The 144,179-nt window shown below is 40.3% G+C and overlaps 7 protein-coding genes across 10 annotated transcripts; 2 read left to right on the top strand and 5 right to left on the bottom strand.

Moving 5' to 3' along the window:
* Window positions 1-28,167: 28,167 nt before the first annotated feature.
* Window positions 28,168-60,718, bottom strand: pi4kab (phosphatidylinositol 4-kinase, catalytic, alpha b). Its single transcript, XM_059336340.1, is given in 55 exon segments — window positions 28,168-29,237; window positions 29,328-29,411; window positions 29,517-29,606; window positions 29,693-29,852; window positions 30,901-31,021; window positions 31,166-31,291; window positions 31,430-31,534; window positions 31,636-31,742; window positions 31,834-31,904; window positions 32,023-32,166; window positions 33,435-33,564; window positions 33,669-33,789; window positions 33,899-33,952; window positions 34,180-34,347; window positions 35,200-35,290; window positions 36,038-36,237; window positions 36,344-36,423; window positions 36,592-36,750; window positions 36,860-36,987; window positions 37,082-37,189; window positions 37,387-37,538; window positions 37,759-37,917; window positions 38,205-38,332; window positions 38,436-38,592; window positions 38,689-38,781; window positions 39,798-39,917; window positions 40,172-40,261; window positions 40,626-40,709; window positions 40,899-40,980; window positions 41,078-41,202; window positions 41,493-41,563; window positions 41,653-41,735; window positions 41,846-41,979; window positions 42,092-42,228; window positions 43,029-43,137; window positions 47,633-47,683; window positions 47,775-47,943; window positions 48,220-48,323; window positions 53,904-54,087; window positions 54,224-54,319; window positions 54,412-54,541; window positions 55,004-55,133; window positions 55,346-55,446; window positions 55,561-55,752; window positions 55,863-55,959; window positions 56,063-56,128; window positions 56,238-56,383; window positions 56,716-56,782; window positions 57,578-57,840; window positions 57,927-57,999; window positions 58,085-58,173; window positions 58,354-58,447; window positions 59,026-59,142; window positions 60,412-60,514; window positions 60,516-60,718. Coding segments are annotated over 55 exon segments (6,417 nt in total). The 5' UTR covers window positions 60,638-60,718; the 3' UTR covers window positions 28,168-29,185.
* On the top strand, window positions 43,443-46,870 carry serpind1 (serpin peptidase inhibitor, clade D (heparin cofactor), member 1). The gene is made up of 7 exons (XM_059336341.1): window positions 43,443-43,567; window positions 43,755-44,037; window positions 44,235-44,878; window positions 45,031-45,179; window positions 45,459-45,583; window positions 45,677-45,821; window positions 45,954-46,870. The coding sequence occupies exons 2-7, from the start codon at window positions 43,763-43,765 to the stop codon at window positions 46,143-46,145; spliced, it is 1,530 nt and encodes a 509-aa protein (XP_059192324.1). The 5' UTR covers window positions 43,443-43,567; window positions 43,755-43,762; the 3' UTR covers window positions 46,146-46,870.
* Window positions 60,719-60,768: 50 nt separating the features above from the next.
* snap29 (synaptosome associated protein 29) lies at window positions 60,769-64,757 on the top strand. The gene is made up of 6 exons (XM_059336342.1): window positions 60,769-60,897; window positions 61,573-61,815; window positions 61,928-62,121; window positions 62,875-62,960; window positions 63,042-63,146; window positions 63,364-64,757. Exons 2-6 carry the CDS (start codon window positions 61,573-61,575, stop codon window positions 63,522-63,524), a joined length of 789 nt encoding a protein of 262 aa, XP_059192325.1. The 5' UTR covers window positions 60,769-60,897; the 3' UTR covers window positions 63,525-64,757.
* Window positions 64,758-68,303: 3,546 nt separating this feature from the next.
* si:dkey-178e17.3 (somatomedin-B and thrombospondin type-1 domain-containing protein) lies at window positions 68,304-83,603 on the bottom strand. The gene is made up of 5 exons (XM_059337415.1): window positions 83,180-83,603; window positions 73,335-73,520; window positions 72,808-72,898; window positions 70,520-70,678; window positions 68,304-69,738 (listed from the first exon to the last, which is right to left on the bottom strand). Exons 1-5 carry the CDS (start codon window positions 83,460-83,462, stop codon window positions 69,633-69,635), a joined length of 825 nt encoding a protein of 274 aa, XP_059193398.1. The 5' UTR covers window positions 83,463-83,603; the 3' UTR covers window positions 68,304-69,632.
* A 3,695-nt stretch (window positions 83,604-87,298) lies between these two features.
* LOC131975013 (E3 ubiquitin-protein ligase TRIM39-like) lies at window positions 87,299-90,564 on the bottom strand. The gene is made up of 2 exons (XM_059337536.1): window positions 90,467-90,564; window positions 87,299-88,875 (listed from the first exon to the last, which is right to left on the bottom strand). Exon 2 carries the CDS (start codon window positions 88,864-88,866, stop codon window positions 87,364-87,366), a length of 1,503 nt encoding a protein of 500 aa, XP_059193519.1. The 5' UTR covers window positions 88,867-88,875; window positions 90,467-90,564; the 3' UTR covers window positions 87,299-87,363.
* Window positions 90,565-91,318: 754 nt separating this feature from the next.
* On the bottom strand, window positions 91,319-111,671 carry si:dkey-178e17.1 (tricarboxylate transport protein B, mitochondrial). The gene is made up of 9 exons (XM_059337218.1): window positions 111,558-111,671; window positions 100,714-100,821; window positions 98,942-99,041; window positions 95,201-95,339; window positions 94,783-94,867; window positions 94,557-94,661; window positions 94,256-94,371; window positions 94,050-94,123; window positions 91,319-93,557 (listed from the first exon to the last, which is right to left on the bottom strand). The coding sequence occupies exons 1-9, from the start codon at window positions 111,667-111,669 to the stop codon at window positions 93,443-93,445; spliced, it is 954 nt and encodes a 317-aa protein (XP_059193201.1). The 5' UTR covers window positions 111,670-111,671; the 3' UTR covers window positions 91,319-93,442.
* A 1,031-nt stretch (window positions 111,672-112,702) lies between these two features.
* cltcl1 (clathrin, heavy chain-like 1) lies at window positions 112,703-143,394 on the bottom strand. Of its 4 annotated transcripts, XM_059336885.1 has the most exons (32): window positions 143,056-143,394; window positions 135,053-135,260; window positions 132,527-132,795; window positions 131,229-131,390; window positions 130,872-130,985; window positions 130,611-130,784; window positions 130,258-130,455; window positions 129,844-130,044; window positions 129,273-129,425; window positions 128,081-128,203; window positions 127,174-127,311; window positions 126,921-127,085; window positions 126,558-126,738; window positions 125,743-125,906; window positions 125,512-125,637; window positions 124,844-124,986; window positions 123,273-123,507; window positions 123,062-123,184; window positions 122,830-122,975; window positions 122,563-122,746; window positions 121,640-121,832; window positions 121,374-121,531; window positions 121,105-121,269; window positions 120,650-120,925; window positions 120,314-120,463; window positions 120,095-120,226; window positions 119,863-119,973; window positions 119,470-119,640; window positions 119,020-119,241; window positions 118,617-118,643; window positions 115,060-115,135; window positions 112,703-114,258 (listed from the first exon to the last, which is right to left on the bottom strand). In XM_059336885.1, exons 1-32 carry the CDS (start codon window positions 143,095-143,097, stop codon window positions 114,131-114,133), a joined length of 5,058 nt encoding a protein of 1,685 aa, XP_059192868.1. In that variant the 5' UTR covers window positions 143,098-143,394; the 3' UTR covers window positions 112,703-114,130. The 4 variants fall into 4 exon arrangements, with proteins under 4 accessions (XP_059192868.1, XP_059192866.1, XP_059192864.1 ...); XM_059336883.1 differs by lacking the exon at window positions 118,617-118,643 and having other exon boundaries at window positions 118,990-119,241; XM_059336881.1 differs by lacking the exon at window positions 118,617-118,643 and having other exon boundaries at window positions 143,056-143,393.
* Between the last annotated feature and the right edge of the window lie 785 nt (window positions 143,395-144,179).

The raw sequence follows: 144,179 nt of genomic DNA, 5'->3' as shown, positions 1-144,179 counted from the left end.
AAGGGGACAGATGAACACACACACATGCACACAAATGGATTTAATAATCTCCACTCTGGGTCTTTACACACACACACACACACATTAGTTTAAAGGTAAACTCAGCATTTTTAGAGTGTTTCCTCTAGCAAAGCACATTTTCTTTCTGTATTTCTGTTGAACCTCCCCTTAAGACTAGACTCCCCAACCTCAAACATACTGACAGGGATTTGCTCCAGGCTTCCTCTTTCTAGCTTTTTCTTCCAGTGTTTAAAAGAGGTCAAGCCCCGTATCTATGACTGACACTTTTAACAGCAACCATGTACACATTGAAGCTCCCAAGATCTGCTCAAACCACTGCAGCTTTATGCTATCTGTCATTTCCTGTTGTGTTTCCTCTGAAAAGTGGACAGTTTCCTTATGTGTTTCCCTGTGTGGGTATGCAGGATGCACAGAGCAGAGGAGGGAGATGGTTTTGCCTGTAATGGCTTTACTTAGTCCACCTCAGCACTTCTCTCTCCTGGTGGGGTCTCAGTGGCCCTGTCCCCTTCTTGCCCCTCCAATCCACAACACCTACCCTCTCCTTGCCTTAATCATAGTGACCCAGCCCACCTTGAGCCTATGTGTTTTAGCATAGTCAGCAGTACTGTGGTAATCAGTAATCAGCCTATGGGTCTAAGCCTCTCTTCACACCAACAGCCCGGTCACCTCAGTCATCACATCCCAGTCAGACAGAAGCGAGCTGAGCATCACTGTGCCTGCCTGCTAATGATTTTTTATCAATGGGAAATAGCTGATATGATTGGTTTTGAGGGGTTGGCAGATTTAAAAAAACAAAACAAGGAAACACAATAAACTGACCCTTGTCAGAATCAGGCAAATACATTGCCAAATGGCCAAATAAAGAAGAAATTATATTTCCTCATATACAAGTAGTATTTAACGTAGTGGTTCATCCACACACTCTTGTCACAGCGTAGGAAAGCACATTGCTGTCAGATGAGTTTGTTTGTTTGTTTGTCTCATTTTTTGTAACCAGTGTAGAATGACAAAGCGCAACTATGGTGTAGTGATCTACACGTCTTTCAAGTGGACTCCAGAAAGTAGTATAAACAGAACTACTATGCACCTGTGGTGTCTGCAGCTGAATGTATATAATCTGCTACAGAGTATAACCGAGGCTTAAGTGTGAGTACACATACAAGGAATTTTACTCCACTGGTCAATTGGTCCGTCTGTTGGTTGGTCGGTCTGTCGGTCGGTCGGTCGGTCGGTCGGTGAGTTGGTTGGTTGGTTGGTTGGTTGGTCGGTTGGTCGGTCGGTGGGTTGGTTGGTCGGTTGGTTGGTTGGTTGGTTGGTCCGGGAGTTAGTTGGTTGGTCGGTCGGTTGGTTGGTCGGTTGGTTGGTCGGTCGGTGGGTTGGTCGGTTGGTTGGTTGGTTGGTTGGTCGGTGGGTTGGTCGGTCGGTGGGTTGGTTGGTTGGTTAGTTGGTCGATTGGTTGGTCGGTTGGTTGGGCGGTTGGTTGGTCGGTCTGTTGGTTGGTCAGTCGGTGGGTTGGTTCGGTTGGTTGGTTGGTTGGTTGGTTGGTTGGTTGGTCGGTCGGTGGGTTGGTTGGTCGGTTGGTTGGTTGGTTGGTTGGTTGGTTGGTTGGTTGGTTGGTTGGTTGGTTGGTCGGTCGGTCGGTTGGTTGGTCGGTTGGTTGGTCGGTCGGTTGGTTGGTCGGTTGGTTGGTTGGTCGGTCGGTGTGTTGGTCGGTTGGTTGGTCGGTTGGTTGGTTGGTTGGTTGGTTGGTTGGTTGGTTGGTTGGTTGGTCGGTTGGTTGGTCGGTGGGTTGGTCGGTGGGTTGGTCGGTCGGGCGGTCGGTTGGTTGGTTGGTTGGTTGGTTGGTCCGGGAGTTGGTTGGTTGGTTGGTTAGTTGGTCGATTGGTTGGTCGGTTGGTTGGGCGGTTGGTTGGTCGGTCTGTTGGTTGGTTGGTCGGTCGGTGTGTTGGTCGGTTGGTTGGTCGGTTGGTTGGTTGGTTGGTTGGTTGGTTGGTTGGTTGGTTGGTCGGTTGGTTGGTCGGTGGGTTGGTCGGTGGGTTGGTCGGTCGGGCGGTCGGTTGGTTGGTTGGTTGGTTGGTTGGTTGGTCCGGGAGTTGGTTGGTTGGTCTAGGAGTTGGTTGGTTGGTCGGTTGGTTGGTTGGTTGGTTGGTTGGTTGGTTGGTTGTTGGTCCAGGAGTTGCTTGGTTGGTCGGTTGGTTGGTTGGTTGGTTGGTTGGTTGGTTGGTCGGTTGGTTGGTCGGTGGGTTGGTCGGTGGGTTGGTCGGTCGGGCGGTCGGTTGGTTGGTTGGTTGGTTGGTCTAGGAGTTGGTTGGTCCGGGAGTTGGTTGGTTGGTTGGTTGGTTGTTGGTCCAGGAGTTGCTTGGTTGGTTGGTCTGGGAGTTGGTTGGTTGGTTGGTTGGTTGGTTGGTTGGTTGGTTGGTTGGTTGGTCCACAAAAATGTTCCCAAAATTTAGCATGGAGTCAATTCTTTGTGCGATAACGTTTTTTTAATGCATGAATGTGACTTTGCACTTGTTTTTTTGTTGTTGTTCTCAATGTACATAAATATATGAAAATGCAACAACATACACACATTCATGGATTTGCACACACACAACCATAACAACATTTCACCTTCATGATAAATTTCAGCCCTCTAGGATAATAACTGTGTGCAAAAACGTGGAAAAAAAAAATCTGTGGGCAGACCAACCGATTAAGCAATTGACAGATCGAGCTATATAAACTGAGAGCATATGACGATAGCAGAGTGTTTGCAAAGTGACACAAGGTTTAAATGAGCAGACACGCAGTAAGACACATTTATATATATCAACATTCACCAAAAGGAATACAAGAAAATTTAATTTTGGAGAGTTTGAAATGTTTACCTAACAGTTACAACATAAAACTTTGTTTCATAAGACTGTTGAATGCCCCAGTTCTTCAATTGCTTTTCCTCTTTTGTTTGTTATACCAATAAGTCATGTCATTAAAAGAAAACTGTTGAAACTTTTATATCTGCAAACTGATTGTACTGAAGTTGTACACACTCTTGGATCATATAAGCAGAACGTGTTCCATGAGACCGCCTCTGGTTCTGCTGTTGATGTTGTAATAGTTCTGTTACATCTTTTTTTTTTTTTTAAAGATATTTTTGGTAGGACAGAGTGAAGGGGCAAACAGAGGGGAAGACATGCAGGGCTCTGAGTCGGATTCGAACCCGGGCCGCCCGCTTACGAGGACAATGCCTCTATGATACGCGATCTACCGGGTGTGCCACCGGGAACGCCCGTTCTGCTCCGTCTTGACTCGATTAAATATCTTGGCAATTTCATTTCAGGTGTTAGGTGGTTACTTGCGTAAGACCACAAATCGTAACTATGTGAGGAGAAAAAAAGTGTCTTGGTGTGGAATTTTCATCTTTGAACGTCAAACACCACCACACACACACAAGCTTAAATCAGAGATTTTCCCATGAGTGTTTGCACTATATACCTCTGCAGCAGCTGCAATTACATAGTATCTTGTGGAAAGGACCAGCACACATAGACAGAGGGGGTGGGTGTCATTAGCGTTGCCACAGCAACCTCCATCCCACCCCCCCACCGCACCCCCCTCTCCTCATTTTATGAATTTCCCCCACTAATCTAGTGCAGATACAGGGAAGCAGCAGTAAATGATTTATTAACAAGCTGATGGAATTATTTCTGATCATCATTCATGGACATTAATTCTCAAAGTGCTCAAATGTGACATTGTACATGCATTCATTTGCTGTATAAATAGGCATTTACTGGTCGGGCATTCACAGGGGTCATCATTATCATCTTACCTTGGTTCTCTTTCATTTAACACAGAATACTGGAGCACAACATCTGCAGCGCTATCACATTTAATAATCTTGTCATCATTGTTTCACTCAAGGCTGACTGCAGTGCTGAAAGCTGCACTGTTCACTCTGTGTGGCACAAGGCTGTATTCCTATCCTACATTCACCAGCCACATATGGCACTTCTGCAGCTCCTTATTATAAGTATGAATTGTTTTATTGGGCACAGAGGAGTATACACTGCATTTGTCAGAGGAAAATAGGTATCAAAGGAATTTGGTCATCTACAGGTCAAAACAGCAAGTGTGTGCACAGGAAATGACAAAGTAGCTCATTGTTGATTGATATGTTTTATCTAAAGCTTAAAAATACACCATAACTCTCCGCTTTACAGCAGTTAAATTCATCGGGGATGGAAACATAATAAAATGAAGCCTTATTTCCACTGTGGTCCTCCAACATACAACAAACAGAAACAAGATGAAACAACAGTTTGGTATATAATGACAGAATGATTCATGGTATGTGTTCTTTTCGTAATGCACAGTAAACAGGATACAGATAACTAAACAATCATGGATGCTTTGAAGTTGATTCCCCATGTGATCACCTTAAGGCTTGTAGAAAATTGATTCCTTTATTCTAAGAAAAAATGCAAAAACTCTTTAATAGATTATTATTATTATTATTATTATTATTATTATTAATAATAATAATAATAATAATGATAATGATAACAATAATAATAATAATAATTATTAATAATAATAATGATAATAATAATAATAATAATAATAATAATAATAATGATAATAATAATAATAATAATAATGAACAGTACAAAATCTCCCCTTCTAGTCTGTCCTGCTGGTTGTTTGTTTGCGGCCTATAGCATTATATTATCATTTTTTGCAATAACAATTCTTTCAATTATGTGACAGTCTTTCCTATCCCATAGTACAGACCTACAGTGTGTGTGGGTCATTATTTGTTTACATTATTTGCTTTTTTCTCATATGCAGGTCAGGCTTTGTTCTCCACGCTGTCATAATAAAACCTGATCGCCACAAGATCTGATGGCTGACCATATGAAATTACATCCTCTCTGATCAACTCTTTTTTTCTGTAGCCTCCTCTCTTTTTTCTGCTGTCCCCTCTCACTTCATTCCCTTATTAATATCCTTCCTCGTATCTTACAATCTCTCTCTCATTCAGCCTCTTTTATAGCCACCCCCTCTCTTTCTTTTTCCTCTCGCTCTTTTCTCTTTCTCTGCTTTCTGGCATGTTCATTAGTCTGACAGGAGAGTGCTGTTAATCGTGGCGAGCGGAGGAGGAGGGAGGTGAGAGAGCCCCGGGTCCATAATGGGAACCAGCGTGGTGCGTATGGTACACAAACACATCAATGTTGCCACCTCAGACGCCCTGCAGAAAGGGAACGGAGGACAGTATGTGTGCACATCCTCTGTAAAACAGCCATTATCATGACCCTAACAGGTATGGGGTACAGTGGGAGTTGGTCTGCCACATATCTGGAATACAAACAATCAACACTGCCCTGCACACACAGCCACTATACTGATACTATACAGATCATGATTTTACTTAGAGGTGCTCTGTTTTATTCTGTTGCTCACACCATTGTTAGCTACACATTTCATCCTGCTGGATAATCGCCTTACATAAATGCTGGGTAACCATGGTGTCCACAAGGTCCTATCACAGTTCCAAGAAGCCTGAAAATACCCACATCAACTATGGAACAGTCTTTTTAGGATTTCATAATGACATAACAGAATCCACTAAGGATAAAAAAAGCATTTCAAAGTTACATTTTCATTTTGTGTGTGATCAGACTGCAAATGTCCACCTTATTCACACAAATTTGAGCATTTTATTTGTTATCTATCCATTATCCTTAACTCTAAAAGTGGGGGGCTGCAGCGATGCCAGCTGATATTGGGCGAGAGGTGCATATGCCCTGAACAGGTCGTCAAACTATCGCAGGGCTGACACATAGAGACAGGCAACCATGCATGCTCTCATGCACTCCTACGGGCAATTTAGAGTCACCATTTAACCCTAAACTGTGATTTTTGGACTGTGGGAGGAAGACACAGAGAGAACAGGCAAATTCCACTCAGAAGAGCCATAAGCCAAATTCAGAACCAGTGACCTTGCTGTGAGGCAAGAGTGCTAACCACTACACCACCATGTTCTCCCTGAGGGTTTTTAGCGGTAGATTTTTTACCAATCATTTGAAGAGTTTCTTTGTATGTTTATGAATCAGCTCAGACAATAACTGATCTCAAGACTCATTTAACTTTAGTCAGACATTTCTTTGCATCAATTCACCAGGGTGAATTTGCATCCACTCACGTCATTGCATTGGCTTTATTTGTAATCGTGCAGCCTTGACTACATATTTAAACTGACCCAGAGGATGCATAACTCTGCAAACATGAGTTCAGACTTCAGCAGTGTAAAGTGCTGGAAAAATGTAAGCATAATGAGAATGGAACAGACATTCCCATTTAAAACAACATAGAAAGATGGTCAAAGTAGCAGTCATTTTTATCTGTACCTGTGCCATTGCAAAGAAAGGTGACTGTTGTAGTGTGTTTACTTCCATATAAACCAGCTTGTGCTCAGGCAAAGATTCACTGGGGTGAGGCTTTGCAGATCAGGAGACGGACAATCTATTTAGCTACAGCCAGCCATCCACTAAATTATGAATCCTACTATGGCAAAGGCATGACCCGCCCTGCTCTGCCTTTGATTGGCCTCTACTTGCTGCCTCCATTGGTTGAGTCGCTTAGGTTTAGGTGTAAGGAGTGGGACTGGACTATGAAATTAAATTAATTAATAAGAAAAATTAATTTATGTGTTGGCTAACTAATCTAACTTTACACCAAATTTTATTGAAATATTTGGAGTGTTTAACAGACTAACATTTAAATGGCAATAAAAAACCTCCATTAGAAACATTAAAAATAAAAAAGGGCCCAAATATAAAATGTAATCCCAAAAGATGTGCCTCACCCTAAGCCTTGAGCTTTAGAGCCATTTAACCCAGTTTATGACACAATCAGAGAGACAAAGATCTCAGAAAAAGTATATACACATGCTTATCACATCGTTTAATTTAATTAGTTGCTCACATCCCTGACATTTGCAATTGTATAGTATATAAAAGCTTATTTCAGCTGTAATCAGATTGTAAAGCGACCCTGTGCAGGCCTCCTGTTATCAGTAGCCCAGCAAGCACCTAGAAATATGTGATCTTCCCTATTGTTGTATTTGTTTTAAAATATCATCATTTCTTTGGGAAAAATTGATTGAGGCAACAATCTCCTTAAGTAATGGATAACACCAAAGATGAACAATTTGGCTCTTGCCAGTCCAGCTCTGGTGTAGCAATGTGACACTGAGAGCACGAAGAGAAATCATGAATAACCCTTCTTATGAAACCTTCATTAGGATCTGTCAGGGCTGTTTGATTAACATTAATGGGACCAGCCCCCATTTCTCAGACCGTTCTTACTGCTCTCCCCTGTTCCTTCCAACTCCTCCTTCTTCTTCTCTTTCCTGCTCTCGTCATCCTCCTGTCTTTACCATCCTCTTACCGTAATGATCTCCTCCATCCTCACCTCCAATGCAGATGTGATGCCAGTAAAGAGTGGGTTGTACCTCCCCTCCTCCCTCCCCTCCTCTCTCTGGGGCATAGTCCAACACCTGCATCCTCCCCCTCTAGTCGCTCATGCTCCCTCCCTCCCTGTTTCTCCTCACCCCTATACTACTAGTCTCTCCTTCTCTCTCACTCTTTTCCCCTCTCCTCACCTACATGTTCTCCAATTCTTCTCTCTTTGCCTTTTTATGCAGATAACTCCCTGCGCTCTCTGCTCTCTGGACCCCTCGTTGCTGGAAGCCGTGTGGTCCAGCTCCATTCATCTCTGTCAGACTTCATTAGTGCCACAAGGAGCACGTACACGTACACACACACACACACACACTCACACACGTCCCTGGTCTGGTCTGCCACGGAGGGGGTGGGGAGGCCATGACAGCAGGCCTCTCCAAAGCTGGCCAATGAATATAGATCACCTACCTATTCTCAACCACAGGGGCCCTGAGACTCTCGCTGGCCCTCTGGGACTCTGAGCCTTAAGACCGGGTCAGACCTGCTCTGTGTGGACATACAGATAGAGCCTTCTCCGGTACAGCACCAGCCCCTTTGTGTGTGTGTGTGTGTGTGTGTGTGTGTGTGTGTGTGTGTGTGTGTGTGTGTGTGCACTTTGCACTCAATAAATGGGCAATTGTGCAATAAATATGTGGTGTTATTCGACAGCAGACTCCAATTTGATTTTTTATGGGAAACCGTAGTGTTGAAGCTCTGGTAGAAAACAACAGTCCTGGGAGTAATAGAAGGAAACACGACCAACAGCTCTGTTTACTTTTCCCTCAGCAGAGCAGATGGGGATAGATCACATGAGATATTTTCTGTCAGTATTCCTCGTTGGTCAAATTAATACTTGCTTATGATATAGGCAGAGCTGCTGCTACCACTGAGGACACTGAGGTCATGAATTTTTGGGAAAATGTAGGAAACTCTAGTGGAAGATTAATTTTTGGAGCTAAAACCTTATGCATGCTGTGTGTCAGTTACTGTTTAACAACGAATAATAATTAAATAAATATATGATTTGGTATTTTCTCACCAGAATTTGAATAATGGCTGTGTGGAAAAGGATTTAAATAGATAGATTTTGTCATATTTTTGTGAGATAAGTAGAGGTTACAGATGTGGAGATTGTTATAGTTTTCCCTGTCATGATGTTTCTGTTTGCCTGCTTATGTGAGAAGAGCAACAGTAGCTAAAGAAGGTGTTGTATTGTTACAAGTAAGGAAGATCCTCCTTATTTTACAAGGGTTTTATATTTGCTGCAAGTGGGCCCCACTGATGTAGAGAGAAATCATTAAAGTATATTTTACTCATGAACCAGTCCTTCGCAGAATCATTCAGCAGACGAATAATAGAGTAAAACACACATGTATACACTGAATATATGAAATATATTATTATAAGAAATATATTCTAATATTGTAAAGAAAACAAAAATTGTTGGGTGACTGTCTTTAACTGGGTCTTCATTCATTTTGTGGAATTTGCATATATATTCAACAGTCATAAAGGAATAAATCATACATGCCAATTCCTCCAGTGAGTGCAGGTGCAGCAGCTCAGCATGCATTAAAGGGGACCAGGTTACTGTTTCACTACTGCTTTTACCTGCTTTCTGTAAAGTAAAGTAAAATAAAATAAAATACCTTATTGAATGCACTGTTAAAAAAAGCAAGACAAGGTTGGCATTTCCCTTTTACTGAACATTACATGAGCAGATTATCACTGAGGTGAAAACAAGCAATGTGATTGCTCATATAATTGTTTCTGTAGATAATACCATGTATTGTTAAGCATGTAAAATGACCTCTGTACAAACAGAAGAGCTCAGCACCAGATGATCAGGCTCAAGTGCTTGGGTACTGGTGTGTGCATGGTATGTATACATACGTGTGTGTGTGTGTCTGTGTGTGTGTGTGTGTGTGTGTGTGTGTGTGTGTGTGTGTGTGTGTGTGTACAGCATGCACAAGCTGCATATCTGGATGTGTGTTTATGAATGCCTGCATGGTTTTAGATGTAAGACTGTACGAGGAAGAAATCAGCAGTAATGAGTCTTTCCTGAAGCTGTGGTCGGCTGTGTGCCACAGTGGATAGGTAATCTGCCTTGCTGTATTGTTGGACTGTGTGCCCAATCCCCTGCAAGCATGCAGTAGGCATCCTAATCTGCTTGGAGAATTACTAAACCTGCTCTAAGCTCAATGCTGCTGTTTCTTGGTAAACACCGAAGGAAAATGGAAGGACGTGGAAGTGTTTTGGACCGTGTCTAAAACCTTCTGGTCAGCCTTCTATTCACTACTATTTATAAAAACATTTTTTCATGCTAATTTGGTGCTTTAATCACATCATAGCAAATGTCTACAACAAACTAGTACATACTAAGTACTAGAAGGCTGTGGGATTTGGGTTGTATGTACGTATACATTGAAATAAAATGTGCTGGTTGTGTGATCTCAAGCTCAAAGCATTATCACCCTTCCCTGATCTCATTAGGTGCAAGTGACCCAGTTGGTATAAGCAGATTGCTGAGGAGTGAACCACTCTGAGAGCTAAATGCCACCAGTGGAAAAGAAAGACAAAGTTGCTATTAGAATTTTTCTTTTGTCCAATAAACATATAAACAGCAGCTTATATAGCAGAAGTTTGCAATTAGAGAGTTGAGAAAATCATGATTCTTTTTTTTTGAGTGAAGGTTTTTGAAAGGAATGATCCAACCAATTCGGTTCAAACTTACTCAACTTTGAAAGAAAACTGGGTGACAGATTCCATTCAAACTTTCAAATGTTTATAAGACTACTTAACTCAACCAAACCAAGCAACCAATTTCCAAGGTTGGGCCATTTTCAGTCATGACCAACTGCTTTTACTGCCATTTTGAGACTTCATCCATAGGTCATGTGATGTGTGTTTTTTCTAGACCAGGGAAGCAATGGTCACATTAGACTCAGTCCCACACTTTAAACTGCAAGTATATATATATGTAAAACCTAAAATGTAGCCTGAGCGGCCTCTTTGTCATTATCATGCTCTCGTTCACTGCCATATAAACTGCACTTTTCCATTTATTCAATGTCTACATTCATTCTAAACTGTGTAAACATAACATTAAGCATCATGCTCAGCTCTCCTTCTGTCATTAATTAGAGCTGCAAGTTTTGGGGCCAATGATTTTTTTTCCTCAAGGGAATGTCGACTTGTGCGATGCTTTCCTGGAACACTGAACAGGTCAGTGGTTAGTATCACAATCATTGATATAGGCAGTACCATAATCCATCAGCCATCCACTTTGTTTTTAACTTTATGTCTGAGCATCACTGTTCATATCTGTTCTTAATTTTTTTTTGTAATTTAAATTTTACAGACATGTACATCTGAAATAATCGACTGAAATGTATCTGTTACTCTTATGACATTATTTACTATAATAATAGATTAATAAATTAATTCAGCAAAAATGTCACCAATTTGCCTTTTTTGTTTTGCATCACTGGAAATCGCCTTTTTTTAAATTTTTGTTAATTACACTCCGAGTAAAACTTGTGTAATTAACAATGCATTTTTTTGTTTATCGCTAGTGTTTACATTTACTGCCTGACAATGGAAAACTCTCTCCATATTACTGATAAGTAAGCAAAGCAAAAGTTCTCTATGAATTAAGTGCTCATGTTTGGTTTAAGCATGAATGGGTTTCTAAACAGGCCTACAGGGCTCAGGTCCAGTGGGCCAAAGAGTCAAGAAGCCCCCCTGGCCATCACTTAAAAAATGTCACTCAAAGAGACATGTTCCATCCAGGAAGAGATTCAAAATGACCACAAAGAAACATAAAACAAGTTTAAAAAGAGGCACCAAACAACTCCAAAAAAGAGGCAAAACTACTATAAAGTCTGTGTGTCCTGTTCCTGTGTGGGTGGTGGGCCTTCTGTATGTCTGTGCCTCGGGGCTCATTGTCTCATATTCCCCCCAGGGGTTTAGCGCTTGTCTAAATGATGAAATGGTTGTACGTTTTGTTTGTTTGTTTCTCATAAATGCACTGTGAGCATGTTTTTTCAGCACAGTTAAACAGAGAAGACGTAGAAAAGATGTAATTCGTGGAACCAGCAGACTTACTTACCTACTTCACTTTATGGGTCTCATGTGTTCAGCCACTCAGGTCACAGCAGGAGCTGTCCTCTTGCGTGTTTGTCACTTGATGAAACTAAATGTAATTTGTTTTGAATAAATTATGTTAAATTAAATTACAACTAATAAAAACACAGCCAGTCTTTTATATATAATGCTCTCATTTGACAGCAATTATGTTACTTGTTTTATATTTGCAAATTTACCTCCAGGGGAGTAAAGCATGCTGAGAGAAAAGACATTGTGTATGCTTCTATTTGTATTTCATTTCTCCTGTCTCAATTTTCCTGTTTGTCCGCCCATGTGTCTCACTCACATGCCTTCTGACTTTGGCACATGTTTACTTACATGCGCATATAGACAGACACAAATACCCTTAAAAACATACTGTGCACACAAACTAGAAGGAACCGCTAGAGGAGGTACCACTCATTCTGCAGCAGGTGATAAAAACACGACCAAAGTCAGTTACCAGGATCATGAATATTAACTCCCTAACACAGTAAAATAGTAATTGTGTTTGGACAGCCCCAAAGGTAGTCTGTGTCACAGTTGAAGGTGTTTCATCATTTCTTCCAAGAAGCAGAATTGCCATCCAGTGATGAGTGGTGTATCCCTGGGCTATTTGAGATTCAAACAGACAGTTGAACTGCTCACACACCCACTCCTAGCATGCAAATATAAAAGGAATGGCCCGCAAGCCCCCGGGGGGAAGTGCAGAGGGTAGCTATTAGAGAGCGAGAAAAAAAGAATAACAAATTACAGAGAAACAACAGACAAAACGAGTGAGAGAGACACATTCCTCCATGCCAGGGGAATCTGTAGAGACAATTACTTGCTCACTATACCTGTCCATGTGAGCACAGTGAAGCTGTACATTCAAACCTGTGGTACAGGTTGCCCTGATGGTAGCTGTCACCTACATTTTTCCTCTCCACAAGAAGCCTCCCAGAGCTTTTCACGAACGCAGACAAAGATACTTTGCATAGTGGTACAGTTTGTTTAGTTTAGGGCTGAATTGTGTTTTGTAGCTGTCAATCCATCATAGCATTTAAACCCACACATCCAGAAGAAAACCATCAACACATGCTATTAACTTCATTGTAACACCTAGTATTGTGGTGCAACAGGTTTTATATACGTGGCCCTGCTCGGGGCGATGCTGACATGATGACTTCAGCCTGTGCCAACTCCATCTCACATGTTAGGGGGATTATAAACTGCTAAATGAAGACATGAATGACATGCAAACAAGTGATGTTACACAATGAGATCTTATTACATCTGAAAATAACAGGTTATGAGACAAGTGTGTGTTATCTCAGAGCAGTGGTATGAAACGAGTGTTTTTGCATATATGCTGTATGTAATGACCTGGCAAGAAGAGACTTTGTGGTCAGATTGTTTAATTAGAGCAAATTGTCTGCACCAATTCATTTGGAGATGAAACTGATTTTATGAAGTCAATGTACCAAAAGTAACAGTTATAGGTCTGACTTTGTTTTCTCTTTAAAAATAAGTGGTGCTTTGAGTAAAACCTGTATGATCATGTGACCATCAGACTCCTTTCCCACCCACGGCAACATGTGGCTGGTATTTTCACCTTGTCTCATTTGTGTGTGTGTGTGTGTCATCATGGCAAAATGTGGTCCTGGAGACACCTACTGTAACTGGAACTACAACAAACTAGTATTATTCTAGGGGATTATACATCTGTCTGTCTGTCACCATAATAGAGTCACAATGTTTAAATGCAGTCATGAAACTTTATAGATGTGCAGTTAAAAACTAAATGAATCACAGTAGGAATATCTGTGTGGTCCAAGCAATGGTGTAGGAAGTAGGGAAGGGGTCATTGCCCCACACATCCACCCTTGGCCCTTTGTAGCTGGTGTGATCCCATCACAAGATGGTCTCCAATTTTAGCTTTAACACCACCTTCCCATGCAGAAAGATAAGATAAACTTTTTCTATAGACCAAACTTATCACCAGACTTCAGATAAACATCTAAATTCATCAGTTGCACAGAGCTGTCTGGTTCTTAAGAAGGACTAATTTGACAGAAATAATTAATAAACTTAGGACTAAAATCATGGCTAACTGTGCAACTCAAACCATTCTGCTCAGATCCCAGGGAGATTAGATTAAGATTAAATCAAATAAAGAGTGAAACAATACAGAAAACCTCCAATAGCATTCAATTCATGGCATAACTCATTTCCTTCGTGTTACCCACACAACAAGATTGTGGCAAACTATGAGCCATGTTTACCGGCCACATGTTGTGGTATTGCTTTTACCTTGGCTGTGGTCCAAGCAAGTGTGCCATAAGTAGGGAGCACAGGGTAGAAGCAGAGAAGGAGCCATTAATCCTTTCATTTTTAAACCACTGTGCCAGATTTGGCGTCACAGTTGATATGATTTGTCAGTTGGCACAACTGGTCAACAGGTGTTACCATGGAAACAAGCTCTTAGTTCTGAGTCCACCCAGAAGTAAGTTAACTTTTAGACTTAAAATATCTTTATTTCTACATGAGTCTGAACTCTACTGATCTGTCCAAAATATCTTTGTCAAACTGACAGAAATCTAAAATTTAACTTGAAAAAATGGAATCATTACGGCACGGTATAAGATGTAGTGCTTAATTATATAATATATTTCACAGAATGAAGTCATCTTTGGTACAAAACACAGAACTTTTAGGTTTTTTTTGTTGTTGCCTGCCAAGTTCAGAGTCTAAATCATACGGTAATTTTTTGTGCTTTGTTTCCTTCTTAACCTCTGTTTGTCCATGTGCTTGTGTGGGCATTTGTTTTTGTTATTGTATGTGTGTGTGTGTGTGTGTGTGTGTGTGTGTGTGTGTGTGTGTGTGTCTGTTTGTGTGTGTGTGTGTGTGTGTGTGTGTGTGTGTGTGTGTGTGTCTGTGTGTGTGTCTGTGTGTGTGTGTGTGTGTGTGTGTGTGTCTGTGTGTGTGCATGTGTTTGAAGTGAAAGAGAGAGAGAGTTGTTGCCTGCTCCCTGACCCCTCTCGTGTAAACACGGACACACTCCGGCGAGGTGCTGAATGGCAGTGATTATGAGAGAGTCCTGCACCACACACACACACACACACACAAACACACTGGGAGCTCTGCCAAGAAGGGAAGACCTACAGAGCAAGGCTTCCCCTGGCTTGCTGCCAACACTCCATTAACAAGCGGAGGAGGAGAAGGAGAGCAGGAGGGAGGGAAGAGGGAGTGGGAAAAAAGAGTTGTAGAGGAAGGAAAAAGGGAGGGAAAAGCAGTTCCAGTGGGGAAGGAAGGGGAGTGGAAGAAGTTGATTGAAGGGGGAAATGGAGGATGGAATAATCTTCTCCGTGCCTCTGTATTTCTTTTAATAATCTCCAGATTAGAGCCGGGTTGATAGGATAAGAAGGTTGATGGAGTAAATGATTTTAACGAGATTAAAGTTTATACACTGTTCTCCATTACAGTTATTAGAAAATATAGTAATCAGATTTTTTAATGCATTTTTTTAAAATTATGACATACATTTATTTAAAATCATGCCAGAGGGGGAAAAGATGTTTAGATGGTGATTTGGGAGACATAAACATACTCTGTAGTGTAAATTTTATATGAAATGGAAGAAATTGTTAATTTAACAGCATGTTAATGGGTTTCAAAAGCCTTGTAACCCATAACTGGATCAACACATACAATAGATTCACTGTGCTTTTAAATGTAAATAAATATTGTGTTACTTTTGCAGATTCATATACAAATTGGGGCATTTGACTTTATTATGACTTGAGGAATTTTTAGTAGGGCGGTAATAATCTGGAACAACAAACATTTGATGAGCATTAAAAATGGGAATAATCCTTAAAGAAAAATGACAACAAAGACATTCAGCATCTTTTCTCATTACTAGAAGCTGAACACTCTCAAGGAAGCAGTGCTGCAGATCCTGCAACAATAAATCAATAATTCAGAATAAATCTCTGAATCTTTCGCTTCGAGTTCACTGATTGAAAAGAGGAGATCATAATACACTTGTGAGGAAAGTGCCAGAGAGATTCTGAGAGAGCAAAAGGGACAAACGAGGACAAATAGACAATGATATAAGTCGGGGTCACGTGTTGTTTGCCATGTCATGCTTTTTCCTGTCCTTTGCCCGTCTGGTCTGTTATCAGTCTGTCAGCTGACCAAAGATGACCATGTGTTGACCTCTGCCACCTCAAGCAACTCATGTGATGGCTGCATCTGCTCCAGAACCACAGTCAGCTGGACATCTGCAAGAGATCTTCGTGAAAACAGCTGAGCTCACGCCAAAGCAGTAACACTTCAGTCTTATCAAGGGACAGTGAATAATTTACAGAAAATGGGAGCGATGTTGGGTTTTACAAGCAGCTCTATCATGTTTCGGCTTCTTCAGAGCCACATAGATTGTTGTGAAGGCAAACACTGAGCTTACGTTGTGATCCTATTAAGTTTCACATATGGAATTGACTTAAGTCACGTTTGGTCTTAAGTTGTCTTCCATCAATGTGACCTGAATAATGTCAATACTATTTATAGAAAAGTTCCTTTTAGGAAGTCTTTGCTGGCTCTGGAATTCTGGACTGAAAGTATTTGATGTCCCTCAAAAGGGTGATAAAGTTCAGCTACATACAGTTAAATAAAAAATTAAATAAAAAAAAAAACTTAAAAAAAACCCATCTACATCAGCTTCAAATCCTGTTTTTACTACAGACCTGTATTTTCCACATAAATCTTAGAACAGGAAGGATGTTCTTCTCAAGCTGAGATAGTGGTATGTTGATTTCCCTCATTTTGAAGAATATAAATAAAGGGTTTTGTATGAAAATATCAATGTTGTTTGGAAAACATCATTCAGACTGCAGGCTGGTTTGTTTCTCAATTCCGATATTTCAGGCTGACTGCTGCCTGCACTGCTGTTATCATGTGATCAGACTTGATTTGTGTGTCCAGACATCACCAGCACATTAACATGTCCAGACTTTCAACTATCAATGTGAATATAATCTGAATATGCCAAAAGTTTTAGTTTAAGTGTGCTCAGTGTAAAAATGCTGGAAATCAGATTGTAAAAGCTTCACTGTGTGTATAGTTTTTGTAAAATATAATCTATCCAGGTCAATTAAGCCCTTAGATTCCCAGGTAAAACACAAAAGACCTCATGTCCTTAAAGGTGGCTATGGCCCTGAAAGGGGACATTTACATTTTGAACTTACACCTTGAACATTAGCAGCAACAAACTCTACATTTTTATCATTATTTAAAATCTATCTCTTGCAATTGATATTTTTTAATTTAAAATCACTGCAGATCGGCCTTTGTTATTAACAAGTGTGCTGTCTGCAGTTTCTGTAGATGTCTGTAAATTAATTTCCGAGCTGCCATCTGGAGCTGTGGGAATTTCTCCTTTATTGGTATGATTCATGTCACACCATACAGTATAAACTTTTATTACATTTAATTAGGAATTACAAATCAATATGAAAGTTTGTATGTGGCCTTGCAGCGTGGCTTGAGGCTCGTTGGAGCAACAAACAAGTGTACTGTTTATTGAAATATTGTATTTCTTTCCTTTCAACATCACATTTGATTTGATCTCACATGAGGCTATGTGTGTCTAAAGTGATTACAAGCTACTGATACAGCAAACACTGTAGATGACTGAGTCTGCAGGGGGAATGGAGCACATCACTTGCTGGAGGGAAATGTATTCGCTGCATGTGTAGCATTTAGTAAATGACTAACATAGGAAATGGCACTGCTGTGTCTGGATCCAGAGTTAACATTTCTTGACTGACATGTCAGACATTTTAAAGGCTCCTGCAAATGTGGCAGGGAAAATGTAGCAATTTTATAAACAGAATCAAAGGACACAACCACTAAATCCTATGCAGCCCCCAGTATCCCGCAATCCACTGTGAACACTTTTAGTTTCTGCCACTGGATGAAAAGTGGAATACAACTGGAAAATATCACATGTACTGCTAATGTGCTTAAATATAAGATGAGTAGATGTCTGACAAGTATCCCCTACCTAGCAGAATTAACCTTTTTCTAAAGCATCTTTACTGCATGTCCATTTGATTGTTTTTCCCCACTGAGATGTCACTGTTATTATTATTATGTCAGTGTTAGTTTTTTAAAGTGAAGATAGACGGTACATAGAGCCTCAGTCGCTGTCTTAAACAAGTGAAACAGTCACAGTATGGTGACGTTTAAGCCCAAAACTACTTGGTTAGGTGTAGTAAAAGGTCATGGTTTGGGTTCCAATGAGTACATTTGTTATGTTAATGACTCATAGTTGACATTTGGTTTCACACAGGGCACAAACAGCGATCTACTGGGTTAAAGTCCTGTGTTTGTTTTACCACCCTGACCTCGTCCATGGACATCCACAAACTTTGATTAGAGATGTTTTTGTGAAATATCTAGAACAAACTTACTCTGGGAGAAAATATGTTTCCCTTGAAAGGTAATTAACAATTCACAAAGTTTAGTTGCACCAAAATGACCAGGCTGAAATATGACATGACCACATCAAACAGCTCAGATGGTCATCAATTATAAAAGGTTCACTTGAGCTAAAGGAAATAAGCTCTGTTTGCTCTTGTTTACAGGAAGATATGTTATTTGCACTTATTTAACATTTTTCAGTCATCTCGCATGTGTTTGGGTGAAATGTCACAAGGCATGCTATAAAATCTTGTACCACTTACCTTTTACTATAAATTCCACCAAGTATTTACATTTTATCAGCCATTTAAGGGTAACATCCTTGTCATAAACTTTAATATCTCCATCATCTCCCCAGAACTCAGGTGCTTTATGTGCTGTTCGAGGTAAAGAGGAAAAGAGTGGCCATTTTTTGTCACTTCCTGAAATTGTGTGGAAAAAGACCTTTCCTTGGTCCACTGAACACCACGGCCGCAATGTGAGCTTCCCTCCGTGTGTGTGTGTGTGTGTGTGTGTGTGTGTGTGAGAGAGAGAGAGAGAGAGAGAGAGAATAGATTCAAAGCTCACATTTCTTTGATGCTGCTAAGCTGCAGTGGCAGACTGCAAAATGGAATTTGACCTATGTAATGTCCTTTTTAATCAAAGGTAATTGACACAGATAGACCTTCATCATAACTGCATATGCCCTTGCCAACCATGCCGGAACCCTGCAGTGCTATGACTCCCTCCACTTACTGTAGATTGGATCCAAAGAGGACAACACAACCGGGCCTTTATTTCGTTTAAAAAAAAAAAAAGAAGAAGAAGAAGTAAACTTTATGCTTTGATTTTGGCATAAAAAGTGTTTCTTTTTTGGAATAAACTAGCCAAGTAAACTTCTGCAACTTCGGCATGTAAAAAAAAGTGAACTTCTTCTGTCCTTGCTCCCTTTTTTGTTAGTCTTGCATAGTTTTGTGAGAACTTTGTGCCACTGGATGGTTCAATTAATATACAGTAACCAGTTTCTCCTTTTACCCTCCATTCTTCTCCCGCCCCTGCTGAGGGGGAAAATGTGTCTCATTCCAATTTAATGCATGGCCAATTCCCACCTCGACAGAGCAGTAATTAAAATCCACACGCAAAGCCCCATTCATCAGCAGAGATGACAGAGAGAGGGAGAGAGAGAGAGAGAGAGAGAGAGAAAGAAGAGGTGGGGGAACGAGGGGCTCTGTTGCTGTACCCTTGAATTTAGGAATCCAAACGAGCTTGTGAAGAGTGAAAAACAGGAAGGAGAGTTTAGGCTGATTTCTCCAGACATGTGCTACATGTTGTTTCAGTCTATCAGCTCTGAGCTCAATGTTAAACAATCACAAGCTTAAAGTGTGTTTATGTGTGCAAATGAACTACATGTAAACATCATATTACTCTGAGTAATTACAGCTTTGCTTATGCTTCACTCTCCACTACCTGCAGTGCAATCCTCTCATTAGCATAGCATCCACCAGTTTAAGCCCCGCCCCTCATATTAGTAATTTCTCCCCTCTCTTATTACAGATCCCCCACCTTTTGCACCCCATGGCAGATTTTCTGTTTTGACAGCAGTCCTGCTGTGCTCTCTTGGCTTCACACATACATGCACGCACACACACATTGCGCGACCATGACCCTCAGAGAGCCCCCTGCATATCCACAATGTCCTTCGGGGGCGTAGGGACACCAGAGGGGCTCTGGGAGGTTGACGGGGTGTGTGTGTCATTGTTTGCAGTCTGTGATTACGCGTGTTGCCACCCGGCAGCTGTTTGCATGTTTTATCCTGCTGTCCAGCTACACATGGATGGGGCCGTGTCTGGCGCCTTGGTGACATCACATCACTCTTGAGCTCGCTTACATCTTTAAAAATGCCTTCAAAAAAATAACCAACTCAGGACGCTCGCTGTGCTTGGCATTCTTTTCTTAATAAAGAGGGAGGCCAATGAAATCATACAGTAGGCATGCAATCTTTTCAGAAGTAAATTAAAGTGGACAGCCAATTTAATCTGTGCACATCATCGTTCTACAAGCCCTGATTCCAAAGAAGTTGGGACACTGTGAAACATGTAATAAAACAGAATGCAATGATTGGCAAATCCTTTGCAACCTACGTTTAATTGAATATACAATACAAAGACACTATATGTGATGTTCACATTGTGAAACTTTTGGAGCTTTTTTATTATATACACTCATTCTGAATGTAATGCATTCTGTTTTTATTTACATTTTACACAGGGTCCCACCTTGCAATCAAGGTTGTAATATGCATGTTTGCTTTATTCGTAACTTGATAAAACCTTTAAAAGCAGAGAAAAAGAAAACATGATATAACAGCAGAGCGACTCTCTCTGCAGCCAGTCCCAGTGGTGGTGGCATATGTCCAAGGCCTCTTCCTCCATTCCCCCGTCCTCCCCCCGACTCCCAACCTTCCCTCTGCCTGCCTTTTTTCTCTCTACCCTGCAGTGGACTGCACTTGAGCTTGAATGGCCAGAGCAGGATAGGCAGCTGCCTGGGCCCTGTGCTCCACAGAGAGAAGGAGCGGAGGGGAGAAGAGGGGGGTGCACAGATTTTTAATGAGATGCACAGTGTCAATGGCCACTCTCTCTGAAGAGGGCAAGAAGAAAAGGGTGCTCTCTCTTTCTCCCCAATCCCCTCTCCTCTGTGCCCTTCCTCCAGCTCCCTCTCTCTCTCTATCTTCTGCCCTCCTCCCCAGCTGGCGAGGGGCTTTGTTAGGCGCCAGATGATACCCCAGATGCCCCGTCCCAGCCGCCCCTTTCAGCTACATTCACCAGCCTCCCCTCAGGTCAGAGGTCACCACCGGGCATCTGAATGGGTCTCCGTGGCAACAGTGGCCATGGCGGTTGAGAGAGTGGCAGAGGCTTATTGTTGTTGCCTGGTTGCCATCAACAGTGCTTGGTGAAAACTGAAGCATGATTTAAAAGCAATATCACACTTTTTCTTGTTTAATGTGGGCATAATGCAACAAGAAATCTCTAGTTGTTATTTAACATGGAAATGAGTTAAAAATCCTAGCATTTAAAATACAGTTTGTAATAAACTGAGAGAGAAAGTAGGAATTGCTGGAAAAAGGAAGGTGCGCAAGAAGCACTGCATATTTCATACAGAACTCTTCTCTCCTGTGGGATTAATTTGTTTCTGTGCTGATGTTCCTGCAGTTTGGTGCTGCTTCAGCCCTCTGCTGGAGAATCACACAACTGCAGGTTTCACATCACCAGTCTGGCACCAGCCAGTAAACTGTGGGAAACTTTATGCACCAAAGCCATGTTTTAATTTTGAAGAAATGTTGTTTTATGCTGATTAATTTTACTTATCCATATTTTTTATTTTTAATGGATTCAATGAAAATATTACACGTGCATATCACACTGAAAGGGTCCAACAAAATTTAGAAAAAGAGGATAATGTATTCTCCAAATTTGTAAATGACAAGTACTAAAGTGAACAATAAAATGTTAACCCTAACCCAAAGCAATGAAAATATGAAAATGTAACCAGGTGACAAAGATTGGTAAATGACAGCTGGGACTGACAGATTATTGCAAGTCACTTCAGTCAGTTGCTATCCATGCAGTTTTTTCACCCAAGCTAAGGCGTTGTGAATCTGGATGTTCAACTGTAAAGTGCATAAAGTCAAAGCAGTGACACAAAGTATGGACTTTTACAGTCAGTCAATACAGAGAGTCAGGGCAGGGTGACGGGCGGCCGGAGGCAGCGGTGGTCAAAGGGTGGCGAGAGGACAGCAGGAGGGGCAACAAAGAGTTAAGAGGACAAAGGCTGAATATGCTATTTTTAATCTGTGCTGCACACCAAAGTACACAGACTTCTTAATGCAAACAAGAAGTTTTATTGATGAAGTAAGTTTTCATCCTGACATTTCACTCAGGTTGAGTCGTGCAGCACGGCAGCAAACCATGCTGTTTTTTTATGAGTCATGACTAATATTTTGAAGTCAATAAAGAGTTTATCAGGTACATGGTAAAAGAGTATTATACATATGGTATATATATCTCATCATATTTAAATTTTATCTGCATGAAATGTGCATTTGATGCTTGTTACACACCATATGCATTTTTCTTTTAATCCTTGCGTTTCATTCAGTGCCATTACGATAGAATTGTGCCGGGTTTCTTCTGCTCTCACTCGGCAGTCTCTTGGCTCTCTTCTCCTTGCAGCCTCTGTTGGTCACGCTGTCCAAACAGATCAAAGGTCACACGATAAGGAGAGGGCAAACACTGGGGCCCATTCAGCAGCCCGGACCAAAAGCGTATAACACGTGGGCACAGAGAAACAGAGAGCAAAAGACAGAAAGAAAGAAAAAAAGAGAGTGTTTTGGCCCCAGTGTGTGTCTTGACAAGCCCTTTGAGATTTCTGGGAGAGTCTTTTCATAGAGGAGCGTTATAAAACATGAATTTGTTATGCTAATATGGCAAATTGTATTGAATACAGTTAAATATATCATTGTGATGGATTTAGCCTGACTGTTGGGACGAACAGTAGGCTACTTGTGCATGTCGTCTGTTTACGTGCTGATACTATTTGCCTATTTAAACGTGCAGTTGCCCAGTAGCCTCGCAGGTAAACAGTGTTTGTTGGTTAAGCCTGTGGCTCCGGCCCATCCCTTAAGTCATCACGCCATCAAATAACAAAACTGATCAACAATGGAAACAGTGCAGAGGAGAGGTCGACCCGACCGCCGTCCTCCAGCCTCATGCAAACTGCTGCAAACAGGGTTTGGTTTTGGGGGGAATTTAACTGTTTTTCTTTCTTACCTAGAATCAAACTAATTTGCGGTCAGTTGCCAGTTTGTTAGATAAACCTAGCTAATGTAGTCTAACACAACAGTTAATGCAATCTATCCTTCATGAAGGTTAAAATGTCCTGAAACTGTTTTAGGGAGCTGAACTTTTTGGAGGGTTTAGTCTGTGGTGCTGTTAAATTGTATTGTGCTACAGTGAGAGGTGTTTCTAATATTTTATATCATTGAGGATAGCACAAAAAAATTCTCAATTATTTTCCAAATTATGTGTACACTATTTATCCGTCTTGTGGGCTGTGACTGTGAATGTATGTGATCAGAAAATGAATTGGAGGTTTAATATGAGATTTTTTCTTTGTCAACAATGAAATTAGTGACTTAATATATATGCAAATTAGAATATGTGCTTTCATTAGACCAGCCATCCATCTCTGGATAAGTCAAAAAATGAAATATACATGCATGATTTGGGCCAAGCTTTGCAAACCAAATGGTTGAACACATTTTAAAAGTGCACACAGAGATAAGAGGAATGCATCCGTAGATAGATGGACTGTAAAACCAATTCACCATTATTCAATCTTCTTTGAAACTGTCTCTGTATAGTGGCAGTAATACATGAGACTGTGTGACTGTGTGATAATGTGTTAAAAGGCAGGTTCCTCTGGCTCTTCTTGGGGCCTGCACCAGTATGAAAACAGCCAATAGGAACCATGAAAAGTCATTAAAACAGTGTCAGTAACTGTTCGTGAGATGGACGGCTGGTTAGTTAGTCAGCGAGCTAGCTTTCTAATTCCACAACACTTTAATGCTACACTGGTTAAACAGAAAATCAGCAGGAAAAAGCTGTCACTCATATGGTGATGGTGCAATGTGTTTCCCTACGCTGTGACAGCTTTTTCACAGATTATCTGTGTTGTGTATTCCTGTCAGGGGTATTGACAGTTTCAGCAAAAGGTTGTGTTTTTTTAATTAAAGTTACCTACTTAATTTGCTGAGCCAAAGATGAGACATTATAGTCAGGATTCAGTTTTATTGGATGCCCCAATGATTATGGCAGCAGAGATGAGCTGGACAGCCTGACTTTTGTGTGGCACTGGTTTCCTTTCTCCCACAAAAAACCCACGTCAACGCTGCTATTCAGGGCACAGCAGCCACTATTTCTGATTAGCTCCAGCATCTCATCAATAGGCCTGACTGTCTGCACTGCCCTTTGGACAAATAGCCCTTTCTACTCAACCTCGCTCCTTACAGCTTTAATGGCTGGAACGGCTCAGAGAAGAGTTAATTATTGCATAGCACATGGCTGGCATACAGCACCGTGGCTGCACCAGTTCAAGAAGCATGAATGTGTCACAAGATGCCCCGCAGTTTAACGCATGTGATGAATAAGGATGTATGGAGCTGCAGCATATGTTTGTATAGAGAGAGTGACAAAAAGAAAGAGAAGGAAGGCGTTTTCAGTTCGTAGATTAGATGATTTTACCCAATTATACGACTCATGCATGAGCTAATATAAACAAAAACCCCTCAGTTTATATGCACATGGTGGATAATCACTCACATGTGCTGACAATTCAAATATCAATCCCTCCAACACGGCCACACACATTTACCGCCCAAAGACTGACACACACACACACACCTCACATTAACACACACTGCATTTCACACTGTCAGCATCAATACGTCTTTGTATGGTATGAAATCCAGAACATTAATTACTTTTCTTTAAAGCATCACCCTCTCATGGTTTGATTTTAATAGACCCGGAAATTTCAGTTAAAGTTTAACTCAGTGAGGCAATGGAAAATGTTGATTTATTATTTCTAATTCTGTCTATCTCTTTGGTCAATATCCACATTCATTTGATGTTTATTTATGATATATTTTATGTCTTGGATTTTTCTTGGATGTTTTCTTTCTCTCAGCTGTGAAGTTTTTTGAATGAACCTCTAACAGTTAAGGTTCCTTTAATTAATGACAGCATATGATTTTATAAGATTTTATTAGATATTAAAGACGATTGCCGCCAAACTTTGTCGTTGTGAGCCTGCAGCTTAAAGTTATGTGTTACTCTTCAGCTATAGGACTTATTCAGGCAACAAGCCAGTGCAAACGTCCATCCTGCTGTATGTTTACACACACACACAGACACACACAGACACACACACATATATACACAAAACTACAGGGATTAGATCAGTACACCTGTAAGACCACAGGGAGTAGCCATGACAGTCAGTGATCTGATCTCATCAAAAATACATCAAGGTGTTTCCTCTCTGGACATCTGTATGCAATGAAATATTAACCAAATAGAGTATCGAGAATCCACCCGTAAACAACCATCAACACGTTTTTCTTAAATTAAATCTTAAGGCTTTTCATTAAAAGTGCCTGTATATCAGCGGTGAAAACTGAAAGCATGAGCATGAGAGTGTGCTGTCAGGGGATCTCTGCCTCTCTGTGAGTCTTTCACTCACTCTTTCATCTTGTACTCGTTGTTTGGCCTCCAGCGCATTGACCCGAGCTGTGTCGGCTCTTTTCTCAGGGCTCTCACTCTCCTCTGCTGACACATTTACGAACCTGTAGGGAAATCTGCCAATTTGTTAATACCTTTTTGGGTTGTGCTGTTTAATTTCAGGCTTTTTGCAGCATCAGTGTATTTCACACAAGAAAATACAGAACATAGAAAAGGAAGGAAGTTAAGACTAGAACTTCTCATTTACATCAACTGAACAGGAAGATCAGCAGCCATTTTTAAGTGTACCATTTCCATTGCAACCATTGTAGCCAAGCCCCCCTGAAGCGAGCCGGGACAAATGAGGCAGTGACCAAACAGTGGAATTCCAGTTTCCAGGTCATGTGATGCCATGACGCCCAAAAAGCTATACAAGACTTACACTGGGACTTTTTTTTTTCATTGTCACAACCCCCACAAAATGATAAATTTTAGTATCAGAATCGTACAATAAAATAAGATTATTCCCATTCAAGTTAGCTGTATCTGGCTTAGTTGTGTATAAAAGTGCATTTAAAAGAAACTGTAACAACTAACAACAATCAGACAAAAACATGGCAAAGAGTGCATTGTCAGTTCTTCTTTTTATTTGATATAGAGGATTCCAGAAAAGCCGGCACCCCAGGTCAGTGTTTTACAGCAGAAGAAACAGGTAAGCACATCTTAGCATCCAGTTCATGCTGCTTTCAGAGGGAAATTCATATATATATATTGCCAAAGCATAAGTACAACTTTTTCCAAATATTTGGACAACAAAAAAACTGTAAGATTTGAGAATCAATAAAACAAAATAGATACATTTCATAAAATATATGTGACAGACAAATCAATGACAAATATACAATTCATTAAGTAAATCAAGTGAATAAAGACACGACAACAATATCTGAATGTGTCAGATGTAATATTGTGTAGTAGAGGAGTGGATGTGTTCTATGTGTTGTGCTGGTTTTCTCTCAGGCTGTGACAGGTGCTCACATATCTTGCTGCTTCTGTGGCGCTGATACTATGTTCACCAAGTATATGCTGCATTTTAGTTTGCTCAGAGAGGGAAGCAAAGTCTGGGACTTTACATCTCATTTTTGTAAAGAACTTTGTTCTGATGTCTTGGTATGTACTACAGTGTAGTAAGAAGTGCTGCTCTGTCTCTACCTCTCTCTGTGGACAGAGCTGACACAGCCGGTCTTCTGGAGGCAGCCAGGTCCGTCTGTGGCGGCCGGGCTCTACGGCCAGGCTGTGATCACTGAGTCTGAACTTAGTCAACGTCTTTCTCACTTTCCCATCAGTCACAGTGCTCACATAGTTTGACACTGTGTATTCTCTGTTCAGAGCTGAGTAGTTTGTTTTGTGTTTTTATGGTAGATGTCCAATAGTTAACATAATGTTCTTTTTCTTTCTTTATGATTTGGTTTGTCCAGATTATGTCAGGGCTGTCCTGAGAGGAGCTGAGCCTCAGGACCAGCTGGCTGAGGAACTCCTCTCTATGTTCTCCTCTTGATGGAGAGCTTTGTGATGGTAGGAGTTGGGGTCACTTGTTTTCAGGTGTTTGTAGAACTTGATTGCTCTTTTTTTGGATCCTAATTAAAAGGGAATTGGCCTAGCCCGACTCGGCACCCATTGTTGGGGGTGTTCCTGTGGACTGTGAGAATGCTCTTGCAGATCTCAGTGTGCAGGGTTTCCACTGGGTGCTTGTCCCATTTGTCAGAGTCTTGATTTACAAGAGGGCCCCACACTTCACTACCATGCAGTACAATAGGTTTGATTATAGATGTGAATATTTTGAGCCAGATTGTAACAGGTATATGTTTGAAGATTTTTTTGATGGCATAGGAAGCCCTTATTGTGTCTACTCTCAGAGGGAAACAGTTTGACATCTGTAATGTGATGAGTCCTGATATCACGTTAGTATTTTATGTCTTATCAGTGAGAACCATCTTTAAAACAGCACTGAATGCTGTGGTAGCTGATGGTTAAAACTGAGTGCTGTCTTCTTTGAATCAATCAGAAGTGGCTCCCACCAGAACATGAACACGTATTACATGTGTCATTATGTGCTGCCCTCTGGTGGAAGTAAAAATGAAATACAGCAATTGAGATTGCAACATTAAAGTTGCTGACAATCATTATCAAAGATAAGTGAGGCACTGCTTGTGATAAATAAGTGGAGGAGGAAATAATCTTGGTTGTGAATTACTTGAATGAGAGGAAAAAATATATAAATATAGGGCCCAGGAAAGCCCACGATTTAAGCAATTAATCAATTTTTTTCCTAATGTTTCCATTCACTTTCTTTAAAAAAGTGTTCAGTCCTTTTTAAATAATGTATCTTTTTGTTCTTAATCTGTGAAATGAGAGCCCAATTAATTGATATTTAAAATATCACTTCATTTCTTTATGGATGCCTTCAAATTCAAAGTGCACTTTGAATGCACTTCATTCTCCAGACACTTTCGTTGTTGCTAATATTTGACCAGACTGTCAAACATTTTCTCCTTGCATTTAGTTTACTGAATATAATTCAAGTGTTGTGTTGATACAAACTGGCATTTAATGGGTTCAAATGTTAAAGATGAATGAATATTTGTCAGTTATCATCAGGTCTGAAGTTCATTAAAAAGTAGTTAAAGTGGAAATATTATTAATTTATATTTCTGATGCAGACATGTTTTATCCCCTAAAGACATTGGAGCAACTCGTAAAATAATTTCAATTAGGATTTTTTTCCAAAATAAAACACCACCACAGGACTGTTCCTTTAAGTTAATAGATCTTTATTTGATTTCATATCTTATGCATTCTCATTCAAAAGGCATGAAGATAGAAAAGGAGACAGAAAATGGGCCATGGATATAAATATACAAAGAGAGGCAAAATCTTTACAATCTGTAACATTACACAAAGGCTTAAGCTATCCATATGGACATGGGGCACAGCACTTTGGATTACTAAAGTAACTTTCACCAAAAGCCACATTGGACGCAGGCTACATGGTAGTTAACACTTAACTTCATGCAACTGCCCAACATTCAAGCTGTGTCTTACCTTCATCAACAATAAACAATAAAAAAGTCGGATTTATGTGCATTATTTTCCCTCCCCCTTTGGCAATGCTAAATATACAAAACTCTCAGAACTTGTGTGCATCGTTTCTCCCGTGGTAATTGCAAATAAGAAAAACCAAAAATACAGACAATATATACAGTCAGTCGTCACTGTTAAATACAAGACAAGTACCATGCTACAGATCAAAGAACTCTGACTGGTCCATTAAAAAGAGAAGCACAGTACAGTCAAGTACGAGATGACAGAATAGGCCACATTGGTCAGAACTGAAACCGGTCTACTTCAGCTACATCAAGTATCCAATTACATTTCAAACCCCATCTAAAATCAACAGCTTTAAGAATCCACATTCACAAACATTACAAGTGATTTAAAATTGGCACAAACTCTGTTTAAGTATTTACTGAAAGTGCAGGATACCAAGAGTTTGGTTTCTCTAAGTGCACAGAAGTCAAGATGCTAGTGCAATAATATAATAATAATTAATAACGACATTCGTTTAACATAAAATAATAAATAAGGGAACTAATATTAAGAAAATATGATTGGAGAGGAAACAAGAAGCAAACACAAAGGACAACATCCAACGATCAGCAGGAACAATGAGCCACAATCTTCAATGTTGAACACTAACAAAGGCACAAACGCACGCACGCACGCACACTATGTACCGGCCAATATATGCACATGCTTAGGCACAGACGTTTAGTATGGGATCTGGTTTTGGTAATACTGGATCATGTCGTAGGTTCGACTCCTGGAAGACAAAGAAAAACGCAATTGGACAAATGTGAATAATGCTTTCTGGAAATCAGTAATAACAACAATGTTTAGGTTTAGTACCCACCTGTTGCTGAGGAAGCAGTTCTGGATAACTTTGATGATGAAGGAAGCTGCATCCTTCTCACTCAGACCAGGGTTGAATCGCTGCCTACATGTGGAGAAAAAGTGTATGAGCAACAGCATTGACACTCAAACTGCTTATTCGAATACACATTTACACACCAATGCAGACACATCCACACGCCTCACTCACTTGAGCAATTTGATGGTCTGTCCTCTGAAGCAGGGAAGGCCAGTGTCCAGCATGAGAGTCACTAAGGAGACCACTCCGTCCATGTAGGGTCTGATACACCGGAGAAATGTTAATATTACATGTCAGACATCTTTATGGCACAGTGGCCACTTGCTTTAACATTTCCACACACTCACCTGACAGCCAGGTATCCCCGCACACACATCTCCATGAACCATTTGAAGGGCGTCGCCTCCATCTTCCCACCCATGATCATCACCATCTCATCGGTTAGCTTGATATCTGGCTCCCAGCCGAGGTTCCCGCCAGGAGAGCTTTCAAATATGAATCCGAAGTCTGGAAACACACAGACAAAACGCAAACATGATGCTTAGGTTTCTTTTTTGAATGTTCCAGTATCATGTTGTGGAATGGTACAAGATAATGTATGGCACTAAACAATCCACTCAAAACAGTTGGTAAGAACTGCAGGAAGAATAAAATCTTGGGTAAAAAAGGGTTATAATTTCAATATTGTCTCAAACAAAAATAACCTGTGGTAGAAACCATTTTCCACAGATAATTAGAAGTTTCTTTTTTAGATTGTTGAATCCATCTTACTCCCTTCCATGCAGCCATCAGTATAATGGTGTGTTCCCAACAAATACACGGCAAGATCATATACAAAATCAACGGATATTATATGACATGGCTAATGCGAATATGCAACATTTTTCAACTTGCACAAGAAATTTGCATGACTGCGTTGTGCAAGCATATCAGCATTGAGAGTCTAATGATGTCACTGATGTTGTGAAATGTCAGAAATGGAGGAAAAAAATATTGTTTTATTGTGCTTTATGATAGTAGCTCATACTTGTCCAGACTGAACAAAAAGGAGGTTGATTGGAGAAAAGCAAGCCAGGACGTTGTACTGTCTGGTAAGGTCTGAAAATATTCCTGTCACTTGATTCCAACTAGCTGTTTTACTTCACTGTGAACCAAATTAGCACTGGCATTAGCCAAAGTTAGCATAACCGCTGGTTTTCTGGACACACTTGTTTGGCTTACTACTGATTTAGATTCAACAGTTTATGTTGGCAGAAAGAAACGTTGTTGTTATCTACATGAAGGTAACACAAGTGTTTGGTGTGAACACAACAAGAGTAAATCGAGTCTAAAAGTCGCAGAACCTTTTCAAGTCAGGCAAGCCATGACAGTGATAAAGTTATCGTTTATATAACTGTGCAAGTCATACTTGTTAATAGGCTCTTGATAACTTATCAAGAGGCTTGTTGGAATATAGAATAAACACACTGATGTATCTGATTTGGCTTGGACAATATTAGTCCGATAGAGCCCTAAATTCCCTAAATAAGCGCACAAAGAAATACACACAACACACCGATGTGGATGAGGTGTCCCTGGCTGTCCAGCATGATGTTGCCATTGTGTCTGTCTTTTATCTGCAGCAGGAAGAGCAGCAAGCTGTAAGCTGCCATACTGCGGATGAAGTTGTACCGTGCCTGGAAGATAAACAGTAGAAATAATATCAGTTTAAAAATATTACTAAATAATGTGAGCACTGGGGAATATGGTATAATTTAACAGGTGTACATGACAAACTGATGACTGGAAAAGCCTGTACAAGGTTGTGAGATGTGAGTTACCTTCTGGAACGCCAGCGTGGATTCATCTCCATACTGGTTCCTGAAGTAGTCGTACATGCCGAAGTCTGTCTGTCGGCCAAGCTGGTCACGAGACTTGCAGTCAGGGATGCACTCGATGACTCCACACTGTAGGGGAACATCAGAAACAGCATTAAAAAGGAGTAGATTGATTATAGGGGAAAGTTAGACTTTGTTTTGGACATTCAGTAACTCCTGTCAGGAAGTAATTTAGAGGAACGTGGGAAAAGTTTGATCTGAACTTACTCCAGGAGCCGTGGCCACCACCCTGTAAGGAAACACGTAGAGATCCAGGCCCACCAGCTGGAAGATGTTCTTAAACAGGCTGATGATCTGAAGAGCCAACATGTCCTGTGATCAAAAAAGGATGAATTGGTAAAGAGAGGGAACGTTACATCAAAGGAGGATATCATGAAGTGAATGTGAGGAGGAGAGGAGTGTAAAACTGAGACCTGTCTGCAGTCGTCTCCCACTTTAAAGATGGCCGCCTGCCAGCAGATTCTCCTGGCCTCCTCTTCACTCTTTGCCTCATCTCCAGAATCTGTGCGACACTGCAGACCTGAGGAGAAACATCACGACACACTGTTTGTCTGTGCACAACATCTGAGAAATACCATATCAACTTTAGGTTAATTTAAAATGAGCAGTACCTTCTTTTTCCAGCTCAATGACTCCACACCTTCTAACTTTGAACTTGGCCAGGTAGGGAGCTTTGGCAGCACTAAACAGAGACACAAAGGGACAAAAAGGTGCTTTTGTAAGTTCAGTAAAGCCATCATATTTCTTTGGAAATTCTGGTAACTGTTTAAAACATTATAGAAGATGATTTTGAGGCCCACCTCTGCATTGGGGTCCCAGATTTATAGTCTATATCCAAAACGATGGCCTCTGGGTTACTGGGAAGATAACAGCCAGGCTGGACTTTGATCTGTGACATGGCTTCCAGGCAGGCTCTCTTCCTCTCCTCCCCTTTGGGAAAAGGCCTGATGAAGGCAAACAAAAACAACTTGAACACACAACAGTTTCTGCACCCCGATGACTCACTGAGACTAGCTTTACTGAGACTAGCATGCATGGGTATCTGACTGAATGGCTTCAGACCACAAGTGACAGTCGGGCTCTGCTGTTATTCACAGAGGGCAGTCACTGGGGTAGACAGTAATACAGAGTGGAATCAGGGGACTGTGGAAGTTTCTCCCCTGGATAGTTGCAATTAGTGCGGCAATGAGTGCCAATGGGAGTTTTGTGAGCCTCTAGTGGGCTGACAAAACACTGTCAGTAAGAGGCAGCAATAATGGGGCCCGTTAGCAAACTTCCAGACCAGTGCATAATCAGAGAGACAGTAGAGCAACCAATAGCTCAACAAATGAACAACAAAAGGGATTTAGAGAGTAGACCACAAGTGGTACAAGGCAGGGAAAGAAACAAAACATCTTAGCTCAGGGGGACCCTTATTATCACTTCATAAACACCTTGAAGATCACCAAGAGGGTTCAGTCTCACAGAAAAGTTAAGCTATAGTACTACTTTGAGGCCTTTGGCAAAGACAGTGTCTTGGCCTCAAAACTTTTTTTTTAGTTTATCACAGATAAATCAGAAGTCATCATCATAGGTCCAGACCCCTCTAGGGAGCACATCTCTCACTTAGTTTCTTTATCCTGTTACATCAAACTGAGTGCAGATATCTAGGTGTTGTCTCTTATTCCAAATTTAACAATCTTTGAACAACAGCTAAAGTCCTTCTTACAATTATGCTTTCTGCAACTTGTACTATCTTGAAAATTGGATATTTCATATCCACTAAAAAAGTAGAAACTGTCCAAACAGGAGAGTCCAAAACCTATTTTAACATCTCTACACCATATATTGTCAATAAAGATGTGCGGAACAAAAAAGGTGATTTGCATTTTCAAACTGACAAATAAACATGTAATAAATAGTCTGAATTGCACAGTTGCATTCTACTATATTACAGTCATGTAGTATACACTATACACTGAACTTGTGTTCAGTGAAATATTTACATTGCTGAATGTTAATGTCTGAAGGGTTGTAAAAGGTTATAAAAGGTTAGGGAAACAGTATTTTACTGAGCTAAAACCAATGGATGTCTTTGGGAGATTAATCTAAAATGTTATGGTAACTTGGGAAAAAGCGCAGCAGTAACTAGCAGTAATTAATAACCTAAAACAGGCTAAAGGCACAATATGTTCCATAGAGTCACATTTTTAAAAAGTAATGTGGTTCATACTTGATAATGGCCGACACATTGGTGATCTTGTTGAAGAAGTCAAACTCTCTCTGGTAAAAGTCTTTGGCCGGGCCAGACAGCGAGCCGGTGATCTCCTCCACCATCTGCTCCAGCAGCTCACCGATGTCAGCTGCAAAGAGACAGAAGATTATAGTGTTTTACATTTGCATGTTTACATGTTGTGGTATGTGTATGTTTGAGTCAGTAAATAGATAGTGAGGGTGAATGTCTCACGGTCTTTTTGGTTTCCTTCCTCATCCAGGAAAATGTTGGTCTTCATGTTCCAGATGAACTGGTGAGCCAGAAGCTGAGACTTCTGAGCAGCCCACAGGATGTACTCTCTCACATAACCCATCTATATTAGGTAGTAACAATAATGAAAGACAAGGAGAGTTCTGGTAATTTCAAAATCATAATGTGTGGGGTTTAATGCATTTGGTGGGTCAAAAAAATCTGATAGTTACCTTGTCGTAACGAAGAGCTTGGACAATTTGAGGGATGTAAAACAAAATGGCATCCTAGAAAGAGTGGGAAAATATTTTACAAGCGAGAAAACGAAAAAAAAAAAAGCCAAAATCCCAGAGTCCCAGAGTAATGAGTGCATCCCTTTGGCTCATTGGTTACAGTTTCATCAAATTTTAGTTAAGACTAAACTATTAGGCATTGAGGAAATAACTAATTTTATTGCACAGTAAAATAAAAACTAATCAGAAATGACAACAGCTGATTGTGTATGTGAACGTACAGGAGGAAAGGAGCGGAGTACTTTGACCCCGTACTGGGCTGTGAGGGGGTGAGGAGGGTACATGGAGGAGAAGTAGGACAGTCCAGTTGGAGGATCTGCTGGAGCCCAGCACAGGATGTGACTCAGCTCTGGAGAGTCAGCATCAATTGTGTGCCACGTCACCAGGAACTGAAGAAAAACAAAACAAAGGAATAAAATTGAGCAATATGTCAAAAAACGATTCAAGTTATATAACATTTAAATCAATGCTTGGAAAGTTCTACTATTATGTGCAGCATGTATTACAGGATCCATATTTCAGCATTAAGTATGACAGCAATCTGATGCAAGGTTATGACCCCCAAGCCAGATGGTGTGCTAACTAGCCTCCAGAGGAAACTGTGTTTATTAGTTACTAAAGTGACTGAAATAAACAACTACAAGATGTCAAGGACGATCAGCCGCGAAATGCCGGTGGCCTTTGGGGAAAGCCATGCTCTGCCTCCCCTGCTTCTTCTTCAGACAGGTAGCAGGCTCATTAAGAGCTCAGTCAGGTAGAACTAAACAGAGAGGACTGGAGGAAGCTGTAGGGAAAGAGATCACTTCAATAACACCAACTTTTCTCAAGTGGCAAAATATGGCCACTTCAAAACAAGTGACAAAAACAAAAACTTTTTTTGCTTAACTTTTTTTCATGGCGGGAAGTCATATTCCTTAGTTGTATAAGAAAATGTTAAATGCTAGAAGTCAACTAGAGTCAATGAAACAAAGTTGTGAGTTTGGCCACAAAATATACCAGGTCCATTGTATATTATATATATATATATATTTTAAATTTTGTCCAGGTGCTGAAATCTCAACTCAAAACTTTCTGAGCGTAACAGAACTTAAGCTCACTTTGTGTTTATCCTCGTCTGATTATATTATTATGATTATGCTCCAAATACTTCAAAATAAAAGCACCATGAAGGACATTAAAAGAAACACCAGACACACAGCTGTCATTCTTCTGTTTTTTTAGTGACACGTTGATGATCTCACCTTGACTGCTTCAGGAACATCACACACAGCAGCCGGATCCATTCTCACCAGGCGAGTCACCTCAGCAACAATGGCCTCAGTGTTTTTAAATCTGAAAAGCAAACAAGACAATTGAGTAGGTGCTACCCAGGAAATGACATTATCTGTTCTGATCATTAGCATTTGTGTCATGAGTGTAAGTATATAAGTATAGATAAAGGCAGTGTTTTGCAGGTCCACATCCCACTTAGCTTTATTCAACATCAACAAGATCATTAAGGCACAGTCCTATAATTAAGTCATGGTTTATGTAAAAGCCATTTCTTGGTAAACGCAGTATATATGTATTAAGTAAAAGAGTAATTAAGTGCATTAAGTATGTGCTTTAAGAACTTTTTCATTCAGGTACAAATTCAGCTCTTTACACACAGATGTAAGATGATGTCACAAGTGCAACTCGAGTATCATTCAGCTACTTCTTGATGCAATACAGGGCAACAATAATTGTGTTTCATTTCAATTGGGAAGAACATTTTAAGCAAACTTTTGATATGTTGCAAAGAAGATAAGCAAGTTTAGACATTTCTATATCTTATTCAGCGCATTAACTCCTGCTCAAGCGAGCGTAAAAACTTTTTTGCACAAGAGATACATTTTGTTGTTTACATTTAGCTTTTTTAATGTGATACTTTAAAATGTATATGAAAGTAGGTGAATGAAAACATGGCTAATGTGCAGAAAGTTTTGCCTTTTACAACTTAACTTAATAGGCGACACATTTTCAAATGTGTTAAATAATCTCTATTACACTCTCAGTTTGACATTGATGAAAGATGTAATGCATTTCGTTTCTGTGTACCTGGCAGGCAGCTGCAGGGCGAGGTAAGGTGCTATGCTCCAGGCCAGGTGGATGTTGTCCTTCCACTGTTTCTCCGTCAGACTGATGTATTTGGACCTCCAGTTAGCAATGCTGGTCTCCACCGACTGTTCAGTAGCGATAGCAAGCTCCTGAGTGGATAACGGGTTGTACCACGTTGTCAGCCGCTCAATCTCGCTGGCCTTAAGAGAGACAGAGAGGGATCTAAATCTAGACACGTGTGATGTGATCTTCTTTATTATCACATGTTTGTGGACACAGATATAGTGGTTGAGAAAATGTAAATACCAGTAAAGCCAGTAAAAGAGTCCGGCGTTTCATGTAGTACTTGTGCAGCTGAGTGCCTCTGTTACTTTTTTTAGACAGTCCTGAAACAGTACAGGAGCAAGACATCAGTAACACAGTGACAGAGGAAGTGTCATATTAATGAGCCTGTTTCATCTATGAATAAGAAGCAGATGGATATTAAGTTTCAGTTTGACCACCTTTGCAGCAAATGGTGTGTTCAGCACAGCTTATTTAAGTTGGCATTTTACCTGACTTCTTGGATATGGTGGACATCCCAGAGGACAGAGGGTAGGTGTTGATCCATCCCTGAGTCACCTGCTGCCTCTGGCCCATAGCTGCATCAAGACTGCTCCTGCTATCTGTCCCTCCTACCACGGACAGGCTGTTCACAGACATGTCTTGGGGATCTGCAAAGGAAAACAATCCACAGATAAAGTGTGAATTCTCCGGCTGTGTGAAGTTTTTGATTTAGTTATTATTATTTAAAATTTAGGCCACTGTTCTCTAATGTGGCACCTGGGGGAACCAGCTGGTTGGCTGCCAGATACTTCTTGTCAGACTGCAGGCTGGCATAGAACTTGATCATTATACTGATGTCTTCTCGCAGCCTCTTATCTGTCTGAGTGGGAAATTTGGGAGTGACACTACACAAAAACAGAGATGGTAAAGAAGTTAAAGAGAGAGACCATTTTAAAAGTTTAGATTTTTGCCTATAAAACAGATTAGATTTTTTCATACCTGAAGTAGTCAAAAGCCGTGGAATAAATCTTCTCTCGAAGAACATTTCTGATAGTGGCGTTTGTCACAACATCAGCATGCAGAAGAGTCAGGCCCATAGTCAGGAGTCTGCAATAAAACAAAGTGATGAACAAATATCAAGTTTAGGATTCAATATTTCTCACAGCCAATCATGGATCACAGCATGTCAATCCTTAAAATGTGAATTTGTTTATCAGTTACCTCTCCAAATCAATTCATCAAAAATGTACACATTGCAGGAACGAATTAACCGAGCAGCAGTTGTAATAAAAGAGACATGGTACCTGAATCTTGGTCCAATGGCAGCAACATGTCTGTTCAGGCTGCTTTTCGGCCCTCCTACACTCAGAGACAGAGATCTCTGTAGAATGGAGGTAAAAATCTCCACCTGGTCAGCACTGCTGTACTTGGCAATCTCAAACCTCTGCACCAGAAACTGGAGGGAAACAGATAGGGGGAATACAGAGGTTATAGTTCCCCAATCCTTATACCTTTGAAATGATTACCGATCTCTATTTTATGAAAAATATATAAAAATGACAGAATCTTTAGTGTAGCACCACAGGATAACAGCCTAGTCGGTTGGTGTACATGAGCATGTTGTGTAAATTTTACTGTCACAATGAAAGTGAAATACAAAGCAGTGGTATACTGACCTCTATCCAGAGGAAGTGAGGGATGACGTCAGGCGCACAGGGTGCAGGTTGACTCTCCTCTGACACAGCCAGAGGGCCGGCCTCCACCTTAGCCTCCGAAAACAAACCCATCTTCAGCTCTACTGTCATCTGCCAAGCTCCTGCCATCTCACGCATGAACTGGGTAGATGGACAAGAGATGATAATAATTAGTCTATTATACAAATATATCTCAACTGAGATGCATTTTTTTCCAATTCAAATTTTCTGTCTTTTCAATAATAGCCACATACGTAAACATTTCTGTAACTTTTCTTTAAGTAAATAGAATCAGCTGAATATAATAAAGAATAAAAGGAGACATAGTGTCATCTTTTCCAACCATCAATTGGCACATCTCTAATTTCTAAACAAGATACAGATCAATTTAACAATTTCTTTATACTAAACATCATAAATATACGTACTGGCACTTCCACCCCGTTGTGTGCAGCCAGGAGCCATTCCCAGCAGGCAATGGCAGTTTCCATGCCATGTTCTGTAAACATCTTCAGAGGAGACCAACACAGGTGGTGCAGGAGCTGAGGATTGCAGTCTGAAAGACAAAACACAGAAACTTAACATACACAAATTATAACAAAAAGAAAAAAATGCTGAAAGACATTGAATATAAAATTAAAGTCGGGAGAGTCGCTCACTTTTGGTAGTTATAAGCAAAGCGGCCATCTTGAACATGGCCTGGGTGAAGGCCTCTGGGTCTTTTCTGTCCAAAGCGCTGGTCATCTGAAGGATCATCAGCTTGTTGAGGTCTGATTGGCTTTGAGTTGCCTCTGAGAACTGGATCATACCAGCCACCTAGACAGCACATAAACAGACAACAGACAGTCAAAATTAAACTGTATGAGCAATGTCCAAAAAAAGGATATCACCTTTACAAAGTTAAGACTTTACCTCTCCTGTGTAGCGGTTGCGCAGGTTGAGGGATGCCATAAAGTTGGAATAATCCTTCTTCACACATGCTGGTCTCTCTGTCAGCTGGGTGGTCTAATGGAAAAACACAGTTAAGGGGCCACTTAGGGCCATACGGTCACAAGCTAGGACAGTAGAGACGTAGCTGTACTGTAACACGTCTGGCTACACTGAAGTATCATGCCTGAGCCCTGTCTCTCTGTATTTAGAGTTCAGACCAACCTGAGGGAAAGCAGCCTATGGTTGGCCACATGTTGCAGGACAGCACCAGCACGACCAGTTAGCCAAATGGGCAACCAGCCAACAAAACCACCCGTCCATTGCAGATAAGTAACCAGGTAACAGCAAATCCGCAAACCAGCCAAGAAACCGGGTAGGTAGTTCGGTGCAGTTTAATAAAGACAAAATACAACAAATGAAGCAAATGAAAAGACAGATACAGCAGAATGCAAGCCCAAGAACACAAAGGCAATGCATAGCAAGCAAAACAATGTCACACAGACCAGTAAGCATGCACACATTGACATACAATGCTGTAAAAAACTAGACAATTAGTCTCCCAGTGTTTAGATTTTGATTATAACAAAACACATATATTTGCACAGAGGATACAAAACACTTCTGCTGAGTGTTAACAAAACTGCAAAGGCTTTGACAAAGCAACTAAAAGGTATGTTTGTTAACCAAGAAAGCTGTTAATGTTGAACAAATGTTAATAAGCATCAAATCAACAAGCCTGTAAGGCCAAATGTCGGGAACCCATTAATGTATGTATGCAGTATGCAGTGTGTAATGAATCATTCTTGATGTAAAAAAAATACCATCACAAGGTATTTTACTTCCTGAACCTTCCTCAATGTTAAAAAACATTATAACAAAAATCTTTGGTAGGACTGTAAAAAACAGATACCATGCTTATGTTGTCATACTGACATATGTTCTGCAGACTTCAAATATACTAAAATGTGACTTCACAAACCTCACAATAAATTTGATATCTAAAATTTTGTCTAAATTCAGAATGCACTAATCTGGGGAAACGGTTTGTGTGCAAGCATGGAGAGATGCCTGCATGTGTGTGTTAGACTCACCCCTAGTGTAGTACTCTGTCTGTTGTAGCCTGCGAAGTGCAGTATGCTCTCTGTGGCCATGGCCAGGCCAGTGTGCTGGGACAGTCCTGACACCCAGTTCTGATGCTTGTTCAAATACTCCTGCACAAGACACAATATACAGCTAAGAGACATGACATTCAGATAAGGAATCTTTGTTGATGATAACCATTTGTATGGAGCTTTGGAACCTTTTTCTTAAAGGGTTTGTTCGAATATAACTACAGAATCATTTCAAAATAAAAATCATTATTAAATTGCAACTTATATCCTCCATGTATTGTAGCAGATCTGCTTTTCTTTTTTATATCAGCCTATAAAAAACACCTGTTGGTTGACCTCTAAGAAGAACTCACCTGTAAGTGGGACTTTGTGACTGAAGGGGCCCATTTCATTGCCTCCTTCAGGATCTCACCACAGCGAGCAGCAAAGTCCTTCACTATGCTCTACAACGAGATAAGAAAAACATGTATAACCATTTATAAAATGCAGACTATTTAAGAAATACAGATGGTTAGACAATAAGTTTCAATAAAATGTATCCCAACACAAAATGTTGATTAGGCACTCTCTCTTAAAGATTTCTGTTGGTGCATATTAATTAAAATATATTTTGTTTTTTGTTAGTTATTAAAATCATGTCTATTAAAAACATCACGTTAAAATCCATCACAAATGACAATTTAGCTGATGAACACATTAAACAATTCAAAAAAGTGTAGCCTGAGCAAGAAAGAGGCCACTTCTTCTTTAAACCCAACACTGTGCTGTCCTCTAGTGGTCGAAAGTGTAATTACAGGCCACCCTTACCTCTCGGGCCTCGTATGTGTCAGGAACAGTGATCCTGTAAGGAGTGTCTGGGATGTCGTAGTAAGGCTGATCCTTGTGGATGTCCTGAAAAAACAAAGAAGACATTTCTTAGGAACTGAAATTTATAGTTGCACTTTTCAAAATACCAACTAATATAAATAATTCAATCTGCTTTTGTTCCATGCCAGAAATGTTTTCTTTTTTTTACCATTGACAGGAGAATATTCCACACAGGCTCTGTGCTGTTCACACAGGCCCTCCATTAATACTTACAGCGCTTAGTGACAGAGAGAGGGTCTGCAAGATGTCCAACATAGTCTTCAATACACGACCGCTCCAGAGCAGATGGGGGAAACTGGTAGAGGTAAAGCACATGAGAAATAGGATTCATATTGTAAATACAATGATTTAAAAATGTAGACAAACAAGGTTCTTCCATCATGAACACTCACGTCTCAGCCAATCCAGAAAGGTATTTGTCCGCCACTCTGCGGATCCTCTTGTGGGTGTGGTTAAAGTTGACCAATAAGAATTGGGCATGTCGCTCCAATTCCTCCTCATGCTCCTTGGTTTTGGGCTAAAAGCATGAGAAGTATGCTTTGATTGTTATTCAGTGATGCCTAAGCCTTTAGAAATGGTAAGCTATCACCCAAAATGTTTAAGGGAGAGTTGGGATTTTTTTGAAGTAGCATTGCATTAGGTACTCATCCATAGTCAGTGTATAACCTACAGTAGATGGTGGTCAGCATCACCCCAGCTGGGAGAAGCAGACAGGAGTACTGACATAGAAGCTAAGCAATTCAATACAAAAACAACCCCACTCCAAATAATCGGAGCCATCCCTCAAAGACAAACCCTGCCACCTACCTTTTCAGCCATCATCTGGAGGAAGACATCAAACACCTTATCGCCAACACAAATAATGCACTGCAACATGCCTGTGAAGACAGAAGAGGGAGTTTGAGAAAATGGATTACACAGCATTAGGAAAAGAATAGCCAGAGATAAACGGGTGTAAAGCCCTCACCTGATTTATCTTTCTGTATGGCTTTGTCTTCAAAGTATCTAAACATGACCTGGAACCTGTCAGGATCATTGGATCGCAGCATCCTGAAAGAGTGCAAGAGAAAAGAAAGATATTACCCAGTTTTATAATCTGAACTCACAATAAACAAAAAATGAACAACTCAAACTTGATACACAAGTGTAAAGGAGCTGACCTCATGTATTCTAATCTGTAGACTGACAACAGGTATGTGGACATGGCAAAGTCCAGCTTGTTGATGAGGGCAGAACCTTCAGGAGACGGGTCAAGGAGATTGCTGATGGTTGCTCGCAGCTCGCTCAGCTCAGCCTGACGGACAGAAGTGGACAACTTAAAGATTAGTTCTGGTGTTCTTGTTTTCAATTGAACTCTTACACTTACTGTAAGAAATAAAAAAAAGCCTAGATTGTAAACACTGTACCGGCGTGACTGTATCATTTTTCAGGGCAGAGTTGTATTGTAGTTCAGAGCGAAGAGGTTCTCCACTGGGAAACGTGAGAAGGGGAGACGTGGTGGCAATCTCACACACACCTTCATACCACTCCTCCGGCCAAAGCCCTGAAAGGACAAAATGTAAATACAGAAATGCAGGAAGCTAGTCTGTAATGACACTGATGTTGGTATGTTGGTATGCTAATATCTCTGATCTGATTTAATTATTCAGAGCTGTGAAAAAATTGCATTTGGAATGACACTGATGACACAAACATCTGTCTTTATCCTATTAAATGAACACTTTTTAATCACACAGCTTAAATATTTTTATTTGCCGATCTGGTGTGAAACAACAGCTTCTTGTAACTCTTCCTGCAATAGTCTCAGAAAGAGATCTATAACCTACAAATAAAGTCAATGGACACCTTGATCTTTTGAAACTCTACACAGGTCATTGCTGAGTTTAAACACATCAACATTTGAAAAAGGGAGAGATTTTGTGATTTGGGGAAGCTACTGACCTCTAAAAGGTCCCATGTGGAATTTTTAAGGGACATTTGTTCATAGATAGCCAACTAACATACAAGACAAGTTAAATGTTATTCCAATAGAAATAAAGCCAGTTCAGGGTTTTTATCCCCAAAACCAAATGAGGGTCCCTCCATAAATCAAAAGCCCTGCTGATGTTGACCCTAGTTTTCACATTTGTCACAGTCCCATTTAGCATTCACTAGATACACTCAAATCCTTTAAATAGAAATCAGTTCAAGGGCTGTTATAGGCAACTGAGAAAGTCAGAGAATGTCTCTGTCACAACTGCTTCACAGATACACAGTGCACCTCTCCTACTCACTTTACGTGATAAAGTGCAGAAGTGAAGAACTATCCACTAAACATTGAGCATACGGAAAACAACTGCTCACCTGATCCTTCCACAGCAAAACCCATGACCACAGAGTACAGCCAGAAGTCCCTAAACAGCTTCTGGAGACGGGGCTTGGCCTCTTTGATTGGCGGAAGTCGTCTGGTCAACTGTGAGGTAGAAAAATGAACACAGGAAAACTGTAGAGCCATGAATGTTGAATGATTTAAACTATCACATTTTTTGAAGTGATTATAAAGGAGTGGTAAAATGGGAATTTCTTCAAATAGAAATTAGTAAAATCTTTTTCAATATGCTACAAACTGAATAAAATAAAGATATACAATTTATTTTAATAAATTACTGCAAAATATCTCTTACTACTAGCCCTACAATAGTTATTTAGTATAAAGTCTTCTGAACAATAGCTGAATTGTGAAGAGTTAAAGATTTTAGTCAGTCACAGCACTTTCTGGTCTGTTTGATCTGGTCTATTTGTTCAAGAGGAGCCCACATCAAAGTTCAGTTTTGTATTCAATTCTTTGCTCTTAGTCTCACAAACAGAAGCAACACAGCACTTCCCACCAGCACACAGCAAAGGTAAGACAGTTCACACCGTGAGACTGCGATTAAGGGAGTTTTTATGTAATGTAATGTACTGTATATTTGTATTTTTTGGCCAATGAAGACTACTACAGATTTATAAAAACATAATTTAATCGAATCTTCTAAGTGTTGTTCAGAATATTTATTAGACCGCACTAAATGTCCATTCCCTCTGTCTCAGCCTTCAGAATGTGGGTCATTACTGTCATCTCTGTGGTCTGTCTGCTGGTGAGTCCATCCCTGGCTGGGATCAAAGACCTCAGCACTCACTTCACTGAACCTGAACCAGAACCAGAACCAGAACCAAGAGGTTTTGGACCAGTAGGAGGAGCGGACATAGAGAACATCCCTATGGAGTTCCACAAAGAAAACACTGTTACTAATGACCTCATTTTTGATGGCTTTGAGGATGAAGATTATCTTGATTTTGATAAGATCCTGGCTGCGGGCAGTGACGACTATATGTGAGTATAAACTGTTGTTACCTCTGAAGGACTACATCAAATATAAAACTTTGAGAAAAGACGTTGAATTGTAATGTAATGAGGTAAAAAAAATATTTGGTGCAAATTTGGTTTCCAAGTGAAGTGCTTTTTAGACACGACAAATTCTCTGTTTTCACTTTTAAACGGGTGGTTGATGAGTTTTTGATATGTTTCAGTGAAGGGGACGAAATAGATGAGATCGCCACACCAGCCCCTGACATCGACATCTTTGCCGAACCCTCCGACCCAAAGATCCGCCGTGCCAGACTCCTACGGCTGTTCCACGGTCGGTCTCGCCTCCAGCGCCTCAACATCGTCAATGCCCATTTTGGTTTCAACCTCTATCGAAGTCTTCGTAACGATGTCAACCAGAGTGACAACATCCTGCTCGCACCTGTTGGGATCTCTGTCGCCATGGGGATGATGTCTTTAGGGGCAGGATCTGGAACCCATGATCAGATCTACAAAGCTCTGGGCTTCGCCGAGTTCGTCAACGCAAGCCATCACTATGACAACACAACAGTGCACAAGCTCTTTAGGAAGCTGACACACAGGCTCTTCAGGAGGAACTTTGGTTACACGCTGCGCTCTGTAAACGATGTCTACGTAAAGAAGGATGTCACAGTGAAAGATACGTTCCGTAAGGAGACAAAGGCTTATTATTTTGCAGAGCCGCAATCAGTGGACTTCAGGGACGCTGCTTTTCTGAACAAGGCCAACCGTCGCATCCTAAAGCTGACCAAAGGGCTGATCAAGGAACCTCTCAAGAGCGTGGACCCAAATATGGTGCTGATGCTGCTCAACTACCTGTACTTCAAAGGTGAGTGGAAATCAGAACACACTGTCCTCAGCCTACTTTCAAATGATGGGTATGTTGCTTAACTGCGAGGAAAGTACAACAACAGCACATCCGTCTGTTTGTTTGGTTATTTGAATAATAAAGTAAACATATGCCTCTTTGGCCTTAAACAGGTACATGGGAACAGAAATTCCCCAAAGAAGTGACTCACTATCGTAACTTCCGAGTTAACGAAAAGACAAATGTGCGCGTTCCAATGATGACCAACAAGGGGAACTATCTGGCTGCTGCCGACCACGAGCTAGACTGTGACATCTTACAGGTGGGTGGCCTCACACTGATTGGAAATTTTGTGTCTGTGATTCATCTATTTGAATTTTCTTATACACAACATGCCAAGATATGATATGATACTAAGATTAAAGAAGTTGTAACAACTTGAGATTTCCTTAAAGGGGCAAGAGCAGGACCAGAACATGTGTTGACTTCTGTTTTCTGAAATCAGACACCAAGTTTTACCTTGGTGTCTGATTTCCCTACAAACACACAAACTGGTATATAAATAAGTCAACTGGATAATGATCAATGTCCTTATTTTCAGCTCCCTTACGCAGGAAACATCAGCATGCTCATTGCCTTGCCTAGGAAGATGACTGGCATGAGGACCCTGGAGCAGGAGATTTCCCCCACTGTTGTCAACAAGTGGCTCAAAAACATGACTAACAGGTCAGCAGCATTATCCCAACAAAACTAATGCATAGCTGAGAAAGCACACACTAAATATATAAAATGAGGAAACTTTTCTGTGCCTCCCTTCAGGACTCGAGAGGTGGTGTTGCCTCGGTTTAAACTGGAGCAGAACTATGACTTGATTGCAAATCTGAAGGAGATGGGCCTCACTGACTTGTTCCAGGAGAGTGGTGATTTCTCTGGAATGACCTCTGAAAAGGTTTTAATGAACTGGGTGAGTGAAACTACATCATGAGGCAAACATCAAAACAAATCCAAAGTTTGTTGGTCATTCAGTTTTCTGGAAATCTTGTGAACTGCATTCAATAACAACACAAACAAGAAGCTTTCTGATCTCTGTCCCCAGCTGAAGCACCAGGGAACCATCACTGTGAATGAAGAGGGGACTGAGGCTGCTGCTCTGACCCAAGTGGGCTTCATGCCCCTCTCCTCTCAGATCCGCTTCACTGTGGACCATCCCTTCCTCTTCCTGATCTACGAGCACCGCACAGACTGCCTTGTGTTCATGGGCCGGGTGGTCAATCCTTCACAGAACTAAACTTGACCCAAAAGCTGTTCTAAACAGCTCAAATAAACCCTGGAGGTTAAAACATCCAATTATTGCTGTGTTTTCACTACATTGTTTGGCTCTGTTCAACTCAACTCTACCAGGTGCTTTTCTCTATTTCCAATGCAGATAGTACCCACTCAATCTAGGCGGGATTCTCAGGTGATCACCGTAGTGCTGCCGCATGAAAGTGCAGTGAAAAACTTTTATGTGACATACGCTGAATCCTTGCATCGGTAACCAAACTGAAGGAATGTCTGCACAACTCTACCGCATAGTTTTATAGGCTTTTTTAAAAATCTGGGTTGAGTGAATAAAAAATCTGCCACCGTTATTGACGGTAGCTTGGCAAATTTAAATAACGGGTTTATGCAGGATGTCTTGTGTCGCACAGCTCTCTCTGACCAATCAGTGGCCTGCACTGTTTTAACCCCACCCTCTAATATTGGCTCAGCTTGCTTGGAACCTTGACAGGTGGTATGAAAAAAGTATAATTTACTATCCACAACTTTTGCTAATTAAAAAACAGAAAAGAGTGAGTCGATTTGAGTATAGCCGTGCCGTGCCATGCAGTGGAAATGCAGCATAAAACATCAACAATTTTAATAGCTGGGTCGTTGTTTTTTAATAATCACTTACTTTAGTACAACATGTACAGGTAACATAAGTCATGACTCTTTATGTGTATGTAGTCTCTTATTAAACATCTAAACTTCTCCTTCATAGTTCTCAAAATGTTATGAGTCTGTCGGAGTGACTCAATAAATGTTTGTTATCTGCCTGTTAATGTTTTATCTTGTGCAATGAGGCAAGTTGAGAAATGTGCTCAAAATTGCATTATATAACTGTCATTACCCTAATGTTAGTGTACTGTAATAATTGCCACAGGAAACAGATAATAAAATAATATATAAAACTACTGGCAAATAATTACTGTGAAAATTATAAGGGGGGAACTTTTATTCAAAAAGGTAAGTTATTTGTTTCTTATTGTGTTATTTGTTCTAATTACATAGATGGCAATCTAATAACATAATCCTTAAATTAGTACTTCAAAATACTTAAAATATTTAAAATAATTATGGTCTCAATGCTGTGAAAAAATCTACTAATTGGTACACAATTGTAGGAATATTAATACAGTATTTTTAGCATGTTTATGGTAATCAAAAATACATGCCTTTATACATAGAGTATAATTTAACTTGAAATATTATATTTCAAGAAAAACTAGGTTCTTCGATTGTAATAACATTGAGCAGTGAACTGGTGACGCAGATGTTTGTACTTCAGCTGACAGGGTAAATATTTGTTGATAGAGTTAAATGCTAACTAACCACTTGGATTCACTGAGGCACTCAAATACTGTAGATCATTAAACTGTGCTCTATGTAGGTATTTTAACACAGATTCTTGTCTTAAATGAATAATACTTGTCTCCAAAGGAGCCGCAGTTTGTGCAGACTTCACATACTCACCACAGCAATCACTGGAATGAGGACGCCAAGATTCCCAGCACTACTTGATGCCTATAGGAGATAAAGAGCCATTAACGATTTGCCAACACTGCTGTTATCAATTTCCTGTTGTGTTAAGATGTTTATGCATTCAAGCACGCACCTTCAGGGCCGGTCCCTTGTCTGAGGCCCTCTCACTGGCCCTCTTTCCTTCCAGGCCCAGTTGAACAAACAGCTCTAAAAGGTTCACCATCAGCTCATCCACCAGTTGCTCCCCCTGCAGGTTGGCTGCAATGTTGGCCAGAGCATTTATCACTGCCAGAGAGCAGTGCCTATGGATGGATGGAGGAAAACGGTTAATGAAGACATGTAAATACCAACAAGACATAGTAATTGAAAATATTTCTTATGGATATCTTTAACAACTTTTATTATCAAACATAACAGAACCCACAGTGTAACGCAATTTACAATTTGCAATTTGCAATTTACTGCTGCTGACTACTTAGTAGCAGTGGGAAAAAACAACTACATTTCTTGCTTCTAAACAACAAAAGTCCCCTGGTGCCGCTGTTAATTCTGTGAACAGGGTTAGAGCAGATGCTGACCTGTAGCCGTGATCTCTGTAGTCTTTGGTAGCAGAGTAGACTACTGAGCTGGCCTTCACACTGATCTGCTGGAACAGGTTCCACCCCTCCTGGTAGATGTATTGCTACAAAACGACAGACAGGAGTAAGACTGTGTAGGCACCAACAAGTTACACTCTAAATAAAATGAACAATGCATTGTTTGTTAGATAATCTTGTCATAGTACTTGTGACAATTATTTTCAAAAATCCCATTATGAACAGAGCATTTTGTAATCTGTATCTGATGTATAAGGTCTGATACTTTTTAGTCGACACATTCTAGGTTCCATGGCTGCCAAAAACACCTCATTAAACTCCAAGGAGGTGTCAACTACAACACTGTAATAAGCAAGTAAACAGAAGCCAGCATGTTGCCAGTAATTACAGTGTGTCAGCCCCTCTGGGTTAAGAAAAGAGGGTTACATTGCTTATATTTAAGCCAGTGGTTGAAAACCAGGTGCACTTTGTTTGATCCCCGAGAATGCCCTGAAAATAGGGACTTCTGGACCAGCTCTCCACTAAGGGGTTTTGTTCCCTACACTATGGATATTATCACAATAAGTGTTCAGGAACTTTATAAGCTGGTGGCGAGGAAATTCGCCTAGCTCTCACTGCCTAATTCCGAGCACCTGCCCTGCTTAAGCCAGAATGGCACCCATAGGATAACCCATAAACTACAGATACCACGCTGGCCGCGCCCGTTTGACGGCAGCTCTCCTCTAAACGATCTTTGCACTTGGTGAATTTGCTAGGTTAGATTTAGTAGCTGAGAATAAAAGCTCCAAGGACAAGTTTAATTTGTTGGCTAGAGTTAACCTGTAAGAACCTTATTTAAACACACAACCTTATTATAACAAAAGAGTTAGAGATCTAATGTCCACTACTTCACTTTAAATGCAATTGAGAATTTATTGATAATATAGCAAGGTGCAAGCATACAGCATATAATATTTTTAAAGTTGATTACAGATCAAATTCAAAAGTTTATAATAATAAAATGATTATTGTTTGATTTGTCTTACCCTAAACCTGACTTTCCTATGCTAATTGAAGCTGTAGCTGGGAATTGTAATTCATCCAATTTGAATAGGAAAACGGGAAAAGTTGCCTGGCCAAGCAACTTGAAACGCACTGTCCGAAAAACGGTCTTCAACCGAGGCAATCCACTTTGTACAAAGTCAGAAAGGTCCACGTCCGAAACCGCAATCCAAAAACAGCAAGAACAAAGAAAGAAAAATCCATCAATCCATCTTGACAAGTGTTGGAAAATGGTTATCCCTCAAAACTCATCTCTCGTCCTCACTCGTCAAAATTGGAAATCTTCTTTCTTGATGGAAACGTCCTAAAAACCGTCTTCTTCTTTAGTTGCAAAAATCCAAGTCCTACCACCGATGTGATAGTCCTTAGATCCAGAGAGAGAGAGAGTCGAAGAGTCTTGCAGCTCCTCACGAAGGATAACATCGATCTTTCCTTGCGCTGCAACTTTTATCCTCTTGCCACTCCTTAGTTCTCGAACTTTCTTACTGCCACTCCTCACTAGTCATCTCATTGGTTTAATTCTCTTTCTAACTCTGATTCTTCTGTGGCTGGCCAGATTTCCTTTAGTCCGTTCCTCCCAACTTCACGACTTCGTTCAGTTTTGCACGTACACCAAGTTACAACATGTCTCGGCTCAACTCTGCTCTCCTTTCAATTCCCCTTTTTTCTAACTGACTTCGCTCTAACTGTCCCTTCTGTTCAACACAGTCATCAGAATTAATATCATAGTCATCACATTTAATAAAAATGATCACTTCAGCTACCACACGTACCACACGTACTCTTCCACTGATCATTATTGTAGTTTAACTCAACAGTTAAATCACTCAATCCCATCAACTTGGTAATATATCATTACACATAATGAAAATCATTACTGACTTTGGTCATTACAGTCATTTATGTATTTTGATCATCACATAATATCTCAGAATCAACAAGTTTCATAGTGCATTTGTGTACTACATCATGTTAGGAAAGTGCTAAACCAAAGCCTCGTGTTTTCACAGTCTCATACCATCTTTTGTTGGTATTTAGGCAAGCAGAGATCTCAACTCACTTGACACCCCCTCCTTGAGATCACTCGTAGCCTCCGTCCTCATCTGAGGAGATCTCGTCGTAGAGTGGAGTGAGGCATGTCATACAGAGAGTCAGTATCACTTAAATCCTCGATGACAAGTTCCCCTGTCGCTGCTCACTTCTTGAAGAGAATTCCATACCATTCTGGCATGGGCATGCAGACGTTATCAAAGGAGGTGATCACGCCTGTAGTAGTATAGAACTGGAAACATTGCTGGTAGCATTGGGTGCACCATAGTACTGAGGTGACATCCCAAAGGTAGTTGGCTTCATCCACTGTGATTCCACATTGGATACAGCTGACTTCTTTCTAAATGATAAGGCAACATAGATTTTTTAATTTCAATAGTTACTGAGCGTAAGCAAGCAATGATTCTGTTTTGGTCCCTTATCTAAGGGGCCTTTGGTCGCACGCCTCTAAGCCTGTGAGGCCAGCCATGGTGCTTTACACTTCCTCTTGCTCCTCCCCTTCCCGGAGGTGTGGTCTCCTAGCTTCCTTTCTTCTGACAGGAATCCTCTCTTAGCGCACTCCAATTTCCTCAGTCCTCTGCCTGCCCAGAGTCCTGATGTTGTTCTTCTTAAGGCTACCACCCCGTAGACAGTGGCCATTCTGACATAGGGCGGTAAGTTCTGTGTGTTACTGGCCATCTTGGTTCCTGGTTTACTCCTTAGCTGGGAATCGGCTCAAGCTGCTCGACTCCTTCCGTGTGGGTACTGCTCCTGCATGGCCTAGGTCCTCATGCACTGCCTGCACTACCCCCTCCACGGATTCTTCTGGGACCACCCTGCCTTTGGGTGTTTCATCCCACTTCTCGATCCCGACGAAAACAAACAACCTTTGTCCTCCCAGATTTGGTTCTTGGGCTTTTGCCCCCGCTGCTGCCACCACCATGCGGCGCTCTGGGCTCTTTCGTCGTCTCGAGTTGTCTGTCTTTCAAAGCCTCCCGGGACGTCTCGGGCAGGGATGAATTTCAGACTTTTGGGTTATTCAGCGCCGCTCCCAGGGACTCGCTCCTCTGCTTCTGCGGTCGCTCCTTTCTCCGCTTCCCCGCTCAGGGGTCACTCACGGAGCTCTGGCTCTCCTTGGATCAAAAGGATCACCAGGCAGTCCTGCGTGCCTGCTGACTGCTTCTTTGGCTCTCTTGCAGATGTCCTTTCTGCCTCAAGCCTTTCTCTTTTCTCTGGGGTCGTTCCACACGAACAGCGGCGACTTGCTCCCGCTGGGGTTCTTCCGAGGGCACGACAATCTTCTTATTGTCACGCCCCACGTTGGGCGCCACCTGTTTGATCCCCGAGAATGCCCTGAAAATAGGGACTTCTGGACCAGCTCTCCACTAAGGGGTTTTGTTCCCTACACTATGGATATTATCACAATAAGTGTTCAGGAACTTTATAAGCTGGTGGCGAGGAAATTCGCCTAGCTCTCACTGCCTAATTCCGAGCACCTGCCCTGCTTAAGCCAGAATGGCACCCATAGGATAACCCATAAACTACAGATACCACGCTGGCCGCGCCCGTTTGACGGCAGCTCTCCTCTAAACGATCTTTGCACTTGGTGAATTTGCTAGGTTAGATTTAGTAGCTGAGAATAAAAGCTCCAAGGACAAGTTTAATTTGTTGGCTAGAGTTAACCTGTAAGAACCTTATTTAAACACACAACCTTATTATAACAAAAGAGTTAGAGATCTAATGTCCACTACTTCACTTTAAATGCAATTGAGAATTTATTGATAATATAGCAAGGTGCAAGCATACAGCATATAATATTTTTAAAGTTGATTACAGATCAAATTCAAAAGTTTATAATAATAAAATGATTATTGTTTGATTTGTCTTACCCTAAACCTGACTTTCCTATGCTAATTGAAGCTGTAGCTGGGAATTGTAATTCATCCAATTTGAAGAGGAAAACGGGAAAAGTTGCCTGGCCAAGCAACTTGAAACGCACTGTCCGAAAAACGGTCTTCAACCGAGGCAATCCACTTTGTACAAAGTCAGAAAGGTCCACGTCCGAAACCGCAATCCAAAAACAGCAAGAACAAAGAAAGAAAAATCCATCAATCCATCTTGACAAGTGTTGGAAAATGGTTATCCCTCAAAACTCATCTCTCGTCCTCACTCGTCAAAATTGGAAATCTTCTTTCTTGATGGAAACGTCCTAAAAACCGTCTTCTTCTTTAGTTGCAAAAATCCAAGTCCTACCACCGATGTGATAGTCCTTAGATCCAGAGAGAGAGAGAGTCGAAGAGTCTTGCAGCTCCTCACGAAGGATAACATCGATCTTTCCTTGCGCTGCAACTTTTATCCTCTTGCCACTCCTTAGTTCTCGAACTTTCTTACTGCCACTCCTCACTAGTCATCTCATTGGTTTAATTCTCTTTCTAACTCTGATTCTTCTGTGGCTGGCCAGATTTCCTTTAGTCCGTTCCTCCCAACTTCACGACTTCGTTCAGTTTTGCACGTACACCAAGTTACAACATGTCTCGGCTCAACTCTGCTCTCCTTTCAATTCCCCTTTTTTCTAACTGACTTCGCTCTAACTGTCCCTTCTGTTCAACACAGTCATCAGAATTAATATCATAGTCATCACATTTAATAAAAATGATCACTTCAGCTACCACACGTACCACACGTACAGCACGTACTCTTCCACTGATCATTATTGTAGTTTAACTCAACAGTTAAATCACTCAATCCCATCAACTTGGTAATATATCATTACACATAATGAAAATCATTACTGACTTTGGTCATTACAGTCATTTATGTATTTTGATCATCACATAATATCTCAGAATCAACAAGTTTCATAGTGCATTTGTGTACTACATCATGTTAGGAAAGTGCTAAACCAAAGCCTCGTGTTTTCACAGTCTCATACCATCTTTTGTTGGTATTTAGGCAAGCAGAGATCTCAACTCACTTGACAACTTGTACCCCTGATATATGTCAAAAAATTGAAGAGTAGCTCAGCTAATTTAAAAAAAAATAATAATACAATAAGTACTTGTACACTTGCCTGAAATTGAATTAGCAAGCTAGCAGGAAGGTCTGAACAGTTAACTAAAAGCACTGCAAATGGTTAGAATAGTAAGTTCAAAGTAATGGAAAAAAAGGTTGCATAAGGTAGCAAAAAGTAATGTAGATTGTTAAAATAGCTAAGTAATAGATTAACTGTTGAAACAGTAGCTAAAAAACATAAACTGTTCAAACAGCTCGCTTTTAATACATCGGATAAACGGCTGAAGATGTGAGCTAAAAGTACAGTTAAGGAACGGTGGCATACCTAAATAACAGATAAACAGTTAAAATAGGTAACGTTAAATGTAGTAGAGAGGGGTTGACCACTGATTTAAGCAACATGTATAAAAAATGCCAGTCTAATATAACTAATTTACTATGAACTAAATCTGCATTCCCTTGGCATATATACTAACAGTTTACATATTTGAATGATCCCCTGGTGGTTGTTTGTTGCCCTCATGTCCCTTTTCGCCACAAATGTATCAAATAAGATGCTCCAAAAATGTGTTCTTTGAACTTACATTTCCTGTAATGACCATGCAGCCCAGCTGGTCGATGATGAGTACATCCAGCTGCGACGGAGGCTGGCAGAACTTTTGTTGAAGGATTTGCAGGATGTGCTCCATGACTTTAGGAGTGTCTCTCAGAGCCACTGCAATGTGGCCCAGTGCTCGAATGGTGTGATCTGGGATCAAATGGGCATCCCTGGCAGAAAGACAGATAACTTTTATTTATTTATTTATTTATTTATTTAGTAGCTGTTAATTATTATCGAATTCTTGAAATATCCAGGGTGAATAAAAGGCATACTATAGGTTTTTTAACCAGAAATGTTACTCACTTGTCATTCTCCTGTGAAATGTAGAGTCGGTTGGACAAACTGGCCAGAAAGGCCTCCACTATCACATTGTCCATGGTCAGACCAGCTTTCAGACATCTGAGAGATAGGTAATAGAAATACACACAAAGGTGAACAATTTAAGTACAAAAAAAATCTAACTAAAGCTGTGCCGGGTGTTTGTGTCTGACCTGCATATGTTGTCAATGGAAATGTCTCTGAGCTGCTCGTACATGGATGGCTGGTCTTTCCTGTTTGACAGGAGGTTGAAGGTAGACTGGGAGTGCTCATTGGTCACATTTATCCTAATTTCTCCTGTGCCTTAAATCAGAAGTGGCAGCAGCACAAAGACAGAAATGTCATAAAAGAGAGCAAAAACAAACAGATTAACCCTATTACTATTTAAAACGTTTAAAAAATTTGATCCTGCACAGAAAAGAAAAAGGCTGATTGCAGTGCCAAATCTAAAGAGCATGTTATCTTTTGGAATCCAACAAATTAGCCGCATGGATAAGCAGTGCACTGTGAAAAAAAAACAGTAACCAGAATTGCATTTTCAATTGTCTGGATTTGCAGCAGCTCATCAATGAACCCTCTGTCAAGATCAATAGCAGATGAGAGCTGAATGTGACATTGGCACTGTTATTGACATATATTTGTCATTCTATCATCAGCTACAACACTTTTGTCTGATTTACTTTTGGCATTAGTGCAGTAGTTGGGATATGAATGTTTTTTCAGAATGATAGATAAATTAATTAATAAATAAATAAATATCCATACCTGTGTTGTACTGGCTGTGATACTTATAGAGTTTTATAAGAACAGGGGAAGGAACCACCAGGAAATCCCTGAGAGAGGTTGTGGCAGAGTGTGCAACTACTGGAAACCTCTCACACAGACGACCCAGACCCTGAAACACAGGGGGAGACAGTCATTAGTACCCAAAACTACCCATTTAATAAAATAAATGTATGACCGGGTCAGCTTCTAAACCAGGCAAACATGCGCCTTCCCCCACTGAATCACCAGGATACCTTATACTTTTGGACAGCTATTTTTCTGCAATATTTTACTTCTATTTGAGCACATATCTTAGCACTCAGACTACCTTGCCCTATATACCTGTAGGCAACAGATGAGCAGGGGCATGTGAGCAATGATGACTTTACTGGAGGTTTTGGACTGCAGCTTCTCTGACAGTTTGGTGCACAAATTCTCAGCTCCTGAAAACAAAGACAGCAGGAAGGAAAAGTGATGCAACCCAAACAAAAAGACACATCCAGTATCTGATTATGACATTTGAACACAATGCTCTGCACACTGCTGCAATTGATTACCTTGCTCATCTTTGACCGCCCACACCATGAGGTCCACGCAGGCAGCGTTGGCTTGGCAACGAAGCTTGAGGGGGCTCTGCTCCACCGGCAACCCCCCCGTGTCATGAAGTACCCGCTGCAGCTCTGATTGACTGCTGCTGAACTGTTCCAGCACAAAGTCGTGCACTTGCCGTACAAATGTGGGCTGCAAGGCTGAGAAACATGAAGAGTATTAACAAAGGAGGCTAATGGATAGACCACAATACAAACTCAGGACTGTGTGGCTTTAATGCATGATAAATAAGCTATTCATAATGCTTTACCTTTCATGTAGTATAGTGTGTCCCGCAGCATTTTGAACACACACACATACAGAGTGTCACTGAAGGTTTTGTAATAGAGGTTGATTCCAGGATTAGACTAAACAACAAATAGAAGAGACAATGAAGGAGAAGATATTTAACTGATGATGGCATAAATCTCTCTTTGAATTTAAAATTACAGACATGGGTTACATAGTTACCTCTGTAACTTCGATCATAGTGGCATCCAGAGTTTTCAAAAACGAGTCGGAAACAAACGTCTTCACCTGTAAATTGACAATATGCATGACTAGTAAAGATGATATATACATTATGTATACAGGATGGGAGACAGCAGATATCACATCTTGGTAAACAGGTAGTGGGCTACTTTACCATGCCCAGGAGCTGTCGGAGCAGATCAATGGGAACTTCCACCTCGTTTTCAGCTCCCATGAAGAGAGGAGACACTGAGAAACTGGAGCTGACTGTCGAGAAATAGTAGTCAGGATCTACTGTGCTGCTGTCTGGGAGGTAGGCACCTGAAATAAAACAGCCAACAGGACATATAAAACACTGGATGCACAGTATGTGTCACCAAGCAACAATATATATAATAATATAGTTTCATCACAAATTACACTTATTTTACTTCATGCATGACTGTATAATTACAGCATGTGAGATATGTCTGCAGTGTCCCCTAATAATTACCATTCACATCAGATACCTACAAGTGTAGATAAACAATATGCAAGTTCCCAGCTGTAACATAATTCTGATGGCTCATAATGATAAAGTCCAGAATGTTACAGTCTCCAGGTTTACAGCATAAATTGCATACACAAATCTAATGAAAACAGCTTGTTTTTACCTTCAAAGTAATGTGGGCCAGGGGTTGTAGGAGAGCAGGGTGAGTGGCCGCCAGGATCTGTAAAGACCTATAAGACAGCACATTATAGAACATTTCTTTAACCTCTGACTAATCATAACAAAGTAATCAATCACCTCTAATTATGTTATGTGAATAGAGATGGGAATTGAGAACCAGTTGCCAAATTATTGCTCAAACCATCAGATTTCCTCTGAGCTTATCAATGTCTTTTATCCATGCCGGCATGTTTTTCTGACAGTTGTGCATTGCAAAACAAAGTGGTCAAACGTGTGGCTAAACTTACCAAAAGGAGTCATGGCGAAAAGGGAAGAAACTGTCTAAAGCATTGCTTCATTTCACAAAGGTAGATAACAACAGTGCAGTTTGTAATGTCTTAAAGTTATAATTTCAAGTAGGGGTGGAAAAACCAGATATGTCAAAAAAACGTTCTATGCAACATGGACTTAAATTTCAGGAATGCTATGTATTCTCTATACACAAGTGCCTCTGCCCTCCAACTGAGCAGTACATCCATTACAAAGGGTAAATATCTAGATATATTATTTAGTGCCATGCAGTCAGGCTTAGCAGGATTTTTTAAAAAGAAAACCTAAAAGGCAACAAATATTCTCTTATTGCATCTACACTGTGTTCATACTGAGAGATAATAAAACTGTTGCCTGATAAGAAAACCTGTCTGCCTACTTATTCCCTACACAGAAAGCTTATTTGGAATCAATAAGCAAGTCAATAAAGAAACAAACTGATAATCACAACTGATAATTAAATTGTTATCATTAAATCTTATCTGTTATTATCACTATATCTGAATCCTATCAGCTCTAACACAACATACACACACCTGTCCAGATGGGTCCAGGTTGGTCCCAGTGCATCTGCGCAGAGAGTCGCTCTGGCACACTGTGAGCAGTGAGGATGGCATGATAGAACGGAAGTCATTGAAGGATCTGCGACGCACTCCCTCTGTTTCCTCCGTGACGCAGCGGGCCTGGGGCGAATCTTTGGGGAACAGCTTGGACAACAGGGCTTCGTCTGTGTAGCTGTAGCGTCCAAATGCTCTAGTCATGCCGAGCAGGCTGGGGACAGTATACCTGCACAAGTAGACTGGACGGAAGAGAGCATCTATGAGGCTATTTTGTTTTGAAGGAAGGATGTTATGCACCTTGTGTCCTTTGTGCGTGTTTGTATACCTTTGTCATGATTATCAGGTGTTTGGCACATGTCCTGCAATGACTGCATGACCTCCATTATAGTGTTCAAGATCTGGAGGAGAAACAATAACTTAGCACTTCACTGTAATGCAGCCTCACATAAGAAATTACATTATTACAAGTAACTTTAAGCAGACCTCTTGTCGGGAGTCTGGGTCCCTCTGAGCCACATCTGACAAAAGAGTCACTAAACAAAAGCTGAAGTTTTCTGCAACTGGGAGAAATTCTAAAAAAACAGAAAATGACAAAAACCCAAATACTTACAGTAAAATGTCACAAACATGTGCAGAAAAAAATGGCATTTTATAGATGGATATCAATACTATCGTAAAAAGTCTTGCATTACAGCAAGTAAATAGAGGCCATTGTGAAATAAAAGGCCAAACTATAAGCGGATTGTTCTCACCCTTTCCTTTCTTTCCCGAGCTCTCTTCGATCCATTGGACCCGTGGTAACCCTCTCAATAGGCTCAACAAGTAGGAAACAAGTATGTCTTTGTGCTGCCAGAGTGAAGCAAATCATTATACACCACAAACAACTGCACTTGTTGGCACAGGGCAGCACTGTTGTTTGCCCAATAAGCACTGATAAATCAGAAGTATGAGGTATTGTTACTTCAGACACACAATTTAACACAATTAAAAGAAAGTATATCAAACATTATTTTAACACTAAAAAGTGAAGTGTCCATCTCTACATAATCAAATGACAGAGTGGCTTTCGATACCGTGTTAGTGTGATTAGGTTAGAGGCTTACATGGCCAGTTGCATGTCTAATCGGCAGTTTAATCAGATTATGGGAATAAGCTTATCATGGTGATATATGTGGGGCCCTACTGAGCAACTGGCAGCAAAAGCTGACTAACAGCACTGACATAACAAAACTAATAATAATTTTAAATGCATCATGCTACTGCATTCCTTTGTAATAAACTGAAACGTGTGTATGTTTCGATCTTAAACCGTATTATCCTTTAACTGGAAGGACAGCCTAAAAATGATATGTTTAAAGTGATGATGAAATGCACCCATTGTGTTAAAAAGGCTCTCTAGCTCAACTTTTTTAGTGACCACCCACCTGTAAGCCAGATTCCACCAAAAACACAGCCAACGCAATAACAGCATCTCTGCGACGCACATCTAGAGTGAACACACCACGAGCTTCCACTGGACACATACATTGTAGCTTCTGGACCTGAAAGACCACAAAGAGATCCTGAATTATGATCCTGAAATAAACTTATGAGAGAGATCAGACAGACTGGATATAGTTGTCTAGTGTTGCGGTGTTGTATAAAAGACCTGTTTCAGAGTAATCCATGGATGCAACTAACAATTGTTTTCCTTAACAATTATTCTCAATTACTTTCTTGATTAATCATTTGGTCTATAATGTCAAAAAAGAATGCAAAATGTCCATCCTAGTTTCTCAAATTCCAAGGTGATCCAGCATTTACTGTGATTTAAGTATGAAAAATGAAATATTAAACAATACATTGATTATCAAAATAGTATGAATGACTAATTGTTATAGCTCTAGAGTGATTGCATGTTTTAATATTGAGTTTTGAATATCAGGGAACCACACTATTCATGTTACATTTATGTACACTGATCAGTATATAGCCTTCTAATTTAATTTTTTTAAATTAATTGTAAATATGTTTTATACTTGTCTATATTGGTCTTAACATATCTACCTATTTCTCTCCTAAGGATCCATAAAGTTTACTGTATGTTGCTGGTGAGAACCATATGCTGTGACGTTGTTGCCCACAATAACAATGGTATCATTATGCAGCTATTTATGATATATAAGTCACTCCCCTCCCTATGACTCAAAACTGGCCATTCCCATTAAAAACACACTGAGCATAACATTACATAATCCATATGCTACTTTAAAAAAAAAAAAGCATTACTCGTTGTCAGTGTATTGATAATTACATCGACATGTTCCTGTCAATTTAGTTTAATAGCAACAATATTTCTTTGCCCAACACGACTTTTTTTTCCGCTATTCTTACGCATTACTGAGAAAACCTGTTTAATTGAGACCTAACCATCTCTGCAACAGCTGGTATCTGTGGTATGGTCCGTCATGCTAAACAGAGCGCCCCGGGAGCCTTTCTCTATCAACCTGTTTGACTGCAGTGCTGATCAAGCCTGACTGCTCTGCCTGTCTGATGCAGTAGTAGAAGAAACACAAGCAGCGACGCCACTCTCTTCTGCATTGCTCTCTTCTTCTATTACAGGGAAAACAGCCAGCTACAGTAATTCATAACTACAGACGCACACACACTTGTCATATGTTAGCTTGGCTGTCACGTCAGTAAACAAAATAAACCCCGGTCTGTGCGGAAGCGGAGCTACACCCTTAACAATGCTGTTATTTAACGTCAACGTTAACAAGCTAATTGACACAAATTTGTCTTGAGTTCATTAGGTTTTTCTCCTTTCTCACCTTTTCGACTGGTGCGGGACGGTGGGCAGCTAAAGAGCGGGCCAGCGACAGGACTGTGTTGAAGTAAAACCCTCTCGTACCGCCTCCCATTACAGACATGTTGAACAGCTACATCAAACGAGTGAAATTCAGCGAAGAGAGGAAGCTGGCGAGCAGCTGGCTGAGCCGCAGTACGGCAAGTCAGCGCGGACAATCCTAACGAGGGATGCAGCTGCATTAGTGGCATTCTATTTGACCACAGAAACACAATTTTAATTACACTGACAGGTAAACAATACGCTCTTTTGCATAGTTTAATGTTTATGCGTTATCTTTAAAACATTTTGTCATTAATATATCTTCAGTTTATCAGATTGCGTTTTTGTTGCGCAGGATTAGCCGTTGGGGCAGCACGCAACTGCGTCATCAAACGTAACAGGAAGTGTTTGTGCTGCTAACGGTCAGCTGATACAGCAACAACAACGTCTACAGCTCCAACGGTCAAAGGTTTGTCTCTTAATTTGACCGTACTTGTGATTTTACAGTTTTATTTTAACTATCCTCTATTGTACGAGATGACAGCATTGTGTTGGCGTAGCGCCGTCTTGTATTGGTTTATGGCTGTGGTCATTTAGTTGGCTTGTAGTCCTCGTTAATTAACGTTAGCCGCCAGTTGGCTACGCAAGCCAGCCAACACCCCTTAGCTAACGTTAGCTTTAACACTTGAAACATAGATATTGTAGCAATAATATCAATTACATTTCGTTAATATGACCCAGTAGCTAGATGTTTTAGCAGATGATTAGCTAGTATTAAACAGTTTGACAGACTCTCCATTGCTCAAAACTAACGTTACTGTTCTATTGAGTGGAAGTTGTTGCTAAGCCACCGATCCAAAGACAGCGTCATTCAACTTCATCATTCGTCAAATCAATTCATCTTCTAATTCATCTTCTAATTTCCTCCACTCAAATTTTTCATTTTGTTCCCATTTCAAACATAGTACCCACTGTCCAACTTTACGAAAAAGAAAATTCTTTCCAGTGTGAAAGTTCATTCTTGATCTCATAAATAGTGGCTTTGATGAATATTATGATACAGTCTAAAGCTCTAGAAAGGCTATTGGACCTTGAGTTGAGAATGTTTTTGTTTTTTTTAAAACACCATGTGTCTGCTCCACAGATGGCCTACCCCAAATCCCACAACCCGTTTGCAGATGATGACGATGATGAAGATTTTAGGCCTAAAAATAGGGGGTTCGACTTCGATGACGACCCCAGTGACATTGGGCTGAGTGATGCAGAGAGGAGGCAGAGATACCTCCAACAGGAAGTGATGCGTACAGCTAAGTCTGCTGTGGACAGCAGTAACCGTTCCCTTGGCCTGATTTACGATTCAGAGAAGATGGGTGTGGAAACTGCAGAGGTATGTCAAACTAATCAGCTTTACTCTGGCACACAAAGAATTATATTGTCTCTGAGAGCATGACACACATAAAAAAACATCTGTCTATCTGTCTCTGTCTCTGTCTCTATAGGAGCTGATGCGACAGGGTGAGGTTCTGAGGAGGGCAGACAAGATGATGGACAACATGGATCAGGACCTGAAGACCAGCCAGAAGCACATTAACAGTATCAAGAGTGTGTGGGGCGGCCTTGTCAATTACTTCAAGGGCAAGCCAGAGACAAAGCCACCACCTGAGGAGCCAAAAGCCTACCAGGCCAATGACAGGTAAGATATAGTCCTATATCTTTATTTTTTTTTATTTATCTCTCTGTAATATTTTTGGTTATAATTGGAGGGGAAAAATCTTTAGAAATATGTAATGTTATGAAGATATTTTAAATTAGATGCAAATAAACATTCATGAATAACGATAACAAGATACAAGACAAATTACTATTGAGTATTTAAACATTTTCAATCTGCTCTAACTGCTTCACCCGTTTCATACCCACAAAAATTTGAGTATTTGAACAAAAGTCTGTTATCACACACCTACTACTTTAGATTCAAGTTTGTATGCATGCACTGTCATTCTTAGCTTTAAACTGAAAATGTTAACAGTACATGGTTTAGTTTGTTTATTGACTTAAATATCACATTTTAAATATATAAAATATATTTGAATTATTGAATATAAGCATTAGGTTCTAACAATATTCCAAATACAATACCATTTGGTCCATACATTAAAAAAAACACAAGGTCAATTTTTTTTGTCAACATTTTCAGGCAAGTAGGAAATAAAACTATCACTCTTATATGTTCCCATAAACACTGAAGTAAAATTGTTTCATTTATGAGCAAGATTTTCTCAAATCTCATGAGTCATTTTACAACAAAGCAATAAAAATAATGACTCCGAATTAGTGTTTTAGTAATGCCACCAAAAAATGTGTGCTTTTGCCAGCACATTTCCAGCTTGTTGTCATTGACTGTCCTTCACTAAATGACTGAACAATGTTTATTTGACTATCTCAGATTACAAAGTGCCATGTCCAGCAGCAGAGAACATGAAGATAAGTACCAAGCCAGCCACCCCAATCTGAGAAAGTTAGAAACAGGAGGTAAGAGTTTTCAAAAGAACTTCCTCATGGCATAACCGTAACACAAACTGGCTGCCATCATTCCTGATTTCTGTTTTCCAGGATTTGGAGCTTCTGCGTCAATAGATGACTGCTCATCGAGACCGAATGGATACTCTCAGAACAAGATCCTCAAAGAGGCTCACCAGACCCTTGACAAAAATTTAGGTAAAATCATTTCTGTTTTTTATTATGTTGTATTTCTGCACGATTATAATATACAATTTTATACAGTGCAAGTTATTGTAATTCAGATTTTTGTAATTCTGAAATTCAAAATCATTTAGTTTACCAGCATTAGCTTTACAACATAATCAAGTCCATTTAAGTACTTTCTGCCCATCCACAGTAGACTAATGTAGGATGTCCCTTGTGAATTACTTAGATGAGATGTGCGGGGGGCTGAGTCGACTCAAGAACCTTGGACTTGGTCTCCAGTCTGAGATTGACGACCAGGACGACTCCATTGATTCATTGATGAATAAAGTGGACAAGATGGATCTCAAGATCAACAACACAAACCAACAGATTAAAAACCTCAAATAAAACATTTGGACACAGAGAGACAGAACAGAATAGCAACAGGTCATGCCTCTCACTCTTGGCCTCAGTTGAATAAACTGTGTTCTTTCACTGCTGGTTTAAGACATTTTATCCAATCTTTTTCCCATTTATTTCCATGTCGGATTGTCCTTAAATTTCTACTTTTACTCAGTTTTGTACCAACATGTTGATGTACAAATTCTTCTGCCTCAAAATAACTGATTTGTAAATCTGTGCTTTGCATTGAAGATTATATTCCATGTGCATATTAGATGTGAGGGAGTATCCAGGTAAAATCTGTAAGAGTTTGATCAGTGTTTCTCATTCGTCAAAAACCTACAGTTAGCTATCATTCAATTAAAAGAGATGAATGGTTTAACGAGGAATAGCTTGTTTTATTCATTAATCACTTAAATACACAAGAGCACAGCAAATGTTTGAAATGTTTTGTGTGTATAGTTCCTAGTCGGTGCTAACTTCCTGGACCTGCCTCCACATACAGAATGTACTAAAACACTTTGGAAGTTCAAGTCACTTTTGCCTTACACATCACTTGTATGTACAGTAGACTAGCTTTTGGTCCTGTGCCAAGCTTCTGTCTGTACTCACCATGCAGCCTGGTCTTCTTGAAATTACTTTCCCATACAACAAAACTGTACTGTCAGATACATTTTTAGGGAAATGTATTTTCTACATGAATTTTCTTTTTGAGGTATCAGAAATATGTCTCTAATCAAAGCCTACAAGTCGGCGTAGGGCGGAGGTCTGGGTGGATGGATGGTCAAGCAAAGACAGGACTTTTACCAGGAGACCGCTGCCCATGTCCCCTGTGAAACCAATGTTGTCCTATTTTGCTAACGTGAATCACGTGCCATATGGATGTATTAAATACCCAAATCATCATTTCCTAAACCTAACCAAGTAGTTTAGTTTCAGTTAACATTTAAAACTCTGCCTGGAGAAAATACGTTTTCCCTCAAATTTTAATTGAGAAGTGAAATTTCATTGTATGAAAAAGTACATTTTAGGAGACAGGATTCCAATTAAATGCTTCAGTTTATTTTATTCTTTGGAATTGTTTAAGTACATTCATGTTCCTCAGTGCTTTCCCTTGCTTTATATCAATTGTTTATTTTGTTAAATATTGTATTGAATTCTGCAGAATGTGATTGAGTAATTTTACAGCAAAAATAATGTGAACAAGCTAGCTGTGAATATTAAAAACTCAAACCTGAATACTCCCCTCCCCCTCATTATTATGATTATTATTATAATTTCCCAGGAACACACTTGTGAATTCATGGTCACAATGTTTCATTTTTGTCTTCTATATCGTGTGTTCAAATCAAAAGCACTTAGCCAAAAATAAACATTTGTACGGGGATTCTCAGGTGCAAAGTGTGTTTCTGTTAAAGTGCAGTAGGGAGTCAAAAGCACCACAAGGTGACGCCACATTTCCAGGGTGGATTTTGCATCAGCTTCTGCAGAAACATTTCACTGTTCATTATTCTTTTGATGGTGTATGTTAACACAGTATCTGACTATCTGTTTACGTTTTTGATAGCAACAGGGTGATACTTTTCGGTTTTATAATCCGCTTATTTCAGTTTTAAACAACTGCAATCTATTCTAGAGTAAGTTTGCTAACATACCAAAATTATTACGTGATGTATTTATTGCCAAAGAAGCTTATGTTTTACTGCATACAATACACCAAAAGCCTTGAAATAGTCTGTCCTGTGCTCATGCACAATCCTTAAAAACATTGATTGTCTTTTTAAATCTGATCTCCATAGGATGTGTGTGTGTGTGTGTTTACTATCCTGGCTGTGTTGTGTACCAGCTGTGTTGCTGCATGTGGCTCATGTCCTCATGTCAAGGTGTCTATTCATTATCATTCCTCTGTGTTGGACCAGCTGCTCTTACAGTGGCAACAGACACTCATTAGGATGGCTTGCTAATTACAGTACACACTTCCCCAAAAACACATATATGCACAACAGTGGGGCGACACAGAGGGGAAAATGGGGGTACCAACTAGCCAGGGCCCCAAGCTGACGGAGGCCCCTGCATGTCTGAACTAGAGGTTTTTTTGCGAGGTGTCAAACATCTCAAGCATGTATTTGTAGATTTTTTTTCTTCATATTTCATTTATTTTTACTTAAAGTAAGGCATGGTTGGATGTTGCAGAACCACCTGTGAATCCCTTTCAAAAATAGGCTACTGCTTCTGACATGATCCAGTTAGCACTACAAACAGTGTCCAAAGCAAATAATATTTTACCTGTTTTCTGAATCAATGAGATATTTAATAATTCTAAGACATTTTTTTAAAAAGAAAAACAAGTTATTGATTGAAAAATTATTGATTTAATGAGATAATTATCTCCTTAATTCGGATGTCTTTTATATATTATATATATCAGGGTTTTTTTTTTTAAACTGCATATATTCTGTACAAAACAATGCAGTCATACAGATAAATCCATTTCTCCTTGCTTGAGCTGTTACCATTTTAGTGTAGGTCAAAGACAGGACATGCACTTTGTTGAAGGTAATATTTTTGTTGCTGCAGGATGGAAAAGTCTTGAGTGTGTTAGGTGATAGCGCTTGCTTCACAAAGTTTTGCTTGCATTTGGGCCTCCAATGTGATCATAGGGATTATAGCATTGGCATTATATGAGATGCACAAACTGGGTCTACAGAATTGTATACTGCTGAAGCGACCTCAGGTGGAGGTGATACCGCTCATCCAATAATCGGAAGTCACCCCTTGGTTCTTTCCCTTAACGCCATCCGTGGGGGCCGGGAGGGCTTTGAACAGCTGTCTTGTCAAAAGCAAACAGTGGCCGTGCTGTGACAAAGGCCGTCGGTGCTGGAATGCCCCCCTTTTCAGCGGGCGTAATCCCAGAACACACTGCTGTCGGAGCCCATCAGGCACTGGGCCAGAGATGGGCCTTCCTGCCCTTTGGAAAGCGGGTTAGCAGCAGAGGCAGGGCAGCCAGGGGGGTAAAGCCTGCTTCAGGGGGGATGGACTGTCAGGCTGACAGCACTCTATTGCCACTGTTGTAGTAAGAGAAAATAAAGAGTTGTGCTGACGGAGGGGAGTTTGGTAGGGATCTGGGGAGAGGGAGGAGGGAGGGAGGAGTGCAGAGAAAGGGAGGAGGGTGGCTGGAGAGATTAATGGAGGAGGTAAAGTTCAAGTGCCTCTGAGATGAAAGTAGCCAGGAGTATGAATGTTTCTCAAAGGACTAATGTGGGATGTGTTGATTTGTTAGATTGTCTTGTTTTCCACAAGGATTAAATCTTTCTTTACTCATTTTCCATTTTTCAGAGACAAATCCTTTTTAACTACAGAGAATACATGGCTTTTAATATTTTCTCAAATTAAACTAGATAGCACATGTAATGTTTACATTCTCAAATCCATCCATCCTGCCGAGTCTCATTACCTTCCTGCTTAGATACCTGTTGCACTGTGCAGTAAATAGCCTGACTAATAAGCCATAAAATGGGTGCATTAGTGGGTTTCATCAAAGGGGAGATGATATGGAAAAAAATATTATTCTCTGATAATGTGATTTAATTAGTATTCTTGTGACAAGTGGCTGGCAAATGCTTAAAGGGACAGTACAGATTTTTTGATGTAGGGTTGTATGAAGTACATAAACAAAGTCAGTGTATTACCTGCAGTAGATGGCGGTCGGCAGATATTCAGAATATTTTCACCACTTTACCTTGCCGTCAGACAGCTCTGTTTATGTTATGCATGGGGAACTTAAGTTCTAGTTGTGTGCTCTCTTCAAAGCTACTAGACTCCATTGACGAAAACAGTAATTTTACCGGGAGTTGCTGGTCTATCGCTCGATTGGTTAATTTGTTTGTGTTATTGCGTGACTTTGGTGAATCCAAACTCACTTTTTAAAAAACACCAAAGTCACACAATAAAACAAACAAACTAAATTTCAAGGCAGCACTAGACTAGTAACTCCTGTGTTCTGCAAGGTAAATTTACTATTTTTGTCGATGGAGGCTGGTGGCTTTGACAAGAGTATAGAGCATCGTTTTCCCTGTGTAAACTTAAACATGGCTGTCTGATGGCAACAAAATGGAAAAATATTCCCTCATACAACCCAACTTTAAAAAATCAGAAATGTCCCTTTAAACTGTCAGCAAGAGCAGAGGGCAATGGCTTTATAAACAACTTTCAGGGTCAGAGTCAAGGCTTAGACATCCCCTCCTCCATGTTCAGTTCACTACTCCATATATCACATGAAGGAGGCAGACTGGCTTTTAAATTGGGCATCTTCTTGATATTCTCTGTTTTGAAAACAAAAATGTGAGAAACAGATGTATTTCCAGATGATGTAAGCTGTCCAGTGTCTATGGCCTGGTGTTTACCATGCCCATACATCATTCACTTCTGGCAGTTACATCACATCAACAAACCCCAAATTGTAGGAGAATGTGCCGCAAAAACATGATTATACACATTAGCTGCTATTTTGCTTGTCGTCATCCCGTTAACACCAGGGATGGCAAGAATGCAACAAAAATATGTTGATGGCTACGTGTTTGCATAAAGTTATGTATTTTTGCTGTTGAACTTTACTTTTAACTGTGAAATGCTGCATGTAAACACTGGCTAAACTGAGGGATATACTTAGGAGGGCTGGGTAGTAATTGTAGAGGGGAGAGGTCAGAAATTCTAATGGTGGTCTGTGTAACATCAGAATGCAATAAACTTTAGAAAATATGACAAGAAGGGGATAGACGACAGTATAGTTGTTTATTTTTACTAATGGACAGTGTACAGATTATGCCGTGCTGCACTAATAACATCATCACTTGTTTTATAATAAATAAACACACATACACAGACATAGACATGGGGGAGAGAGAGAGAAAGTCACAGCTTTCCAGAGAGAAAAGCCCTTTACTGGGACAACACTTGTCCTCTTCTTAAAGCAGAAGTATAAGAGATTTGTGAAAAGCGTACTGAGCCAGCTGACTGACTCCTGTTTTTAAGAGAGTCAGTAGAGGGCCGAGATGGAGAGAAAGAAGTGCAGATCAAGGAGCTGTGGGGAGTGCTGGGAGCAGATTGTGTTAATGAATTAAATGGGAGTAACATAGCTGTATGTGATACTGGATGACACTTTGCTGATAAAACTCCCTTTTGACGGTAATAGGATTTCTGAGCAGGGCGGGGAGTGAGAGAAAACATAGTTATGAAGCAATTCTTTTCAGTCTCAGACACAGAGGACAGAGAGAACCACAGTGAAATTCTCTTAAATGGCTCTTTTTCCTCTCCAGCAATATAAGGTCTAAATGGATGGGACTGATTTCAGCTATGAGTCACTTTAAACTGCTAAAAACATCAGAGGAACATGACAAAGGAGGCCTGATGGGAGACAAAGACACAGATCTCAGCACCTGAGGATCAATACCTGATATTCAACTTGACTTGCTGGTATAAATGTTTTTATGGAAAAGACATAAAAACAGGGACAACTGTAAAACACAGATATATTAACGCAAGGATTCTATAACATTGGATACAATTTGGATGAAGCAGTTTTCAGCGTCTCCAGCCTGCAGGTGATTAAGGGACCCTGGCTGGGGCTAAAACTGGGTGCAGCAACTGCTGTTTGGTGTTTAAACTGTTGGATACAAATAAGTGTGGCTATATAGACACATATACATAACACATGAACAATCAAAAGTAGAAAATGTATAAAGCAAAATAATATATTTATATATTTATACATTATGCATTAACAAATGCACTTGCATTGATGGAGGTAGATAGCAAAGATTCAGAGGTAAAAAGGCATATAGATGTTGCTGTGCTTTGGAGGAGAATAAGTACATAACGTGGCTGTAAAATCTGAAGTTAAATGCAAGAATTTTTGTGTGCTTAGTAACAAGTGTATACAGTACAGAGTATGAGGTGAAAGGAAAAAGTGGCAGGATGCTGCTGATCTCCTTGAGTTACCCATCCAGTAGTCTGGATCGGAGGGGTCTGGCTTGGCTGGCAGGGCTCTCCAGTTAGCAGGAGGCGTTGAGGGAAATCTTGTCCCTGCGTACGGATGTCTTGGGTCTGCATGTTGGCTCACACGAAGAGCACGGAGTAGGGAGGACACCGGCAGCCCTCAGAGGACGACTCTCGCACCCAGGAACCATGACAGCCCGGGACTGAAGCGGCTGCCCAGAACGTTCTAGGAAGAAAAAGGGCCGCAACCAACATGAAAATGTTTCTAACCATTTGTGTTAATAAAATCTGCTTTGTGGGGAATTTGTGTCACTATAGCATATATTTTAAATAACTCCTATGGCTTAAGTTAACCAAATTATCCAATTATGGTCACTTTTTATAGCTTTTCACACTGTATGTTGAATGATATGCTTTTTTAAATTCGGGTCTTTGCACTTTTTTTGTAAATCCGCCATGCAAAGAAATTGCATTGCATTTGCTGTGAACATAAGATCTGAGCTTGAAATACAGTATTTGTAAAAAGTGGATTGCACAACTATCAGAAATGACCTCATAAAAATCTTTGATTCCACTTCAGGTTTACACAGCAAATTAATTTGCATGTGCTTAGCTAACAAGTACAAAATATTACACCATCAGTGTTGGAGAAAGTGTTTCCCTTCCATCAGAAGCAGCTTCTCAACATACTGTACCTTTAACTGCATGCAAATACATGTCACAAATTTCATTAGTTTCTTTAAGTGCCTTGTTCCTGGACTTTTCACTTTGTAGTTCCTGCACGGAGAAATAAATGTTCCTTCTCTAGTTTTTTTTTCCCAGCCAGTCTGTAGATGGCTAAGGCCTTAAAGAGGACATATTATGCTAATTTTCAGGTTCAGGTTCTCCAGATACATAAATGTATGTGTACAAGCATTGGAAAAAAGTTTTTCATGATATGTCCCCACACAGGCCCATTACCCCGAACTGAAAATGTCAGTACTGTAATGGATGGTTGTTTGGTTTACCTGATGCTCTCTAAGCCGTCGCCTCCACAGCGGTCTGACTTTGACATGGCATCACTCTGACACTCTGCACACACCAGCCGCTCTCTCACAAGCTGAGCACTCCACAGTTTGAGTTTACACGCTGCACTGGCCTGTTTCACCCGCAGGTACACACAGTAACTGCAGGCACAGAGTAACAACAGAGAGAGACACAAAAGGTGTAAAAATAAAGACATTTTCACTTGCATCTTATATTTGGCTAAAATACAGGGGTCAAAAGGTCAAATGGCAGGTTTGTTATTGACATAATCCTTTTAGAACTAAGCAGGTGCTGATCATTCTGTAGCCAAGAGCTCAACATTTAATTTTATGTTATTTAGATTAGGAATGTTTCATTCATTCACAAATGCCAACAACAAAACAGGAAAATGGAAAAATTCTAGATGAAGAAACAAAGACACGAGCCAGGTTTAAACAATTAAAAAAAGGAATCTCTCCTCTCCCCTACACTTTGAGTAGTTCAAGGGCTAAAAGCAATCAAAGGTGGCCTGACTGATGGAAACAAAGTGGTGAGCCAAGCTGTGCTTGATCACAACTAAAGCCAGACAAAAGACAAATCAAACTTCTCGATAAGGGATTTGTTCTTTTTGAAGGTGATCCAGCAGTGTCATGGTCACCTGCAGTATCCTAATATCAACACAGCTCAGTCTGTGCACTTGAAATAATAATAAAGTCCTGTTTTTGCTCACTGTGTTCTCTGGCAGGCGCTTTGAACTTTTGCACTATTTATTTTGTCTCTGATTCAGTCAACTGTGCCCAAACACAATCCCCGGAGGGGTGGTTTGTCAAAGAAAACATGAAGCTGCAGTTTTTTTCCCCTCAGTGTGATTCTTGAAGACTTAGTCCAAAAAGTTACATTACAAAATATCTTGTTCTATTTATCTATTTTTTAAACTCATGCAACATTATTATCAGGTCTGATTTGACATGTTCGTGCTTGCATTTTGCAGAATCTATGTGAACAAATGTGAATAAGAAGGAGTGAGAGCATAATCATTTACACTTGATGGATTCCAAATGCAATTTGCATTTGCATTTACCTTTGGGATTACTTTAAATGATGTTGAAACGACAAGTAATAATGAGATTCTAACACATTCAGGGTGGCTTTCCTCACTATTTTTTTTCCATCCCTTATTTGGGCTTGAATGTTCATGGTGCACTAAAAATAATGTCCTAAAAAACACAAAAAAGAAGTTTAAGCCCTAATTCCTGAAAGATATCCATGCAGGTCTGTGTTTAGCCTCTCCAAGTTTGAAGTAATAACTACATAACAACCTCCTGCCAATTTATAATCTCAGCTTAATCATGAAAAACAACTAGGGATCATCATTTCATGTCGTTTTAACCCCTTGTTTCCTGGGTCAATTTCCATGACAACACCAGGGACCTGTCAGAGCACCAGATGTCTGTGTGAAATCACCCTCACTCTGTGTCATCCAGGCTCACATTTATGAGTAATGTGCTCTAAATCCCAGATGCTTTGTATTTCAGTCAAAACAAAGGTTTCCGATGTCCATTTTAATCAGTGTGAAAGGCTGTCAGGAAACCAGCAGAGATCATATTCCCTGGTTTCTGATTTTTCCAGCTGAGAACATCTACAATCAGCTCAGATCAAAGATGACATATATGCAGCGACGTTGTGCCTCTTACATGGATAACAGTTGCCTTATCAGTAAAGGTCAGCTCATGATGCAAATATTTAGTGACGGCGTTCATGTTACAGTCAAAGCAATTTCAAGGCTCTGCGTGCTATGGCAACCTTGGACTTGGTCTGTAGTCTCTAATCTTTTGGAGCACAAAGTTGATCTTGAAGTGACCTTTGAAACTAAGTCAAAACTTCAAGTAAAATCCAGCTGTATCAGAGAAGTTAAGCCTTGAAGATTTGGAGCTGGAACAAAACAGGTTCATGCCAAAAAAGTTAAATGATTGCTGGCAAAAAAGCATAACACATTGTTGTTTTCTGTTATAATCACTAGTAAGATTTTTTAAAGATATAAATGACATGTTAAGCTGGTATATGTCAATGCAGAGATTGCATTTTTTTTAAAGAGACTCTTCAGTTGCTACAAAATCTCAGTCTCTGTACAGGACATGATCATTCAACGCTCCACACATTTCAGTAATTACCCCTCTCACCATTCGATTGCACATGAAAGCCAGAACTACAGACAAAAACAAAGTGGGCCGGCTGGGTCACTAGTGAGCAGTCTGTGTGTTTGTTTGCAGTCTGATAATGGAGGCCTTACCTGGCCTTCTCCTCCTTCATCAGCATGTGTGGTCGCCTCCAAGGGTCCTTGAAGTTCCTCTTGAAAGAATCAGGAAGAATCTTTGCCACCTCTTCAGGTCAGGTGTGGGCATAGAAGGTGGAAATGAAAAACACTCAGTCAGATAAGCTCTTGTTTCCACTGAAAAGGCATCTTTTTTAAATTACAGAAGAGTCGGTGGAAGTATAAACACATCCCACATTTAATCTCATCCTATGACTCAACATGACTCAATGTATTAAATGACTCAGTTTTTTTCTAGGAAATCTTCTTGGAAAAAGTGTTTATCTGTGTCCTGCTGTTTTATTACTCTAAAAGTGATTCAACCGTAAAGAGCACAACTGAGGCTTTTGAAATAGTGCAGCTGGAGATAAGACCTGTTTCTTACAGTTAAGGTCCCCCAGAGAATACTGAAACCCTCTATTAATATGTAACAGAGTTCAGAGCAGGGGTACATTCATGCATAAATGCACGCATGTGGGGGCAAGTAGAAAAGGTCACATTCTCACCTTTCGCAGTGCTGCATATGGCGTTGTTTCCAAAACATCCTCGCCGCTGTTTGAGGTCCGGACAGGGCGTGCCTCCGTTTCTAGGGGGAACAGACACTTGGCGACTCCTCTCTGTGCTCCCAACTCCACATGGAGATGTGCACGATGACCAGGGACCCCATGATCCCACCACGCAGTCAATGGCTGCTGGGGAAGCAGGGAGACAGAGAGATCAGCTAAGAGTTTTTAGATAAACGCAAGAAGAAAATGCCCAATGCCAAACGGGCACAGGCCCACCCAACCCCCCACTTAGCCTTCACCAGCAGAATGTTATTCAAGGAGACATGTACCAACCAGGAAAAGTGACAAAATGTCCACAAAGAAACATAAAAGGACTACAAAGAAACACAAAATGAATATAAACAGAAAAAATCAACTATAAAGAGATGCATACCGGTTGCAAATAGACTCAGAACAACTATAAATTTGTGCCAAACAGCCACAAAATGACTACAAAAAATGCGAAATGACAACAAAATTATAAAAATGATGACAAAGGGACACAAAATGACAACACATAGACAAAAATGGCTACAAAGACATAAAATGAATACAAACATACACAAAATTATTTTACTAAAGGTGCAATTTGGATGTTGTGTTGAGTTTCAGTTCAGATATTTATAAGACATAATGGCAGAAGAGAAACAAGAATATGTTTAAGGGACTCAGATGGGCTCTCTCCACTCATCAACAAATGGTCTAATCCTGAAAAATAAATTGATCTTTGCCCGAGAGACACTTGTAAACTTTCCCCTAATCTTTGCTGGCATGCCTTACTGCATGGCTGAAAGTGTGATCTGCAACACACACCCAGATATAGAGTTGCATAATATTGCACTGAGCATTTACTCAGGTAGGTGGGCGGTAAACGAGTGACTGGGTCATTACCATTTACTAATGTCAGATCAGCCAAACCCCAGACTCAGGAAGTCTGCGACCCAGGTCACATGTGTGGGACCATTTAAAAAAGGGGCTAATTTTGCATCCTGTTCTCTCTGGTTTCCCTCCACCACACACTTAAACACATACAAATACGGCACATCACATAAACACAGCAGCAGCAGCAATCAGGCTTCCCGTTCAGTAGGCTGATTTAGCCAATTACATCAGGCTAAGAGGAAGCTGTATTAGTTAGATGGCTGCTTTGATCAAAGCCAAGAGTCTCCTGTGGTAATCAAGCTTTGTGCAACAAAGATTTAATAGCGGCAGACATTTAACAGTCTTGTTTTAGGGAGGAAGTTCCCACTCCATAAACACAAATAAGCGGAGAGAAACTCACGCAGAAATTAATAAATGCAAACCATAAGACTTTATTCAAAAAGCCTGATGTCTGTGTGCAGCTCTAGACAATAAGAGTTTAATACAATGAGAGCAGGTGCACACAGCTTGAAGCTCTTAGATGTTCTTGGTGAAATTACAGGCAGGGAGTGGATAAATATACCATAACTGAATCTAATCCTCCCTTGCCATCTAATCTACCTCACTCTGTCTTTATATAATACAACACTCGCCCCACAGTACAATGCAGCAAGTGAAAAAGTATGTGTGTGTGTGAACAGGAGAAAGAGAGAGAGAGAGCTTTCAAGGTGCCGCCTGTTCGGTTCATTCCCATGGTCCTGTTGGGGTTTTGGAGGGGGGGCGGCTGTCTCAGTGACACAGCCGATCCACAAAGCCACTGTGGAATCTCTGCATTCCTGCACATTAGTGCTGCCCACCTGACACTCGCCTTTCCCAGATCATCACACACACACACATACACACACATCGAAAACAATTTCTGTCAGATAAACCCACCCACTTGGGCTTGTTCCACCCCTCAGTCATCAAGCTAAAACACACAGACACACACATTACACTGTGTAGACTTGTAAAGCGATATGAACTTTCTTGAGAGAGTACTGAGGGGCGTGATCGAATCAGACACCACAACCATATCAACTTTCCTCCTCCACCTCTTCTTATCCCTACTCCTCACCTTTCCTTCCCTCTTCTACATCCTCTGACGTTCACAGGGGCAGTTTGGACGTTGCTGTTGTTCTTTCTAATAGTAGGGAAAACACACAAGCAAGCAGGGCAGCTGAGGTCTTTACTGCAGAATGTGTGCAATGAAACCTAGAGGGTCAGCGAGTTCCCGCACCCGAGGGGAAACAGGGCTATTACCCCTCTGATCCACACACACACACACACACACACACACACACACACACTCACAGGACTGAGGCCCTGTCTGGAAGTCTCAACCTCACGCTACCAGAGGTCAAAAGGCAATTAGCAAGCTGTGGTGGTCCCCCGCTCTGTTTCTGGTACCACCAGTGCGACAGTCCCGCCACCCACATGATAACCCTGCTGACAGCCTGTCCCACACAGCTTACAGCCACCGCTGTCCCCGGTCCCCTTTGTTGACGAGAAAGTCCCCAGTTGGAGAGCATGCCACCACCTCTGACCTCTGACCCCAGTACAGGAAACAAATGGTACTCGTTGTCAGCATGTTCAGCTCTTGTCTTTTCAATCAGGTCGTATTTTTAAAAAGTCTTGTCAAGTACTCTAAAGCTTAAGTTTAACCCTCAAAGAATATTTCTATAACAAAATAGTTTTTTGTCAGAAACCGACTTTAGATCAGTTTTCTCTACTCTCTTGGAGCATGGGGTTAAAGTGGACCGTTTTTTGCATTTTCTGCATATATAGGTTTTTTTTAAACATCAGCTTGGCAGGTTGACAGGTTTCTTTATATGGTCTTCTGTTCCAGGCATGTTACTCTAGTGCTTACATTACATACGCTGCTTCATTTAGCCTTCAGTGATTTTTGTTATCATAAAAAGTAGTCCTATATTCCCTTAGTAATTTTCTCCGACTGCAATGACAAACAATGTTTTTTCCTGGAAGCGAGGAGGCATGACTCGCCCTACTCTCCCTCTGATTGCCTTACCCTAATATTCTTACCCTGACCTTTACAAATCTCACTCCTTATGCCTAAAGTTAGCCAACTAAAATCAACGATGGCAACAAATACTGGCCAATCAGAGGCAAAGTAGCAGGTCATGACTTCGCCCTCATAGGAAAAAAAAATTGGAGGATGCAGATGGCACAGAGAAAAAGCACATACTACCTAAGACAGGCACTACAAAGGATAGAAGGTGAAAAGAGGTGCAGAGGCCATGAGAAATATTATGTCTTTTTTGAACATTAAAGCATGCAAACACAATCCAGTAGAAACCCAAAGTACTACTATGAATCTGAAAATGAGCATAAAATGTGCCCTTTAATGATATTTTGGCCTTTGAAGCACGGAAAAACCACACCAGTAACAGAATCTGCTAAACTTAAAGGACAAAATTAAAATAGTTGTTGTTATTGAACACAGGAGATTCTTAGTGCTCTTCTCACTTGTTGGACTCTCTTTGGTGTACCGAATTCGCGTTGCCTTTTTCAATCAGGATTTACTTACAGATCATTGATTTACGCAGTCCTGATGAAGTATACAAGCTTAAGTTTGTTCAACTCTTAATAAATTATAACTTAAAGGGGAACATCGCCTTCACAACAAGGTCTGTTTACAAGCTTTGGAGAGCATTACTGTGTATGTAAAAAAAAGTTGTTAAAAGGTTTTGTGACTCCAGCGGGAGCTGCACCAAGTCTGACACATAGCTTCATGTGATGTCACTTGGCTTAAAACACTTGCGATTTCAGTGCTCTTACAATGTGTTTGCTATATTCTTTAAATGCAGCTATAGTTAAAATATTGTTGAAAGTAATTTGGATTGTTTGGAAGGAGTACGGAAAATTTTCCTGGCAGTTGGCAAAGCTTCAGACAAATGCCTTCAAATGAACCAAACCACAGAATGTGTATCCAACATCAGCACTTTTATCTCCTCACTTGTCAGCCAATCTCCAGTCACACTTGTTACAGTGAGATAATGGCGTATTGGCATTCCTTTGCTTTCTCTTTCACTCTCCCTCAATTCTGCTTCCATTTTAGGGTTTTATAACAAAAGACTTATCAGACCTGCCCGCCCAATTTGCTTTATCTTCTTCTCCCTTTATCACTTTGTCCCACACTCTCCCTTGTTCTTTCTCCCCATCTGTCTCCTTTATTTGGTCCTCTTTTTCCCTCCCGCCCCCTCTCTTCTCCCTCCATCTCCTCTCTGATGGGACCCAGATGTCCAGCTGCTCTAAAGGACCACGGCACCCCAAAACCTCCCCAGCCAACCTCTGAGCTGGGCCTCAGTTCCATCAGACAAGCCTTATAATGTGTAGGAGAAGCCTGTTAAAAGGGGTGAAGGACACGGGACTGAGCCCTAATAGCAGGTTAGCACATAAATGTTTCCTGTAGACACCTTGAAAAGAGGAGCCAAGCAAAGCAACTAATTAAAAGGATCCATTACAAACACAGCTGAGACAGATTTTCTGTTAAAATTGCACAACCAAAAACATGTTTCCAACACTTTATAATAGCTTAATGGTAATAACCAAAGACACAATACACAAAAACATATTGAAATAATGAATATAATCACTAGTGTTAGACCCTGTGCAGAGATTTCTCTCAGATATCTCAAAATGTTCCTATCTGGAAAGCAACATTTATGTTCTCTCATGAAGAGGCCAGCTGAGATACATCAAATTTGCAATGAGGAGCATCCATCGTGGTGCATGCAGTCTGTGAGTACAAGGAGTAACTGGGCGAGGCGCTGTTTGTCTTAAGAACCAGCTGGCTCACTTCAGCCAAGCTGGGTAAAAACATTCACTACTCACAGAACTTAAAAAAGTGGGAGTGGGAAGCAAGGAGAGGGAGTGAACGTAGGTGGAAAGAAGCAAACATCATGGCATGACACATACCGTTCCCTAAAGGAAAGGAAAAGAAGCAGAAGGGCCTGAATGAGAGACAGATGAAGGATGTGCAAACCTCTGGTGTATTTGAGGCAAATATGTCTTCCTGCTGAAGTGAGAAGTACCAGACACCCCAGCAAAAAGGGAAGAGGAGCTGCCCTGTCCATCCTCCTGTGGGCTAGTTTAATTTCTAGAGTCTCTCTAATAGGAATGAGTAATCAGCGACTTATTGTGGGCTGACATGGTAATAACCTAAAAAGGTACTCCTACAACAGGAGTCAACACTCCCCTTAGTATCAAATACAATTTAATCAAATTAAATTAAAGTAACCTCCTCTTCTTCTTCTTTATTAAAAAAACATCCTATATTTCTGTTAACAACAGTTAGTTTCCCCTCCATTTATCAGATAGCAACATGAAGAAAGCAGTATATTCAGTATATGTCATTTGCCTTACTGAAGAACGACACCAAAGATTTTTACTGCTTATGATAAGTTTCACTTTCTTCTTTAATTTAGAATGAAAGAGAAGGCAAGAGCAAAAAAGGGCACAAACACTAACTAAACTAAACACCCATATTTTCAGAGTGGTTTAGTGCTGTGTATCACTTCCTCACCCTTTAAGAACTAACTTTGATTAACTTGTGGAGCTAAAACCAATCAAGACTCCATAACTCGTTCCCAACCTCAGATTTATCCAGGAACTGATTGTGGTGTGTTGTTCTGCTTAAATATTTTGGTTTCTAGAAATTCCACCATATTTTTCCCATTTTAAACTGATGAAACCCGGAGGAACATCACAGTAATTGGCCCACCCTGCAAGTCTGGTGCAGAAAGACTTTCACAATGAGTGAATCGAAATTGGCCCAAAAATGCACTAAGTTATAGGGAGTACTTTGCACTTTTTTTCTCCTTAAAACATTCCATCACACATTTGTTTTAAATAAATATCTCACAGCTCTTAAGTGAACAGGAACACTCTCCAAACTGTTTACAACCAACACAAAGTCCTGCCAAATACTTAATTTGAAAGACATCTCTGGTTGGAACCATATCAGCTCTAAAGAGCAATGTAGCACTATGTAGAATTTCAGAAAATCCTTGTTATTAATGACGCTAATGGCGGTTAAAAGAACTGCAGTCAGTTCCCTGTAGCTGTTGTAGCTAGGTCACCGAACCTGCCTTGCATGGCTCTTGGCTAGAATAAATCAATGGTTAGTTATAAGCCCTTTGCTATGTACCATCATTTATTTGTCATAACGCATGAGTTGGTATCATGAATCATGTTAAATAGAAATCAGATCCACAGGCAACCGAGGGAGTGTGGGGAGATCTCAGTTTTTAATAGGTAACACAAAGTAATTAATACTTTGTGGGAATAATAGTTAAATTGCTTCATATAAAACCTATAAGTATTTTTCTCCAAGTGGTACAAACAGTTTTTTCTGTCTCTCCTCTGATGTCACCCACTCCAAGCTCTTCACTAGCTGCAGCTGAAAGACTAAATTACAGACTGTGACAGACAGTACACAGACAGACTCCTTGATGCGTAGCAGAGCTGCAGGATCAGGATCAGATAAAGTCTGAGTGTAAATGTGGGTTAGGGCACTTTGATGGAACTGGGCCAAGCCACATGATGTATGTTGTGTTTATACTGGTAAGATGCTCAGGTTGCAGAGGGAGGAAGTCAAGGTGCTTTTCACAGCATCACTCAGAGCTCACTGATCCACACAGTACTGAAAGGTCACAGCCAAGATTACATCATTTTCATGTTCAGATTAAAATTTAGGCTTACACCTGTCTTGATTTACAGATATTCAGTACAGTCACCACATTCATCTGGTAAACACTGTCCAGCCTGTAACACCTGCATCACAACGCTGTGTGATTTTACTGCAGTGTCACATCAGGATTAACCTGTCAGAGCGACAAACAATGATAAAAATCCTCGTTTGACACGTGAGTGAACTGATGCTTATGGCGTCCGTTACCTGACCCCTGAGGGACCAGGTGCTGTTTAACAGTAGAGTGATGACTCAACACTGACCTCTGGTACTTCCCTGTGCTTATTCTGTTCAGTTTCAGCTTGGCAGACACATGGGGTTGATCAAGTGATGCCTGGACTCCACTCAGCTGGCTGCTGAATGATAAATGCTGTCTCCACATGCCACTTTGACTGATTGGTGGATAAAAAACACAAATTGCGATCTCAACCTGCAACATTTCTTGCTAGTATGGTTCGTTGTAGTTGCTAGCAGCCATACCTCTGCTGTAGCAACATTGTAGTATGTATTAATACATCTAAAAACTACTTTTCCAACATTTAAATATGTAGTGTGTAAGATTTGTCCAGATTTTTAGTTTAAAACATTGTACAAATGAATGTGTGAGGAAGCAACAGTTTTGATCTTATTGTGTTGCAGATATCGACTGAAATTAGCATGCTAACCAGCTAACTCTGGTCCAACCTGTCTTGTAAGGCAAATAGGTAGATGCAGCTATGTTAGCTGTACATCAGTTAACTTTATACCTAAAACTAAACTAAAAAAAGACTCTGTGTTAAAGAGACTGTCAACTAGGGGAGTTGATGTCACACAATGGCTTAAAAATTAAAACAACACTATATTAACTGGAAAGCCCTTGCGGCCCAAATGACTGCCAGCAGATGTAATTAGACATTACAGAGTGAGCGTGGTAGAAAGCTGTTGTACGCCAGGATGTCATGGCAACCAGGAACAACAGCATTTTATCAGAACACTAAAGGTCCTGACAGACAGCAAAATTGATTACCTAGCTTTGAAGAAAAACTAGTTGTAACTGAACAAGAAACCCAAAAGACGGGACTTCACAAGCGACAGATTTGGATTGTGTAGTGACTGCTTCATATGAGAACACAGCGCTTACTAACGTTAATATTTCATTTGTTGTTTAACAGACTTTTATTTTGGTTCTAACACAATCCCATCGTTCCTGACCACCGCCCATGGCTTCAAAGAGGGTCATTTCATCTTTGGGGATGATTCACCTGTTATAAAACTTTCATTGCACTCTCTTGATAACTGCTGTTTATCATAAAAGTACCATTTCATGTATGAGCTAGTGCCTTTCAAAATTAATTCAGATAGTAATGATGGAGGTAATTTTAGTGTTTACTAGTCAAAGATACAGACTAGCTAAAGCTAAAGTTACATAGCACACCAGTAACATTAATGTTACACAGCCCTGCTAATGCTAATGTTTACTGAAGTGACAATTACCCTTCCAGTGGCGACAAGCCGTTTAAGATAGTAAACTCCAAAGTTGAAAAGTATTCACAAATCCAGATTTTGTCAATTTATACCCCTCCAGGCTTTTGTAGGTTTTCAGGGACTCTCCCAATCAGGATGAATGAGGGAAAATGTATCAGTTAACTGTAGTTGTCTGAATACTACATGTCTGTGACATTGTTTGTTCCAACTGTTTCACTCCGGACCATTATAAGGGCCAGTCATTTTTAATCCAACAAGTTTTGTAATATAGTGCTCAGTGTTCTTTGACTATAAGAGTACAGTAAACTCTGACGGTTTGACAGCTTTTCCTGCCAAAATTGCTACATAAACAAGATAAGTCACATGTATGGAGCTCTATACTGGTGTTTTTGAATGTTTAAGCCAATTCACAGGTCTAGAAGTTACACTTTTACATGCACCCAACATGTAAAAGAACACATATAAAACATATAAGAGCACACTTGGTATATACTGAGATGGATTACTTATAACTCAAGTTATTTATATTGCCCAATATCACAAATTTAACATTGATTTTTACTGAAATTAAAATATCTTCAAATTGTAAAAATGCATTCAAACACCAAATAACTAAAACGACATGCTTTGCAAAAGACTAGTTTGAATGTAAAGTATATAGGTATTGAAATAAAAAACACATATATGTCATCTTGGAAATAACTGCAGCAGTATAGAATGCTGCGGCTTAACAGTGATTCACAGGGGTTCAGCTATCTTTGCAGTACACAGTGAGGTCTAATATTACATCCCTCATCACTGTACTCTTGTACACACTTTCAAGTGACTAACTCGAGTCTAGATGGGGCATCCTGCTTACATCACAGATACAGCACTTTAGTGTATACATTGTGAACAAAGGTTCACAATGTATACACTAAATGTGCCTAAATAGAGGGATTCCTGCAGCCCTTTAAGTGCACTATGACTTGTAGCACTAACCCTGCAGGTGCTTGTTATTGAGCACTTAAGACGAGGGTCACACTCTGAGTGTATCTATACAGAGATAATCGCTCCTTGTAAACCTGAGCTGTTTCAACATCTTGTATAAGCTATACAGGTTGGAGTGTTTCCTCTCTGTCACATCTCAGACACAGCTCTACTGTAATCCTGACCATCTTTGGCAGTCTGTTCCCATGGTGTCCATTCCCTCATTTGTCCATATATAGCAGCAGCCAGGATGATGTGAGAAAACTGTTAGCTACACTCACATTTTAAGGATTTGGTGAAAAATGGACCCCTTATCTCTTGATTCAAAGTGTAGTTTAATATTTCTTTGTTTGAGAGAAATTGCTGATTTGTGACTTTGTTATGATCACACTGTCCAGCCACTCCATGCTGAGGTTTCAGGGTTAAGGGTCAACCCCACAAACTTAAAAACACATACTCACAAGGTACTGTTGAAAAATACACCATGAAGACAGGAGATGCAAATGGTCTCCACTGGCTGGTCACTGAAAACAAACAGCCATAATGGGCGCACTACAGACAGCTATGTGTAGTATGTCTCACTGTCTCAGTATCACCTCAATGCCAGCCATCTCTGGCTCAAACTGGACAACAACAAGCAACACATCATCTGTACAGTATGTGTGTGTTATTTCCCCCCTTAAACCTTTAGAGCATCAGCAGTTTATCTGAAGTTATTTGATGTCAGATTTCAGTGAGTAGGATAGAACAAGCAACTCACCAGATATTTGGCACACACGCTGATAGTCCTCGCAGCAGTCCCCGGTTTTCTGACAGTAGGTGTCACAGTAGCACACTGTTTTTCTCTTGCTGTACTCAAAACATTCGTTGTTCCGGCCGGTGCAGCAGTTCGGGCTCTCCCTCTCCCTGCAGCCCGCCTCGGCCCGTGAAATAATTTCCCCGCAGAAAAACGCTAAATATCCACAAACGATAAACCCAAGACGCGCTGAGCTCCATCCATGCGCCCCCATGACGGTCACTTTTCTGGGTCGACTTACACACATACACACACACACACTCCGATGGTGTATGCTTCACTTTGGATGGTGCTTAAAATTGAGTTTTGTTGGTAGTAGTTTCTATATAAAATCCAAATCCAAAGTAAGTTCGGCATTGACACCTTGACATGAACAAGTGATGCGTAAAAGTGGAGCCTGAGCGCGCACCAGCTCTCCTCTACGCGTGTGTTGGACACCGCCCCTTACAGCTACTGTACAGTACGCCCTCCCAGTCTCTCTCTCTCTCTCTCTCTCTCTCTCTGTCTCTCTCTCTCTCGGTTGATTGTAACTCAACAAATGAGTGGTATTGCACAATGTCGTATTATTCTCTCAAAGCGTGTCGGACCACTGCTGAGCTACAAGTGAGATGCAAATCAAGATATTTAGTAGAAAACTGAAAACTATCAAAATAACCACCAACAGAAGTATTTATGGTGACTTTTACCGCTGCACCAAAAGTGGGACAAAAATCATTTAAAGGTTTTCAAAACCTGAGCCACACACGAGTGACAATCTGTCCGTGAAAAGTGCCGAAACCCGTCTTCATCTGTTTAGCTTCCAATCACAAAATCCCATTCAGCACCACGGACAGCGGCGCAGACAATTTATATAAAAATCAGTAAATCAAACTTTATATGAAAATAAGATTTTGTCAGTAGCTGCTGCGAAAACTGATTAAGTCCTTTTTTGAGCTCCGATCCTCCGCTCATCCCACAGAACTATGAGCATCCACCATTTGGAGAGAAAGACTGGAGAACAATAACATTACTTCCCCTTCACTGAGTCTGAGTGAATGGAGGCTCTCGGGGAGAAACTGAGCAGTGGGGGAACTGTAAAAGCGCATCAGGACGAGAAAGACGCAAGATAATCGCCATTATTGTCAGTTTTAGGTCCAGGGTCCAGTTTAAATAACAACACAGGTCAGTGGGAACATACTAGGGATGTGTATCACAAGTTTCATCAAGATACGTTGATTTCTTGGGCAAAAGATCAGATATTTGTTGATATTACAATCAAATTCAATTCAGGGGCCTGCCATTGAAATGAGACGATACCCAAAGAAACCAAAGTATGATTTGACAATTTTATTATACCAGAAATGTAAATGAAAAGCATTCAATGCTTAAAAAACATAATAAATAGTAGGAATTTCAAAATAAAAATGTATCATAATGGTGGTGATATTGGATCATTGATCATTAAATCGGTATATTGATCCAGGTCAATGTATCATTATACCCCTAGAAAATACTAGATTAAAAGTATAGGCTACTGTGAATGTACTGCTTCACATGGTATTGTATTGTACTGCATTTGCATTGCATTCATCTGTAAAGAGTATTCTTATCCTTAAATGTAAAGATTAGCTGGTCTTATTGATGTTTTGAGGCCTATTTATTATGTAAATGACACTCACTCACACTTCTCTTAACTCACATCCTCATTAAGGCCATAACTTGTGATTTTTAGGAACCTCTGATATGGATTAACAGTGTTTCCATCTATAAAAGGCAGAGGAGCACAAGTACGAACCTGGTACTTCTTTAAATGTACTTCATTATTTCCATCTGTGAGTATTTGTGGCCTTCATGTTGGGAAAAATAACGAAGCAGAGCTATAAAGCCACGACAGGAAAACTTGACTTTTCATCTCAGGAGATGATGATAAAAGATGATCTGAAGGCCTGAGTTGCGATCTGCTGATGTCTGTGAGGATGATGAGAGATTTTTAGGCAATTTTGGCCCAATCCTCTCTCCAGCAGCAGAGACGAGGAGGAGGGAGTGATGATGTTAGGATGAAGGGAGGTTGGTGGATTCTTTGACCCTTCTCATAAAGCCCTATTGTACAGGTATGAAGAGAGAGGAGGCCTCTCTCATCACTGGAGTGTGTGTGCCAGAGCAGTAGGGAGGGAGAGGTTCACAGATGTGTTTGAGGCTCTGACAACAGCTCCACCTGCTGTTTTAGAAGAACTTCCTGGCACGTACCTGTGTCTGTGTCAATATAGTCACCAAGTTCATGCTGCGTCGTCTCCTGTTGAACTGATACTTAATAACTTTTTGTAGACCCCTATTCTGTACTGCTGGTACACTGACAGTCCACTGCCCTATACCTTCACACACACCTGTGCTGGGAAGTTACTTGGCCCTTACGCTATTTTATACTTTTTCTACATTACATTCTACTTTTTACTCCATTTGACACTTTCACTTACACTTACATTTCTCACATTACATTTACTGTTAAGCTTTAGTCAGCAGTTACTTTGCAAGGTTTAGACTATTCATACAAAATCAAAGCAACAAACAAGTTATGTTTTGTTATATAATGCATATTTATAAGATTAGTCCCACTTTTCTCAGCTGTTAAATTAAGGTGACACAGATAGTAACACTTCAATCTTTATTATTATATATTTCAGATTATATATCATATATTATTGGCTGATATGGGTCATCACAGAGAGATCGGTATCTTCTTGGTGCTTTGGTGATTTTCAAATGGTGTTATTTTTTCATTTAAATGGTCAGAAATTGACTGATACTTAACTTACAGCACAGATGTTTATTTAGCTATTCTATTTATTATTTTGATAGTTTTTATTTCTAGAATTGTTTGACAATGTGATACATTGTATGCATAATGTGCTTTGATGTACATATTTGTTTAATTAAGTTATTGGTTTAAGAAAACAGTCTTCTGAGTGCTTTAGCATAGTCATATTCATGCACAATCTACATAGAAATTGTCTATTTTCATTTTAGCTCAAAATTTACTATATTGTGCGCCATATCAGTTATCTGTGAATTTTCCCTCTAAAATCGGTGCCTCTCTGCATAATGAGTACATTTTTTTCAAGAACATTTTGAATACTTGACTTTCTAGACTGAGGTAATACGACTTTTGCTTTGATCTAAGTACTTTATACACTTTGCTCACTTCCTCATTCAGGCCAAATTGTCCACTACATGCTGTTCTCCCTCCCATCTTCTGCAGAGAGCTGTGCATTCCTTCTCACAACAAACACTGGGGCACCAGGGATTTCATGTGTGTGTGTGCATGAGAAAGTGACTATTAGAGAGAGGGATGGATAGTTGAACCACTCGACATGAGCATCAGCCAAAACTGGAACAATGACTCCCCTGTTGGATTTCTCCCCTACCTGCCCCCCGTGGTTTGTCCCAACATGATCTGTTGTGACCAAAAGGGCAGAACAACAGACCAACCAGAGAGGGAGGGCAGAAACAACAACCAGTCTGCATGCTTTCAGCTTTTCAGATCTTTGTTTTAATGAGTTTTGAAATCCCCTACAAGAAACGGCTTGACATTGAGCACACGTGCCCCTCCTGTTTTAAAGACCAAAGTGGTTTCCAGGAGCTGGTGTTGGTGGAGAACACCAGACTCAGTGAGCAGCACTTTTCTGTTGTGCAGAAATGTTGTGGTCAGACGGAGGCCTCACAGCTCATCACTCAGATCAAGAGTAGACTAAACAGTGAATATGCTTTCTTTCCTCTTAACATAAATGCCAAGTATTAATGAGCAAGGCTTTGTTCGGACAGATATTAGGAGTGCATGTAACATTCACAACCTGCAACTAAGGATTTGACACACATGTGACTCAAGTCCCACTTGGTTGTCCATTTTAGAATAATATTTTTTTATTTTCTCACCCTTTTTCTTCTGTTGTTAAAAAACAAAAGGAGGCTTGTTGTATGAACAATGTGTGTGATGCCTGTGTAATTTCAGACTGCCAATAACAAATTTAAGAAACAAACATAGATCCTTGGCGTGAAAGTCTTAAAGCTCTCGTAAGTAATTTGTAGCACCAATTGATAAATCAATAATAGAAACATGTAACAATACTTTATTACACTGAATGAAAGTGAATGTACAAAATCATATGATTGTTCTAGTTAGTGTCCCTGACAGCAGAGATGATCAGAGGGGCAGAGTTTCCACCATCAAAATCAAACCATGGACTAAAGTATGGGTAGAGTTTCTCAGTGAAGGCACAGCCAGTAAAAGAGTAGATCAGAGCTGCAGCATCAACATCATAAAAGGAGACCAGACCCTCCTCATAATCCACAAACACCCCCACATTCTTAGGCTGAGACTTCAGATAGAGACTGACTGGAGGGCTAGCAAGAGCTTTATACTCATTTATATTCCTCAACAATATTGCCCAGTAACCATTCTGAGGAATCATCATCAGTGGGTCACCTTTCCTGTCGATCGACTCTCTGGCCACTCCTAAAATCCAGTTAGTCTTCCCTTTAACCTGAACCTCGTAGTAAAATCTTCCTGAAGAGAAACTCTGCTTTGCTAAGATAGAGGGATGACGTTGAAATCTATTTGGAATATCTGGGACATACCTCCGTTCAGTATCACAATATATTTGTTTTCCATCATCAGACAGAATGAGGCACCAATGGGCTGTATCAGGATCAAGTCTCAGATCCACTGCATACTGCTGGACCCTCTGCCGCTCGGCCAAAAGCAGGTTTGTTGTCTCTTCATTAAGAATTTCCTCCAGCTGATTCACAGCTCTCCTCACAGTCCCCACATATAAAGGTGGATGAATGTTGACTTCTACCCAGTCTTTGGTGGGTGGAGTAGCGTTCAGGGAGGTGAAGCTTTGGAGGAAGTGGAGGTGGTCTTCAGACTGTAGGAGCTGCTCCACCTCAGTGCTTCTCTTCTTCAGCTCAGAGATTTCCTCTTCCAGCTCTTTGATGAAGCCTTCAGCCTCTTTCTCTGTCTTTCTCTGCTTCTCTTTGATTGTGTAGATGAGCTCGGCCTGGCTTCTCTCAGCAAACTCCTTCAGAGCGGCGAAGACCTGAACACCATCTGCTGTCTCTCTGTCTGCATTTTCCTTACTGAGCTCCACTGAGTGTTTGATCTCCTCAGTCTTCAGTCTTCTCTTCTGGATCATCTGCTGAATTTCAGCCTCTGTCTTCCACAGCTCAGCTTTCTTTTCTTCATAGTCTTCTTTCACAACAACAACAACATATTTCTTCTGGTTTAAAACCATCCAGACCGTAAAGACCCACATCAGACACACAAGGAGGATCATCAGGGCCTTCAGTTTGTTTCTTGAGCTGACGTCAGGAGGAACTTTTTCTGGTTTAGAAACTTGTTGCTCTGAGCTGCAGTTGCTGGCTTCCTGTTGAACTGACTGTCTGAAATGAGCAGCCATCTCACTGATGAAAGTATTCACCTGCAACTCAGGTCTTATGCTGAAATCCTTTTTACAGTTGGGACACTGACACTGGACATTTTTGTCCCAGTGTTCAGTGATGCAGGTTTTGCAGAAGTTGTGTCCACATGGTATGGTGACTGGATCAGCGAACACATCCAGACAGATGGAGCACAGAAACTGATCTTCAGTAAGCAGACTGCTGGCAGCTGCAGACATATCTACACTCTGAGGACAAAATGTGAAGAAAAAAAATGCTGTCACATAGCTTTTGATTATTTATGATTAAAACTATGACAGACTAAACATTTCAATTTCAATTTAATATTGTATCTAACACATTCATTACAATTTACTTTATATACTTTTTTTTATTACATGCCAGCAGACTGATTCATCTTAATTGTATTTTTTATTAAATTGGCTTGAATAATGAGGAAGTACAGAGAGAAAAGAAAATGATACAGAGAACAGAGAGTCCAACACAATAATTCACTGCAGGAAATAGTATACATTATTAGTGGCCAAGCACACAGAGCGAGGACCCTATTGAAATTGAAAGAATTATTATTCTTTTCAAAATTAAATCGCTCATTTGGGGGCTTTATCATATTCAAAAACTCACCATATTTGGAATATTCGTCAATTTCTGTTGAAATTTAAGTATGCTAGTGATCAAAGAAATGGGCGTGGCAAATGACTCATTAGCACCCCCTAGAGCATTTAAACGGAGCAGCACCCTATGGGGAACAATCATGTATACAAACGAAATTTGGTACATATATGTATCATGTGGAGACGCACCAAAAAGCCTCTTGGACCAATACCCAAAATTGAACAGGAAGTCGGCCATCTTGGATCGAATCTTGCACTTTTCATAATTTTTCGCCATTTCCACGTCGCATACTTTAACAAACTCCTCCTACAGATTTAATGCGATCGACTTCAACCTTGGTCAGTAGGAGTTATTAAAAGCTTTACTGATTGTCACACTATGTGGGCGTGGCATGGCAGCAACATACGGCGTTTCGCCATAAAAAACGGGATTGCTATAACTTTGCCATACTTTGTCTAATCTGGTCCAAACTTCTAATGCTTCATAAGTGTCCAGTTATGAACATGTCTACGTAACAATATTTCATGAGGCACAGCTTCTTTTGCTTTATCCCCTTCATAAAATTACCATGTTGCGTATTTTAACAAACTCCTCCTAGAAAATTTGACCTGATTGATTTCAAACTTGATCAGTACCATCACAAGGCCTTTGGGATCCAAAGTAATTGAAAGCTTTACCAACCGTCACACTATGTGGGCGTGGAATGGCGGCAAAATATGGCGCTTTTTTTTATAAAACAAGACTCTATAACTTGACCATACATTGTCCAATCTGCCTCAAACTTGTCATGTGGGTAAGGGCTCCATCACTGAACACTTCGACATAACAATATTTGATCAAGTCCCGCCCGCTTATGCTTTAACCACGCCCCTTCCATAACTAATTAGCTGTTTGTCATACAGACTTGTATGAAGTGTCCGTGTACTCAGCAGAAACAGTGAAGTTAAGATAAATGTGGTTCGTAATTCAAGGCTACTTACCAATGTAACGGTTAGAAAACATCAATGATGTGCCTTAATATTCAATAAAGAAATTATGACCTGAAAAAAGAAACTGTACCTGTGTTTGGAAAATCCTCAGGGAATCTTTGCTAGCCTAGTTACCTGTTGGCATGACGAGTGTATGTGCTGTTGCTATTCTGGTTTGAACGAAACTTTGACCAAATACTCAATGCACCTTGTCCCTGTAGAGCGGTGTACTCACCAGGATTTGACACAGATTCTGCCAAAAAGCATTAAAAAACTGCTGGATTCAGTTGAAAGTTTCAGAGAGACTGCAGCTCTGCTCTCGCTCAGATTAAGTTTCACTTTCATTTCAGGACATATGACATTGCAGCTCTCCTCCCTCACTATTGCTCCACCTCTCAGTACAGTGAAGCTCTGTAAGTGAGATCTAATTGTCTCTTTTGGCAGTACCTTGACATACACTGCCTATAAAAAAGTATTCATCACCCTTGGATGTTTCACCCTTTTGTTGCTTTTACACATGCAATCATGGTCAATATAATTTGGCCTTTTTAAAAAGACTTTGAAAAGAAAAAACCTCTTTAATATCTATAATATATAATATTATGTTGACCATGATTTCATGTGTAAAAGCAACAAAGGGGTGAAACATCCAAGGGGGATGAATACTTTTTATAGGCATTGTAGCTTAAAAATAAGCCAATTTTATACTTCTTCTTATTCCTCATTTTTCCAACAGTGCAAGACTAGAGCAATCACAATATTTGAATTTCTGTGTGTAACTTCTGAACATACAAAGTGACCAGCAAATCCAGCTGTTAGACAGATGTAGGGGACTAAAACGTAAATTTCACTCTTGGATGAAGTGGTAATTCTCAATCAGATCATAGCATCCTGATTTTTGTACCTTTGTACCAAAGTATCTGCAGTTTGTTACTTGCCTCTGTGTCATTCTGGCTGAAACCATTTCAGTATGTATTTGATATTTACATATTCTATTATCCATCATGGCAACTCTACACATCACTGCTGTTCTCCAAAACGAATGAGCAGCTTTTTTCTATGAAAGATTTCTCACAGATCACATAGACGCTGTTTATTATTGCACAAGCTTCATCATAAAGAACCACACAGATGACACACACAGCCTCAGAATATATTCATTTGCGATAATAACATTTTCTCTTGGCTATTTGGCAGGACTGAACACAAGCATTTTGTATGCTCAAACAGAACACTACAAAAAGATTAACATTCTTTCAGAAGTAGGGGAACTTAAGCCATCTGTACTTTAATACAATTATTACAGTAATACTGACAGATTATGGCTGTTTTTATTATTATGCTGTCCAATTACCAAGAAACATAACAGCAAAAGGCACGAGTGAGAAGTAAAAACAAACCCTGAATGAAACACCCAAACAGAACGGCACTGGAAATAAATGTGAACAGATTGTGATTTATGATCTTTTTGACAGGTGACCCCTTTACACTCGCCCCTCATCACAGGTTACTATCATGTCTTTGAATTGTTCAAGTTTCACCCCAGAGAGATTTCCTGAAATAAATTTACACAAATGTGTATAGAATATTACTCCTCTTTCCTTTTCATTTAATTATCCCACGACCCACTGCAGGGGTCCCGACCCCCAGGTTGGGAACTATTGAAGTAGGGATCATATGAAACCAAAACATATAACCAGTAGAACTTAACTTTCTGTTTAGAGAAAAAATAGGAGTCAGCTCCAGATGCACCAAATGTTCTTAACCATGTGTGATTTTTCAGAGCATCAGTTCCAGGGAAATGTATTTAAAAAAATAAAAAACAGCTAAAACGCATTATAATCGAATAAATAAATATAATAATTTATAATATATTATTGTATGTTGCCTAAAATTTGGACTGTGAAAACAAGTATGGTTTTTTTTCACATCAGGTTTAGAGTGTTCTCCACCACTCTTTTTCAAGAGTAAAAAACAAAATTGGTGAATCCCAGAAATCAATAAATCAATGGATTTTAACAAAATAATAACTAATCTTGGATACAAGCAAAGAGGAAATATGTTTGTATATCACTTCCTGCATGAGGCCAACTGGGTTAGGATATGACCTGGAGGTCAGAGGTTACCTGGTCTGTATGACTCAGTGTTGTTGTGTCATTTAGACTCACAGTGAAACACGCCAATGAAATATTTTCCTAACATCCTAAAAACACATTTACACCCTGACCTGATCACAGAAAAAAACAACAGCAATTAACGCCTCCACCGTCAATATATTCAACATTCAACTTTGAATAATTACATTTATAAAGTATGTCACAATATAATTCATAACATCTTCTCTTGTTAAAATCATTCTGCTACTTTTGCATGTTCTTACTCTGAACACACTTTCATAGGTTTGGCATTTGGCACAGGAATAAAATAGATCGTACTTTACAATAAAACTATAACGCTGATAATAAACTAAATTAGAATCTACACTTTATAAAAATAATTGTCAATATTATAAATGTAAAATGATTCTATTAAAGGCTTAGTTATGGAAGTTACTGCAGTTTATGTGATTGTGAACTGAAACCAGCTGCAGTCAGGCTCCTCTGGAGTTAAAACCAAGAAGAGACAGAGAGCAACACTCAAGAAACTCAAGATAATCCAGTATGACGCGTCATTCATACCAGCAAAACAGCTGTGAATGACTCCAAATAATGTTCTTCGCTAAAGGAGGGTCTTTTACAAAGCAGGTTTACAAGTAAGTGAACCAGATAGCTTGAAAAAAAGCTGACATTTCTTCCAAAATCTTGTTTAAAGGAATCCTGTGGTACCTATACAGGTTTTTCTTTCACATTAAAATGATGTATCTCTAGGATGAAGCATCTTTTTTCACAGTTATTTGGGTAACTTTATAATCCCACTTGTGAAAATGACCCTTGGTCTTGTCTTGGAGCTGAGCAGCAATGCTCTGCAAACACTCCAGCTGTCCAGATGTGGGCGACACTGAGCCAGTTTTTTGGCTTTATTTCCTCTTTGCAGGCCCTGTATGTAAGATCTTTAGCTTCCTGTTAATAGCATATGACACTGATCTAAATTCAGCTCTCTGTCTCACCCCTCAATAGCTGGTTTTATAGTATGGAAGAGGTCTGTGAAACTCGGATCTGTGTCTGATGCCTGGGAAGCAAGAAGCTGCCGCCCTTTCTGTACATCCAGCAGCTCAGTCAGTCTTCCAGACCACATTGAGGACCTTCACCACCTCCTCATAGATGATGAAAACTATGGCCACATCCAGACACACACGACCCAGCCGAGGAACTGTCCCTTTGTAGAAACTACAGGTGGACACAGATAGAGAGAGAGGGGTCAAAATATAAAACATCAGTGTTTAGGAAAAAGCACAATTATAGATGGCTGATATATTTACACGCACACAATTTTATTTATTTTTTTCAGAAAAATAGTCAGTTGCAATCTATAAAAAATATATTCTTCTACATAAATCATAAAAATATAAATAAAATATAAAAAACAAAAAATAAAATAAAAAAAATCTTATTTTATTTGGTATTTATTTTTATTATTATTTAACATATACAGATATGTAGTGAGATATATATATATATATATATATATATATATATATATATATATATATAGCTCTTTATATTTATATATTTTATATTTATATTAGTATATTAGTTTACATTTTCAAGGGGATACATAGCAAATGTGCTACCATTTTCAATTGAGGTGTACTTCCGAGGCACCAAACTGAATCATTTGCAACAAATAAACATGCAGGTGAAACGTGGAGGTGTACTTACGCTGCCAAACCTTCATATTTCATGATCTTTACTGCACAGTCCAATGTGCTTTTATATTTATGTGCTTCCAGACCCTTTGGAAAGAAAATAAATACATTATTTACAGTTATTTCTAATAATTTTCAGCAGGTGGCAACAACTTGACAAGTTTAAATTAAAACACCAGCAGGGAATACAAAGACCTGGGCGACCGTATTACACCATACCTGCATCCTTGTCTTGATGACATCTAGTGGGGTGTTTCCAAAGACGCTGGCTGCTCCGGCTACAGCTCCAAAGAGTCCAGTCACCAAAGGATTCATGGCTTTATTGGGGTCGTCACCTGGAGGGAAGACATAACAGTCAGCGAATGCAAATTCAGTCCAGCTACTGACTTCTGTTTCCACAAGATAAGGAGGCCATTAAACATGAGCAACTCCAAACAAACTAATTTCCTATCCCATCAGCAGAGTTGGTTTTTAAATATCTCCAACACTAATGAACTCATGGAGCCTTGTGCACACTGACCTTTGTACCAGTTCTTGAGAGAGGTCATCACGTAGAATCGAATAGCTTGGTTGGAGCCTTGTTTCAGGACTGTAGCAGTGAGACCCTGGTATGTCCCTCTTAACCCTGGTAAGGCAAGATAAGTAGGTTAATTTAATGTGTTCTTCATACATTTAGTGAATAGTTTTTCCAGTTGCAGTATCCTGTCTGGCCAGTAGATGTCAGGTGAATTACATGCAGGCTCTACCTTGTTCCCTGACGATCTCTCTGACTCCGTGGTAGAAGCCCTTGTATTTAGGGTTGCTTGAAGTCTGGTCATGAATGAATTTAACCTTGGGAGATAAAAGAGGAACAAGGTGATCCAAAACAGGAAATGCTGCTTTGCTATTACAGAGAAGGGCGACACAGAAGGTGGTGAAAACTGAACAAATGTTTAGTCTGGCCTTCTTTCAAAGAGACTTTCAAATTAAACAGTAAATGTGCATGAACATAATATTTAAAAATTCTGCTGAAAATATAATAAGCTGAGAAGAGAAGCAAATTAACCTTGCTAGGGTTATGAATGTCCTATGATTTGTTTCAAAAAGCTGACTGGGCATTTAGCGTGACACTAAAAACAAAAAACTAAACTGAGAAGTCTGATCACAGAGCAGACAGTAACACACCTTGACAGTTTCCATGGGACAGACCACGAGAACAGCCTCCATGACTCCGGCTCCAAGCCCACACAGCAGGCCTCTGGTGCTGTCCAGGCGACCGTTCTCATCTCTCGCACGGTTGCTGAGGAACTCAAACATCCCAAACCTGAGGAGCAGAGAGACAACAGGGAATAATTAAGATGTTTAAATACATTATTGCAGATTAATTTATTACTAAAAACAGGATGATGTCCATAACTGCACATTACATCTCTGCAGAGGGGTGGATGCAAGACACATGACTTGGATTCATGTCGGACTTGAGTCGGTTCCTGTCATAGTTCCTGTAACAGTAGGTGTCACCAGGTCCAAACACACACACACACACACACACACACAATACAAGCCACACACTTTTGCTGCTGGTAAAAAATAAAAAACAAATAGATGATAGATCTGCAGTAAAAGATAATGAGATTCCTCATATTAAGACATTACTACACTTACAGCATATGTTAAAAGGCCACAGATAGAGAGATAATTATACTGCTTCTCACTGATACGAAATCAGGTTATACAGAAGGATGTTTCCACTCAGTGACTCACTGAGTGGAAATAAAAGCAGCGTTACAGTTGCACCTAAAGGCAGGAAACTTCCTTCCACCTCCTTTTAGTGGAGACAAACTTCTAAAAGAGCAGAGAGTGCTTACGTTTTTTACTTTATTGTCCTTCCTGCATCCTTATTAAAGATGCGCTAATAAACTGTTAGTTTCTCAGTAACCAACGAGTGACCAGCAACAGCTGCCATGGAAGCCAACCCAGAGGGCGAGAGAGAGAGAGAGAGAGAGAGAGAGAGAGACAGAGCGAGGGAGAGGTGTGGTTTATGTATCTCTGCAATCAGAAAATGTTGTTCCAGTGAGTCCTTTACAAGAAAGGTTATTTATAGATGGAATTGAATTGTGGCGAAGAGAGGACGCTGCCCGGTACATTTAGCAAAAGGGCGGGGGAGGACAGACACTTGGTCTTGATGAATGCTTGTTTTCCCCTCTGTCTTTTCTCAACCGTCTACCTGCCGTCATCACAGGTCTCACAGCATCCATCTCTTATACTCGGCTCATGTCATTTTAGTTTTCTTCCCCATCTGCTTTTTTATGGCAACATTTTCCTCTGCTCATTAACCTTCCACATCTGTTCCTCGTGTCTAACGCCTCGCACAGATTCAGTTTTGAAAGACTCCATGCAATTAACTGACTCACACTGTCAAGCAGGAGCAAATAACACATGAAAATAAATCTATTCATCTTCCTCTTTATGCACACCACTTTTAGCTTTGGAGAGAATGAAAAATGAAAACTTCCCAGCAGCTTTCTTCGACTGCACTGAGATGGCAGTGCACTTAATAACTAACCTTAAGAAACAAACGCTATTCGTTAAAAAGCTGCTGGAGAGAAATATGCCACTGCCAGGCCTGCTCCTGTGCCAATTTACTCTCCAAATTCTCCCCGACCCATTTATACCATCGGACGAAACTTCACCGCTATGAATGTGACACGTTGCATTTTGGCCGACATCCACAGTTGGAGATGAGTCATTCTGGACAGGAGAGTGCTGCCCAATCTTCATTAGTGGGTCTTTCTACAAGGTCAGTCATGCTGATGAGAAGAGGAGGTGAAGGAGAGAGAAAAGAGTCGGTGGGAGAATAAAAAGGAAAGAAAGAAAAGAGGCTGGGAAGACAAGAGAGAGGATGTAGATATGGATGAGGGGTTAAGGGAGGAAAAGGTCAAAGGCTCTCTTGTCTGTCCCTCTCAAACCTCCCTGACAATCCTTCAGCAGGCTGAATGGTGCATGATGCTGCAAAGGCAATCAGTTAATGGGATGGTGGAGAAGGCGAGATGGGGAGGCAAAAGAGCGATAGAAGGGGGGGAGGGGAGGGAAGAAGAGAACGGATCGAAGAAACGACTCAGAGGAAGCTGTGGTCAATGGAAAAAGTGCCAAAGTATTCTCCATAAATCAAATCCATCTCTCCTTCCCCTTTTTTTGTTTAGATGGATTAAAAAGATTACTGAGGATTCATGGGAAGATTAATAATGAAGATAAGACGTGATAGAGAAAAGGAAAAAATAACACAAAATTATGTGTTTGTTTTGTCAAACTCGCCTCTGATCTTTGCTTTTTTTTTGTGAATTGCTGAATAGTTTGTGCCATATCAGTTCTCCTTCTATACCACTGCATTACAAGGTGGTGGCTAATAATATGTTGAAATTACATGTTGCCACTACAGAAACACTGCAGGTTTAACAACAAAACCATTTGGTTCTGTTTAGGAAGATCCTGGATTTGGCTTAAACAAGTACACTTGTTTCATGCATCCACTTCAACTAAGGATCCTTATTGACTTTCCATTAGCATTGCTGGTGGCACATAATGTGTTAAATGTACATAATGCAGTGTTCAGAGATTACATTACATGTGTATCAGGGTCAGATCAGGGTCAATTCACAGATTTTTGAGAGATTTGGTTGAAAAAATCCACTTTGTATGAACAGCTCAGAGTCATACGTACGTAGACTGTCCAGATGAGGAAAAGAACCCACTAGTCTAAATCCTTTAATCAAATGTATCTACCTTGCACATAGCAAGTTATATTTCTATATACAGTGTTTCCACCTATGTGCATTTTCTATACAACATAGTCTGAAAGAGGAGAAGGTCTAAACCCCTCTACTCCTCTGTGTCCTCAGAGAAACAACAGTAGTCAGTTCGCCTCTGGAAAGGGTGCTGAAGGCTGACTGACACACACACACACACAAACACATACACTGTGCATTAACATACACACACCCATTGACAGAGTACCAACTCAAGTCTCCCTCTCTGTACCCCTATTGAGACCCTGCCTGAGTTTGAGTGGCATCTTTGCTCCGCCTGGCTGAGCCTGTCTCTCCATCGAACAGACAGGCTACCCTCCAGCATAACACACACACTCGCACACACACACACACACACACACACATACACACACACACACACGCACACACACAATACAAGCCACACACTTGCTGCTGGTAAAAAATAAAAACCAATAGATGCACACACAGAAAGAAAGACAGAAAGGGAGAGAGAAGAATGGAGTGAAAGAATGAAACAGGGAACAAAAAACAGAGGCAATAGAAGCATCTGACTTAGTTTTGTGCAACATGTGTGCATGTGTGTGTGTGTGTGTGTGTGTGTGTGTGTGTCGTACGCACTGCAATGTGCACACTTGTCTGGAGATAAATGTCACTGCTGTGAAAGAATAATGTAATTATACTGAAGGCTAGTGTGGCATTTATGCCTTGCATTGTGGGTAATGGACTGGAATAATTGGAAGGTGTGAGTTAGTGTTTCCAGGTAGAACGGCTCAACTAAAAGTGCTCATTTTATTCCGGCCTTTACTGCATGTTTACATTCTAACTTTTAAATTTCTTAGAATATAAACATGCAGTACGGAAAAATATTATTAAAAGAAAAGTAATAACATATGTGATGCAATAAAGTAGCTTAACTTAAGAAACTGCAAAGAAATACTGAACAGCTACCTAGAAGCATCAGAAAGTGTTTATTCAATCATTTCAATATTCAGTTCCTTTGGCTCTAAATTTGATGAGATGCGCCCTGTTTTTATGTTTACATAGGTTGAATTTTATATCACCAATTTTACCTGCACTTGAGTAAATGTTTTAGTCTTGTACATCTACATCAATATTTCAGAATGCTTTAGGTTATTACCTGACTGCAGATTTGGGTATGGATCCATACAGCAGTGAGCTGAGTCCTCTGTACAGTCCTTTAACACCGTGACCATTTACTGTCTGTTTCACACAGTCACCTAGAGGAAGATACACACAAGCACATACATTATAAAACACCCAAAATAACAACAACATATATGTAAAGAATAATTTATTTGGTAGGATTATGTTTTTTATGATTTTAGTGCACTAATCCTTTTGAGAATATCCCAACCACCACAGTAGCAACTGGTGAGTCGTCCCAATAGTATAATCAATGTACTGCAACTGCATTTATTCATTTATTTGCTCTGTGTAATTCAGTATGGAATAAGCCTTATTAAGAATACACCAGAAACATCTGTCCTTCACTTTTGCTTCATCAACAGGCTGTTTTTTCCCCCAAAACTCTGTGTTTTTCTTTGAACCTGCGTCTCACTCTTGCAGACATCAGTCCAGTTATCCATGTTCGGCTATCTATCCAGATGCACAACGGAGCAGAGAAGCAACAGCTGTCTTCAGCGCTCATTAGCCTGGACTCAGATCCTCGGAGCCGCAGCCAGCTTTAACACTTTAACCAGTGTATGTGTGTGTGTTTGTGCGTGTGCGTGTGTGTGTGTGTGTGTGTGTGTGTGTGTGTGTGTGTGTGTGTGTGTGTGTGTGTGTGCGTCTGCGTGTGCGTGCGTGTGTGTGTGTGTGAGTGTGTGTGTGTGTGTGTATGCATGAACGGTTAGTGTGCATTGGTCTGTTCTAAGTCATATAAACAAGCACAGTGACAGCCTGCCAGAATCCCTAATGTACCTGGGGATGATGGGTAATTAGATAATGAGCTCCTGAGAGAGGCACCGAGACTGGATGAAGAACAGAATATACTTTATTAAGATAAATATATAGATCCGAGTCAAGCCAGCCGTTTCCCCCTGTCTTTGTGCGAAGCTAAGCTAGCTGGCTGTTGATAGTAGCTTTATATTTTTGCTGTACAGACATGACAGTGGTGTCATTTTTTCAGAGCTTCATGGCTTCTTCTAAACTCAATATTAATATTTGTTCAAATAACTTTGGTGTTAGATATCATGCCTACAATCTATTCTCAAGAAATCTTATGCAGAACATTACACAACACAACGTATCATATCTTACAAAATTTTGATTTGAATTTTACACACAATTTCTGTTTTGAACACTGTGAAACGGAACCCACTTCGATAAGTTCAGGAAAAAAAAATATTTGGTTAAGGTTACAAAAAGGATATTAATATAACTTCTTCTATAACAAACTACTGGATGCAGTTATATTGGTGATGTAGGTGACATAAAAGGTGATGTAGATCATGATGTAACAACTTTATAGAAGTTTATCTACATGTTAACTTGTTATAATAACATTGACTTAAGTTACAAACAGGAAATGAACACTAATCAAAATCCTAAATTAGGTTGATGTATCCATCTTTTCACTTCCTCGCCTCTCTTCCTCAATTCCTTTGCTCCTGTCACATTTACTACGACCACTAGTGGTCGCAATTTACCAACAAACATCAATATCAGTCTTAATAAGCTTCACTTCCTGGCTCACATTTTCACCAGTTAGCCACAGATTACAGTTCATTACTTTTCATAGGTATAACTAGGAACAGTGAGTGAGAACAGCCTGTAGATTTTGCTTCATACAATTCAATTTAATCCCATATTCAGCCTGATATGTTGGCAAAACGGTAGAACGAAAGCTGCTATAAGAAAAATGATCACACACACACACGTCACACTCACCTATTCCTCTGTATTTGGGTGGATTAGCCTTTTCGTCCAATTGTAACTGGGTCTTGACATACTCTGTTGGGAAGGTGATGCAGATCTCTATGCCACCTGCAATTCCACCTGAAAAACACAGAACATAAAAGAAAATGTTTATTAATGTAAGGAACATAAAGAATAGGCATAAATTAACCTGCAACTGAAGAGAAAGTGAATGTTGAGGAAGTAAAGGGAAACGTAGTTGAAAAATTGCTTAAACTTAGCGTACCATGTCTGCCCGTCGGCCCTATGAATTTCACCGAGGTGCCATTACGTCATGGATCATTACAGTGACTCCACAAATGGCTTCCCCTCCATAAACATTAAAAGCGCTGCAGCCGAGGGAGGAAGAGTAACGAGCTAGGAGAGGATATATCAACTGTTACTGCCACGGCTAAACTACACAGAGGCTGCGCCGTTTGAGAGAAGAAGAGAGGGCTGTGTGAGCAAATGTAGCTGCCTCCAAAATGTTCTGTAGCACATATCTACTGTGTTATTGCAGAGACGAAAATATACAAGAAGGAAAAATAGTGAATGAACATGTGAGGGACTGCTAGAGAGTTCAGCCTGAAACCCGCCACGGTCGATGAGTTGAGTAGATGAGGACAAGTGTCCAAAAGCGAGACCGATGCACAACACAGATGAGTCACGAGGGAGGGAGGGGGGATAGAAAGAGGGCTGACATTAATTAAATTATCCGCTCAGCCTGCAGGGAGGGGCTCCATTACCCAGGCCAAGACCCTCCATTAACTCAATGACACAGTTACACACATGCACACTGTGCAAGGGAGGCACACACATCATGTGGCTACACAGATATATACACACATGCTCCCCCTTTTACCAAACAAAAGAAATTCCCAATCTGAAATAATTCTGGTTTTCTGGTCTTCTGGTTTATTATGAAGAGCATTTTACTGGTTATGATGTGTATTTATGTGAAGGAGAAACCACAACAAGCGAATGAATAGGAAGTGAAAAACAGAAATGCCTTCTTTCACATGCAATGTCCAAATCTTGCTCAAGGGAAATTGGTCTCAACGGGAAGTGGTTGAGATTCTCTCTGTTTCTGGGAATTAGGAGTTGTGATAAGATGTTTACTAAAGAAGTTGTACCTCAGAAGCTTTTAAATATATATACAGTACTGTGTAAAAGTCTTAGGCAGGTGTGAAAAAATGCCTAGAAGAATTAATGCTGGTTTGAAAGTCACACTAAATATTGATTTGATTTTGATTTTTCTTCTGTTCACTCACTTTGCATTTTGTTCATTGATAAAAAATAAACTATTAGCATTTCTATTTTTGAAAGCATTCTTATTTTACAGCATTTTTCACAGCTGGCTAAGACTTTTGCACAGTACTGTATATATTGTAAAACAAGATAACAAGAAAAAATCCCATTTGTGTTTCAAATCTAGTTTTAAGTTTTTTTCTAAATCAAATCATTCCTTGTTTGCATAAAATAATTTTCAATACATTTCTGATCAAATTATCCTTTATATTTTAAAAGGTGTATTTTTGTGTATTTTATTTTTCTCAATTTATTCTGGTTCGTTTCCACATACTGCAGCAGTGAAGTAATGTGAAGTCAAAGTGTGAAGTAAACGTGCATATGTGTCATTTAGCTGTTTTGCACTCTTCATGTCACTGCTGCCAACACAACCTTTATCAATGTGGCACAACCAAGCAGAGTCCCCACTTGAGATAAAAATATATATTTAACCCAGGACACACATTTCAGGACTGTGCTGCATTGCATTACTAACCATGCACACTAAATGTACATAACATCTGGAATATCTTCTCAATATCAGGTTGTACTTGTTTAACCCTCATCTAATTTGTCTCACAGCCTAAAAAGCCTCTGAGTCATCTGCTTCTCTTTATCGACGTCTCCTTTGCTGTGAGTCGGGCTGATTTAATAAGGGAATCAATATGGGAAAATGGCTTTTACTTAAGGTTGCACAATTATCTAATATAGTCATTTATCGTGATCTGTCTCCATATGATTGTACTGCGGCAAAATTCAAATATTAAAATTCAGATGTTTGACATATAAATGCATGCTAATTTAAAATTTACAACAAAATGTGTCACAGCATGATATTTTAAAGACCTTTTTTTAAAGATATTTTCTGAAGATTATAGTATTTTATTTTGGTCAACCTTAACTTTATCCAGCCGTTTATTGTAATCAGTGTGATGAACATGATTTTGTAACATGATTTATTTGACTGGCACAATAAAGAACTGCATATCACTTATTCAGCACAATTCATAAAAACTAAGACCCACTAAGCTGAATCATGGCATTCATGTGAGCTCACACACACACACACACACACACACACACACACACGCACACACACACACAGGTCAATGAGCTGAAATTCTTCTAATCCTGGTGGAGTAGTAAGTAAATGTTAGCTGGCAGAGACGTAAAACAGAAATCACATGAGCTGTACAACTCTCCATTCCAGTCGTGCTGATCCGGGATCAGTGGGTTACTGTATCTCAGAGTAGAAGAAACAATAAACCTCATTCATCTGATTTCAGCCGATACATCGCTGCACGTGAAAACCAACCAGCAGTCACTCAGAAGCAGCGACTCAGCAACACACACATACATACAATGATCAATCCTCATCAGACACACGGTGCCTGTGGAGGAGAAGCAGTTTGTTTGTCTTCTAGTCCATTTTGCAGCCTACATCCACAACACACACACATATTTTACACACACGTTTTACAGATGACACCCTAAATGACTCCCGTGTAGCTGCCAGACGTGGGTTATATGAGCAAAATGGCCATTAATCTTTATCTTCACAGGCTCGCTCTCCCCTGCTTAATTTTTCTCCCGGCAGCACCTTGCTTCCTCTCTCCTCATCCCCCAGCAACACTTCTGCACCCTGTGTCATAAAATCAATGCATCCACATAGATCTTTGACACTTACTATTACACAGAAAGAATAGGAAATGGCACTACGGTGTTATTCAGAACCCAGGGGCGGTGAAGAACAGGTAGTGTCCACAAGCTAAGCAGCAGTTTAATAAATCAGTAATTATAATCAATTCATAATTCAACCAACACTAGACAAAACTACAACTATGTGTGATCGTTTGACATATAATTCCAGAGTCATTATTATGCTGCTATAAGAGCTCTGATAAAATGCTTTCCACAAGAATTTGAAGGTTGCAGCACAGATTTGTTCCCATTCAGCCACAAGAGCATTAATGAGCCACTGAATCTATACAAAAAACTGTTTGATACGATGGCCTTGGAGTGCAAACCACACCAGCACTTCACTCAACACGCCAGCAATTCGCCACAACACGCCAGCAATTTGCCACAACACACCAACAATTCATCAAAACGGAAAGGGTAGGTACATATTGGACACTGATCCTCCTCCTGATTGGTTGCTGCCTTCTCCATAGTCAAACCAGCCACCCCTATATATGTAGTGCGCCCGTAGTGTGATATTCATGGTAAATTCATTGAGGCTGCTCAGAGCGAGCTGACATGAAGGATAAACATTTTACTGTCATTCTTTCTCACTTTGCAGTATAAAACTCTTACCTGCAGAGAGGAGATGAAGTATTAACTTTACAATAGTCGAATTGCTGGTGTGTTGTGTGAATTGCTGGTGTGGTTTGCAGTATGATGGTGTTCAGGTTGGCTCTAATCAAGTTAACAAACTTGGAAACCATTTCTTTGTGCACACGGGGCATAGTCATGTTCAAACAGGACCTGCTGGTGGTTCCATATGAGAAGTCAGGGGATAACTAATTATGTTTATCCTCTGGTCACTGGCAATCCATCTGATAATGTCAAGACATTTCACTTAAAAACAAAAACTAAATGTGGCCAGCTAAAATCTGCTAGCGTCACTAAAGAAGAAGTTTGAGGAACATCCTCTGGGGACCATGAATGTCAAATTCACTGCAATCCATTTAACAGCTAATATTTCAGTATTTCATCACTATCAAAGTGATACAACAGACAGACATTAGAGGTCTGGTAACAGTCAAACACAATTTCCTAAAGCCTTATCTTCAAATTGCTTTTTGACAACCAACAGTCCGAATATTCAGTTTAGGATCACAAGGCAAAGAGAGGCAACAGGTTCAGGGTTGTGTTTGTGATTGAAAAATTACTTAAAACCCCTGATTTGTGAAGGTACCCCAGGGACCAGTCCTTCTGCTGCTGCCTGTGCTTAATTAAATGGAAAGATTGTCGATGAGTAGCTCAGCTAATTTAAACAGAATATAAATTATGATTTGTTTAAAATAAAATAGCAATGAGTAAATAGTGGTCAGATAATTAGTGTGATAAATTAATTATAATGGATACATGGTTGAAATAATTAGTTCAGCTTCACATAGGCTACTTTTGAACACGCTGTGTACAATCAAACATATTCATGAATGCATGGTGCACACAAAACACAAATTCACAGCCACTTTTTTTGCAGTACAGAGAGACAGAGAGGCACAGAGGAAGCCAGGTGAGCAGGCAGCCAGCCAGCTGACAGGGAGGAACCGTCTCTGAAATCTGTGACTCTAATGAGCATCCAACACATCTGGTCCACCAGGAAACTTCCCTTTTCTTCTGAGAAGATGACAATCTAGCATGGCCTCTGAATGAGGCAGGTGTGTTCGAAATAAACATTTTTAAAGCACTGTCACCGTAAAACCTAAATTCATTTTTAGTTTTACTAAGAAATTAGGCTAAAACTCACCGCAAAACAGTCAACAATGTCTATTTATGTGTGTGTGTTTGTGTGAATATGTGGATGTGCCAAAAAATTAATAAGCAGTTTTCCAGCAGAATCTATCTATTATTCATCCAGATGTTCCTTATTTAGATTATTATCTCTCACTTTAAATCCTCTGGGGGGGAAATATGTTATTAAGTCAATATCTCCGGTCCAAACAGGGAACATAGCCAGAGGACTGATGTACTTCAAACATGAGGTGTCCTATTAACACAACCATAATATTCCTGTTTGCCTCGCGCAAAACATGAAAAGAATTATTCATCTGACGTCTGGCCTTTTAGGCTTCCTCTGTCCTGAACAACACCCCCTAATGCTGCACGGATGCTTAATTACAGGCTGGATGCTGATTAACTTTACATGGGATCAGTTTTAACTGCAGCATACAGATTGAACACTGATTTACATGAACAGAACAACTACGCACAGGTTGTTTTTACAGTGTGTACAGTTGCCAGGCTCTCTACAGTAGACCAATAAAACCAGAGGGTTTTCACGTTTTACATTTATATTACTTTCCAAGAGGTGTGAACTTATAACCCAGGAGTGTCTATTCAGTCGCCGTCCTGCATTTTCCCAAATTACATTATTACATCTTCATGCAATTATGAGCTTTTGAAAACTCTTCTTTGTTTGGTGCATTCAAGGAAGCTATGATTTCTAAGATTTAAGCACTATTTGCTATTAAGCTTTGATCTGAATCCACCATGGATGTGTACTGGGTAACAGACCCAAAGATGGTGCCTGTTTGCTCCAATGAGAATGGCTCGTCTTTCAACTTTACTGTTATGGTTCAGTCTCACCTCTCTCTTCAGCATTGCTTTAAGAGGAAAGCTGTTTTTAATGAAAAGATCTATAAACACTCTACCAGGCAAACAAAACTTAGCGAAAAGCTGCTAAAACATAGTTGAACATTTAGCAGCTAAATATATTTCTTTCAGGATGATTCAACCCCATCGCTCAGTCAGACGCTGATTGAGAAAACAAGTTGTCAAGGCCTTTAAAAGATGGTTGTTGGGCGACCATCTTTCAAGTCTATAAATCAGAGTGTTTTAGAGCCTGACAAGGTAATTACTTGAAAATGAATTACCCCGCCGTGATTATATAACTCTGACATAGTGTATAATAACCACATGTTCTAGCTTATCGATTCTTTAAAACAAGTTTCAAATCTCTCTAGTTCATTTCCACACAACAGTGAACTTAATTTGACTGAAAGAGAGAAAGTGAGGAAATTTGAAAAACCATCAGTGTGGTGCTGCAATAAAGCCCCATGACATTCTCAGTGAAGAAAGATTGAAAATGGAGCATTAAAGGGATAGCTTAAGTAGGGGCTTTATGAGGTACTTATCCAGAACTAGTGTATTATCTACAGTAGATGTCAATCGGCACGCCCCCAGTTTGTAGAAGCAGGCAGCAGTACCAGCATAGAAGCTGCGGAGGATAGGGGCAGCAGCAAAATGTTTTGGCCACCTAAAAAAGGCCTACCTGAAGTGTATGATATGTTTAGAATATTTTTCCACTTAACCTCACCATCAGACAACAGGGGAATTAAAGCTGTGCTCTCATCAAAGCCACCAGACTCCACTCACAAAAACATTAATTTTATCATGCAGAACACAAGGGTTGCTGGTATTAGACTGACTTTGTTTGTGTTATTGTGTGACCTTGGTGTTTTAAAGGGTTTTTGTTCAGATTCACCAAAATCACACAATAACACAAGCAAAGATTGGAGGCAGTGGTAGGCCGGCAACTACTGGGTTCTGCAATGTAAAATTCCTATTTTTGCCAATTGAATCTGGTGGTTCCACATAAAGAACATGAAGCCTACACTAAATTCTTAAGGTGGCAAAAATATGTTTTACTGTCACCTTGTCCTTAGCAGTATTTCCTTCCATGCCGGTACTCCTGAATGTTTATCCTAACTGAGGCATTGCGATCACAATCTACTGTAGGTAATACAGTGACTTGATAAGCATCTCATACAACTTCACTTTAATAAATCCAAACAAACACTTTATTCTGACAGTCATATAGACCTAGTGTATTTTAAATTACTGCACTGATTTCTACACTAGTATTTGTTTATGTGGCTGCATTAAACCAACATCTAGCTGACAGCCTGTTACAGCAGGGGGAGGGTGGGGGCGCACTGTAATTTATCATCTTGCCTGCTACTCGAGGTCTGCGAGGACCAAACAGCAAAGGGGAGGTGACTGTGTGCGTCACCTGTGACGTGAGAAACAAGGAGTAAGCGCAGAGTTTGACGAGCCCTCTGAGCCTGAGAGGAGACAGCCACTCAGAAAACCTAACTGGCTGTCTTCAGGCCAGAGAGAGAGAGACGGAGGAGAAGAAAGATGAAAAAGAGAGCAGGAAAAGTGACATAAAAACAAGCATGTCTCAGTGGAAAATCCAATGAGAAATCAAGATTTTTTTTCTCTCTTGTATGTATCCCTCTGCTTCCCAGGCTCAGCTAAGAAGGGCTATGAATGAAAGCCACTACAGTGTGAATGCACAGCAGCCAGCAAATCAGGACCAGAGACCTATTTAGACCGCTGTCTCTCCCTCAGGCCTCGCACAGATAAAACTCTCCCTCCTTCCGTGTCTCAACTTCAGTCATCACCAGCGGTTGTTGAGAGGAGACTTGAACGAGCCAATGGGAGCAGAAAGAGCTCACAGATGTCTAAAAGCTTTGGAAATGTGCAATGGGCACCCCTCCTCCCTATCTACTGTCTATGTGGGCTCTCTAATGCATTAAGCTTTGACCTTCCACTTCTTGCTTTGTCTACTTAGAGCCTGCGGGCGTGTACATGTGGCTCACTTACTCCACACAGACATACTGCGGAAACAACAGATAAATCAAAAGTCGCATCAGCATGGCAGAACAGTGCGAGACAGAGGTGTCAATTGGATTTATGAACTGCCATGGCTGAGTGAGAAGAATTTCACGATGTAAACTGTGTGTAAACTGTGCTTTTTGATGGACGACATCTCAGGTCAGACTCAAAAAGACAGTTTATCTATCGCTGAGTCAACCCAGTGATGCTCTGAACATGCACTTTCATTAAACTACACATACTGATGCACACTTTCATTTCCAAAACCTTTGATGGCACTGGCAAATCAATGGTTGCCAGACAGTGTGGCCGGAGGAGTCACAGAGTGCACAGAGTGGAGACAGAGAGAGAAAGCAATGAATGCTGCTGTTGCAAAACTGGCAAGACAGGCTTGAGACGAGCTAAACAGCACAGGGAGCTACACTGGGCCATATCCAGTCAATCAGGCTGCACGGGACTGATGGGGGAAGGGAAAGGTCTCGCCAAAGCCATTTCAGTTTCGCAGTAGCTGACAGGACGACACGAGTCAGGAGAGGAGGATGTTTTGTCCTCCTTTCATTCTACACACCACAAAATCATTAACTCAACAGTTGTTTTGATCCAATTTCAATCTTTGTGATACAGTATTATGTCAGTCATAGCAGTAAATACAGTTTTGGTTTATAAATTTGATCACGAACCAAACTACAAGTATGCCAGAGTGTGATATTTATGTTGAATTTAACCAGGAGTAAGCAACTATGATAACATGAATTACACACAACATTGTGTGACTTCAGGGTTAGAAAAAACAAAATCCTCAAACACAGGTGGATATAAAGGCTTGGATAATTTAGAAGATCTGTCAGCTGACGACTGACCGGGAGACAAGCACCATATTTGTTTGACTTTAAAGGTATACAATGTGTGAAATGCCACGTACTGTTGAAATCAAAGCCCAGATTCATTCACTTTTGGAACAAGTTTTGTCCACTTGGCATGTTGCATCGCTGTAATTTGGATTTTTGGCGTGCTGTGCCATTTTTGTAGCTTTCTGCCTAAAGAGGGACTCCCAGAAAAGTCCTGAACACAAATTGAGGAGAAATACAGGCAAAGGGCAGGGTCTATGACATTTTTTAAGGAAAATCCAGCATAGTATACCTTTAAGAATGCAAGCAGAATGAATAATAGGGTAAGGGACTTGACAAAATAAAGCTCCTATCGATGTTAAAATAAATTTTGTTATTACAGCCACATTTTAAAGCCAGAATGATTCATTAAGTGATCAAAAGAAAATCAGCAAAACAACTAAAATAATTGTAAGTTGGTTTGTTTTTAACCTCCAATCAAAAGGAATTCATTCAAAATGATAGAATATTCAGGATCTAACTGGTGCCAGAAGAACAAGCCTGAAATCAACAGAGTGCTGCCAGACAGCAGCATGTAGCCTTAATACAGGAGCATCTCTGAGAGGCTCTTCATCAGCCGGAGCTGCTGCACCCTGATCATCAGCACAGGAGGGGGTCAAGAGCAGCAGGAGAGGAGTTTCTGAACCTCAGTGGGGATAAACTGATGAATCAAGGGAACAGCTAAAACAAGCAGGGCTGAAGATGTGCTCAATTCATTGATTTGTTAAAAAAAAAGATTTGCTGGTTGCAGGTTATTTCATTCTCCTGTGTCATATTAACATGTAATAAATTATTTTGTGAGTTTTTTTGGCTGCTGTGCTGATCACACTAGGAGAATATTTTGGCTTTGGTTACTTATGGTAGACATATATTTTTAACATTTTATTGACTACATGTTTAACTCATTCTAAATGAAATCAATAGATTGATCAAACATTTTAATAATTGTAAATTATTAAAGCATTGAGATGACAGAAGTAGGGCTGGGCTATATGGCCAAAATCTTCTATCCCGGTGTAGTATAAATAGGTCATTTCATATCTTCATTTTTTATTAGGAACCATAGAGCAAAATCAACAAAATGTAAAAGCATCGTCCAAATTACGTTAATATTGCTGTAGCCCATTTTAGCGGTTTGGTTTTTTTTTTACATAGCAATACAAACGATTTAAAAAATAGCTTTACAACTGAAATATTTAATATTGTTATGATTATATCATATAGCCGAGCACTAGACAGAATGGATCAATATTTTCTCGAACACCATCAACAGAACATAAAAGTTTGACAACAATCTCACCACAAGGTCCATTAAGTAGCTAATCAGGGACCTTTCAATCATATCATATGATCTTTATCAGCAGATGGATTTCGCCCTTAAAATATTTAAAGTGCTCAGAACAAAATAGAAACAAGAACATCTACAATCCCATAACAACTGGTCATAATATTAATCTGTTGAAGATCACAGTATATGATCAACAGCTGCAGAAAAGCTCACCACACAGCCACAACTGAGACACTGTGTGGATTGTCTCAGGAGAGTGTCCCCTGCACTGCTGCATGCATCAATCCACTCTAATAGCATTATGTAAAGAGCACTAGAGGTGATCTTTAGATTAGAGTGATAAAATCAAATCAGTGCAGCAGCCAGGTAAGATGTGACCATGACAGGACAGCACTGTTCGTAAGGACAGAGAAAGAAAAACAGCTGTCTTCTTCTTGGGTAATGAGTCTCAAGGCCATTTCTGTGTGACAGCAGGGTCAAGGGGTCAGCATGGTTTGAGGGCAAGTGTTAGAAGTTGGCGGAAAATGTAGTAACTGTTAAAATACCATCTTGTTTTCCCAACTCATTGTTTATCCTATCACAGCTCTCGGATATTCTTTCTCTGTGCGGACCCAGTAATTTAAGAAACGCAACCTTTAATTTAAGAGAAACGCCTTATGATGTACAACAAAACAAAAATGAGACCAAACGAAATTCAAAATAAACACTAATTATTTCACACAGGCCTGAGAAAACGTATGTTAAATCCCTATAATAATTGTCTCTGCCAAAAAACCTTATTTGGCTTTTCTTCTTAGGGTGTGACTACATAAAGTTTCTATTGACTCCACGATGATGTTGAAATGGTTTGTTTTGTCTTCATTTTATCTTTCCGGTATTTATTACAGAGTCGCTCCGTTGCGCACCACTAACAAGCTTACGCAAAGTATCTGAAAACAATAATAGTGTTTTATCCAGCTGTAACTTCGTTGCAACCAGTTACATTTTGTCTGACTTTTCCCCGGGACAAATGATGATGAACTTACCTGCCAGAATAGCTTTTCCCGGGTGAGTTAATTTCGCTTTCCCCGCCGGCGCCGCTGCCGCCAGACACCGCGGTCTGACGAAAGGGCTGATAAATGTGCCTTTATCCTGCATATTTACCGGGAAAAACTCAGTAAAACCTTCAAAAAAGCTTTACTGATGTTTATCTTCAGGTAGGAAGCTTGCAGTTTGTTCTCAAGTAGACTGGAGCGCGCAACACATGGACAGCCGCTGTCTGGTGCGCTTTCCTGGATGCAGGTGAGCTGAGACGCGTCCGGAGTCTCCAGCGGGTCTCCGTATGTTGACAGTGGGCGGATACTGGGACTGTCAAGGAAGTTGGGATGTGCTATATCCAATAGCTGTTATTTGTCACCATGGTAACGCTATTTCACGACAGCAGTGCGTACGAGAGAAAAAAAAGCAACCCGGAAGCAGGGAGGGAGCGGAGGGAGAGTTCGTATCCGTATCCTGTTGGTGATTTCTCCGTGAAGCGAGTGGATTTCAAACAACCAGCGAGTGTGTTGGGTGACAGGGGTCAGTGGGGGACACTCCACTGGTGAGAGGAGACCGGCCACTTTTTGTTCCACAACAGAAGAAGGGCGGGGCGCAGCCGCTCTCTGTCTGTATTACCATCTGAATGAAGCCCAGCGAGGAAGAATACAATCACATTCCCCTGTTATTAAACCTTTTACGACCAAAACCTTCCGCGTCTCTCCAACAGCAGCCAGTAATAGGTCCAACCCAGCCCAGCCACACCCTCTCCAAACAAAGAGGCTGCAGCTCTCACACAGACAGAAACCATCAATCAGGTCTTGGCAGCTTGGTGACCAAAATGTGAGTCCAGCAAGGGATGGAAATATGGCAGCCAGAAAAAAACATCATGTTAAAACTGCACATTGAATCCAGAAACAATAGAGGATAAACTCTCCAGAGAGATGACAAATATTACCCCTGACGTGAATGAATTAGAAAAATGCAGCACCAACACTGTGTAAACTTTATTCCTCTTTCTGTATGCATGACTTGTGCAGATAAAGGGAGTGCTTCATGTGCAGCTCAGGCTTTGACAAATCCAAAGTTGACACCGTGGCGTGTATCATACAGGGACTGTCGGACAGCACAGGAAGTAAACAACTATAAACTGTCACCACTTTGAGCAGCCTTGCCTCAAGACGTTGCCATTTATTATTAACCTGCTGTTTTTGCATTTTGTCATTTTTCTTACAAAAATCATTATGCTTTTTTTAAGACTACAACAACACACTATAGACAATACATACGGTATTCCATAATATTTGACTTTTTTGATTAGTTAGGTATTTCAATATATCTTAAATTATACATTGTTTTCAGAACAATAATGATTATTTTTTTAACCACCAGGATGTGAGCTAATGTCCCCCACGTTTTCACCTCCTCAAGTCTGTCGGAGCTTCATCACCGTTTTCTGTTAGTTCAGGTGAGGAAGTTTCATTGAACATTATTTTGTTTTTGACACAACATTAGTAATACTTGATATACTTGAGTGTAACATGGAAATTGTGCTCCTGGTTGCAGCATTATAGTTTGGCAGCACATGCACAGACTACAGCATATAGCATTTTTTTTTAATTATTTCACCTCCTTTCATTCTTTCTTTTGTCTTTTTGTCACAAGCATCCTGAAACTCCAGATGTCCAAGAACTAAATAGTCGACTGATGAGATCGACCGCTCTGAACCCAGCGAAAGGTTTGCGGCTGCAAGGGGGTGGAAATTTCATTGAGTGTCTCTTGGTTTGGTGACGTATCCCTCGAAGGCTTCAGAGGCCACACACGCACGCACGCACACACACACACACTCTCACACACACTCACACACACAGTACCGTAACCTCATAAACAAGTGTTCTTAGTCCGTATACAGCAAACACTTTGTACCTGTTGTGAAAGGACAAACAAAACTATTGCACAGTAACCGTCTGTCTAATCAGAGCATGAGACAGTTTTGAAATTAAACATGAACAAATGAGCCCGTTTTTTTCCACCTCAATGTATATAAGGCCGTAGCAGTGCTTTAGGAGGGAGGGGGGAGACACGCCTGCCCCCTCCTCTCCTCAGTAATAAAGTCTCTTCCTCATCAGTGCTGAATCTCAAGGAAAAAATAAAAAAAGCTGCTCTATGGTTAATAAAGTCTACATGGAACAGCAACAGGACAGTGTGGTTTGGTGTCACTAATGTTATCTTCGGTATGTTAATTCCTCTAGGAGCTGAGAGGTGACTTCATGCTGTGTAGATCAGTGATGCAGTTAGAACGTCCGAGTGGAAAAGAGAAAGGGGAGGAGGGGAGGCGGGAGAGGGGAGGGAGGGAGGGTCCAACAGCCTTGCAAATAGCCAGTCCTTCCGAAGTGTGTGTGGAGAAAGTAGAGATGATGGGTTTCTATTGCAGTTTCATTGGGAGTGAAGGCCCAGTTGAGTTTCAGGTGTCTCTGTGCCGCCGGACCCAGAGCAGCACGGTTCAGTCTGGTTCAGGTCCAAGGTGTGTGAGTGTGTGCAGGAAGGAGAGGGGAGAGGGGTGGAAGAGACGGGGGTCAGGCCTCTACATGTTGAAGCCATAGGCAGGCTGAGCGGGGAAGCCTGCAGGGGCGGCGGGGTAGCCGTAGCCTGGGTACGCTGGCTGGGGCGCCACTGGAGCAGGAGCAGAGGCGGTCAACATCAGCTGCTGGCCTGGTCACACAAACACACACACGGTTACATGCTAATAGATGTTTTCACTTATTTTATTCTTTTACAAATCAGCGCACAATTCTAGACTTTTTTTTTCCACAGCCTGTCACTGATACCGTTTGGGTTGTTTTTTTTTGTCTTTGTCATAAGAATTTCTATCAATTAGAATTATTTACAATTCTTTATGTGGTGCCCAAAGAGCCATTAATGATGTTCATGGTGATGTAAAATAAATCTCTATTATGCTAAAATTGTATTTGTGACAGCTCTTTATTGTTATTTATTTAGCAGGGATAATGCACAATACAAGTATTGTACTAGATACAGCTAAAAGCTCATTTTCATTTGTAGTCCCTCAGATAAAAGCCCTGAGTGAATAACAGAGTTGTGTTATTTTTGACCACCAACAGGTGATTTCATTCATTATGGGTAAGCTCAATGGGAAGGGAACATTCATTCTTTCTCAGATTGTAAAATGTAAAAATAGATTGTGGTGCAAAATGAAAGCAATTATGTTTTCAGCTGAAAAAAATGGAATCTGAAAAAGGCAATAGCAGCAAAGTTGCTTTTCCAATAACCAACTAAATGCACCCAAAATTCATTGCCTTCATACAATCTGATACCTTTAGCTAATGTTGAACTTTAACAGACATTCTTCACCCTGGCTGTACAGACAGTTGGACACAGACAGATAAATACTGCAGCTCACATCCTGCTGTTATCACAGAGGGAGGCAATTTTCTCCTATTAAAGAACCACAATCGTCCATCTCTCAGGGTGACACGCTGCCTGTTAACCTACCAAACACTATCGGCTGAGGCTCTGTCACCTCCTCTTCTGTTTTCCTTTGGCTGTCTGCCTCCTCCAGTTTGTCCACCTGAGGGCAACAAAGAAACAAGGACAGATCAGACGAGGATCACTCACACACTGTGCACAATAAAAGAAAGTCTAATATCACACATTGCAGGTATCCTGCGGAAATCTTGTAACTCCATGTCCTCAACTTTGCAGTTTGAGCAAAATGCAAATGCAAATTTAAAAAATTGTCCCTTATCCTATCTGTGAAATGATTAAAAACAATGTCAAATGAAAATACTATGTAATATCTACTGTCTATATGATATATTTTTGCTGGACACCTACAATGTAGTGATCACAGTGTGCATGTTTAATTCAAATTACAGTTTATTTGTATAGATAAGTATAGACCATTAACTCCAAATGCTTCAGTTGAAAGATTACGCTAACGTTTGTATTTCATATCAACAAATCATTACTGATAAATGACTGGTTAACAAGGTAGATTTATCATACCCACTTCTGAAAGACAAAGTACACACAGTATAGGCTACTTCACAGTGCTGCTAAGGTTTCCTGAGAAAAGATGCCATGCAGGTTTGGTGAGAATTTCTAATACAGCTTCCAGTACAAAGGTTAAGAAAACAATTAAAGGGCCTGTTCACCAAAATCACCCAAAAAAAAAAAGAAAAAGACTTCCCAACCAGGGCTAATTGTACATCAGGGGGTTCTTACTCAGAAAGATTGTGGAGCAGCGCAACTAATTCGGAAAAATAGAAATTATGATCACCCTAACACTACATAGTGCAGTAATACAAAAGTGTGTGAAAACTAGTAATATTACAGAATTGTCACATCACGCAACAGAGCTAAAAGTTAATGAACAGTTTGTCGAAATAAATAGCTAAAAGTCATTGATAAACAGTAATAATAGCACCAAGTAATGGATAAATGGATGAAATAGCCAAAAGTCAGATGAATGGATGAAACAGTTAGCATTAAGTAACAGATGGAGGGTCTAGAATAAATGTTTCTATTTTTTCTGATCACTGTAAAGACTTTAAGGGTAAAATCCATCTGCTGATGAAGATCATGTGATATGACATACGTGAGTTAATTTGAGGGGGCTAAGAGGGTACATCAGACCAAACAGGTTGGAAAGCAATGTGCTAATAGTATCTAACCATGCAGATAGTGACTGCTGAGTCTTCTGCTCCTACAGTATATCACCCCAATTCAATAAAGTGGAATAAAATGTAATCCATGCTGCTCGAAGCACTGAAAAATTACATTAAAGAAAAACAAAAGCAATGTCTGTTACCAGATACGATGCCCTTCAGCATCAAATACTTCACAGACCTTACTGTTGACAGTTTTCACTATAATTTATATTCAGCAGAAAATAATTTCCAGTGAAAAGTGTTGACAAGGTCTGTGAATGATCACGGATATATACATCTCAAGGACATAATATTTAGGAAGGCACTGCTTTTGGGGTTTTCTAAAATGTTTTGTAACAGGGTTGATAATCAGCACCAGTAGCCACTAGCTAAATGCTGCCAAAATATGTAAGTGGCTGCTAGATTTTGCTTCCCTCACCAACCAAATACAATGGTCATTGACTGAGGGAAGGGGGATGTTCTTGTTTTTTGGGGATTTGTGTGAACTGGCCCTTTAAAAGAAAAATTATAGTGGATTCAAGGTTAAAGAAATATTACATTGTGTATTAAGTAAAGGAGAAGCTATACATGCCTATATGCTGATGCTACATGTTCAGCCATTCACAGTTAACAGTCTCATATCAATAGATGACAATCACAGCTTCCACATGCATCCTGTGCGCAGCCCTCCTGACACAGTTGAGTGTATTTAATTGTTTTTCTGGACTTTAAAATCAAGCTACTGTACATATTCGAAGCTTGCAGGTTAAGCTCATCCTTGCCAGGCATACAGTATTTGCGCAGTGAGTGGGTTGTAGTGCCAATTTTCCTGGCCACTAAGTGCAAAGAAACAATCAGGCATTGTGCTTCAACTGAACAAAAGGTTTCTGATGTAAGTGGAGTTTAATTTGAATGTGGAATATAAAATGGATCATTTATGCTGAGTCATAACTTCAAGAAATTAAGAAATAATTTGAACAAAGGAGTGAGATGGTTCAACAACACATGTAAAGCACTATTCTGTAAATGACAAAACATTATTATAATGTGTGAATGAAAAATGCTTTTAAACAGTATGCATCGAATAGAAATGGATGTTATTTAATATATAAATCAAGACATTGTGCTATGCTCTACTGCCAACATCTAAGACTCTTGGTATGTGTGCTGAACTACTTCAAAGACGTTAATATTTCACTTCCTGAATGGCTGCTGTATTCTGTCACAACCAGTCTGACCAGTCACTTGTGCAACAGAGGGTTTGTTCTCTTGAAAATAAACTGATTAGCTGAGGTAAACCATGAATATCCCCACAGACAGAGCAGAGGACTCCATAACCTTTAGTTATTGTTTGTAGCTCCACTGATCTAACCGCTAAATATGTTAAATTAAAACTTGTTAACCTGGAGTTAGAAACATGGGGGTGCATCTAACCAGTCTAGAGTGGCTCGCTCTCCTGGTCTTTAGAGAGCATTAGCCAGGTGGAGAAAAAAATCACTTTTTCTTATACTATAATGTCCAAAACATCAATATCGTTATTTTGCAACTGCACAACTTAAATTATCAGGATTTTTAAGGATGCCACTTAAACTAGATGCAGCCCCAAGAGAGAGGAGTTAGAGGGTGAGAGGTATCTGTTAGGCCAGGACCGGCTAATCCTGGTCCTGAAGAACAAGATGGTGCACAGGCTTTGGCTCCAGCCGTCAACACAGAGTTTAAAGTTCAGGGCACTCCACTGGTCCAAGACTTTTTTTTAGACTACATAATAGCTCCTGCATACAGTGAAATTCAGGAAAGTTAGGTGTCTTTAGAAATACATTATAACCTACCAAACTAACTTCATTAACTGTAGCTAATTATATCTGAACTTTTAACATAGATATATTCCTTTATATAGCGGCTGCTAAACTTCATTTCGATAATGAGCTCCATAGAAGACACTACATAAGAAATGCTACTTCAGATTGCAATAAGCTGTTTCCACATTCCGCCTGTTGCTTTTTATGTTTGCACTGAGAGTCATTAGACAGCAGTGCTCTTCTCACTATAGCCTTTAAAGAAAAAAAAATCATGAATTTGTTTCTGCTTCACTGCTAAAAGCCTTTATTCAAAAATGAAAAGTCATCGCTCCGTACAAATTGAGACAATGAGGTTCCCCAGGAGGATTATTTAGAAAGTGCTTCCAGCGGATAAACTCAGAATGGATAAAAGCATGTTGTGTTGGTGTTGAAGTGGAACAAAAGCCTGCACAGACCGCTACAGCTCTCCAAGACCAGAGCTAGTTAGGCCAAACTCAGTCTATAGTCCATGCTAGGTTCCTACATCAGAAACCTAAGAGATAAGTTACAACAACAAAAAACAGACAGAACACATAAGAGAAATAAAAAGAGGGCCAGAGACCGTCACCTTCGCTGCAAACTCATCAACCTGGAAAAGAACCCAAAGAGATGACCTCAAGTGACCTCACATGTCTGCAGGTCAGCATTTTAGGAAATCATGGAGACCAGAGGGAGAAATATATTTAACTACCATTACTTAAGAATATCTGTGCAAACCAAAACTCCTTGTATGACCTTTTTTTTTTCAGGTTATATTACAGACTACTGTTCACCTCTCACCTGTCAGGACAGGTTTCTACAGGAAATTAAACAATCTAAGAAAAATAAACCAAATTTAGTTTACAGTAAAATGCAGAATTTCACACTTATTTCCTTTAAAAAATACAATTAAACCTACATTTAAGTTAAAACACAAGCTAAAAATGAACAATAACTCTTTGTGTTGTTCTTCGTGAGGCACTAACCTTTGACAGGTACTCCCTCATGACCTGGATGAAGTACGGCATGGCAAAGTCCATGATGTTGTGCCTCCAGGCGAGCTCCATCACCACGTCAGGGTGTAGCAGGTCATAGGAGGCGAACAGGCAGGCGGCGAAGCACTCCTTCCTGCCCTCCTCCAGGAACCACTGGAGCAGAGTCTCTGCCAGCTCTGCATCCTTAGACTCTGCAGCGTACAGCATGGCATCCTGGGAAAAGACAGAAATACAGTTTTTTACAGTTTTAATTATTATTAAAGCCTTTGTGCAGGTTTTAGAAGTCTATAAACAATCATTTCTGTGACGAGATGGTTCCTGGAGAGCTGACATGTTACTCTTTCTAAAGAATAAACAAACAAACAGTGCCATCTATTGGAAGGAACGTGCTGGTGTATGTAGGAGCTTTTCTTAGATGTTATCATTAAAGGTTTTTGTTACCTTGTAGAGTTTGTCCTTCTTGCAGAGCTCCACACTCTGTCTCCAGCGGTTGTTGCCCTTGTACAGGTAAGCAGCGATACGTCTGAACTCAATCAGTTCATGTTTCTCTAACCTCTGCGCCAGGCCAATGGTATCAAAGTTATCATAGGCGTCAATGGATGCTCTCAAACCCTGTGGAGGAACACAAAAATAGACCCACAGACCAACAAAAATTAGAAAAAGAACAGAAGCTGTGTGTAATTCCAACCATTTAAATTTACAATTCCAAAAATTCAATGCTACAAGATGCAGGGGAAAGGCAAAATAAGGAATCAGCTGTGACTTTTTATCAAGTGTTTGCAATATTTTGTCTACTTTCGGTTATGATTATCAGTGAGAGTATAGCTGAGAGACCTGGTAGTCCTCCTCCTCTGTCAGCAGGTTGTTGAGGGCTTCGTTGACGGACTTGTTGTTGTGACTCTGGACAGACCTCAGGTAAGGCTTGACCAACTTCAGCTGGTTCATCTAGTCGAGTTAAAAAACAACCCAAATCATGTCAACAGTGTTTGGCAAAGGCATACTAAACGTAATGAAAACTACAGGAGGTTTGGTTTATACTGGAGACGTTGGCCTTGTTGCTGGTTACCTTGCTGAAAAAGGTGACGGCTCGGCTGTGGTCCAACCGCGGAGACAGGATGGTCAACAGGTCATTCAGTAAGAGGGGTTTGTATTCCAGGTAGAAGGAAAGAGATTTATAGTACAACTCCACATTTGCAACCTGAGGAGAGAAAACATATATAAAGATTAGAAAGGTAAAGATGCTTGAGAAGGAAATTTAACCGTTCAGTCGCACATACTTGTGTACCTTTGCAATAATGTCCTTGAAAAGCCCTTCTTTCCACGCATCTGTCGCATGAGACATCATTGTGATGGCGGCATTGTCAAACTCCTCATATTTATCATAAAGGAAAACCAGCTCTGCCCATAGATGAGACTGCTCTGCTGCACGAAGGACCTGGTAAACACAGGAACCAAGGAACAATGTCAAAGTCATTCAGGTTTCAAATGTTTGGTTTGGTTAAAAAAATGGACTCATAACAGCCAAAATCCTTGTCATCATGAGGACAGATTTTATCAGCTTAAAAAATCTCATAGAGTGACAGCTATAAAAGAAAAACACACACACAGAGACATGCTCTACCTTTGGGATGTTGACTCTGGACCAGAAGAGCTCCAGGTGCTCCCTCATCTTCTGAGGTTTGAATTTTGAGTAGAGGATGGCGAGCTCGGTGAACATGCCCATGTGAGCACGCTCCAGACCCAGCGCAGCCTCCAGGAGAGCAATGAGCTCCTCAAAGTACCCGCGGTCCTGATAGTAGCTGATCAGGTCCTCCAGCTCGTCGGCGTGGATCACTATGTGAAGGCCACAGATTTGTGCCAGTCGAAACTCCTCGCCATCCACACACGCGAAACACACCTGGAGATCAGAGAAAGGAAATTCCTAAAATCTTCTGCCCGGATACTAATAAATGAGAATCTAATTCCATATCAGATACTCATTTATCTTTGAATATTCCCTATTTTAGATGTCTGATAAAAGATAAATAAAACTGTCTACAACATGAAATAGAAATAATAATCCATCATCACAGTTACCTCCTTCCATGTCCGTGTGCTGTTGGCTTTCCTGGCGCTGTCCACAGCTGCCTGGTACTCTCCCAGGTGGACTAGTGTCGATGCGAGACGAGCAAAGTTGGACACATTGTTGTACAGAAGCTTGGCTGCTTCATACATTCCCTCATCATAACATCTATCGCCCACCTGGACACGGAGAGAGAGTAATGATCAGACATATAAGCAGTCACTATTAAGAAAACAGAACATGCACGACATATACAGAAGCCTACGATGTGATGTTTTCCTACCTGCTGTATGTGAGCATTGTTGGGCCCACTGACAAACTCTTCCAGCTCAGCCAGACGGTTCGTTTTAGCTAAAGCAAAGATCAGCTCCGTCTCCACGTATGACTCTCTCGCTTTCTTTCGAGCCATCTGGAGGAATTTTACCAAGTCTTCCCAGTTATCTGCCAAACAAAACATCTTAAAGATCAACAAAGTTCAATCATGGAAGAAAGGGGATCAGTGTGAGCTGCTGGTGTGTAACAGAGTCGTGCCGCAGAGCGAAGGCTTACTGTTCTTGCTGGCTGCGTTGACCACCTCCATGTACGCCGAAGGATCAACAGCTTTAATGTACGAGTCAATGGCCTCCTTTACCAGGTCTCTTTGTAGCTGAGCTCTGGCTAACTGGCTCCACACTGCAGGCTCATTACAGCGCTCAGCAAACTCATAGGCACGATCCAAGTTCCCTATGTGCTCTATCAATACCTGGAGACAAGAAGAATGGAGAGATGTGCGTTATATTATCTGACAGTCTTTAAAATGAGATAAAACAACAGGAATAAAGGTCTGGTTGAACAGTTTTAATTTGCTGAGCAATAAACAGGAGTATAATTTCACTAAGTGGTAGTTAAGAGATACACTAATACAATCTGCAGCATCACTTTCCAAAATAGTTTTATAATGCTCATACTCACCATAAGAAAATAAAAATAATTTTAAAAAATGGTGCTTGCTGTTTTAGATACTAAGATCAATAATTTTAATGAGCTTCAGGATTATAAATAACCTCTTCTAAAAATATCTGTCAGAGAGGAAGCTCTTTACAATATGAAAAATATGATAAAAACAAACATTTAAACCACAAGATAACTGATACACCTATTAATGTACCTTTTTAAATGCATGTTATACTATTTAATATCAAATATAAGAAATAATCTGAGCAATACTTAACTAAAGAATACACTTACTAAAATACATGAAGTTGTTCTAAATAATAGTATCAGTGGATGTGAAGCAGTAATAGGGCTGCACAATATATTGTTTTTTATTGTCACTGCAACTTGTGTGACAAACACATTGCGGAACACTGCGATTTTACAGTTTGTATAAACAACCTCGATTCTGAAAAAGTTGGAAAATTGACTAAAACGTAATGTTTTATCACATATTGTATATATTTCTCACATCATGCAGCCCTCATACTTCATTTTACCTGTATGGCTGAGGTGTTGACATCAAACTTCTTGAAAATAGCAAATGCTTCTTCAAAGAGCTCATTGCTGATGGCGATGTTAGCGATATCCGGAGCGTCGTAGTTGTCGAGCCTGTTGATGTACTCCATCACACGAGTGCGGTCCGCCTTGATGGCTGTCAAAATCAGGAGGTTCTGGAGGTTTCTGGAAACAGAGGGGTTATTAGAAATATGAAAAGCAATGTGATGCAGTTATTTTGATGCCTCAGGTGTGTGAGCCTGCTCTACCTGTGTTCACTGAAGACAGAGTTATCAAGTACTATCTTCTCCAGCAGTTCGATCAGCTCGTTGGGCAGGTCTGCAGTCATGAAGGCCTTGACTGTGACCGACACCTCCTCTGGGTCCTGGGTCTCCGACAACGCTGTCTGCACCACCTGAGATCAGATGGAATACAACATTTTTTTATAAAATCACCACTCATTCACAGCCTACATCACTTCAGGAGTGGAGCTGAACTAACCTGGTCGATGAGTTGTCTTCTGAAGGGGTTGTTCTCTTCTAACACATTCGCCCAAAGCTCTGGATCTTTCCGCCGCACCAGATACCGAGCCTCACTCTTGAACAAAGAGTTCTCATTGCACACCTGAGAAGAAAAGATACAAAAGGAGTACAGATCAATGTTAGAATTAAGTTAATGGTCATCTAAAGGCTACAGCATGTGGGCTTCACACCTTGATGAGATCCAGGTCACACTGTCCTCTCTCATAAGCCACACAGGCCAGGTGGGGGTCTCTCTTCTCGCAGTACTTTCCGACCACGGCGCTGTCGTAGAACGGGTTCTCCTTCAGGAACCGCTCGGGTGTGTTGTTGCTGTCAATGTAGATCTTGGCCAGGGCATTGTGGGTAGCCGGCTCCTCACATCCATCGTGGATACGGGACTCTAACCACGGCAGTAGAAGTTTCAACCTGAGAAGATAATGAAAAAAACAAATATCTGCTTGATCACAATTATATAATATACAGTATTTAGAAGAAGCTTTAACCCCCTTAATCCCAAAACCCCAGCAGTAGGTTCCAAGGAATATTTTCTTTAAATAAAAAAAATCATCAAAATTACATTATTTATGTAAAAACAGAAATATTCATCAGATTTTCAAAATTATGTCAGTCCTTGAAAAATGACCAAATCTATGTTTAAAATAGCAATATTTGATCAAAATTATTTTATTCTACTCGTCTCATTTTAAATTTTGCCAAATTGCACTAACCTGATACTATAAAAAAAACAACAACTTGGAGCCATGAATGAGTCAGCTCAGACGAAAAGTCACATGACAAAAATGAGTTGAAAAAAACAGTTTATAATAATAATTCAATATCTATATCATGACGAGACACCTTTTTTTTCAATATTGGTGACATTTGTGGCCACAAGAAAGTATGTTGTATATAAAATAAAGACTCCATTTGACTCCATCAAATTTTTTTTTATTTACAATATTTTTTTTTAACAATTTATGGAATTTTCAGGACTTTTATATTTGCACTAACCAACATCAATATCCGATGATGAATGCTCTCTAACTATTGATCCTTGTAATATTATTCCTGGTTTGTTGTCTTACTGTTACTGTAGTGTAATGCACAGACAACACTAGATGGCAGTGTTGTGCATTCAGAAGTGTCATGCTGTATTGCAAGATTCAATGTCCACATATTCTCATATTCAATTTGTAGAAAGTTGAAACAATGTTTGCAGTGAAAAGAAGAAGAGCTCACTTGTTGAATGTTGTTATTGAGGAACCTGTGTAAAACCCAGTGAGAAAAAAAGGCCTCAAAAAGACCAGAGAGACCAGAGAAACATTGGAGGCATCTTGTGTGTTAAAATGAAAGTATGTATTCCAGCTTCTGTAGAGCCAGCTGAGTATACAGAGGAAAAGACAAACAAGAGCCTGCATATTTCTTCATATTTACTGATCTGCATATTTCAGTCTACTCTGTTTGTCTTTCTGTCTGCATGTGAGTTCATTCAGTGATCTATGGACTTACGATGATTTAATAAATATTTAATTTTCTGCAAGCAAGGTGTTTCTGGCTCTATTTCCCTCGATTGTCTCGAGCGATATCGAGAGAGAGATGATTATTTTACGAGTCTGTGTTTATTTTTTGATTTCTGCGATTTGAGGATCACCGATTTCTGTTTTAGTTGGTGCATTCTGTCATGACTGGAAAAAGTGACTTTGACGAACTCATAAGATGTTGCATCTATTAAGACATTCAGCAATGTATCATTTTGTCTTACCTGTTCCTCTTCTCTACCTCCTCCACCAGCTCATCAGTAGAGAACTGCCCTCTGACCACCATGATCAGGTTCTTAATCACATCCTCAGCACAGTCGACATCCAACAGACCGCCTATCACCACCGGTAAACGACTGGGGTTCACCTGAAAATGTGCAAAATAAGTAAATAAAGATGATCAATATGCAGTCTGGCTGAGTATTAGTACTCGAAACCGTTAAATTAACGACTGAGAACACCCATTAGCAAGTAGTATACAGTCAAACTATACCTGCATTTGATTCTTATTGTACCCAGATCTAGAAAAAATACTATATACATTGTATGGTTTTGCAGGCATGTATGCAGATGATATGCAAGTCTGTTTCTGTTGCATCTAAAGTATATAATAAATAAATATGCAGTCACAAAAAAGCATGTTATGTATTTGGTGAGCAGTTTTGGCGGTATTTCTGCAATTAAATGCTTTCATTCACATGATGGGAATCAAATGAAGAAGAAAAAAATATAAAATAAAGTACTACTCTATGTATTGCTATTACTTTAAGGGTGTTGTTACGTCTATCATCATTTTTTAAACGATACTCAGCCCTAACATGCAGATAAAATAAGGCTTTGATTAAATGGTAACCAGATACGTATAAGGTCTTAGAAGTAGTCTTGATCTTACTTTCTGTACGTAGATTTCAATGTATTTCTGCAGATTGTTGCGGTAGAGGTAGAGCACCAGGTCATGGACAAAGTCAAAGCGATCACACACAATGATAAGAGGAAGCTGGTCTGTGAGCTTGGCCTCCTGCGAACAGAAGAAACAGGAGATTATATTGTTTCAAGTGGTTGATATATCACAAAAAATGCTGCTCAATTAACCGCTTACACTCTGACACGGGGGTCTTTTTACCTTGAGGAAGTTTTTAACCCTCTCCGGGTCGTAACAGTTGCTCTCTCTACAGATTCTCTCCACTTCTTTAATCTGGCCCGTTTTGCAGGCAGCCTGGATGTACTTAAAGTGAACGTCGGGCTCCTGGCTGAAATTCACAATCGACCCAAGGAAGTAAAACAAGCCTTGAATAGAGATGACGGGGGAGAAAGAGCAAAAAAAAAAGGAGTCAGCTCATCTATAATGTTTTAAAGCCAAAGCTTTACACATTCTCTCCCTTTAACCCTCTGAATCCCAAGCCATTTCAGGGCGTTGTTTTTACATTTACATTTTACTCACTGTGGCCTTGTATTTCGCTGTAATTTATAAGTCCTGCACCTCTATGGGATCAGCACAATGATGGCCAAAGTGGGAACAACTCGAAAATGTCTTTTGTGAAGAATAAGACAGTAATAATGATGTAAATCGTAAAAAAAAAAAAAAAAAAAAAAAAGAAAAAAGAAAGAAAAAACGCAAGACGCAAATTTCTCTGATAAATTATTTGTTCAAAATTGGAATATATATACAGTATGTATATATATATATATTACAACTTCTGCTTGCAACCTCTCCTGTTTTGTCTGGTGTTTTTGGCGGCCTTTTATTTTTATTCTTATTATTTTTTATTATTGCAAGACAAACAAAAAGGACATAACAATAACATACAGGAAAAAGACAGGCACAACGACACAGGTCCTTTTGGCTATCTTTTAAAGAAAACATACATTTGGGTTCAGAGGGTTAATTCAACATGACCTAGAACTGCACCTCAACCCCCACCCATGTGTGACACCTACCCTCATAACTCTTGAAGGATTCAAAGAGCTCCACTAACGCCTGAGTCCCCAGCTGCTCGTGATACTTAGACGCTACCTGGACACACAGCTGCAGGTTCTGCCGGATGTTGGCCGACAACATGGCTCTTAAACACTCCAACGAGTCTTCTACTGATAAAGAGCCAAAGAAGTTCACCAGCCACTAAAAGCAGAATCAGGGAAAAAAAAGAGAACGACAGGGAGAAAGTGAGACAGCAGGGGAAGAAGGGAGGGGGGTCAAAGGCATTTTCACACATCCTCTAAAAAAAAAAAAGAAAAAGAGTAAAAAGTGTCTGCTCCTGAGGGAGCGATATCACAAGCATGACTGAACATCCACAGGCATACCTCAGGGTTGAGCAGATGTGTGTGCACCACGGCTCGTTTGATATCATACAGGTCTGTGTAGTGTTCGAGAGCTCTCTGCAGCAGACCCGCCTTCTCACACAGCTGAGCGACGTGAGCACGGTCATAGTGGGTGAACATCTGGTTCCCCAGGATTGCATCTGCTACCTATAACACACATGAACACACAAATGTTGTTTAATATAACCAAAGGTGAAGTTTTGTAACCAGGAGTTTGACAAATGCGAGTGTTCACCTGGGGCGCGTGAATGAGGTTCATCTCAAGCAGACGTGTCTGTAAGTGTCCCTCGGCTGGGCGGTTGTTCTTTAGAGCATCCAGCAGGAAGGAGGTGCACTGCTGGATCAGGTTGCCCTCCATGAACACATCTACGATCTACCAAAGGGCAGGAGGAAACAAGGAGAAAGGAAAAGAAAGAGCACAGTAAGCAAAAATGTTAAGATTTTTTTTTAATTCCTACCGTGAGCAATGATTTGAGTCAGCATGCATGCTGAGATTACAGTCACACGCTATTAAAGAATTACAGGCCCGCGAGACAGATGTTTCAGCTTTTCTTATTTAACAACATCTGTGGAGGCCAATAACATTGTCACGTAGCAACATAGCAGAATTTTAAACTTTGATGCAACACAAGTGTAATGAAATGATAATCGACACCGGCAAAGAGGAAAAATAGTCCTTTGATTTATTTATTTTTTCAGCCTTAGTTTGTAAACCTGATCTGTTTTTTGTTGTTTTTATAGCTTCCGTTTGTTATTATTATTATTAATGTTATTAATAAATATATTAATTACATGAGATCGCATCATTTCAAACATGTAGTATCGATGAAGCATCAGTACTTAAAAACCTTAGAGGCCATAACTGAAAATGGGCGGGGGTTTTAACTTAGAGAAGCATCAAGTTCTCTGCTTGAGATATTCACTGAGCAGAGCAATGATGTGGCTTTGAAAGGAGGAAGGGGGTCACTGACTCAGTGAATTCCTGGCATTGCTGGCACATCTGGAATAACACAGATGGAGGCTCCTACACTGGGCACTTTGTGTCTTTGCATGCATGTGTGCATGCAGATGTCTTTTAAAAGGGAAGCAGTAACACTGTACGTCTGTCATAAGTGAGGAGGTCATGCTTGCGTGTGTGTTACCTGGTTGATGTTGGCCAGCGGCTCCTCGTCCTGAACCAACATCTGGGCAAACTGCAGTCCCTGGTCTGGATTGACACGCATCACATTTCTCAGCAAAAACACCCAGTCTGGGGTGTAGCCCACCTACAAAAGCATGGTTGATAAACCAAATAAAAATGCAATTCTCAATTTAGTAACAATGAATTCATAAAAAGGAGACATGACACACATTGGCCCTCATTTATCAAACGAGCGTACGACAGAAAGTGAGCGTAAAGTGGGCGTAAGATCATCTCTACGCAAGGCTCAGCATTTATCAATTTGGACGTGAGCGGAGGTTACGATCAGATCTCACGTCTGCTCTCAGCTCGTGTACGCAAATTTGAGTCAGCGTGACGTCCACACGTCTGAGTCGGAGAATTGATCTTAGACTATTGTATCGATGCCTGGAGCTGATAAAACTCTGTGGTGTTTTGATTTTTAATGGTGACAAAGCAAAACATGTTTAGACTACATCATTTATCATTAGAAGAAAATAAAAATAAATACACCCTGCGATCGTGAAATTCTTAAAACAGAATACCAGCCGAGGCTATTAAATGTTGTTGTCTTCTGCTGTTTACTGTTATCCAGCTCCGACACCGGAGCGTCAGCGTCTCCTTCACCACCGAATAGAAACATTTCCAATCAGCGCTGCCACACGCTCCTCTGACTAGGACATCATTATTAGTAAATGTAAAGAGGTGAATAATATATCTCCATCATATATTACGCAGTAGCTGCGTATTTCTGTAATATGTTTATATTGCCCCTATTGTTATTTGTAACGGTGCACTTTGCTAATAAAGTTGACTTGGGGGGGGGGTATTTTTTTTGGGTCGTATTGCGTCCTTCTGTGTCGTAAAATCTGGAGACGAGTCTTCTGAATCGGGTATATATTAGGGCGTGGTATTTAAATGACGCTCGTTTTGAGCCACCACATTTATCAACATTTTTACGCTGTGATTGGAGAGATACGATCGTTTGATATATCACACATGTAACCTGTCGTAAGACGAAATATACGCTCAGATCTGCGCTTGTTTGATAAATGAGGGCCACTATGTTCTGTGCTTAAATTTACATTCTGACACAGAATGTTTCCAATGTTTGTTTTCAAAGCTTAGTTGATGAAGGAAATGGAAAAGTGATGTCATTTGAGCTCCTTGATTACCTTTTTAGCATACAGCACTATCTTCTGGAACTGGCCGGTCTCAGCGAAGCACTGGATGACCTTGTTAGGGACGTTAGCTCTGAGGTACACACTAAGAGCGAGGGTGGGGTCAGAGGCCTTCACCAGGTCTCCCAGCTCCTCTGAGCACTCCAGCTACAACACATCACAGTTACTAAGAGTTAATGATCATTGTGTAGAGGATACTACATGGTAAGCAAGAGCCATTTATAGGTTATAGGGCTTTTCACACAACACAAAAGCTTGCACACTGGCACAATGCTGCCTCATTCCAAAGTGGGCTAACCCCGACTTGTCTGGTTCTGCTCTGGAGCAGGGTTATCCCCTAAAACTAAACATGAGGCTAAAAGTTGGCAGTGTGAAACAGGAGTAAACAGTGTAATACTAGAGTATAAACATTAGTCACATGTTACAACATAGAAATACCATAGAAATAGAAAAGGAGTAGACACTTAACCCAGAGCCTGTAGAAGTACAGTGTGAATCTTAAAGTCAATTCTTAGCCCTGGCATTAAAGCATGCACCTTATGTTATTCTAAACATCCGGTCCTACCTTGTCCTCCTTCAGCCATTTCTCCAGTAGTTGCTTGCGGCCCTGCTGCAGGACGGGCCTGCACAGCTCCAGAGACTCAAACTTGTTAAGCTGGCCCTGGTCCAGCAGAATACCAAAGTACTGCAACAGTGGAGAGGCCTGACCTGGCTGGGCCGGGACACTCTGAAACTTACGGATGGTCTCTGCTGTCCGCAGGATACCCTGAGGGGAGGAAGGATGGAGAGGAATATGAATCACTGAATCACAACGTGGCATCACCAGACAAACAATGCACTAATTGGTCTACATTAAAGTACAAATATAAAAATGTGTGCAAGCATCTTTTTAGAAAATTGTTTTTTAACTTTCTGCCAAAACATCTGTTACATATTAGCATGTGCAAACACTAGGATGGAGCAGTAAATACAGGTGTACCTTGGGTGCTGATGCAGCAACCTTTGCAGCCTCTGAATAACTTCCCTGGGCAAACAGAGTGTTGAACTTTCTGGCAAAGATCTCCTCAGCTCCAGCGAGGTTTGACCTCACAGCCATCCTCAAGGCTAGATCAGGGTTCTGCAGTACATTGGTGGCATAGTTGACAATGTTTTCCTCCTCAACACACACTGACAACACCTGGAAAAAAAAGAGCAAACATACATGTAGATCAATTTTCATACAAATGTGTTCTGCAAGGCCAGAATAACATTTAAATATTAATCTTTAACAAACCTTGTTGTTTATGAATAAAATAATTACTAATGCATGTTTACTGTTTACTAGTTTCTTACCTGTCCCTTTTTGTTGACCCCAATAATTCCTGAGGTGGCCTCGTGAGGGGCAGTAACAAAGATGGTCTCTGCACTGATTCGGTTCATGTAGATGCACACTCCAGACTCCAGGTCGTACAGGTGAATGTAACCGTACTTTGTGATCAGATATATTACACCGTGCTTATTACCGATCTGAGGAGAATGATCAGAGACAGAGATTTTATCAGCAGCCACTCTTAGTCTACTAAAACATGTTAACTAGCAGGGGTCTTTTCTCACCTGCATAGCTACAGGAAAGTCTGTCTGAGCCTCCGGAGGGAAGAACACGTCCACTGCTTTCTTAGCAAATGGCTGGTTTCCTGCAGCTGGCTGACCAACTTCAATGATGTGCAACTGAAGGAAGAAAGCCCACATAAAGAAATGACCACAGTGGGCAGACAGCCACAGTAAAGCAATAATATCCGCACAAGGAGCTACTCTGATGACCAGAAAGCATGACTCATAAAGGTCGTTTCTCCTGTGATCTTGACTAAAAACACTACTTTTCTGTGCAAATTACAGCTCTTTGTTCAGAGACCAAACACACTGTGATAGCATCAGGAGTGAAGTCCCTGTGTACAGTCTAGTGACCCTCACCTTTCCCCCAGCCTGTGAGCGCACAGCAAAGCAGAACAAGGTGGAGGCTTTGGCATTTCCCTCCACTTTGAACTCCCCGAAGGCAGCAGCGTGGCCTTCAATGGGCTGGGACACTTTTCTGTCAACAGAATACAGCTGCATTGCCCCAACCACACGGTTTTGCTGCAAGACAGAGATAAGTAAGAGAGCGAGAAAGATATTAACGGTGCGTTTAAGTCATTAACGCCCCCATATCAATGAAATGGTTAGAGATCAAAGGTGTTCAAGGTTCAGGTGTAGAAAAAATGCTGGAAATGTTAGATCTCAGATCTGTCATATACAGCAGTGGTTCAACTCTTTCGGTCTGAGATACACCCAAAGCCCTGATGGATGACCTCATGTTTCCATTCATCAGTTCCCAATGTATGCTCTAAATGTTTGACACCATTACTTAAATAAAACTCTCAACTGTACTACTACTATTGGGGGTGAAGCTGTATGTTTGACCTGTTTATCCATGTCTTTCAGTTAACTATTGTGAACTGTTTATCCAGACTTTTATCTTGCCAAGTTTTCAAGCAATCTTACATGACTGCAATGTGTAGTTTTCAAGTTTTACAGCTGATTTATTGTTCTAACCACATCAAATCAAAGCTGCTCTACGACATTTTAAAAGGACCTCCTTGCAAATGCAGAAGTACCTCCTGATACAAGTTCCCCTGGTTGGTAATCACTGATATTCAATGTCTGTATATATGTGTATATGTAATCTAGTCTATCAGTCAGTAAACTAATGCTTGTTGTTGTTGCACTTCAGTCAACTTTAGAGGTGCTGAAAGGCATATTTTCTTACCATCAAAGCCAGACTATTTCCCTCTCTTTCCATTCCTTATGATAAACTAAACAAGTCTTCTGGATTCAGCTGTGTGTTTCAGTACAGGCTAATATACATTTAAGTTGTTTTAAGTTACACCCAACTCACAGGGAGTGTTCACAGAGAAAGTTGGATGATAATTTCTGCCACACAGCCAACAACTCTGTCCAAACAGGTTTAATTTATTTTTTGATTTTTTCAAAAATCTCTCTTTTCTCCATCTGCACTAATACCTGAGCCTTGCATTCCTGCATTTTTCCACTCTGGAAAGTTTTTCAGAGCTTTTGAATGCAGACTTTGTGCTAGACTTTTTGTCCTAAAAGGCTGCAGATGAGGGATCAGAGAAAGAGATAAATCATACTAATTTCTTTCCAAGATATTTGTCTGTCATGTGCACTTCAACTATATGGGGCATGAGTAAACATGTCCATGTGTGTATTCATACCTGTGCAGAAATCCCAATCAGCAGTAACCACTTCTGTTGTTCGTCAGTTCTGTAGTTGATGATCTGACATCCCGCCAGACTGGCGTGCCGATCGAAGACTTTTGTGGGTTGGGAATCCCCCTCCATGCTCCAGTGAAAGACGGCTGTATCCGTCACCAAGGCAACAGTGTTTACTGAGATCCACTTCCAGAACATTACCTCCTCCGTCATCGTGTGAGCCTTCACCTTACTCTTCATCTCAATGTTGAAGATCTGCAGCGTCTTGGCAGCTGAGGGGAAACAGATGGAGGAAGTGAGGCAAGCAGGGATTGACCTCTGGTGACCTCTAATCAAAATCAAGATTCATACATTTAATGCTTATTGAACTGTTTTTACTACCTGTGTGTATTTTACAGTGCACTGTATGACTGCTTAAAGTCTGTAGCACATTTTCTGCTGAATTTATTTTGTATGTCCTTAACTATTCGTATTGGGACCTTAATCCTAATAAAAGGAAACCACATTCAACCTATTTAATCTTCAAGTATTAAAAACTATTTGGGCATGAATAATAAATAACATTTCTGTTTGTTGATATGATCCCAGTGGGTGTTTTTTGTCCTACTGACCACCCATGCATTTTGATTGAAATACTTGAAGGTGAGGAAATATTTCACCAAACATAAAGAACTGTCTTTTCTCAATTTGCTAGTCTCGTATCTGTGAATTTTCACTGTTCAAGCCAGCCCATTCAATGCACCCAAATAATAAAAAAACAGGTTTACTCTCAGATATCGTGTAGTATCTAGCCAAACAAAGTCTTATTTGCACAGGTTTCAAGATATCGGTCTCTAAAGATTCTGTTTCCACCTCAGTACAATACTATGGAAACCCAGATAGTGCAAAAAAAACTTTTTTTGTTGTCATAAGAAAAAGTAACTGGCAAAAGGAATTCGCCTGTTTGTTTGTTTTTTCACTTTTACAGATTAAATAAAAACTAAGAAACAGGTCAAAACCTTTTTTGTTGACCAGCTGTCCTTAAATCATAAACAATTTAGATTAGACAATAGTGAGCCATAAAATAGATCTCTACAATTATTATTTTATTCACTTGTCTGTACATCACAGATGAGAGATTTATTTGTGGAGCTTACAGTATTGAAAAGGAACAATATAAAAGAGTTAAACAATTAAAGAACTATGTAACTGCTACTCTGTTCTGTGGATTATTTAGAGCAAAGTAACACAGTTTATTTAAAGAGGGGATGGTGTCGAATTTCATTTAATGACACCTGTTCAATTTTGTGAGCACCACAAACAAAATACCATACAAAGACAACCTGAGCAATTATTTTTGATTGAGGGTGTTTTATAGCCCAAGGAATCAGCACTCTGTACACAGTAACCTGTGTGGAACTGACCTCTAGCTACAGAAAGCTGACGACAGCTTTACGAAGGTCACAATGACTAACTGACTAAACATAGAGATACTACACGTTTGGCTGAGCCACGATAATCTTTATGTGCTGTAGAATATTGCAGCAAGTCCTTCATATAACCAGTAACAACCTCTATTTACCAGTAAAGAAACAAACAGGTAATGAATGATTCAGGTGAATAGTGGAGCTGTGGTACAAAGAGCTATGATGATACATTTATGGCATCCCTTATAAGCAGCAAGTAAAGAACTGATATGGTACACGCTCACACAGGCGTGCAAAGACAAATGGCACACCAACTCTTTACAGTGAATAATCTGATGATGCATACCACACACACACTCCACCAGCATACAACAAGTCATGCTAACACAAGTAAAGTTCTCATCAGGGTTGGATACGTGCCAGCAGGTTAGGTCGCAGCAGGTACTGAAAAGATACCTGCAGTACGAGTCATTTCTAAGCAGTTGTCTGTCCTTTGATTGATTAGTGGTCAAAATAACTCTGCGTACTTGAGAGGGGTATGTGGGAAGCTTTTATGAGAGAGACTGTATCATCACAACAGAGTGCCAGACAGGTAGACAGACAGAAGCAACTCACCGTCTGAGAAAGGACAGAAAGCGAGGGAGAAAAAGCAAAAGTGTCAATCAGGTAAAAATGAGAAGACAAAGATAGACCAGAGGGAAAGGGCAAATGGGGGCATATAGGCGTCAGAGGGAGAGAGAGAAGCATTATAGGCAAATCATCCTGATCAGCAATTGTGTTTGTGCTCTAAGGGCTAGGTTCAGTGGCAGAAAATCAATTTGCACAAGCAATTTAAGTACATTCAGGCAATAGTTGAGTGAGTGCACTCTACATATTTACAACATTGACGGAGCATTAGTCATTGCATGGCCGTCGCATTCCCACAGCAAAACTAGTACATGGCTAAATTTGTTAGAACTAGGGATAAATAAACAGTGAATGCCATGCAGACTTCCTCCTGGGAATTTAAGCAACAACAATAACCTCAGCACTTGGTACAAGGCCACTAATAATACCAGCAAGCTGTTTTTAGCCAGAGCTGTGGCTTCTGTATGCATCGCTGTACTTTCAGAAATACTCTTACCTTTCAGGGCGATGACCTTGCTGGCGGGGTTCATGATGGCACTGTCGGCTGAGATCGGTCTCCTGATTGGGTTAGTGGGGTCGGACATGTCCACGATCACCACCTGGTTCTGCTCACCCACCTTCTCTCTGATGCAGATGAACTTATCCGACTCCATGGTCAGATAGCTGAACCCAATGTTAGCTGGGTTCACGCCCATGTTCTGCAACTGCAAATATTAAAAACGGTTTCAGTGAGAATCTTTACCCCACTTGGGTGACTTAACTGCTGCACCACTTAACATTTAAAAGCAGTATAAGCTTAATAAGCTGTTTATAGCACATTATACGTTTGTAAGCAGATAAACATACTTTATATGCAGTTATCTAACCCTGGAGTCAGATAACAATTACACCTTAGAGGAAAGGTAGAAGTGGTGTTGTATGAGGTACTTATCTATCATCAGTGTATAACCGCAGATGGCAGTCTGCATGCCCCCAGTTTGAAAAAGAAGACAGGAGCTCAGTAGTGTACTGCTGTGGATGGGAGCAGCTACTTATTTTAGTCGCCTTAAAAAATATATAGACCAGTTTAAGTATGCATGCTCTAATACACTATATTTACAAATTTTTCACTATTTTACCTTGTCAGACAGCTCTTTCCTATAGAGAACCAAAGCTGTTATACTTTCTTTAAAGCAACCAGACTCCAGTGACAAAAACAGTAATTTTACCTCACAGCGGTAGACCAGAAACTCCAGTGTTCTGTAAGATAAAACGACTGTTTTTGTCAATGGAGTCTGGTGGCTTTGAAGAGAGCTTAGATAATGGCTTCAATTCCCCAGGGTTAACGTAAACAACTTTAATTTACATTGCTTAGCTTCTGAGCTGGTCCTCCTGCCTGCTTCTCCAAACTGGGGGTGCGTTTGCCGCTATCTACTGTAGGTAATCCACTGACTATATGGATAAGGATCTCTGCTTACATCTACATTATACATTCAACTCTTAATAGGGAGAGTGTTAACGTATAATGATTGGAAAGGATGAGCTGGTATTTGACTCATAGTTTTAATGGTGGTCGAACAAAAAAATGTTAAATGAATAAAAACAAAGGATTCTCCTTCAGAGAGTGCCAACGGTTTCCTATACTTGGACTAAAAGTAAAACCAGAAGTGGAATATTCTAACTCAACAGAGTTAAAGACCTCTTAAGGAGTCACGCCTCCATCACGACAACAAAAAACTGCAGTGGGAAAACATATATGGCAGCAGCTGACATTTGCCCTGAAGGGGGGAAAAAGCAGCAGAAGTAGCAGACCCAAAAAAGTGTTTTGATTAAAATAGCAGCAGGTCTGTTCCAATTTTCCAGGGATATTCTTAAAGGCTGTTTTCCAGACAGGAGGTCTGGTGGTTCATGGAGCCAGGGAACAAGCGTGGGTAAACAGTGGACAACAGGATGTTAACCCAACAGAGCTTTACTCTATACTCTTATTATAGCCGCTAATAATCTCCTGAATTTACTGAAGTATTTTGAGAACTATGTTCAATGACGGTAGTTGTTTTTTTTAACTTGAACGGCCATTATTGTAACCATCATCACATCTCAATTATACTGAAAAAGTGCCCTTCATTCGAGCGAAGCCTGTGATTAACGCCTGACACTGCACTCAGTCATCTATGTGAGCAGCCAGCTGTAAGGAAGCTTAATTACCACAAGATTATTCTGGCTGAAACAACATTAAAGAAAATTCCGATAAGAGATCCACTGAAACCAAGAATAAATTTGAATGTTGTTAATAAAATACCAACAGCAAATCTGATTCATTATTCAGCATATTTACTTTTCTAATGAGTTGAAGTTCCAACACACAGAGTCCAAGCTGATGTCGGTTTCTGGTGCGTCAAATCATAGCAGAACTAACAAACATGAAACACTCCCCCCAGGATAAGGGCTGCTGAACAGAGGAATTATTGTGCACATTGTCAAACTAACTGTGAACTGAGAGGACAGACCAAAACACGCTCTCGCCCTGCGATGACTGAACTGACTGCATTATGCAGTCTGAGGCAAGCGGAAAGGAATCCTTACGCTCATCACAAGGACTGCACTATCTTGCAGTTGGCTGGTAGAGCGGGACAACAAATCATGTCTGCTGAGCCATTTAAATCATGTCATCTCCACAACAGGAAGGATGTAAAGCAACAGCAGTCGAGGGTGGACGGAGGGGTCACCATGAGAGGAGATATTTTCTCTCATGAAAAGTTTGTTAATGACATTTTTAAATTTTAAATTACACAAGCTAGATAATGTAAAGCTGCAGTAATCAATATCTTTTAGATTAACAGCGGATAAAATCACTGCATCATGTGAAGGAGTTTTCAGTGACCATTCCACCAAGAATTAGGATGTGATTTTATTGATATCAATGATAAAAGATACTGCTTATCAGTGCAATTCTTTATTGATTCCCTTATTTGTTCTTGATCAGTTTTCTATGTGGAAAAAACAAGGCCTAGAAACAGAGTGGACCAAGAGTCTGTCAAGGAAGCCTTGCTGTTTGGACTGTGTCTTCCTCTTGACTCGTTTTGTTGCAAGTGTCCAGTAGCATAGATCCATGAGTTTTATTTCATTGTTTTGTATTGCACAACTGTCAGAAAAACATGTCATCATTGATAAAAGGAATCAATAAATTTGGAGCCATATGATTCCGATGGATTGGATGATTAAAACCAGTGTAAAGTAATTATTTCAATAATAGATGAACCATTCAAGTTTGTTTGTTTTTTTAAACAAAATTGATTATCAAAAATATGCCGATTATTATGGAAAATGTCCATCCCAGTTTCTCAAAATCCATGATGTCTTTAAATGTCTTGTTTTGTCTGTCCAAAACCATATGCAGTTTAATATAATATTAAACAAAAAAAATCTCCATATTTGATCATCTGAAAGAGTATTTTCCTACCATTTCTGCATGAAAAATGATGCTACTGATGATGATACTGATGCTGTAAACTGTTAATAAAAAATGTTAATAAATAAATTGTTTGAAAAAAAGAAAAAAGAAAATAATTTATTTTTAGTTTAGTTTATTTTTGTGTTGATCGTATAATCATTGCAGCTCTAATCTCTATTCATTTTGAGATAATGATTTCAAACAAACATTCAGCTGCAACTCAACATACAGTTTACAGTTTCTGTGCAGTTATGGGGACGTGAAAGATAAAGGCTTCTCAAAAAGGCCACAAAGAAGACCTGAGGGGGGATTGGAGCCATATGCTGCATCTCCTCAAGACTGCCAAAATCTCTGGCAGTAGAGGGGAGGAAAGGGAAACGGCAATAGAGATAGTGGGGGAGAAAATAAGGTTGGGAGCTCCATACACGCAAGTCCAGTCAGTATTGTGCAAAAAATAAAGGGAGGGACGGTGTTAGGAGAGAAGCTTGAGTGATAAATGTACCTTCTTTTATGAGATATGAAGAAGGAGGGATCAGAACTATGTGCGTACAGTGCAGTTCCAGTAACACAGGCCTTTGGCAATCTTCAGCTCAGGGTGGTGCAACTGACTCACCGGAAGAAAACCCCTCTAGCTCCTCCTTCGTAGAACATTCCAGACTAAAATCACACTTCAGCTACAACCTCCTGTCTCCGATGACCCATTAACCACCTCTAGTAATGCATCTTCACACACACAGACTCCCAGTCCTCTTCCCTCAACAGCTGAGACTAACAATCTCAAGAATATCACAATAACAAAGGCAGCAGAACTTCACTGATGATACATCGTTGACGGTATTTGGTGAGTCATAGACTGGGTGGACGCACTGCTGAGGCACTGACACGTCGCATCAGCAGCTGAGGGTTTTGGGTTCATGAGGAGATTATACAAGCACAATTAAAACCGAGGCATGCAGCAGAAAGACGTGGAGGTGTTGCTACTTCACACTTTCTAACACGAGCAGTAGGTACAGGATAGGTTAGAAAGGAACATGATATAAGTGATAATGACCAATAAATATTCTCTGCTAACAAAGGAATAGGTGTATGTGAAAGGGGTCGCTCATAGTGGTAAACCCACAGGTGATTATCACTTAGCTCTGCAGTGGTTGAGAGCGTTTTTCAGCTTTGGATTTCTGGCCCAAAAATTTACCATTTGGCTTAGGGATGTCTCGATACCAGAAATGCAGTACCAGTAAAATTCCACAATTCTTGATATCACATCTAGTAATAAACAAATTAATAAATGTAATGTTATTCATCCAGAATGCCAGAAACGGTATAACACACTTGATTCTGATCATCTAGAATTCATAGAACCTGTGTTGCATATGTATCTTGTTTTGCTGTCAAAATTGACTGGGCACTTTGCTAACTTGTAGCTCCCGCTACTAATATTAGCTTCTGTTTCAACTATTTTAGGCTGAATAAATGTGCCTGCAGTCTGAAATTTAACCACTGCGTTCTGTCAGAATTAAAGAGAAACTAACCCTGTTTTCATGTTTTCAGAATTTAGGCTTCAAGTTGTTAATATTGAAATATTGGCCGTTGCACACTGAGGCTAAATCGTCAGAGCCTAAGGGTTCCGAGATTGATGACTTGCTGGTTAACAGAGCGGAGCATTAAGCAGTTAAAGAGCCAGATATTTCCCTCAGGAGGTGGTGAAGACCAAAACAGAGCTAAAAGGAGAGAGAATATTGGATTAACAATCATCAGTAGAAAAAAAACGACTCCAAATGAACGCTAATGTTGCTCCATATATGCTGGATGAGTAAATTAACAACTACTGGCTAACATGAATATTTTTGTAGTTTTGCACTTTGGACTGCTGGAAGGATTTCATCTTGGGCTCTGGGAAAGCCATCAATTAATCAAATTATCTAGGAAAAAAAAGTTGAATTAATAATTCATTTTAAAAAATATCCATTATTTACAGTCCAGTTATTGCGTGTTTAACAGTAAGTGACTCATTAGCATGACAGAAAGACACAATGTTCGTATTGTATGTGTGAATGACTGCTCTTTCAATGCATTCATGATTCAGTTTTGGTGACTGAACACAGACGCTCATCCCTACCAGCCACTGCTGCGATCATAGATGTGTTCTGTTTGACTGCTCCCTCATCCTGCTTCCTGATGTGATTTGCCGAACTTAAATCGGGCCCTGCTGCTTACCTCATTTGTCTATCACATCCGTTGACGTGGTGGCATCATTTCATCAGCACAGATAAAGCAGCACACCAGGATGCTGTAAACAGCCGCAGAGCAGCAGGTTGGACTCTTCTAACTCAACTAGACAAGAAAACGTTCAGGCACTTTGGAGCTGCAGGACATTTTTGCACTTACACAAGCTGCCACAGTACGTAGGCCGCTGCTCTGACAGCCAGCAGCACAGCCACATAAGCTGCAAATGACTCTCACTTTAACACTTTCATAATTCAACAGACCATTCTCTGTCCCTGTCTTCCTTCATCTTGCCACAAACATAATCCACACAAATAAAACACAGTTTGGAGGCCACGGTGATGTAACCTACATTTGGCTTCACAAATCCAACTAGAGCGCCGATCCATTTGTTCCATTAATGACTGAAGCCCAGACAATTACTGGCCGATCACAAACATATCACTACCTATCATTATTAGTTTATTATTATCATAATATTGTCATTTTCTTTTATTCTTTATTTAAATGGTCCACAATTAAATGACACTGAACATATATTGAAGTTTATTCAGCTACTTCTTTTATTTTTATTCATCTATTTTCTCAGTGTTTATTTCTTGAATTGGTAGACAAGGTCAAAAAGACTGTATGCAAAATCTACAATAATGTATAATAATGTTAAATATTTTATAATTAAGTTATTAGTTTAAAAAGCAGCCTTCTGAGTACCTTTGCATAGTCATGTCGGTGCATAACTGGTTCACAATCCACATTAAAAAGCTGCCGCTGTATTGATTATCTGTGAATTCTTCCCCTCTATAATCAGTAGGGTATCAGTCTCAAAAGTCCCATGCCAGGGTCTGGATCCTGGACCTCAGAACATAAATCATACTAAAGTGAATAAGAAAGGGAGACAAAGAGTAACAACGGAGAGAGACTCTACCACATATCTTAGTGTAAATGACATGGCTTCTGGTTTGTTGAGTGAGAAAATGAATACTACTGAATCTCTCACAGCTCAAACAATAGCTCTAAGATCCAGGCTTCATCCTCCACAACTGCAATAAATGCCAGAGCAGTTTTAAAGAACTCTTTCTGAGCATTTGGTTTGTTCTTTATATCATGCAACCTCTAGCTCACCAGGCTGGTACCTCATCATGAAACTGGGCCCATGTTACACCCCTGAACCCCAGCATAGACTACAGACACTGAGCTGTAAATACCAGGCCAAGAAAAAAAAAAGCTAAACAACTTGAGGCCCAAAGTCCTGGGTTTGCAAATTCCAAGCATTTTTCACTCTGCTGGAGCCACCTAGATTCACAGAGGGATATGACTGGGGCAGAGCGGGGATTTCACGGTAGAGGTGGAACATAAAGCAGTCTGCTGCTTATCACTGTCTCAAGGCTAGGTTTCTTAGGTGATGTATAAGGGAAAGGTATGTGCTGTTGAGAGCAATTTGAACTAATAACCCAGACATTGCCAGGTTGTGCACTGATCTCCATCAGCGAGCAACAGTGCAGCCGGCCTCTCCGTGAGGAGAGGAGCCTGGTCGCTCTCTTGGCCAGCACAGTTTTTTGGAGGATAAAGGACCTTTGGCTGACGAAAGTGGGGCTATTGGCCAGAGGAAGGGAGCAGAGAGAGAGGGGGGTGGGGGCTCTGTGCTTTTTTTCTAGTGAAAGGCCATTTCACTGCCTGCTGTTACCATAACAACAGGCTACAGAGGAGGGGAGGTGGAGGGGTGCGTCACAAACTTTCTCTTTTGGCTGCAAGACGCCGAGCACTGGGGCTGCTATGGGACAACGATTTTCAAAGACCAAAGCAGCAATATAAAGAGGGGCATAGTGGAAATAGCTCTTCCACAGACGACCAAATAACTGGCTGTTTTTTTTTTCTTTTGTGTCATAGACTTTAAAAGGAGAATTTGTGAGGTTTACTTGCCACCACGAGAGTGACAACCAAAGACCGCAGGGTTTTTGCAACCCTGTCACATTGATGCTGATCATTTTTGCTGCACAAATTCTCCTCTGGCTTGAAAATGCCAACAAGTAGAGCAGGGAGACATATGAAATCAGTATTATATTGATGCCGTAATATGAAATTAGATTGCATATGGGGTTTGGGTTATCACAATATCTAGATATTGCTGAAATAATGTGCCACACTGGCTGAATACAGCTTAGAGATGCAGTTTTCTGAACTTGTTTAACTGTTGTTAGTGAGTGAGTGCAAAATAAAAGCATCTACTTCTTCACACACACACTTATTTTGGAAGGACACTGTCGAAAACAGCTAAAATGGTCATTACATTATCAATATATTATGGTGGTTTTGTCAGTTAGGCCCAGAGACACGTTGACCGGTGTTGTTGTTCTTGTTGAAGGTTACAAAGTAGGAATATGTTACTGCAGGACATGACAACAACATGGTAGCCACAAAGGTGGGGTGCAAGTGCCATTCAGGTCTCAGTTTCAATGTTGCCACCAACAGCTGAGCTCAGTTGTCTGCAACATAAAGTGTCAAAGACACCGCAGTTTGCATCGACGCGGATTGAAAATGACAGCGGCGTTTTTCCATTTGAAGGAAAAAAACTGCGGCGGATCCTCACACACATACACACAGAGAGAGACACACACCGGTCCGCATTGGAGCTGTATACGATCTGACTGGTCAATTTTTACAAGTCATCATCTGCCCGGCAGGAGAAAACTAGGCCTGTAGCTATATTGAGCACCACCCTGCAGCCCTATTTCAGATTCCTTTTAAATGCGACATGTGCCGTTTCAGTGCGGACCTACATGGGCGAGGAGCTGCGCAAAAAGAAAGGAGCTGAAATTCATTTTTAGGGCTTTTCTGCGTCTGCTTACCTGCAGATGTTCCTGAAAACGTATCGGCAGTATCTGAGCCATTTCTGGAGGATTTCTCTTTCTGAAGAATCCGTAAGGAAGGAAAGGGGAAGGGGACAGCAGGAGGAGTAGAGGTGATCTTGTTCTGTTTGTCCCCTAAATGTCCCCAAAAGTCTAATATGATGGGCAGTAGTAGGTAGTCTGGGTAGCTTGCGTTGGTATCACACGAATCCAGTGACTGCTCCCATTCAGTAGTCCCAGTAACAGCAGTCCTGAATCAAAAACTCCGCACCTCCGCTAAGAAAACTAGTCCACTCCAACTACTACTGCTGTGTAAGCCAGCTCCTCCACGCGCCTTGTAAGGATACGGGGCTGTCCTAAAAATCCACGCTGAGTTATTGTAAGTGATGACTTTTAATTTACTGCCCGTGTCGTGGATTTTTTCTTCTTCTCAGAGCTGTCAATGCAAGTGGTCGGATGTGCAGTGTGTACCCCTCCGCCACAGCCCCTTCCCCCTTCCTTCCTTCCTTTCTACCAACTTCGAAATCAGGGCTCGTGACAAGCGCCCCACCTTTGCATGATTTCTTCAAAATACACACACACACACACACACACACACACACACACACACACACTCATCTTTCCAAAAAGTGTGCTGTAGTATAGGTGACGCATAGATATGTAGGCCTACCAGAGATAACTGCTGAAGTTTCAATGTGTTTTTCCAATTAGCTGAAACTGCATCTTTTTTTACTTTAACACGTTCTCATCATCATTCCCATCATCCCTGGTGAGCAGCAGGCTGTGCACAATTGCAAAAAAAATATTAATAATAAGTGATGTTTTTTAACAAACAAAAACCTAATTTTCTTGCTTTTAAGACCAACTTTATGGTCGCACACAATATTTTTTTCCATGTTTTTTTCTGAATAAACAAGATTATTATTTTAGAATTCCAAGAAAAGTTTTTGTGCGAAAATAAGTCTACTGTTTTTCTGAATTCAAAATATACCGCCATATCCAGAGCCAGCTCTTAGGCCTCCCCAAGCCCCACAGGCAGCCTCCAGCATGTTCCATTGGCCCAGGCAGGGACTGGAGAGCCATTGTCAGGGGCATGAAGTGTCAAAAATTGTTAACAGGGGCAT

This window comes from Centropristis striata, chromosome 7 (genome assembly GCF_030273125.1).
Source record: "Centropristis striata isolate RG_2023a ecotype Rhode Island chromosome 7, C.striata_1.0, whole genome shotgun sequence".
Classification (NCBI taxonomy): Eukaryota; Metazoa; Chordata; class Actinopteri; order Perciformes; family Serranidae; genus Centropristis; species Centropristis striata.
The sequence above is the reverse complement of the archived record's forward strand: the minus strand, read 5'-3'. Positions and strand labels throughout refer to the sequence as shown.

Excerpts from the sequence above, each read along its gene's own strand:
- serpind1 (XM_059336341.1), top strand. The coding sequence starts at position 43,763 with ATGTGGGTCATTACTGTCATCTCTGTGGTCTGTCTGCTGGTGAGTCCA. Across the intron at positions 44,038-44,234 it reads GCGGGCAGTGACGACTATAT|TGAAGGGGACGAAATAGATG; the intron begins GTGAGTATAAAC and ends GATATGTTTCAG. Across the intron at positions 45,584-45,676 it reads CTCAAAAACATGACTAACAG|GACTCGAGAGGTGGTGTTGC; the intron begins GTCAGCAGCATT and ends GCCTCCCTTCAG.
- snap29 (XM_059336342.1), top strand. The coding sequence starts at position 61,573 with ATGGCCTACCCCAAATCCCACAACCCGTTTGCAGATGATGACGATGAT. Across the intron at positions 61,816-61,927 it reads TGGGTGTGGAAACTGCAGAG|GAGCTGATGCGACAGGGTGA; the intron begins GTATGTCAAACT and ends CTGTCTCTATAG. Across the intron at positions 62,122-62,874 it reads GCCTACCAGGCCAATGACAG|ATTACAAAGTGCCATGTCCA; the intron begins GTAAGATATAGT and ends TGACTATCTCAG.
- si:dkey-178e17.3 (XM_059337415.1), bottom strand. The coding sequence starts at position 83,462 with ATGTGTGTAAGTCGACCCAGAAAAGTGACCGTCATGGGGGCGCATGGA. Across the intron at positions 72,899-73,334 it reads CATATGCAGCACTGCGAAAG|AGGTGGCAAAGATTCTTCCT; the intron begins GTGAGAATGTGA and ends CCTGACCTGAAG. Across the intron at positions 70,679-72,807 it reads ATGAAGGAGGAGAAGGCCAG|TTACTGTGTGTACCTGCGGG; the intron begins GTAAGGCCTCCA and ends CTGTGCCTGCAG.
- LOC131975013 (XM_059337536.1), bottom strand. The coding sequence starts at position 88,866 with ATGTCTGCAGCTGCCAGCAGTCTGCTTACTGAAGATCAGTTTCTGTGC.
- si:dkey-178e17.1 (XM_059337218.1), bottom strand. The coding sequence starts at position 111,669 with ATGCAGGATAAAGGCACATTTATCAGCCCTTTCGTCAGACCGCGGTGT. Across the intron at positions 99,042-100,713 it reads ACCCAAATACAGAGGAATAG|GTGACTGTGTGAAACAGACA; the intron begins GTGAGTGTGACG and ends ATCTTCCTCTAG. Across the intron at positions 94,124-94,255 it reads TCATCAAGACAAGGATGCAG|GGTCTGGAAGCACATAAATA; the intron begins GTATGGTGTAAT and ends TTCTTTCCAAAG.
- cltcl1 (XM_059336883.1), bottom strand. The coding sequence starts at position 143,097 with ATGGCTCAGATACTGCCGATACGTTTTCAGGAACATCTGCAG. Across the intron at positions 129,426-129,843 it reads AATGGCTGAAGGAGGACAAG|CTGGAGTGCTCAGAGGAGCT; the intron begins GTAGGACCGGAT and ends GATGTGTTGTAG. Across the intron at positions 127,086-127,173 it reads ACCTCATTCACGCGCCCCAG|GTAGCAGATGCAATCCTGGG; the intron begins GTGAACACTCGC and ends TGTGTGTTATAG.